The sequence below is a fragment of the Oncorhynchus mykiss genome, chromosome 28, assembly GCF_057628025.1.
Source record: "Oncorhynchus mykiss isolate SJ-2025 chromosome 28, ASM5762802v1, whole genome shotgun sequence".
Taxonomy (NCBI): domain Eukaryota; kingdom Metazoa; phylum Chordata; class Actinopteri; order Salmoniformes; family Salmonidae; genus Oncorhynchus; species Oncorhynchus mykiss.
The window spans coordinates 27970175-28077500 of NC_143049.1; the positions used below are offsets into that span (position 1 = coordinate 27970175).

General features: G+C 42.7%; 1 protein-coding gene across 1 annotated transcript; it reads right to left on the bottom strand.

The window, feature by feature from the left end:
* Positions 1–1040: 1040 nt before the first annotated feature.
* On the bottom strand, positions 1041–100458 carry tox (thymocyte selection-associated high mobility group box). The gene is made up of 10 exons (XM_036966420.2): positions 98304–100458; positions 53296–53361; positions 42361–42468; positions 33447–33692; positions 27414–27665; positions 22047–22274; positions 18808–18888; positions 18236–18664; positions 3160–3302; positions 1041–2685 (listed from the first exon to the last, which is right to left on the bottom strand). The coding sequence occupies exons 1-10, from the start codon at positions 98403–98405 to the stop codon at positions 2649–2651; spliced, it is 1692 nt and encodes a 563-aa protein (XP_036822315.2). The 5' UTR covers positions 98406–100458; the 3' UTR covers positions 1041–2648.
* Positions 100459–107326: the final 6868 nt, after the last annotated feature.

The following is a 107326-nucleotide window of genomic DNA, read 5'->3' on the forward strand; positions in this document are numbered from 1 at the left end:
ATGACTTGTCACTCAAAGCACTTCATGATGACAGAAGTGAGTGCCACGTGGCGATAGTCATTTAGTTCAGTTACCTTTGCCTTCTTGGGTACAAGAACAATGGTGGCCGTCTTGAAGCATGTGGGAACAGCAGACTGGGATAGGGAGCGATTGAATATGTCTGTAAACGTACCAGCCAGCTGCTTTGCGCATGCTCTGAGGACGCAGCAAGGGACACCCCTGATCACTCGCAAACACAGTTCACGTTCATAGCAGCCACATACAAACAGCATGATCACTTTGCTCGTTGTATAATTTCTTCTCGCATCTACACGCTTTCCTCTTCTCATCTTTTCCCTTCACAATTACTCAACACATTTTATGCACTGCAGTGCTAGCTAACTGTAGCAGTACTAGATCAGTAACAGTACTAGATCAATTCTCTGATTCTTTGATTGGGTGGACAACATGTCAGTTCATGCTGCAAGAGCTCTGATTGGTTGGAGGACATCCTTCGGAAGTTGCCATAATAACTGTGTAAGTCTATGGAAGGGGATGAGAACCATGAGCCTCCAAGGTATTGTATTGAAATCAATGTACCCAGAGGAGGACGGAAGATAGCTGTCCTCTGGCTTACACCATGGTGCTACCCCAGAGAGCACTGTTGGGGCTACTGTAGAACTTCATTGCAAAACAGTGTTTTAATTATTTGGTGACATTTGAATATATTTAGTATAGTTTAATCAAAAAATGATAACTTTTTAATGTTTCACTATTTTTATTTTTCTGAAATTCACTGAGGAGGATGGTCCTCTCCTTCCTCCTCTGAGGTGCCTCCACTGGTAGAGACACTGAATTTAGAAGTATTTTTCTTCCCTGACGTCTAGTTTACAGTACCAAAACATCTTTGTAGGAATATTATTATCTTCAAGATAAAGCTGAAATTGTTACTTGCAGTCAACACATTCTCAAGGACTTCTTACAGAATTAGGACTCAGTTGTCTGTTCTCCCAATCCATCAGGCAATTTAGGTTGAAATAAAAACACAGGGAATCCAAAAGTGAGTGATTACTGCACAAAAATGCAGGTTTGACTTTATTTTTTTCAAACACATTAGAAACTAAAAATAAGAACACAATTTTTCACATTGTTGTTGCCTGGAGGCGTTTTTCTGCCAAAGAGAAAGGAACCCAGATGGAACAGAGAAGACAGCCATCATCAACGCTATTAAACATAAGGACTTTAAAAAAACACCTACAGTTATTGTTTCATAAATAGGCGCAGCATGATGAACAGACTTGGAGAAAGAGAGATGGGAGTGATCAGAAGAGTGACGACGAGCCAGATGTCAGGGTTATATATATTGCCACTCTACCAATCTGTCTCTACCACTCTCATTCTGACGCTTTCTACTGATAAAGAGAAACAACCTCAGACACAGGAGTGGGATGAGAATCCATGTAATCAATATGCCCAGAAGTCGTACCAAAAAAGATGTTTTCCTTGTACCAAATCTAACTTTTTATTTGTCTAATTTCACAAAACTCATATTTTGTGATGTTTTCCAGGTAAAGGGCAGCCAAAGTTTACGACTTTATTTCAGAGAATGGAAACTACTGATTTAGCAAGTTTTATCTTACAAATATCATGATTTTGAAAATGTTTACGCCCCAATAAAATCCAAACAACTATAACAGCCGTTTAATCAATTTCCCTTCTTTGATAGTTAAATTAAAACCAGTGTGATCCAATTCACAATCACACTGCACTTGAAAAAAGCTTTTGTTGTTATACCCTAGGACCAAGAGTAACACAAAATTCTATGTACAGCTTGAGGTGATGTCTATACTAACCAGCCTCGGCATAGTCCACAGAGGATCCTATGAACATGATCAGCATCAGTTTAGAAAGAGCAACACAACACTGCTCAAAGACACAACAGTCTCTAAGGCAGTCCAGTAGCAGAGAGCGAGAGTGAGAGATAAAGAGGTATAGAAATATAATAGGTGTTCTTTATTTATTTTTTCAAATGATAAAGATGATCTTGCTTTTCCTTTCAAAATAAAAGTCAATTTGGGGTTTTGGTTTACATCTTGCGATGTGTGGAAAAAAAGACCTAAGAGCCCCTAAGTGCTAAATGAACTTCTGGGATTTGAACACTGGTCTACCATAACGCTTCTACGTCACCAGCTTGTCTTCCTCAAAACACAACCCAGTGACATACCAATAATGATCCAATGACACGTCAGTAGAGAGGACAGTACTGCCTATTCTTTCACATCTCTGAACACATTTATTTGTGCCTTTATGGGCATGCATTGCAAAGTCCAAAAACATTAACTTGACATTTGTATCTAATATCAGGTGAGGGTAGAGTGTGGGTCACAAAGAATCCAAAACCCACTCATGACATCAGTATGATTATTTTCAAAGTAGATCACAAAGAATCAAAACATATCAAAATATGGATGTTTTGGAAAATGTGCTTCTGCCTTTCTTGTTTGAGTGACGGTCAGATGGTTTAGCCAGAGTGGGGGGTGGTGGTCAAGGAGTTTCTTCTGGGGTTGAGGGCAATGCCTTGGTCCAGTGAACGCAGAGTGGGACCGAATGTGGACCGGGTCGGATTGTAGTCTGTTCCGGGGCTGGTTTTGTGGAGGTTAGAGGTCAGATCAGGTCAGGAACAGAGGCTTGTCTCTCTGAAGAGCTCTGAAAGAAGACGAGATGGAGGAACAATGAGGAATAATAATCACATAATAATCAATCAATCAATAATAATCAATCTCTTAACATGTGTTGAGACCCTTGACCCTTGAAATATAATTAAAATAGAGTTTGATTGATTGATTGCAACTTGGGTTCAGACTGGAAGAGTGAAACAAAATCACCTACTCCTGGAATACAAAGCTCAATGGAGAATCTCCATTCTAAGTACTTCTTAGTTCATAATTGGACCTCATCTATTTCTGGGAAACCTGCCCTAAAGGTCATTCAGAGTATAAACTCCGTTCATACTCTCATATCTGATGTGTTTCTCTATTGTCATCCTATATAATAATGATGAGTATTCTGAGTGTGTGAATAGAATAATGGGTGTATGTAGAGCTGTGGTGGTCATGAAATGTTGTCAGCCAGTAACTGTCATGCAAATAACTGCCCGAGTGAGTGAGAGTGAATTCCTACCCGTTGCCACAGTATTCGCTGGTCCAGTCGAGGTGCTGGCTGGGCCCATTCCGACACACCTGTCTGTAGTCCATGGATGGGGACAGTCCCTGCCCACCGGACGAGTTGAGCATGTTCTGGAATTCTGACTGGAGAGGGAATCCCTGGAAAAGAGAAGTCTAGCATTAGAGTCCATGTTTTCCAGTGTTATCCGTGTTAATCTACTCTGAGATACATTCAGTTACTAGAGTGGCCTAGGTCAAAGATTCTAGAATGTGCCGATAATGGCAGCCATCTTGTTCATGGATACATTTCAATTCACTCTAATTAGAATGAATGGCAGAAGAGGCACAGGAGTTGCATCCAAACTTAGGAGCATGTATTGCAGTGCCAAAGTGCATCTTAGTAGCATGTACATATGTTCTTTCCATGACATTAACTGACCAGGTGAATCAAGGTGAAAGCTATGATCCCTTATTGATGTTACTTGTTAAATCCACTTCAATCAGTGTAAATGAAGGGGAGGAGACAGGTTAAAGAATGATTTTTAAGACTTGAGACAACTGAGACATGCATTGTGTATGTGTGTCATTTAGAGGGTGAATGGACAAGACGTGACTTTGAATGGGGTATGGTAGTAGGTGCCATGCGCCCCAGTTTGAGTGTGTCAAGAACTGCAACGCTGATGCGTTTTTCACGCTCAACAGTTTCCTGTGTGTATCAAGAATGCATTGGAGTCAACATGGCCAGCTTCCCTGTGGAACGCTTTCGACACCTTGTAGAGTCCATGCGCCGACGAATTGAGGCTGTTCTGAGGGCAAGAAGGGGTGCAACTCAGTTTAGGAAGGTGTTTTGTACACTCAGTGTACAGTCGGGTTTTGAGAATGACACAAATATTAATTTCCACAAGGTTTGCTGCTTCAGTGTCTTTTGATATTTTTGTCAGATGTTACTATGGAATACTGAAGTATAATTACAAGCATTTCTATCATGACTTCCGCCGAAGTTGGTCCCTCTCCTTGTTCGGGCGGCGTTCGGCGGTCGACGTCACCGGTTTTCTAGCCGCCACCGATCCACTTTTCATTTTCCATTTGTTTTGTCTTCATTGTACACACCAGGTTTCCATTCCCATAACTATGTTCCTTATTTAACCCTCTGGTTCCCCCCATGGTTTTGTGTTTGTTCTGTGTTGTCGCTACATTTTGTGACCTGGATTGTTTTCCCTGCGTGGAAATGATTTTGTTGTCGTATTGAGTAAAGTCCGTCACCTGGCTCCGTCCCACCTGCTTCACATCGACCCTTAATAATTTCATAAGTGTCAAAGGCTTTTATTGACAATTACATGAAGTTGATGCAAAGAGTCAATATTTGCAGTGTTGACCCTTCTTTTTCAAGACCTCTGCAATCCGCCCTGGCATGCTGTCAGTTAATTGTTGGGCCACATCCTGACTGATGGCAGCCCATTCTTGCATAATCAATGCTTGGAGGTTGTCAGAATTTGTGGGTTTTTGTTTGTCCACCCGCCTGAGGAATGACCACAAGTTATCAATGGGATTAAGGTCTGGGGAGTTTCCCTGCCATGGACCCAAAATATCGATGTTTTGTTCCCCGAGCCACTTAGTTATCACTTTTGCCTTATGGCAAGGTGCTCCATCATGCTGGAAAAGGCATTGTTCGCCACCAAACCGTTCCTGAATGGTTGGGAGAAGTTACTCTCGGAGGATGTGTTGGTACCATTCTTTATTCATGGCTGTGTTCTTAGGCAAAATTGTGAGTTAGCCCACTCCCTTGGCTGAGAAGCAACCCCACACATGAATGGTCTCAGAATGGTTTACTGTTGGCAAGACACAGGACTGATGGTAGCGCTCACCTTGTCTTTTCCGGACAAGCTTTTTTCAGGATGCCCCAAACAATCGGAAAGGGGATTCATCAGAGAAAATGACTTTACTCCAGTCCTCAACAGTCCAATCCCTGTACCTTTTGCAGAATATCAGTCTGTCCCTGATGTTTTTCCTGGAGAGAAGTGGCTTCTTTGCTGCCCTTCTTGACACCAGGCGATCCTCCAAAAGTCTTCACTGTGCGTGCAGATGCACTCACACCTGCCTGCTGCCATTCCTGAGCAAGCTCTGTACTGGTGGTGCCCCGATCCCGCAGCTGAATCAACTTTAGGAGATGGTCCTGGCGCTTGCTGGACTTTCTTGGGCGCCCTGAAGCCTTCTTCACAACAATTGAACCGCTCTCCTTGAAGTTGTTGATGATCCGATAAATGGTTGATTTAGGTGCAATCTTACTGGCAGCAATATCCTTGCCTGTGAAGCCCTTTTTGTGCAAAGCAATGATGACGGCACGTGTTTCCTTGCAGGTAACCATGGTTGACAGAGGAAGAACAATGATTCCAAGCACCACCCTCCTTTTGAAGCTTCCAGTCTGTTATTCGAACTCAATCAGCATGACAGAGTGATCTCCAGCCTTGTCCTCGTCAACACTCACACCTGTGTTAACGAGAGAATCACTGCATGATGCCAGCTGGTCCTTTTGTGGCAGGGCTGAAATGCAGTGGATTTTTTTGGGGTTGATTCAGTTCATTTGCATGACAACGAGGGACTTTGCAATTAATTGCAATTCATCTGATCACTCTTCATAACATTCTGGAGTATATGCAAATTTCCATCATACAAACTGAGGCAGCAGACTTTGTGAAAATTAATATTTGTGTCATTCTCAAAACTTTTGGCCACGACTGTATACTGTATACAACATTTTGTTACATTACAGCCTTATTCTAAAACATATTAAATCGCTTTTTCCCCCTCATCAATCCACCCATAATGACAAAGCAAAAACATTTTTTTTTTTTTTTTGCAAATTTATAAATAAAAAACCCTGGAAATATCACATTTACACAAGTATTCTGACCCTTTGCTATGAGACTCGAAATTGAGCTCAGGTGCATCCTATTTCCAATGATCATCCTTGAGATGTTTCTACAACTTGATTGGAGTCCACCTGTGGTAAATTCAATTGATTGGACATGATTTGGAAAGGCACAACTCTCTATATAAAGACCCACAGTTGACACTGCATGTCAGAGCAAAAACCAAGCCATGAGGTTGAAGGAATTGTCCATAGAGCTCCAAGGCAGGATTGTGTCGAGGCACAGATCTGGGGACGGGTACCAAAACATGTCTGCAGCATTGTATGTCCCCAAGAACACAGTGACCTCCATCATCTTGGTTTTTATTTTTAATACATTAAAAAATATATATAATAATGTTTTTGCTTTGTCATTGGGGTATTGTGTGTAGATTGATGAGGAATTTTTTTTATTTCATCCATTTTATAATGAGGCTGTAACGTAACAAAATGTGGAAAAAGTAATGGGGTCAACACCATTCGGAAAGTGTAAATACTTTTCTGAATTCACTGTACATACAGATGGTTAGAATCTCACAAGTTGTTATGGAGTCCGAGTCCACATCACGCAATTCCCATGACACTGATGTCTCTTACAAAACCTATAACAGCCAAATCAAGTCACGTGCAGGAATGTGTAAGAACATCAGACCAACTCAGGATGGTAAGTTGGTGGTTGAAGATATCCCTCTAGTGGTGTGGGGGCTGTGCTTTAGCAAAGTGGGTGAAGTTATATCCTGCCTGTTTGGCCCTGTCCGGGTGTATCGTCAGATGGGGCCACGGTATCTCCCGACAACCTCCTGTCTCAGCCTCCAGTATTTATGCTGCAGTAGTTTATGTGTCGGGGGCTAGGGTCAGTCTGTTATATTTGGAGTATTTCTCCTGTCTTATCCAGTGTCCTGTGTGAATTTAAGTATGCTCTCTCTCTCTCTCTCTCTCTCTCTCTCTCTCTCTCTTTCTCTCTCGGAGGAGGAGGAGGAGGAGGACCTGAGCCCTAAGACCATGCCTCAGGACTACTTGGCCTGATGACTCCTTGCTGTCCCCAGTCCACCTGGCCGTGCTGCTGCTCCAGTTTCAACTGTTCTGCCTGCGGCTATAGAACCCTGACCTGTTCACCAGACGTGCTACCTGTCCCAGACCTGCTGTTTTCAACTCTCTAGAGACAGCAGGAGCGGTAGAGATACTCTGAATGATCGGCTATGAAAAGCCAACTGACATTATACTCCTGAGGTGCTGACCTGTTGCACCCTCGACAACCACTGTGATTATTATTATTTGACACTGCTGGTCATCTATGAACATTTGAACATCTTGGCCATGTTCTGTTATAATCTCCATTCAGCACAGCCAGAAGAGGACTGACCACCCCTCATAGCCTGGTTCCTCTCTAGGTTTCTTCCTAGGTTCTGGCCTTTCTAGGGAGTTTCTCCTAGCCACCGTGCTTCTTCACCTGCATTGCTTGCTGTTTGGGGTTTTAGGCTGGGTTTCTGTACAGCACTTTGTGACATCAGCTGATGTAAGAAGGGCTTTATAAATACATTTCATTGATTGATATAACTTGGATAACTGATCCGTGGATACTATGGATGGGAAAGTATTGTATAATTCTCTATAGCAGTACTGTACACAGATACACTATATAAGAATCTGTGAATTATATAATCACCACCCATGTTAAGTTATAGTATGACACAAATAGGCTCTGATAGACATGAGTGCATCCTAAGTGCTCCTGGGGTGCTGTTCTGCCGTAGTCCCAGCGCTGCACCCAGCCTGTGTGTGTCAGGTTGGATACTGCGACTGCAAAAAATTAAGAATATCCATGCAAATAAAGCAAGTATTGTAGTATCCTCAATGTATGAGTTGGTTTTTGGACGGAGCTGTCCTGTAGAGAGTCCATGGTAGAAGTGAGTGTACTCTGAGGAGGTGGACCCTAGCTAGCTGGGGTAGGGGGAGAGACAGAAGGTGGGAAGTAAGAAAGGAGTAGTTATTTTAATTATGGGAGCAGACATTTTAATGTTGGGGTTTCTTGAAGAGTTTTTATTTTTTTTGGGGGGGGGGGGAGAAGTGGGACAGATAGAGGAGAGAGAGAGAGAGAGACAGAGCGTATGAAAGGGAAGTTAATCTGGGCGCTACGCTACAAACCCTTCTCTAAAAGAGAGGGGACAGAGAGGGGACAGCAGGTGGCTGAGTTCTCTTCCCCCTCCTCAGACTCTCACCTATTCAGGCATTGTTCCACAAATTCTTCTCCTTCACTCCATCACAAAGGCCCCATCTGCCCCTTTTGTATCTCTCTCTTTCCCTCCCTCTCCCCCTTTCCCCCACCTCCTCATACTCCCCCTTCCCCTACTCGCTTAGCTCAGGGGAAAAGTTTGAGCCCTGATGTTTTTTTTGTTTGCGCTCTCTCTCTAACAAAATATGCAAAATTGAGCGAGGAAGGATTATTACTCCCCGCGGGATTTAAAAGTCCCCAATAAAAGAGGGATCTGAGCGCTGGGGGCTTAGTGGCAACCAAACCCAAACCTCCGTTTAACCATTTTCCCACTATTTTCTCCACGGACTGACACAGCCATACAGGCAGCCCCATACAGGCAGCTCATCTCAAATTGGACTTCAGACAAATTCATATTCTAATCCGTATGAAGACTAGGCACCCCTCCACAACCTCCTCCCCCTCTCCTCAAATAAATGTTCGATCAGCCACAGCAACAGTTCATTTGCCTGCTGAGCAGAGATAAAGAGACAAATGGCAGTTCCTCTCTTTAAAGAAAACAACAACGATTCCCACAATGCTTACTGAATACCTAGTCTACAATCTCAAAGCTACAGCATAAAGACACTATCTTTCTGTTATGTTCTTCTAAGAAGGTTAAGTCATCTAACACATTGGACAGGTGAGAGTGGTAGGACACAGTCTAATCTCTCGTGGACACTGGACAGACTACGTAAACATAACCAAATTCCGTGAGCTTTTAGTTCTGGGTTAACCGAGATTAGACACAGTCAAACTACTAGGATAGGTTGAGTAGCCTTTTCTATATTGATATAACTCGTCTAGGACGTGAGTGGCATAGAGAGTTAGGCTTGAAAGCCACATCACAGTAAAAAATGATAATTCACCACATCGCCTTTACCTAGAATCTCCCACAAACCCTCCCACGGGTCCTGTGTTGCTCAGTTGAGCACGGCGCTTGCAACGGCAGGGTTTTGGGTTCAATTCCCATGGGGGACCAGTATGAAAAGGTCTGCACTCACTACTGAAAGTTGCTCTGGATAAGAGCATATGCTAAATAACTCAAACGTAAATGTTGTTTTGTTGTTCATTCTAGGTAACACGGACACAAAATCAGAAGGTATGTTTATTTCTCACTGAAGAGGTCTGTCACCTATTCCCCTGCATAGCTGTTTCCATAACGACCTGGTCCCCTTATCAAACTAATGTCCGTCTCAAATAACACCAACCTATGGAACTCTGGCCAAAAGTAGTACACTATAGGGAATTTTTATTTGTTATTTTATTTCACCTTTATTTAACCAGGTAGGCTAGTTGAGAACAAGTTCTCATTTACAACTGCGACCTGGCCAAGATAAAGCAAAGCAGTGTGAACAGATAACAACACAAAGTTACACATGGACTAAACAACAAACAAGTCAATAACACAGTAGAATTTTTTTTTTTTAAAGAGTCTATATACATTGTGTGCAAAAGGCATGAGGAGGTAGGCGAATAATTACAATTTAGCAGATTAACACTGGAGTGATAAATTATCAGATGGTCATGTGCAGGTAGAGATACTGGTGTGCAAAAGAGCAGAAAAGTAAATAAGTAAAAACAGTATGGGGATGAGGTAGGTAAATTGGGTGGGCTATTTACCGATGGACTATGTACAGCTGCAGCGATCGGTTAGCTGCTCAGATAGCAGATGTTTAAAGTTGGTGAGGGAGATAAAAGTCTCCAACTTCAGTGATTTTTGCAATTCGTTCCAGTCACAGGTAGCAGAGAACTGGAAGGAAAGGAAAGGCGGCCAAATGAGGTGTTGGCTTTAGGGATGATCAGTGAGATACACCTGCTGGAGCGCGTGCTACGGGTGGGTGTTGCCATCGTGACCAGTGAACTGAGATAAGGCGGAGCTTTACCTAGCATGGACTTGTAGATGACCTGGAGCCAGTGGGTCTGGCGACGAATATGTAGCGAGGACCAGCCGACTAGAGCATACAGGTCGCAGTGGTGGGTGGTATAAGGTGCTTTAGTAACAAAACGGATGGCACTGTGATAAACTGCATCCAGTTTGCTGAGTAGAGTATTGGAAGCTATTTTGTAGATGACATCGCCGAAGTCGAGGATCGATAGGATAGTCAGTTTTACTAGGGTAAGTTTGGCGGCGTGAGTGAAGGAGGCTTTGTTGCGGAATAGAAAGCCAACTCTAGAATAGATTTGAGATTGGAGATGTTTGATATGAGTCTGGAAGGAGAGTTTACAGTCTAGCCAGACACCTAGGTACTTATAGATGTCCACATATTCTAGGTCGGAACCGTCCAGGGTGGTGATGCTAGTCGGGCGTGCGGGTGCAGGCAGCGAACGGTTGAAAAGCATGCATTTGGTTAAACTAGTGTTTAAGAACAGTTGGAGGCCACGGAAGGAGTGTTGTATGGCATTGAAGCTCGTTTGGAGGTTAGATAGCACAGTGTCCAAGGAAGGGCCAGAAGTATACAGAATGGTGTTGTCTGCGTAGAGGTGGATCAGGGAATCGCCCGCAGCAAGAGCAACATCATTGATATATACAGAGAAAATAGTCGGCCCGAGAATTGAACCCTGTGGCACCCCCATAGAGACTGCCCTCCGATTTGACACACTGAACTCTGTCTGCAAAGTAGTTGGTGAACCAGGCATGGCAGTCATTAGAAAAACCGTGGCTACTGAGTCTGTCGATAAGAATATGGTGATTGACAGAGTCGAAAGCCTTGGCCAGGTCGATGAAGACGACTGCACAGTACTGTCTTTTATCGATGGCGGTTATGATATCGTTTAGTCCCTTGAGCGTGGCTGAGGTGCACCCGTGACTGGCTCGGAAACCAGATTGCACAGCGAAGAAGGTACGGTGGGATTCGAGAAGGTCAGTGATCTGTTTGTTGACTAGGCTTTCGAAGACCTTAGATAGGCAGGGCAGGATGGATCTAGGTCTGTAACAGTTTGGTTCCAGGGTGTCTCCCCCTTTGAAGAGGGGGATGACTGCGGCAGCTTTCCAATCCTTGGGGATCTCAGATGATATGAAAGAGAGGTTGAACAGGCTGGTAATAGGGGTTGCAACAATGGCGGCGGATAGTTTCAGAAATAGATGTGTCCCTCCCACAGTCCTCTTGTCACGACTCCGACCGAAGGACACTCCCCTTCCCGTTCGGGTGGCGCTCGGCGGTCGTCGTCGCCGGCCTACTAGCTGCTACTGATTATTTCCTCCCCCTCCTTATGTGTTGATTGTGTGCACCTGTTTTGAGTTAGGTAGTAGGCTTTATTAGTCAGCCGGCCCGCAGGGTTCCTTGTGCGGGATTAATTATTGTGATCGTCTGTTTGGTGTACTTGTCTGCACGTCTATTGGGTTTTGTGTTTTCCCATTTTGTGGGTTTTTCCCTGGACAGTTTAAGTCCCCATGTTTGGGGCATTTGTTTGTTCTGTACGCCCTGTGTTTTTGTGAGGGTTGGCTTATGTTCAGCGTTTATTCAGTGCATTAAAATAGCACTCCCCTGAACTCTCTGCTTCCTGCGCCTGACTCCTCACCCACTACACTCAGACCGTTACAGAATCCCGCACCGCCTGGAATGGAGTCAGCAGGAGCAACAGCCACTCCCCTCCCATCGATGGAAGAGAGGGTTCTACATCACACCACCATTCTCCATCGGATCGGAACGGGGATGGATCTGGTGATGGAGAGAATGGACCGATGGGAGAGAAGCGGTCTCCTCTCTCCATCTTCGGCCCCCCCTCCTCAGGACTCCCCATCTCCAGACTCCAGCACCCTCCGTCTTACGCTCCCAAGGGTCTATGATGGAGCAGCAGCAGGGTGCCAGGGGTTCTTACTCCAGCTAGAACTGTACCTGGCCACCGTCAGACCTACTCCCTCGGGAGCGGAGAGGGTGAATGTCCTCATCTCCTGCCTCACGGGTCGTGCTCTGGAGTGGGCAAATGCAGTTTGGAACGGCCCAGACTCTGCGAAGGAGCACTACCCCGAGTTTTCTCGCCGTTTCCGCGCCGTGTTTGACCATCCTCCAGATGGCCGAGCGGCGGGAGAACGACTATTCCATCTCCGGCAGGAGAAAAGGAGCGCCCAGGATTACGCGTTGGAGTTCCGTACCTTGGCAGCAGGATCCGGGTGGAACGACCACCTCAGGTGTAGTCTCCGGGAGGACGTCCGCAGGGAGCTAGCGTGTCGGGACACCTCTCTTTCCTTGGATGAGCTAATTGACATGTCCATCCGACTGGACAATCTGCTGGCTGCCCGTGGGCGTTCGGAGAGGGTCCTGTGTGTTCCACCACCCAGCACCTCCACTCCTGTTCCGATGGAGTTGGGAGGGGCTTTGCCGAGGGGTACCGGAGGAGGAGGCTCCCTCTGCACCAACTGTGGTCGGAGAGGACACACGGCTGATCGGTGCTGGGGGGGGTCCGTCTGGGAGTCGAGATGGTAGGCGGAACATTTCTCGATCACCCCAGGTGAGTCAGCACCAAACTCACCCTGTTGGTCACATGTTTGTCTTGATTTTTCTCGATCACCCCAGGTGAGTCAGCACCAAACTCACCCTGTTGGTCACATGTTTGTCTTGATTTTTTTCCTTAAATTTTTCCCCTCTTCCCAGCATAGGGCGCTAGTCGATTCAGGCGCAGCTGGGAACTTTATGGATCGCGGACTTGCTATTAAATTAGGTGTTCCGCTTGTGCCGATAGATTCTCCCTTTACCGTGCACTGCCTAGATAGCCGGCCATTAGGGTCAGGGGTGGTCAGGGAGACCACAATCCCACTGGACATGGTAACGCAGGGGAACCATAGGGAGCGTATCAGTCTCTATATTATTGATTCGCCTGCGTTTCCAGTGGTGTTGGGGATTCCCTGGCTGGCCCGGCACAATCCTAAAATTTTGTGGAGACAGGGGGTTCTCCAGGGGTGGTCAGAGGAGTGTTCTGGAAGGTGTCTGGGAGTTTCCGTCGGTGCCACCTCGGTGGAAAGTCCAGATCAGGGTCCCACAGTGTGCATTCCCCCCGAGTATGCCGATTTGGCAATCGCTTTTAGTAAAAAGAAGGCAACTAAATTACCACCACATCGACCGGGAAGGGATTGTGCGATAGATCTCCAGGTAAACGCTGCGCTTCCCAAGAGTCACGTGTACCCATTGCCCCAAGAATAGACGTTGGCTATGGAGACATATATCACGGAGTCTCTGGGACAGGGGTACATTCGGTCCTCCATTTCACCCGTCTCCTCAAGTTTATTTTTTGTGAAGAAAAAGGAGGGAGGTTTGCGTCCTTGTATTGATTATAGAGGTCTAAATGCCATCACAGTGGGGTTCAGCTACCCACTACCTCTCATTGCTACGGCAGTGGAATCCTTTCAGGGAGCGCAGTTCTTCACAAAATTGGATCTCAGGAGCGCGTATAGCCTGGTGCGTATTCGGAAGGGAGACGAGTGGAAAACCGCATTTAGTACCACATCGGGCCACTATGAGTACTGCGTCATGCCGTATGGGTTAAAAAATGCTCCAGCCATTTTTCAATCCTTTGTAGACGATATTCTCAGGGACCTGCACGGGCAGGGAGTGGTTGTTTATATCGATGACATTCTGATCTACTCAGCCACTCACGCCGCGCATGTGTCTCTGGTACGCAAGGTGCTTGGTAGACTGCTGGAGCATAACCTCTACGTCAAGGCTGAGAAGTGTGTGTTCTCCAAACGAGCCGTCTCCTTTCTGGGTTATCGCATTTCCACCTCGGGGGTGGAGATGGAGGGTGACCGCAGTAAGGCCGTGCGTAATTGGCCGACTCCAACCACGGTAAAAGAGGTGCAGCGGTTTTGGGGTTTTTCCAACTACTACCGGAGGTTTATCCGGGGTTTTGGCCAGGTAGCGGCTCCAATTACCTCACTGCTAAAGGGGGGCCCGGTGCGGTTGCAGTGGTCAGCAGAGGCGGACAGAGCTTTCAACAGGTTGAAGGTGCTGTTCACGGATGCACCCGTGTTGGCGCATCCGGACCCCTCTCTAGCATTCATAGTGGAGGTGGACGCGTCCGAGGCTGGGGTGGGTGCCGTGCTATCACAGCGCTCGGGTACGCCACCAAAACTCCGCCCCTGCGCTTTCTTCTCGAGTAAGCTCAGCCCAGCGGATCGTAACTATGATGTGGGGGACCGGGAGTTGTTAGCGGTGGTCAGGGCTCTGAAGGTGTGGAGACACTGGCTTGAGGGGGCTAAGCACCCCTTTCTCATCTGGACCGACCACCAAAATCTGGAGTATATTCGGGCAGCTAGGAGACTGAACCCGCGGCAGGCAAGGTGGGCCATGTTCTTCACCCGATTCCGGTTCACTTTATCATATAGACCAGGCTCCCAGAACGTGAAGGCGGACGCACTGTCCCGCTTTTACGACACGGAGGATAGGTCCACCAAACCTACTCCCATCCTTCCGGCCTCAAAGCTGATGGCACCGGTGGTGTGGGAGGTGGACTCGGACATCGAGCGGGCGTTACGGGCTGAACCAGCGCCTCCTCAGTGTCCGGCGGGGCGGAGGTACGCGCCGCTTGGTGTTCGGGACCAACTGATTCGGTGGGCTCACGTCCTACCCTCCTCGGGTCACCCTGGGGTGAGGAGGACAGTAGGGAGCCTTCGGGGGAGGTATTGGTGGCCTACCTTGGCTAGGGACGTTAAGGTTTATGTCTCCTCCTGTTCGGTATGCGCCCAGAGTAAGGCTCCTAGGCACCTTCCTAGAGGGAAGTTACAACCCCTCCCCGTTCCACAACGGCCATGGTCACATCTATCCGTAGATTTCCTGACCGACCTTCCCCTGTCTCAGGGCAACACCACGGTTCTGGTGATTGTGGATCGGTTCTCTAAGTCCTGCCGTCTCCTCCCGTTGCCCGGTATCCCAACAGCCCTACAGACTGCGGAGGCATTATTCACCCACGTCTTACGGCACTACGGGGTGCCGGAGGACATCGTTTCTGATCGGGGTCCCCAGTTCACGTCCCGAGTATGGAGGGCGTTCATGGAGCGTCTGGGGATCTCGGTCAACCTGACCTCCGGTTATCACCCTGAAAGTAATGGGCAGGTGGAGAGAGTAAACCAGGAGGTGGGTAGGTTTCTGCGGTCGTACTGCCAGGACCGGCCAGGGGAGTGGGCGAGATACATCCCCTGGGCGGAAATGGCCCAGAACTCATTACGCCACTCCTCTACTAATGTGTCCCCCTTTCATTGTGTGTTGGGGTACCAGCCGGTCCTGGCACCGAGGCATCCGAGCCAGACCGAGGCTCCTGCGGTGGAGGAATGGGTGCAGCGCTCCAAAGAAACCTGGAGGGCCGTCCAGGAATCCCTTCAACAGGCTAGTGGACGGCAGAAAAGGAGTGCTGACCGCCACCGCAGTGAGGCCCCCGTGTTTGTACCAGGGGACAGGGTCTGGCTCTCGACCCGAAACCTGCCCCTCCGCGTGCCCTGCCGGAAGCTTGGCCGCAGTGTGTAGGGCCGTTCAAAGTCCTGAGGAGAATAAACGAGGTGTGTTATCGATTACAACTCCCTTCCTATTATCGTATTAACCCCTCGTTTCATGTGTCTCTCCTCAGGCCGGTGGTAGCTGGTCCCCTACAGGACGGTGAGGTGCTGGAGGTCCCTCCTCCCCCTCTGGACATCGAGGGGTCCCCGGCGTATACGATACGGGCCATTCTGGACTCGAGACGCCGGGTGAGGGGCCTGCAGTACCTCGTGGACTGGGAGGGGTACGGTCCGGAGGAGAGGTGCTGGGTACCCACCAGGGACATTTTGGATCCGTCAATGTTGAGGGATTTGCATCGCCTCCATCCGGATCGCCCTGCGCCTCGTCCTCGAGGCCGGTGTCGGCGCGCTGCGGGAGCCACGCGTCAAGGGGGGGGGTACTTTCACGACTCCGACCGAAGGACACTCCCCTTCCCGTTCGGGTGGCGCTCGGCGGTCGTCGTCGCCGGCCTACTAGCTGCTACTGATTATTTCCTCCCCCTCCTTATGTGTTGATTGTGTGCACCTGTTTTGAGTTAGGTAGTAGGCTTTATTAGTCAGCCGGCCCGCAGGGTTCCTTGTGCGGGATTAATTATTGTGATCGTCTGTTTGGTGTACTTGTCTGCACGTCTATTGGGTTTTGTGTTTTCCCATTTTGTGGGTTTTTCCCTGGACAGTTTAAGTCCCCCTGTTTGGGGCATTTGTTTGTTCAGTACGCCCTGTGTTTTTGTGAGGGTTGGCTTATGTTCAGCGTTTATTCAGTGCATTAAAATAGCACTCCCCTGAACTCTCTGCTTCCTGCGCCTGACTCCTCACCCACTACACTCAGACCGTTACACCTCTCTCTAACACAACTGTTCTGTGGTTGATTGGTTTATTCATTATTTTCTTTGTTTCTTGGTGCGTTTGTATTTTATTTCCAGGACAATGCACAACTTCTCTGTTGCATTATTGAGGAAATTAGCCCATTGAGCTCCATTTTGTATTCTTGTATGTATTCTCTCTATATATGAGAGAGAGATGCTCTTCCAATCTGTGTTGTTGACTAGCCTCTACAGAGAACTCATCTCATTTCCTGTGTGTGTGTGTGTCCTGTCCTGTCTGCTAGACTGGTTTCATCAGATAGCCCTGCCTGCCTGGTGTTTTGTCTCCACCACTGATGCATTCATCAATCTCAATGTGCTGCTGTTGGCATCCTTATATCACATCATCAGCCTAATGCATTTGTTTATTACTGGGAGAAAATGGAACATGGGGGATTGTGTGTGTGTGTGTGTGTGTGTGTGTGTGTGTGTGTGTGTGTGTGTGTGTGTGTGTGTGTGTGTGTGTGTGTGTGTGTGTGTGTGTGTGTTAGGGATGGCACGATTACCATATAACCTACGGTTATGGATAAAGACCGCCATGAAAATAAAATAACCTTCATAACCACTTAAAAATATATTCAACAACATTTTGTGAGGGGGAGGAACAGCTGACTGAAGATGAGACAGCCGGGCATCTGAGTGATTTAGTCCATTTCTGGTATAACATGGACTCTTAACAACATGATGATACTTTGTTGCCCCTTGCTGAAACATGCAAGGTGTGGAAGCAAGCGATGAATAGAATGGAATAAACTCATGGGTACACTTGCAACGGCTGCCTGATATTGTGATGGAATAATTTCCTTGGTAATGTAGAATTTTCATCCAAATGATGTTAACTGATGTGGCTCATGCAATGGAATGCATTTTTTGTCATGTCAGTTGAGTTGAATCAACAAATCACAGCACATATTGATGGGTACACTTCCTGCTTTTACTTCCTGCTTTGCTCCTATGGGTACACTCGCAATGGCCGCCAGTCCACCCATTATGCCATCATTGACTTGAATGGGATTCCCATTCAATTTTTTCTATTTCTATGGCAGCACATGTGGTCAGAAGCGGAGGAAAGGGGAAAATGTGAAGAAGAAAATAATTGCTATTCTAAAGGTTATTACGTAGTCCACAGTCATTTGGCTGGCCAATTACCGCCATCCACAATTCCATGACAGTCACAGACCTAGTGTGTGTGTGTGTGTGTGTGTGTACAGTATCAGGCTGGCAGATATGAATACATCCTGGCTTGCCCTCAGTCTCTGGCCCTGAGGGAACTTGAAGGGACCGGATGTGATTGTAAATAACATGAATCATAGACAGTATAACATCATCATCAACACATAACACACACACACACACACACACACACCTTACACTCTCCATTTGATGTGGTTGCATCACGTATGCATGTTTATGTGAGTGTGTGTAGCTGTACATTGTAGGTGACCATGTTTAAGTGTATTACCACAATATGCATAATATGTACAGTGTGGAACTCACCTGGGCCATGAGTGTGTGTTTGTGTGTTGAACTCACCTGGGCCATGAGTGTGTGTTTGTGTGTTGAACTCACCTGGGCCATGAGTGTGTGTTTGTGTGTTGAACTCACCTGGGCCATGGAGGGCGAGTGCAGAGACAGCGGGTGTCCGCTGAGCTGTTGCTGGTGGTGCATTCCTAGGTGAGAGTGGGAGTGGAGGGGCGGGCTGATCTGGAGGGGAGGGGTTGTCGCCGCCGCCATGCTGCCCAGAGACACTCCGCCTGGATGGGGTCCACTGGCCCGGGGGGCCACCCCCCTGGAGAGACCCTGGAGGGGGGACAGGTGGGGGCTGAGGCCGGCCTGGTGCTGCTGGGACTGCTGTTGCTGGTGGTGGGGGTGGGGGTGGTGGCTCTGGTGGTGGTAGGGGTGGCTCATGTAGAGGCTGGGGTGGGAGTGATGGGGGTGGGGGTGCTGCTGGCCTGATCCGGGGAACACGGGGGGCTTGGGCCCCAGCATAGAGGTGGCCTGGGACACCTTGACTTCACCTGGATCAATGTAACTCTGAAGGAGGGGAGAGAGAACAGGAAAGACAGAGATGGAAGAGGGTAAAGAGTGTAACAGTGTTACCTTATCAGAGTCATACAGTCATAGAGAATCAACTGACCACAGCTCTCATGAAGACATGTTTATGTCTGGGTCCCTACCTGTGAGAGCAGGCTCGCTCTGTACGCAGCCAGCTGTTTCAGGTACTCCTTCTTGGCCGTCTCTGTCTTCTTTTTGTACACCTATAAAAACACCAAGAAAGAACAGTAAACATTTGCACTTTGGTTGCCAATTCTTTCTCTTTTTTTTAATGGGGTTAGTGTTTTTGTCATATGAATGTGTTATAATGCTTCATAAAGTATAATAGCTGTAGTTGGGGCATCTGGATAATACTCAAAAGCTTTCCAATTTATATAGGACTAGATTGTTCCTCTTCACTATCCATCCATCTGTCTGTCTTTGCCTGTCTGTCTGGGTGTCATTATTTACCGATAATAAATCTGGTCTCTCTCCAGGAAGTACATTGTCCTGTCCTCAGACAGACATCCACCCTCATTCCTCCACCCTCACACACCCTCTGGAGGTGTGTGCGTGTTTGCATAAGAATGTGTTTCTGTGTATGTGTGTGCGCGTGTGTGTAATAGGACAATAGCACAGCGCTTACTACAATAGAATAAATATGGAAAAGCTTGCTCTACTATTTGCTTATGTCAAGAGGCCATTTGTTAGTCGAAACACACAGTAGCATGATTCACAGTAGCAGAGCCACAGGACCAGGGAGAGCCAATGACTTCTACTGTGAAACTGTGACAAGGTTTGAAATTCCAAATTAAAACAAATAGCATTTTTGTGAGGACAATAAAGTTTTTTTCTAATCTAATTAATGTATTCTAATCTATTCTATAGCATCAGTGGGGCTGTTCCTGTTTAATGAAGTCGAACAAGGAAGTGTACAGTACAGTCGCGCACTTTGGCCCTTTGTTCTGCAACCAAACAATCATGTCCTGCACTTTACAACTTCAAACCCCACTCATTTAGAAAAAAGGGTTGAATTGTCCTGTATTTCAGTCAGACATTACAACCAGTCACGTTGCGCTAATGAAAAGATATACAGTGCCTTCAGAAAGTATTTACAAACACGACATTCTTACATTTTGTTGTGTTACAGCCTGACTTTAAAATGGATTCAATTGAGATATTTTGTCACTGGCCTACACCCAATACACCATAATGTCAAAGTGGAATGATTTTTTCAAATTCTTAAAAAATGAAGGGCTGAAATGTCTTGAGTCAACAAGTATTCAATCCCTTTTATAGCAAGCCTACATAAGTTCAGGAGTAAACACAACAAGTCACATAATAAATTGCAGGGACTCTGTGTGCAATAAGTGTTTAACATGATTTTTGAACGACTACCTCATCTCTGTACCCCCACACATACAATTATCTGTAAGGTCTCTCAGTCGAGCAGTGAATTTCAAACACAGATTCAACCACAAAGACCAGGGAGGTTTTCCAATGCCTCGCAAAGAACAGCACCTATTGGTAGATGGGTAAAAAAAGCAGACATTGAATATCCCTTTGAGCATGGTGAAGTTATTAATTACACTTTGATCAATACACCCAGTCACAACAAAGATAGAGGCGTCCTTCCTAACTCAGTTGCCGGAGAGGAAGGAAACCACTCAGGGATTTCACCATGGGGCCAACGGTGACTTTAAAACAGTTACAGAGTTTAATGGCTGAGGATGGATCAGCAACATCGTGCTTACTCCACAATACTAACATCATTGACAGTGTTAGGAGTGTGTACGGGAGGCAAAGTTAGGTGCAGGAGAGCAGAGTGCAGTAAACAGGCACACTTTAATTCCGGTCCAAAAACGACAACACATAAAAACATAAACGTGCCAAAAACACGGAACATAACAAAAGTATGGTGCCTGACAATATCCACATAACAATAAACAATTACACACAAAGACATGGAGGGGGACAGAGGACTAAATACATGCAGTGTGGTTATGGAATGAAAACCAGGTGTGTAGGGAACAAGACAAAACAAATGGACATATGAGAAATGGAGTGGCGATGGCTAGAAAACCGGTGACGCCGATCGCCGCCCGAACAAGGAGAGGAGAACGCTGCCCGAACAAGGAGAGGAGAACGCCGCCCGAACAAGGAGAGGAGAACGCCGTCCGAACAAGGAGAGGAGAACGCTGCCCGAACAAGGAGAGGCGCCGACTTCAGCGGAAGTTGTGACAGACAGAGTGAAAAGAAGGAAGCCTGTACAACAAGGCACTGCAGTTATTTTGCAAAAAATGTGGCAAAGCAATTCACTTTTAGTTCTGAATACAGTGTTATGTTTGGGGCAAATCCAATACAACTCTTTACGGAGTAGCACTCTCCATATATTCAAGCATCGCGGTGGCTGCATTAGTTTATGCTTGTAATCATTAAGGACTGCAGAGTTTTTCAGTAACTAAAATAAATGGAATAGTGCTAAGTACAGGCAAAATCCTAGAGGAAAACCTGGTTCAGTCTACTTTCCAACAGACACTGGGAGATGAATTCACCTTTCAGCAGGACAATAACCTAAAACACAAGGCCAAATCTACACTGGAGTTAATTACCAAGAAGACATTGAATGTTCCTGTTTTGACTCGTCTACTTGAAAATCTATTGCAAGACCTGAAAATGGTTGTCTTGTAATCATCAACAACCAATTTGACAGAGCTTGAAGAATTTTGAAAATAATAATGGGCAAATGTTGCATAATCCAGATGTGGACATCTCTTAGAGACTTACCCAGAAACACTCCACTGTAATCACTTTGTCAATATGCGGAATTGTGTGTAGATGGGTGAGAAAAACAATCAATTTAATCCTTTTATAATTCAGGCTGTAACACAACAAAATGTGGAATAAGTCAAGAGGTATGAATACTTTGTGAAGGCCCTGTATGTCATAAGGATGTAGTAGCCTACTGGTGATGTAAACACTTCTCCAATAGTTGCTGAGATTTGATATTTTGCACAGCCAAGACGAGACGTAGGCCAATGTCATAGGCCTATGGTCAACCAATCATATTTCTCAAATCCTTCCAGGCTAAATTCCAGCTAGAACAATGAGCCACCTACTTAAAAAAAGTGTGCTTTTGACGAAGAGCTACAAAATGAAATAGCAGTATTACACTGAAAGATAGATGGTCATTTTGTCAAATTTGTGAGGATCTCCGTGCTCATTAGTTGCTCATTCAACATTTTCTGCTACTTCAATCAAGCCTGTTTTAAAAATTTTTATTCATGTAGGCTAGACTGTCCTGCAAATGTCCCGCTAAATCCCCCTTTTGCTCCACATTTAGGTATTTTAAATGTGGTCACCCTAACTATAGGTGTTATACCTGTTTCTGTTCCTCTCCAAGGCCGTCCCACATGGAGGCCACTATCTTGGATACCTCTCCAAAAGTAGCATTGGGGTTGGATCCCTTGATGGCTGCCTGGGTGTCTCTGAAGAACAGAGCGTAGGCAGAGACTGGCTTCGAGGGTTCGTTGGGATCCTTCTTCTTCTTCTTCTTGGGGGTCTTGGGCTTTTTGGGCGTCTCGACCGCTGCCGGTCGCTTCTCTGCATGCTGGGAGGAGAGATAGAAATGGTTAGACTAAATGGGTTTCTGGAGAGAGAGGAATTAGTGTGGAATCGGTGTAATTGATTGATTAGATGATGGAACAGGATGGAAATGAAGGGTGAATATGCTAAACATACTGTAGGGCCCAGACTTTCCCTGACAATAGGAGCTGAGCAGAGAAATGTAAAACACATACTGTATGCTTCCTAACGTACACTGTAAAACCAAGTGTTTTGGATCTGAACACATAACTAGACACTTTTCTGGAACCATTTTTAAACATGGCAAGGCATTTAGTACTTCAACGAAAAAATTAAGTATTCTAGCTTTAATATTTCAAATATTTTTCATTGTGCTCCTAAATTTCTTTGTCTGCGCACTTGTGCTCCTTGTAAAAAAGGTCAGCGTAGAGCCCTGCGATTGAAAATATATATTTTTTTCCTGTTCAGCTGAAATTTAGGTAAGGTGACAGACAACACTGATCTGATTAAAAGGCATGTAAAGTCACATCAATTTCTAATGACTAAATGCACTCTAAACAGGACCATGGGAAGGTAAACACTAGTGTTTAAAATCTGAACACTTAGGAGATACAGGTGTTTTCCTGGTTGGAAACTGACCGGAAAAAGTTGACTATCATGTTTAATCTTGGATTCTAAACGCCTGTGCTTAAGATGAGAAGACTTAATGGCAAGTCTAAATGCCTTATGTTTAAACACTGATGTTTTGGTTATAAACGTGTGACATATTTCATGGTTTTACTGTGTATATACCAAAAATATTGCTGAACATTCTGAAACATTTCTCTCAATTTACATGATCTTGGTCAATAGGAATGTACCGTTTGAAACAATTTGCTTTTATTGTGAGATAGTGAACATGAACCTGAGAGTTTGGAAACAGATAAAGAAAACAGTGTCTGTATGAAAGGACCTTGACAGATGGTCGTACCGGTAGTTTCAATTATGCCAGACGTTCCTTTCCATCACTGTGTTGAATATGTTTGTTTTATACTGATAACACAAAAATAGCCCTGCAGCTGAATAGCGCTCTGCACATTTCTGAAATGTTGACTGCATTCGATTTTATATTCCACTAAATTAAACATGATCATTTTTCCAGATTGTTTCATTTTCTAAAGGATTGTTATTTGCAGTTAAAACATACGGTGAAAATATGGCAAAGGTGTTTGGGAAAAGTACCCTTTGGATTGATTTACATAGTATTGCATACGCATGGAAAATGGCACCATTATATTAGCAATCACATAAGCATTAAGATAGCATCTCTCCACGGTGACGTTTTTCTCCAGGGAAAAGGGTAAACAAATGCAATGGCGCAAAGGTTACAGATGACTCACCCTTATACAAATGTGTGTGTGTGTGTGTGTGTGTGTGTGTGTGTGTGTGTGTGTGTGTGTGTGTGTGTGTGTGTGTGCGTGCGTGCGTGCGTGTGTGTGTGTGCGTTTGTATAGAATAGTGTGTGTGTGTGTAGGGCTGTGGCAGTCATGAAATTTTGTCAGCCGATAACTGTCATCCAAATAACTGTTGGTCTCAAATTAATTGACCTTTAATTAACATAAACACGTTTAGCATCTCCGACTTCCACGCATAGCCTACAAGCCACTGATGCGGACATCTACTTTTTAAAAAGTAGAATAAATCCATTTAATATAGCCTACGCCATCACAATAAATCCATTATTTATTTTAGGCACGTCTAAAGAAACATTATGATATGAAGAAAATGTTGAATATTCTGAGTCGTCCTTATGTTAAGGCCTTGATCTGGCTAGGCCGTATGGCTATGGGCTACATTAGTCCATTTAGCGGACAAGATTTGCTAATAATTCCCGTGGCATTATTGAATATTATTTTATAGTAAGAAGATTTCAAAGGGTAGTGTGCACATGCGGCTATTCTGTGTTGAACGTTTAACCAAGTGATAGTTTGAAACAGGTTCTTCTATATGCTTAGTTTAGAGTTATTTATGCAACTTTAGTTGGTATACAAACCTTAGAAAGTATTAGAAATTAAATAATATAGCCTAAGACTGCATGAATGACTCTAATGACGACAGGCATGATGACACTCTGCTCTGTTTCATGCGCAGGCTGCACACACTTCATCAGTCTCTAATTCACAATTTGACAAGCACTTGAAAATATTCTCAGACTATTCTCAATTTAATCTGGTCTTTACATATAGCCTACTAATATATGTGTGGAATTATTTTCTATTTAGAATGGCCCACAAAAAAACGTCATCCGTAGCCTGCATTCTAATCGCAAATGGAGGAAGAGCTTCCCGCGGTGAGATTTTTAATACGCCAGGTAGTAAAGCGGATTAAAGTGCTTAATTTTAAGAATTGAGCCATAAATATAGCAGACGAGAAAGATGGGATCCTCTTTTAAATAGTGGCCAGTCAAAACTCTGTTTTCACACGTGATTGCGCAATGACTGGCCTTATAAGAACACGTTTCACTAGGGTCTGTACGCTATGGGCTCTCCAACTGTGCTCCTAGGCCTATAGGCTAGGCTTAGAGATATTTGGCCACTTTAGTTGTGATACAAACCTTATCAAAACATAAAGGCCTATGGGCCAAGCTACTTGATACAAGAAACTATGATTTGAAAAAGTAACAAAAAAATGCAAGCAATGTTTCCTGCCTTAGACTGCACATGCTGGGCTTCATTCACAATTGATACTATTCTCTCAACTTCATCTTGTCTTTACATAAACTAAATAATATATGTGAAATTAGTTTTGACTTAGAATAGGCCATTATCATACACCTGTCAGAACAGGAGCAAGGTAAAACAAGATTTAAAAAATAAACAAATAAAAAAAAGAGAATGGAGGACGATTTTCCCATGGTTCCTTTTCATGCCAGCCAGGTAGGCTTCTATGGTTGGAAAGCGAAAGCAATGTGTTTAATATTTGGAAAGGTGAGAAATAAATATAGTAGGCCTAGCTTATTGAAAGCTGATTGGATCCTCCTCTTTTTAATAGAGGCCACTATTTTCTCACGCAATTGTATACCATAGCCCAGTGGTTCCCAACCAGGAGTACTAACCCTGGGGGTACTCTGCCCATCCACAGGGGTACTTGAGAAGACTCATGAGACCATAGGCTTACTGGTAAAATACACATGAGGAGTTACTTTAGGGGAACTCCGGGCAGAGCAAAATTCAGTTGGTGGTACAGTAACCGAAAAAGGTTGGGAACCACTGGCATAGCCTATAACACTTATTTCATTCCATGCATCAACCAGGTATGAGGAGCTGGCTCTCACTGCCCAACAGGTGATATTCCACTCAAACAGACGGCAGGCGGCAGGGTAGCCTAGTGGTTAGAGCGTTGGACTAATAACCCGGAAGGTTGTACGTTCAAACCCGGAAGGTTGTAAGTACAAATCTGTCGTTCTGCCCCTGAACAGGCAGTTAACCCACTAAGCCGTCATTGAAAATAAAAATTTGTTCTTAACTGACTTGCCTAGTTAAATAAAGGTAAAATAAAAAAATAACTAAAAACCTGAATGCCAGGGCTCTCATTAAGTGTTTGATTTGATTTACGATATCATTTGCATTGATGTCAGAGTAGTTTGAGGGACAATACAGTGCTGAGTACCAGACCATTAGGACCTGACGGAGGAACAATAGAGTACATTAGTGACTGGCCATCAGCAAGTTTGGTAAGCTACTAATGAGCATCAGAGCGCAGTTTTGAAGGAGCCTAGTTACCGTGACTCAACGGTCACATGGAATTTGACTGTGGTCATGCTGGTGTGGTGGTAATACGGTCACCGTAACAGCCCTAGGTGTGGATGTCTGTATTATAAAGAAGTAAAAAAAAATTGGTGCTTGTGTATGTGTGCATATTTGTGTATGAGGGCGTCAACATCGGTGTGTGTGTGTGGGCGTCGACATGTGTGTGTGTGAGGGCGTCAACATAGGTGTTTGTGTGTGAGGGCGTCAACATAGGTGTTTGTGTGTGAGGGCGTCGACATCAGTGTGTGTGAGAGGGCGTCGACATCAGTGTGTGCTTGTGTGTGTGCATGTGTGTGTGTGAGAGAGTCGTCGACATCAGTGTGTGTGTGTGTGTGAGAAAGGCTTCGACATCAGTGTGTGTGTGTGAGGGCGTCGACATCAGTGTGTGAGGCGTCGACATCAGTGTGTGTGAGGACGTCGAGATCAGTGTGTGTGTGTGTGTGTGAGAGAGAGAGGCGTCAACATCAGTGTGTGTGTGTGAGGACGTCAACATCAGTGTGTGTGTGAGAGAGGTGTCGACATCAGTGTGTGTGTGAGGTTGTCGACATCATTGTGTGTGTGTGTGTGTGTGAGAGAGAGAGGCGTCAACATCAGTGTGTGTGTGTGAGGACGTCGACATCAGTGTGTGTGTGTGTGAGGCATCGACATCAGTGTGTGTGTGTGTGAGGCATCGACATCAGTGTGTGTGTGTGAGGACGTCGACATCAGTGTGTGTGTGTGTGTGTGTGTGTGTGTGTAAGAGGCGTCGACATCAGTGTGTGTGTGTGAGGGCGTCGACATCAGTGTGTGTGTGTGAGGTCGTCGACGTGTGTGTGTGAGGCGTCGACATCAGTGTGTGTGTGTGTGTGTGTGTGTGTGTGTGTGTGTGTGTGTGTGCGTGCGTGTGTGTGAGAGAGAGAGAGGCATCAACATCAGTGTGTGTGTGTGTGAGGACGTCGACATCAGTGTGTGTGTGTGTGTGTGAGGCATCGACATCAGTGTGTGTGTGTGAGGATGTCGACATCAGTGTGTGTGTGTGTGTGAGAGAGAGGTGTCGACATCAGTGTGTGTGTGTGAGGTCGTCGACATCAGTGTGTGTATGTGTGTGTGTGTATGTGTGTATGTGTGTGTGTGAGAGGCGTCGACATCAGTGTGTGTGTGAGAGAGGCGTCGACATCAGTGTGTGTGTGTGAGGGCGTCGACATCAGTGTGTGTGTGTGTGAGGCGTCGACATCAGTGTGTGTGTGTGTGTGAGAGAGGTGTCGACATCAGTGTGTGTGTGTGAGGTCGTCGACATCAGTGTGTGTGTGTGTGTGTGTGTGTGTGAGAGGCGTCGACATCAGTGTGTGTGTGAGAGAGGCGTCGACATCAGTGTGTGTGCCAATCACTCTTCTCACCTTTATTGACTCTTCATTGTCATCCTCATGAACAGAGCTAGAAGGAGAGGGTGTGGCCGACTTGCTCCCAGGGGGAGATGGGGAATTATGGGTAACGTTGTTTCCGCTCAGTCCCAACTGGGTGTTGAGTTGTGATTGGTTGATGGTGGTAAGTTGACTCTGATGTCCCATGCCTGATTGGCTCCTGGATCTGAGTGCTTCCATTGGCTGATGGCTGCTGTACCGGGAATCGGAGTTGACCATTTGTTGCATCTGGGGGAAAAAATGTAGCGTTGTTTTTAAATGGCATTAAAATAGCATACAATAATGCTACTTTTAACTCTCTTTATCCCACTCCTAGAAACGCTCTTGAAACAGCTCTGCTCAGTCACACTCACTCACATATACACTCACTAATGGTTCTTCACACACATCTTTGTTTCAACCATGACTGAAATCCTAACTAACATTCTTCAGCATAAGAACAATGTAATTTTTGTCTTTCCACAGGAAACACGGTTGTAGGTTGTGCTTGAATAGCCTCTTCAGTGTGGCCCCCTGCCCCCACCCCACCCCAGAGTGTGGCCAGGTCACCTGATACCACAGGGACTGACAGGTCCGACGCCTCACACCTGCTATTGTCCCCGACACCATGTCATACACAATGTCCCCGACACCATGTCATACACAATGTCCCCGACACCATGTCATACACAATGTCCCCAACACCATGTCATACACATTGTCCCCGACACCATGTCATACACAATGTCCCCGACACCATGTCATACACAATGTCCCCGACAGGTGAGGCTTGGGCGGAGAGGCTCACCTCAACACCAGGACAGGTGAGGCTTGGGAGGAGAGGCTCACCTCAACACCAGGACAGGTGAGGCTTGGGAGGAGAGGCTCACCTCAACACCAGGACAGGTGAGGCTTGGGAGGAGAGGCTCACCTCAACACCAGGACAGGTGAGGCTTGGGAGGAGAGGCTCACCTTAACACCAGGACAGGTGACTCCTGTTAACTCTGTAATCTACAGAGATTAGCTCCATCCCCTCCAGCAAACTAACACCTTCACCCCTTATATCACCAACGACCCCATGACCTCTTCTGCCTCTTCTCTCCTCTTTTTGAAGAATAGGTGAATAACACACTCTTTTTCCTCCAGGCTACTTCCTGTGCCCAACCACTGAGTTTCTCCTTATACAGATGTGTAACTGTTGGTACCGCCAGATAGAGCACATCATCGTAAAAGTTTAGCAACTGTCGGTTACAGTGGAAAACAACCTAATCCCCATGGTGACGTGAGGGAACTTTCCGAAGTATCGGAGAGGTGAGTCACAAGCCAGGTCATCATTATGACACTAATATGAATGGATACCAAAGATTATTTTATCTTTGTCTGACTAACAACCCTACCTTATGGTATCAATAACGTGGGTGGATTTCATTGGGAGGGGAAAATGCAAACTAGTGCATTACGAACAGGAAACTGGCGGTAGTGGAATGCTGGTAAAAAGCTAGATGTTAAGTTTTTTTTAATATAAAAGTGATTGGGGTAGTTTGGCTCATGACTGGCTAAGTGACATATTAGGAATTATTCTTTTTCCAACATCCCACCATCTCCCCCTCTGCTTAGTACATTTTAAATTAAGGAAAAAGTAAACTACTTATCTCTAGACCTACATCATTCTTTTGAATATCTTCTCAAATAAAAAGGTGTAAAGATACACTGCTTTTATCCCCGGGTTCTGTGAAAAAAATCACATCCCAGAACTGAATTTCTCTTCGACAATTTCTCTATTAATCGAACACTTACTCAAATAGAGTTCATTATATTCCCCTAACGGTGGTTAGTAACAATATGGCCAGAAACTGAGAGAATGAAGGCTAAACGTATAGAAGACATGGTTCCATCAGTCCAGCCTCTTTCATTCCTTGCCGCGGCAACAAGCTCTCAGCCTCGTTGCCTGGCAACCATAATTCATAGCCACTCTAAATGGATGTTCTGTGAGAACATTAAGGTGAATGGGAACAAAATACCCTTTGTCAATCTGGGGAGTCTTTCAGCCAGCAGGTCATCCACCCCTGCTCCTTTTCCCTTCTTGCAAAAAACAACAACAACAATTTACGAATGTTGAGCAATAGAAAACACTAATGTTTAAGTTACTTAGTGAATGTGAAACATAATATTTACAAATATATATATATTTGACCTTTATTTAACTAGGCAAGTCAGTTAAGAACAAATTCTTATTTTCAATGACGGCCTAGGAACAGTGGGTCTGTTCAGGGGCAGAACGGTAGATTTTTACCTTGTCAGCTCGGGGATTCGAGCCAAGATGTAACTACTTAGTGAATGTGAAACATAATATGGTCATAGACAAGATGTTAACTACTTAGTGAATGTGAAACATAATATGGTCATAGACAAGATGTAACTACTTAGTGAATGTGAAACATAATATGGTCATAGACAAGATGTAACTACTTAGTGAATGTGAAACATAATATGGTCATAGACAAGATGTTTTAGCTACTTAGTGAATGTGAAACATAATATGGTCATAGACAAGATGTTAACTACTTAGTGAATGTGAAACATAATATGGTCATAGACAAGATGTTAACTACTTAGTGAATGTGAAACATAATATGGTCATAGACAAGATGTTAACTACTTAGTGAATGTGAAACATAATATGGTCATAGACAAGATGTTAACTACTTAGTGAATGTGAAACATAATATGGTCGTAGACAAGATGTTTTAGCTACTTAGTGAATGTGAAACATAATATGGTCATAGACAAGATGTTAACTACTTAGTGAATGTGAAACATAATATGGTCATAGACAAGATGTAACTACTTAGTGAATGTGAAACATAATATGGTCATAGACAAGATGTTAACTACTTAGTGAATGTGAAACATAATATGGTCATAGACAAGATGTTAACTACTTAGTGAATGTGAAACATAATATGGTCATAGACAAGATGTAACTACTTAGTGAATGTGAAACATAATATGGTCATAGACAAGATGTTAACTACTTAGTGAATGTGAAACATAATATGGTCATAGACAAGATGTTAACTACTTAGTGAATGTGAAACATAATATGGTCATAGACAAGATGTTAACTACTTAGTGAATGTGAAACATAATATGGTCGTAGACAAGATGTTTTAGCTACTTAGTGAATGTGAAACATAATATGGTCATAGACAAGATGTTAACTACTTAGTGAATGTGAAACATAATATGGTCGTAGACAAGATGTTAACTACTTAGTGAATGTGAAACATAATATGGTCGTAGACAAGATGTTTTAGCTACTTAGTGAATGTGAAACATAATATGGTCATAGACAAGATGTTAACTACTTAGTGAATGTGAAACATAATATGGTCATAGACAAGATGTTAACTACTTAGTGAATGTGAAACATAATATGGTCATAGACAAGATGTTAACTACTTAGTGAATGTGAAACATAATATGGTCATAGACAAGATGTTAACTACTTAGTGAATGTGAAACATAATATGGTCGTAGACAAGATGTTTTAGCTACTTAGTGAATGTGAAACATAATATGGTCGTAGACAAGATGTAACTACTTAGTGAATGTGAAACATAATATGGTCATAGACAAGATGTAACTACTTAGTGAATGTGAAACATAATATGGTCATAGACAAGATGTTAACTACTTAGTGAATGTGAAACATAATATGGTCATAGACAAGATGTTAACTACTTAGTGAATGTGAAACATAATATGGTCATAGACAAGATGTAACTACTTAGTGAATGTGAAACATAATATGGTCATAGACAAGATGTAACTACTTAGTGAATGTGAAACATAATATGGTCATAGACAAGATGTTTTAGCTACTTAGTGAATGTGAAACATAATATGGTCATAGACAAGATGTTAACTACTTAGTGAATGTGAAACATAATATGGTCGTAGACAAGATGTTAACTACTTAGTGAATGTGAAACATAATATGGTCGTAGACAAGATGTAACTACTTAGTGAATGTGAAACATAATATGGTCATAGACAAGATGTAACTACTTAGTGAATGTGAAACATAATATGGTCATAGACAAGATGTTAACTACTTAGTGAATGTGAAACATAATATGGTCATAGACAAGATGTTAACTACTTAGTGAATGTGAAACATAATATGGTCATAGACAAGATGTTAACTACTTAGTGAATGTGAAACATAATATGGTCATAGACAAGATGTTAACTACTTAGTGAATGTGAAACATAATATGGTCGTAGACAAGATGTAACTACTTAGTGAATGTGAAACATAATATGGTCGTAGACAAGATGTAACTACTTAGTGAATGTGAAACATAATATGGTCATAGACAAGATGTTAACTACTTAGTGAATGTGAAACATAATATGGTCATAGACAAGATGTTAACTACTTAGTGAATGTGAAACATAATATGGTCGTAGACAAGATGTTTTAGCTACTTAGTGAATGTGAAACATAATATGGTCGTAGACAAGATGTAACTACTTAGTGAATGTGAAACATAATATGGTCATAGACAAGATGTAACTACTTAGTGAATGTGAAACATAATATGGTCATAGACAAGATGTTTTAGCTACTTAGTGAATGTGAAACATAATATGGTCATAGACAAGATGTTAACTACTTAGTGAATGTGAAACATAATATGGTCATAGACAAGATGTTAACTACTTAGTGAATGTGAAACATAATATGGTCGTAGACAAGATGTTTTAGCTACTTAGTGAATGTGAAACATAATATGGTCATAGACAAGATGTAACTACTTAGTGAATGTGAAACATAATATGGTCATAGACAAGATGTTAACTACTTAGTGAATGTGAAACATAATATGGTCATAGACAAGATGTTAACTACTTAGTGAATGTGAAACATAATATGGTCATAGACAAGATGTTAACTACTTAGTGAATGTGAAACATAATATGGTCATAGACAAGATGTTAACTACTTAGTGAATGTGAAACATAATATGGTCATAGACAAGATGTTAACTACTTAGTGAATGTGAAACATAATATGGTCATAGACAAGATGTTAACTACTTAGTGAATGTGAAACATAATATGGTCGTAGACAAGATGTTTTAGCTACTTAGTGAATGTGAAACATAATATGGTCATAGACAAGATGTTAACTACTTAGTGAATGTGAAACATAATATGGTCATAGACAAGATGTTTGGCCTAAAGTGGAAAATAAGCTGATATGTCCAGCCTTGGAAATCATTAAGTCCCACATTGAAAAGGGAAATTGGGTTATATGGTTTAAGAATGAGACTATGAGGTTCCATATCCCTGGCTAGTAGGACCTGGGAGCTAAACACACACAGCTACACAGGTCTGATTAATGGAAATAAATATGCACTAGGGAAAATCATAAAGACCATGTAGCTCCTCAGTGGTGGAGGTGCTGATGACACATAATATTGAATATGGTGAACATGGCCAAAGGCAGAAAGAATAATGTCTGAGAGCGGGAGGTGAGAAGTTTCACTTTGACGAGAATGGGAGATGATCTCCAATACCTATGCAGAGTAGTTAACCACGGTTAGTCATGTCACCTATCACATTGTGAGGTTTCTGCATGGAAAGACAAATCTAAAAGTTAAAGTTTCGTTTCATCCCTTTTTCAAAAGTCAAGACTTGCATTGAGTGTATTTCTTCTGAATGTCACCCCACTAGATTGTTTTCGATTTCTAGTGAATAAATATCAGGGGAAAACTCCCCATCAACCATCTAAAAACGAATGGGTCATCCATTAGTACAGCGGAGACCCAATGGGGTGTCCAGGATTTTGTTCTATCCCTGCACCAACACACCTGATTGAACCAACCAACCGCTCGTCAAGCCCTCGATTACTTGGATCAGGTGTGTTGTTGCTGGTATGGAACATATGCCTGCACCCACAGCTGCCCTCCAGAGCAGAAAATCGCACACTGCTTGCTAGTGGCATCAGGCTAGACTCACCACAGACAGGGTGCTGGACATCAGGCTGCCATTTTGGCTCAAGAGCCCTCCATCCTGGCCCATCATGTCCATTCCCTGAAGGTGGAAGGGGTGTAGGCCACTCTGGGAGTGAACGGGAGCCAGCGGGTGGTAGGAGCCAGACTCCGACTCTGGTAGGTGGGGGTGCAGCATGTGTTCTGGGATGGTGGGAGGTGTGATGGGGGGAATGTTGAAGTCTTCATCCCCCAAACTGGGCACTGGGTAGGACTGTAAAAGAAGAGGAGCGGGAGAAACAGAATATGTTAGAGAATAATAACATAGCAATATTAGCATTTAGGAGAAATGTTTTAGTGGATGCAAGTCCAACCAAACTGAGCACTCAAACACATTAGGCTAAGAGCACAGTAGAGGTGGATGCTACACATTGATACTAGTGGATGAGGTGAGTTTCCCCTGTACAACATAAAGCTCTTTGAGTGTCTGAAAATCAATCCAATTCATTATTACTACAGTATTATATTACAGCTCAACTACAGCACTGCGATGCAGAACATGCAGATGGCTTCAGATAATTATAGTAGTCATTAATAGACTACTATAGTTCCATGAGTCTTTTTTAAGACTGCAGTGGGACTTCTGTAAATACCTCCTAAATTAGTTCTATTATTAGAAGGCAATTAGGATTAATGATGTACACTGCCTTGAACGATTCTTATGATCAACAATACCAACAATGAGGATTAATGATGTACACTGCCTTGAACGATTCTTATGATCAACAATACCAACAATGAGGATTAATGATGTACACTGCCTTGAACGATTCTTATGATCAACAATACCAACAATGAGGATTAATGATGTACACTGCCTTGAACGATTCTTATGATCAACAATACCAACAATGAGGATTAATGATGTACACTGCCTTGAACGATTCTTATGATCAACAATACCAACAATGAGGATTAATGATGTACACTGCCTTGAACGATTCTTATGATCAACAATACCAACAATGAGGATTAATGATGTACACTGCCTTGAACGATTCTTATGATCAACAATACCAACAATGAGGATTAATGATGTACACTGCCTTGAACGATTCTTATGATCAACAATACCAACAATGAGGATTAATGATGTACACTGCCTTGAACGATTCTTATGATCAACAATACCAACAATGAGGATTAATGATGTACACTGCCTTGAACGATTCTTATGATCAACAATACCAACAATGAGGATTAATCATCATCGTTAATGCAATCCCGATTACTTGACTTAATTCATGCATACACGATCAACTACACATAGGAAACATATAAGTTCATTTCACATGTAACCAAATGTGTGTAAATGCATTAGGCATGTTTTTGAATGATTCCGGCTAAATAAAAGGGGGTTTGAGGGTATGTAAATGTGTGTAAAAAAAAGTCCCTCATTAACGTCTAATTAAAAGGCTTATTTTATGCGTCTCCACAGTCAGTTCCACTTGGCTGTGCAGGATGATCTGTCTCCCTCTCAATCTCTTTGGACCCCTTTTTAGCTCAGAAAATGTATAGCAGACAAGGTAGATGAGAGGCAGTAAAAATCTGAAGCAAACCATAAATTATTCTATAAACACGGCCAAAAACTGCACTCACCTCGAATCAACAGGAAATGTGTGTTAAGGTATCTGTACCAGTGGAGGATAGTGGGAGGAGCTATAAGAGGATGGGTTCATTGTAATGGCTGGAATGGCGTAAATGGAACGGAGTAAAACATGGTTTCCATATGTTTGATGTGTTAGATACCGTTCCATTCATTCCATTCCAGCCATTAAAATGGGCCTGTCCTCCTATAGCTCCTCCCACCAACCTCCTCTGGTCTATACAGCTCTGAAATAGGAACCATTTCCATAAAGAGAGAAAGAACTATTCAAGACATCAACTTGCTGTTGATCAATTAGACCCACACAATTTAGTTTTACTCGGTGAAGCGTTCCAAAAGACGACAGCACAACAAATCACACTTCTGACACAAGTAAAATGTTTTATTTTTCTCTCTACCCCAGAAGTGTCTTTTTCCCAGTTTCATCAGAGGGCTCAGGAGTTACACTCTGCCTCTACTACCTCCTCGTTGATTCCCTCCAAGATTTTCATTACCACTAATTTACAGCTTTTATTTGCTGAAAACAAAATGGAGCTGACAGACAGCCAACTCCAGGCAATTAGGCAGAGAATCAGTTCCAAAACCCATCTCTACTGAAATACCAGCCCAACTGTTCTTTTAAAAGACGGTAATAATCGTTTTAATGAGCTTCCTTCAGCTTCTCTCTCTCTCTCTCTCTCTCTCTCGCTCTCTCTCTCTGCTAAAAGCCAACATTTTGCATTCATTTGCATATTTGATTGTGTTTCCTCTCACAGATGTCGAAGTTGGTTGGTTGGTAGGAAATATGTTGGCACAATTCATACAGTAAGGTTTTCAGGAACGCGAAATGATTTTACTGTCATAAAAACAAAAAGATTGTCATAATGGTTGTTGCCTGGGGGTTACTTGATGATATTGATATTGCTTCAAATTTGACAAATGATTTTGTTTTGCTTATCATTTCTCTATACATAGGCCTACAGACAGACCTTACATTGGGACTTAATAAAAGGCCAAGTCAATGTTGTGGCAAAGGCGTTTCAAAGTATGGACATAAAACATTGATAATTACATAACAACAACAAACATGACAGTTACATAACTAACTTCCTGTGCAGAGTTCTAATGTAGTTGTTGTTTTTAAACTCTGTGGCCCTCCAAGAAAAACACTCAATATACAGTATGCACCCATCTACTCTGGTTTTCTAATAACTCACACTGAAGAGAGTCATGGAAGAACTTGAGTCGAGGCCAGACACACAGCAATGTTACATGTGTAACATGAGAGTGATGGTTACCAAGTGATCAAGAGGAGAGAAGAGAGACAAACCATCAATGGATAGAGAGAGAGAGAGACAGAGAGAAAAATATGTACTGTATTGTAAACCTGTAAATCAGGGATGGGCAACTTTGATGGGTGTGGGGGCCACAAAGAATCGGAACTCTTTACCCACATCCATACCCACACATCAGGTCAGAGCCGACCCTAGCCTTTTGGGGGCCCTAAGTGAAATTTCGTTGGAGGCCCACCCCCCAACTAAATTACTATTCTAACTCTCAACAGTAAGTTGAAACCCCAACTGAGTTCCAACATTTGAAAATGTTTTATTTGGAAATGAAATGGCGGGTCTACAAAAGTGAGGCCGAGCCACCAGTTGCTCATCCCTGTTATAAATCATCCTGTCTATTAGTGACTTCATCATCTGTAATAAAGGTGAGGAATTGGATGTCCAGGGTCACAGCATCAGGGGGTAAGATGTCAATACAGCGACACTTGTTACTGTTCAGTCTGTTTGATCTTGGAGACTATGATGAAGACAAATACAATGTGTTGTTTCATGTTGTCCTCACTTTCTAACACATCTACACCATCTGCAGTGAATAAAAATAGAAAGATAAGTAACATATTGGACCTTTAAATGTTACAAAAGCGGCAAAAAAGACTCTTCGAATTTCTTGTGGTCAAGAAGGTGTTACTTAAGTTAAGAACCCTACAGTAAAGATACAGTATGCCCACACAGCAGTAGCCTTGTGATTAGGGGTGCACATTTTGGGGAATATTCAGAGGTGGAAACTTTCCGTGTGAATTAACGGGAATATATGGGAATTAACAGGAATATATGAGAACTAATGGAAATACGCAAATTAATATTAACACCATTTAAATGTAGATGTTTTTTGTATTGGATATATTTACCATATCATATGGAGACAGAAACACAAACCTTTAACCTTATCATATCAGGAATCAAGGTAAGACCCAGATGCAGACTGTCGAAGTTACAATGTTTATTGTAGAAACAGGGGCAGGCAAAGACAGGTCAAGGCAGGCAGGGGTTGATAATCCAGGGTAAGGCAGAGGTACAGGATAGCAGGCAGACTCAGGGTCAGGGACAGGCAGAGAGGTCAGAAGGGTGGGTACAGGGTCAGGACAGGCAACGGTCAAAAACCAGGAGGACGAGAAAAGAGAGGCTGGGAAAAGATAGGAGCTGACAGGAAAATGCTGGCAAGCACAAGATGAACTGGAAACAAACAGACAGAGAACACAGGTATAAATACACAGGGGATAATTGGGAAGATGGGCGACACCTGGAGGCGGGTGGAGGACAGGTGAAACAGATCAGGGCGTGACATAAGTAGACATAATTGCAAACGATTAAATCCTTCCAATATAATTTTTTTTTTAAACGAGTTAAGAATTTAACTTTAATTAAATGAGTTGACTCTTCACATGGGATGATTACACTGAACAACACAATAAAGGGAATATTGAATGATCCCCAAAGATCCATCGCATCTGTAAAATGATGAGTCTAGAATCTAAAGCTTTGGTTGTTTTCCTCTCAGGCTTCCATGTCTTCTCCCTGGACCTCCTCAATGTCCACCTCTTGAACATTAGACTCTGAGGCCTCATCTTCACGCTCTCTTTCCAACCTTGTTGAGGATGGCTCGTTGTCAAGTTAAAAAAATCTTCAAATTTGCCTGGACGGCCACCAATTTTTGAACCCTTGTATTGGTCAGCCTGTTGCGTGCTTTGGTGTATGTGTTCCCAAACAAGGACCAGTTGTGCTCTGAGGCGGCTGATGTTGGTGGGATCTGGAGGATGATGGAGGCAACAGGGTAAAGAGCCTCAGATCCACAAAGTCCCTTCCACCAGGTGGCTGATGAGATATGTTTGCACGGCTGCCATATTGCATCTCCATCCCAAAGCCCTTGCTTGGAAGTGTACTTCACCAGACTGCCAAGAACCTTGCCCTCATCCAGGCCAAGGTGGCGAGACACGGTAATGATGACACCATAGGCCTTGTTGATCTCTGCACCAGACAGGATGCTCTTGCCAGTATACTTGGGGTCCAACATGGGCCCTGCGGCGTGTATGGGCTTCAAGCAGAAGTCTTCACGCTTTTTGATGTATTTCAGAACTGTCTCCATCTGCAGACTGTGTTATAGCCATTTCTTGGAGCAACTCCTTCCCCTCCAGGAGACCAAAATTATGACAACACCACCCAAATCGGTGTTGCTGGGCAGCTTCAATGTGGTGCTCTTATTCTTCTCACTTTGCTTGGTGAGGTAGATTGCTGCTATAACTTGATGACCCATTACATACCTAACCATTTCCTTGGCTTTCTTGTAGAGTGTAACCATTGTTTCAGTGCCATGGTGTCCTTGGGCAGCAGATTCAATACATGAGCAGCACAGACAATGGGTTTGATTGGAGAGTAGGACTCCTCCACTTTAGACCAAGCAGCCTTCGTGTTCGCAGCATTGTCTGTCACCAGTGCAAATCCCTTCTGTGGTCCAAGATTACTGCCTTCAGCTCATCTGCAATGTATAGACCGGTGTGTCTGTTGTCCCTTGTGTCTGTGCTCTTGTAGAATACTGGTTGAGGGGTGGAGATTATGTAGTTAATCATTCCTTGCCCACGAACATTCGACCACCCATCAGAGATGATTGCAATACAGTCTGCTTTTTCTATGATTTACTTGACCTTCACTTGAACTCTGTTGAACTCTGCATCCAGCAAATTAGTAGATAAAGCATGTCTGGTTGGAGGGGTGTATGCTGAGTGAAGTACATTCAAAAATCTCGTCCAATACACATTGCCTGTGAGCATCAGATGTGAACCAGTTGCATACACAGTTCGAACAAAACATTCATCAGCATTTCTCTGACTACGTTCCTCCATTGAGCCAAAATAACTTCTGATTCCAGGAGGACCACGAGCTCTTGCTATCAATAAGGTGTCTGATTCATAATTTTCACCTCAAATAGAAGTAGAGGGATTTTTGTCAGAGGTTGCTTGTTGTGAGAGCTGAGGGAACTTTATGCACTTGGCCAGATGATTCTGCATCTTGTTGCATTCTTTACATATGATTCATATATAGCTGCAGTGAAATGTCTCCACACATTAGATAGTGCCCGTGGCGTTTTCCTGTAAAGATTGAGAAAAAAAGATGTTAAAAAAACAACAAATACAATTCCATGTACAGATAAATAGTTAAGCAGTTAGATTAAACAAATCCTGTGTAAGATAAATGTTTTGAAATTAAACATGTATGGGAAACAGATGAATTAACACTCCTCAGTTAGCAGGCTCAAGCAAGCTAAAACCCACATGGTAGCAAAAACTAACTAGCAGAAACTGTTTTCACAAGTTATTTAAGTAGGCTACTATTTACTAGTTAACAAAAAATAATGTATGTCATATAAAATATCCAACCCACCCAGTACTGTAATCAAATCTTACCAGAAAGCATGTAGTCCTTGGCTCAGACAGTGTAGTAGTGTGGGCTCAATAGCATCTCATTAGTGTGCAAGGTCTTGAGAATCAGCTGTACATGCCATAGAAGAGTGCACTGCACAGGTGATGGAAGAATGCAATTCCATTGAATTTGGGATAGTTTAAACAAAATATGCCACAAGACCTAGAATTGCCTTATGTGTATCCCACAAAAAAAGGTTCACTGTTATAAGCTAACTTTTTTGATGAATTTAAGCAAAATTCTCCAAATTCCTGGGCTTAACTTCACATGGAAAATATCCGGAAACATTCCGGAAATTTACCAGAAAGTTTCTGACCCTTTGTAACCCTACTTGTGATAATTAGCACCCTAAAGTAAAACACTTTTTAAACTAACATTATCTGAAGGTCTTATTACAAAGTAGTTGTTTTTCATGCTGCCATTCATTTGTCCTTTAGAAACAAAAAGCCCATTGCCTCGTGAGCATATTTTCTAATATCAAGCCGTGTCCTGAATAAATGAGATGTTCTTCTTTCTGTCATTCTCTTCAATCGCCCATTGTCCCTTTCAGTTGAGAACAATGGTAAGTCCCTTTCTGCTCAGAACTATGCAAATGCCTGCTAGTGGGCCTATTTTGATTAACCCCATTCAAATATATTGTATTCTTATTACAAATACACCATTCAAATGAAAATGTTCTCCTAACATTAGCCTCTAGAATGACAATGATTAGCAACAGTTGCAGAGCCTTCACCATAGTTGAAAAAAAAGACTAACAACTTATAAGTCAACTTCAACCAACATCAAATCATGAAATGGTTTTCTATTTGAAAATATGTAACAACTAATGGGTGCAGTGCAGACCAGCCATCTTCAAAATAATTTGATCATATTGAGATATTTCTCTCCTTTCATTTCACTCATATCTAGTCAACACATCATTAATAATGCTGTAAGATGTAGTGTGTGGTAGAGGGGTGGGAGATGGGGAATTCCCTCCAACCAAGTTAAGGCCCCCACACCGCCTACACATACAGTTTTTATGATGAATAATTATTGTTTTATTTTGCCTAAAAATGTTCCACTCAGCACTTGACCTACCCATAAACCATTGGCCCAATCTGGAAAGGTACTCTCTTATTACAGAAATATATTTTTATCAGGGATCAACTGTTTCATTGTTTGAGATAAAAGTTGAGATAAATACAAAAAAACTAATGAAAATAGCTATTTTAGATTTGTCTAAGATAAGCCTGAGTAAAATAATCAACATGGACTAAAAAGCAACAAATAAATAAAAATTAAATAGACTCAATATTTATTGTTTTAACAAAATGAGATAATTTTGCCTCAACAGCATAAAAGGCTTCCCTATGAAACAGTCCCCCTCGCTTTCAATTCACATTCAAATATGATTTATTGGCATGACAATCTGCGAGCTGCAATGTTGCCAACGCAATTAATAATGAAACAACTTATTTTTGCCTCTCTATTTTTCCTTCTATAATACTCTCACCAAATACTACCGAGCACAGACCTAAAAGATGTGAGACGAGTTCAGGTTTCACAATAATAAGAAATCCACCTAACACCTACTGAACCAATGAAGGGGACATGCAGAATCAAACATACTGTACCTATTGCTGGGACAGGGTTTCAAACATTTTGGATTCTACATTGAAATGTGTTTGAGTCATAACTCTATAACACCTTTGATTTTAGACTCGGAGATGTTATGGCTTTATACTCTATTCTGTGTTGTTTTTCTGCCTCGCCTGTTTGAGAGCAGCGCTGTGCTGTTGCTTAACCCTGTCTGCTGCCGAGATGTTCAAGGTGAACAGAACTGTTGCTGCCAATAAAACGGATTACCTGATCCCAAAGGTGTGGATGAGGTGTGTGTGTGTGTGTGTGTGTGTGTGTGCGTGCGTGCGTGCGTGCGTGCGCGCGCACGTGTAAACAGTATGTGTGTGTGTGTGCGTGTGTGCGTGTAAACCGTATGTGTGCGTGTGTGCGTGCGTGCGTGCATGCGTGCGTGTAAAAGGAATGTGTGTGATGTGAGTCTGGGTGTAAAGGAAAGAGAGATGAGAAAGAAAGGATATATGGATGGACAGACTGGGAGAAGGGGGAGTATTGGGGGAAAGAGAGTGGGTATAGAAAAAAAGCATTGTGCAGGTACTGTGTGTGTGTGTGTGTGTGTGTGTGTGTGTGTGTGTGTGTGTGTGTGTGTGTGTGTGTGTGTGTGTGTGTGTGTGTGTGTGTGTGTGTGTGTGTGTGTGTGTGTGTGTGTGTGAACTACAGTATCTTTCATAATGAATCATTCTTAAACTTCATCATCAATATGCCAAAGTCAAGTAAGAAGGGATTCTGATTTGCAGTATGATGCAGGCCTGGGTCAAAACGTTGTCATAACAAACACACTTTGGAGAGATTAGATCGAAGTGTGTAGTCTTTCTTTTTATACGAGTGAGGATTTAAACTTTCATCAACTGACAAGTGCCTGCCTTGTGTCTGAGCCCTGAAACCCACTGGTGGTGAATTTGTTGTTGTGTATTTACCCAGGGTAGCCGGGATCCATCGGAGTGAGCAGGGCCATCTCGTTTCCACAGGGGTCCAGTCTGTTTGGCGCTGAGATGCGTCTGGTGGGGATTGGGAGGCACACGGAACTACCAGAGGGAACAGAAAGTTCAAGGGTCACGACAGAGTCATAGAAGGATGGAAGGAAGAACCCTTAGGCACAGATCTTGGATCAGCTCAGCATCCTTAAACTAGGCCATTAACCATCTGGGTGGGAATGTAAAACTAACCTTAGATTAGCTTCTAGAGAACAATGACAAAAATGCTTTACCTAACCATCATATATACAGGTTAACCTCATTGAGATATTTTTCAAGAAACATGAATGGTAAGACATTTACTATTGCAGAAATTAGGGATGATGGGCACGATTAATCGAATATTCAAGTATCCGAATAGACATTACTATTTGATCATTATTACATTTTAGTCATTTAGCAATGCTCTTATCCAGAGCGACTTACACGATCACTTGCGAGAGTCTTAAATAAAAATACAATTATAGGCCCATTTTAACAATGAAAAGGCTTTTTAAATCAAATTACATTATCTAGATGACATTGCTACACACAAGGACATTTGAAATTCCTAATTTAATAAAGCAAACTTTTGAATTGAGTTTTTATGACGTGCACCCCATGAAAAAGACATACAACAGGGAATGTGAATTACTGTGTGGGTTTATAATTCATGGACATTTTTGTATGGGTTGATACATTTTTAAAAGGGAAAATCAGGTCTGAAATTTCAAAGTGGAAATTACAAACTTCAGAAGCCTTTTTAAACCTCAAATCCACTAAACATTTTACATTTTACGTTTTACATACAAGTTCTCCACCAAAAGGGTAATCAAATTAAGTTCCTACATCTGTATGTCTTCACACCCCAGAGGTAAATATATGGCCGAAGCACCTTCGGCAGCCATTACAGCTGTGATTATTTAAAAAAAGATTCTACCAACTTTGCACAACTCGTAGGGCAACATATATTCATTGTTTTTGTCAAAATTACTCAAACTCAGTAAATTTGGGTAGCAATATTCAAACATTGTCTCTGATTTTCAAGCAAAGTTAAGTCAGGACTGCGACTGGACCACTCAGGAACACTCAACACCTCTTGGAAAGCCATTCTGGGGTGTTTTTAGCATTCAAGTTTGTGTAATTGTCCCGCTGAAAAATAAAACTATTATATAATTAGGTTTTCAGAAAACTGAATGAAGCGGGTTTTCCTCTAAGTTTTACCACAGTCCTAATTAAAAGATTCTAAGTAAACCAGTATCAATATTTTCAGTAAATAAAATAAAACCGTTGTCATGGATATGGGAGACTGTGTGAGTGGCATGCAGTAGATTAAATGATGTCCAATCACAATTGATAGAAATTATGCAAATTGCTGATGTAGAATGGCATAACAATGGTGGGCCATAACTGATGTATACATCCATCATTCATTTTCATGAATTATTCACATTGACTGAGATAGTTTTGTAAGATATTGTGGTGATTGACTTCAGCATATTACTCTGATTACATGACTATGAAAAACATTAGAATTCTTTTTTTTAAAGTACCAGGCATGCTGTGCACACCTCAGCAAATGTGTTTCTGACTATAGCGAAGGTGAAGACAGTTTCATATATGCGTGCAAAGGGTGTGAATTGCTCTGAAACGACACTTTCACACATTTATATGAGTCAGAACAGAAACCAAAAACAATCGTTCCCCAGCCCAATATTTTAGGAACCTGACCGAAATTTTTATTTTTTGGATAAATGTAATTTTCCCTTGTTTAACTAATTCATGACACTTCTACTTCGTAATGACAAGAAATGAAACAGAGTGAAAAAGGGTTAACTGCAATGTAAGCAATAGAATATGTGTTGCTACATATGATGTTTATTAGCTAAATTACCATTCCTTTCAGTGAGATTGATCCTTTTGCAGACAGTAAATATGGGATTGAAGAAGTTGAGCTTTAATGGAACAATTTGTCATTGTTGTAAATAAATGATTGGTATAATGTTCTTGAATAACATTCATATTGAGTGATATAGCATAGCGCAACTTATTAGACTGCACAATCCTCCCTTGAAAAGGCATGGGTACAGTATCCTATTAAGAGCTATTTGTGAAACCACAGTCTCCAATTCGTTAGCTCCATCGCCCTACAGCCCCTAGACTAAGGGAAGGGAGGGAAGCTACGGCTAATTAACACAAAGCCTTTAGTTAATTAATAAAGTAAGTTAATTATCCATTTCCTACAGACAGGAACACTGTGTTTGAACTAAAACACAATAAAGGTGAAATTAAAACAACATGAAATAATATTTTAATCTGGCCATGATGGCTGCCTCAGGAACATACAATTCTTTATTAATATTTGATTGTGTTATGTCCCTTAAAGCTAGAGTCATTAACTGGACTGGAAGGTTGCAAGTTCAAACCCCTGAGCTGACACGGTACTAATCTGTCATTCTGCCCCTGAACAGGCAGTTAACCCACTGTTCCTAGGCTGTCATTGAAAATAAGAATTTGTTCTTAGCTGACTTGCCTAGTTAAATAAAGGTCAAATAAATAAAAATAAAAACACTAACAGAGCATCTACCTGCTTCTGTTTTGGTAAAAAGCTGATGGAACTAGCTGCAGTACCCCATGAGGAAGGGGACACACCCAGACAATCAGACTCGGACAATCGGCCCTGGTGGCACAAAATAATAAAAAGGTATGACTGCACAGAGATGCTTGGGAAAATGGTCATAACAGGGGACCAGTGTGTGTTTCTGGGGAGGGGGGCATCAGCTAGGACTTGACATTGGGGAGATTTGATTAACCAATCTTGCTCAATATTCCATGCCTTCTCAAACAGCTACAAAAGTCTTCTCTTGAGTTGGGCTCGGGGATGGAACAGCTGTTGAACATCTGAGCTTGTGGTTGTTTGTGCGGGAAAGGTGGGGAGTGTGTGTGTGTGTGTGTGTGTCCCACATCTGTTGATATGGGGTAAGGATGTTAGGGACAATACAGGTTGAATCACAATAATTGTTTGCCAAAAATGTAATTTTTGTAATGTGCAATCCTTTGTATCAACTGCCAACATTATTACACATATTATTATTTAATTGTGGAAATAAATAAAGATATATATTTTTAAATAAGTGTATACATTACAATGGAGGTGAGGGCGTTTGTCAGGAAATTCTTTTGTCAGTTAATCTGCTTCTGCTCTGTGGGTGGCACTGTGTGCTCTTTATAAAGAATGGGTTCCATAGGATATAAGTGGACTAGAGTGGTCTGCCAGTCACTCAAGTGTAATATATTATAAAAAATACAGTGAACTGGATGGAATATGGGGAAGTTTTTTTATCTTCAACATAGAAATGCTACCAAAAATAATTTACTAAAACTTGTTACAAATGACAGAGTAAACCATGATTCACCAAACTATATTTTATTTATTATATTATATTTATTTTAAACTATACCAAATTACAAAGGAGGAACTTCTTGGTGCAGTTAAAGCCTTTAAGTCTAGGAAAACTCCTGGGCTGGATGGCATACCAGTTGAGGTATAGCGCACCTTTTTTGATGTACTCAGGGGAGCTTTATAAGCATGTTTTAACCACTGCTATAAAAATGGTAGATTATCAGATACTCAACAAGGTGGTCTGAGTTCATTATTACTGAAACAGGACCCAAGTGATAAAAAATTGGAATCCCCTTAAACTTCAGTGTTGTGATGCAAAAATTCTAGCAAGGAGCATAGCGCATAGAATTAAAAAGGTATTGTTGGATATTATTCATCCTAATCAGACAGGTTTTTTACATGGATGATACATTGGAGATAATTTAAGACAAGTACTGGAAACAATAGAACACTATGAAAAATCTGGGAAACCAGGCCTGTTATTCATAGCTGACTTTGAAAAGGCTTTTGATGAAGTATAACTGGAATTTATATATAAATGCCTGGAATATTTCCATTTAGGAGAATCTCTTTTACAATGAATAAAAGTTATGTATAGTAACCCTAGGTGTAAAATAGTAAATAATGGCTACTGCTCAGAAAGTATTAAACTGTCAAGAGGAGTAAAACAAGGTTGTCCACTATCGGAATATCTATTTATTATGACCATCAAAATGTTAACTTTAAAAATCAGATCCAACAATTATATCAAGGTTCTAGAAATCCAAGTGTACTACATTACGTATTGGATCACAATTTTTTAAAACTTTGACATTACCGTGTAGTTTACCAATAAAAGGATCTGATGGTGAAGTGGACATACTCAGTATTCATATCCCGAAAGAAAGAAATTATCTCAATACAATACATTTTAATAGAAAGTTGGCAAAAATAGATACGATCTTGCTACCTTGGAAAGGAAAATACCTGTCTATTTGTGGGAAAAAATCACCATGATTAACTCTTTAGTCATATCCCAGTTTGCTTATGTCCTTGCCTACACCTAGCAACATGTTTTTTAAATTATATGAGCAAAAAGTGGGTGAAGGATGGGACTGGAGTGGAGCTGAAGTGGAGCTGAAGGATGGGACTGGATGGTGTTCAGAGATAGATGGGAGGGGTTGAGTGGAGCTGAAGGATGGGACTGGATGGTGTTCAGAGATAGATGGGAGGGGTTGAGTGGAGCTGAAGGATGGGACTGGATGGTGTTCAGAGATGGATGGGAGGGGTTGAGTGGAGCTGGAGGATGGGACTGGATGGTGTTCAGAGATGGATGGGAGGGGTTGAGTGGAGCTGAAGGATGGGACTGGATGGTGTTCAGAGATAGATGGGAGGGGTTGAGTGGAGCTGAAGGATGGGACTAGATGGTGTTCAGAGATAGTTGGGAGGGGTTGAGTGGAGCTGAAGGATGGGACTGGATGGTGTTCAGAGATAGATGGGAGGGGTTGAGTGGAGCTGAAGGATGGGACTGGATGTTGTTCAGAGATAGATGGGAGGGGTTGAGTGGAGCTGAAGGATGGGACTGGATGGTGTTCAGAGATAGATGGGAGGGGTTGAGTGGAGCTGAAGGATGGGACTGGATGGTGTTCAGAGATAGATGGGAGGGGTTGAGTGGAGCTGAAGGATGGGACTGGATGGTGTTCAGAGATAGATGGGAGGGGTTGAGTGGAGCTGAAATGGGACTGGATGGTGTTCAGAGATAGATGGGAGGGGTTGAGTGGAGCTGAAGGATGGGACTGGATGGTGTTCAGAGATAGATGGGAGGGGTTGAGTGGAGCTGAAGGATGGGACTAAAAACAAACAAAAGACAACTATTGTAAAATGTATTGTGTCCATAAAATGTATATAGTATGCATAAGCTGGATGTAGAAACCTAAGTGTTGTTGTCCATTAGTTTACTCCAATTAGGGGAGGGATGGTATGGTTAAGGGAAAATAATAAAGGAAAATAGATTTTATATACAGTATCAGTCAAACGTTTGGACACACCTACTCATTCAAGAGTTTTTCTTTATTTTTACTATTTTCTACATTGTAGAATAATAGTGAAGATATCAAAACTATGAAATAACACATATGGAATCATGTAGTAACCAAAAAAGTGTTAAACAAATCCAAATATATTTTAGAGTTGAGATTCTTCAAAGTAGCCACTCTTTGCCTTGAGTAAAGCACTTAAACAGCTGCAGCCTGAATAATTGGTCTTTAGTTTGTAGATTTCTTAGCCATTTCGACTTGGGAACTCCCGTCCCTGCGTTTTTTACTCTTTGTAAATTTTGTCATAAGTCATTTTATTAACTCTGTGGAAAGGGGCGTTCTATGACCTTTGGGTATAGTGTCTGTGCTCACAGGGGCGTGGCCACTGACCGATCATAAGTTACTATGAAAAACAACTCTCATTTAGAAGACTAAGATCACATTGTTATCTTTCCAAAAGTATTCTTATGCTTAATCATTTATTTTATACAACATTCTGATGCAAACCCCATTATTGAGAATTGTATACAAACAAAAAAACAGTAATGTGTGTCTCCTGTCCTTCATGAGGTCACCAAATGAAACAAACTCGACATGACTGTTCCTTAAGTGTCCACGGACCACTCCAACTGCTTGTAATATAGAAATACTGTTCAATTATTCAACCTTTTGATGTGAAGTGTCTCTCTGTGTTCCACAGTCACCTTCTAATCTCGATACTACAGAGCCCAGAAGCAGAGTATTTTACAACCGCCATAAAGCGGCCCCCTCCACCTCTGCGGGAGAGAGAGGGCGCTGTAGAGTGGAACCACTGTATCCTGATCCTTCAGATCTTCACAGGAGAGTTATGACAAAACTTTCAAAGTTCTTGACATTTTCCAGATTGACTGACCTTCATATCTTAAAGTAATGATGGACTGTCATTTCTTTTTGCTCATTTGAGCTGTTCTTGCCAAAATATGGACTTGGTCTTTTACCAAATAGGGCTATCTTCTGTATACCAATCCTACCTTGTCACAACTTTTAACAAGGTACACCTGTTATTTGAAATGCATTCCAGGTGACTACCGCATGAAGCTGGTTGAGAGGATACCAAGAGTGTGCAAAGCTGTCATCAAGGCAAAGGGTGGCTAGTTTGAAGAACCTCAAATATAAAATATATTTTGATTTGTTTAAACACTTTTTGGGTTACTACATGATTACAAATGTTTTATTTCATAGTATTGATATCTTCACTATTATTCTACAATGTAGAAAGTAGTTTAAAAAAAATAAAAAATATATAGGTGATTGGAAATGATGCAGACAATGACATTGATGGAAGCCACAATCTATCTGCAATTTTAAAGCTAATTAACCTGCAAAAAAATAAAATCATTCAAAATTACAAAACAAGTTATAAAATAAAAAGCTGATGGATGGACCTGGAGAAATGTCACCATCTCAGATTAATAGACAGAGCAATGGATGTAAGGACTGGCCATCCATGATATCAACATGATAGCTTTAACCATATTATGAGGCTATACAGTGTTTGTTTACATTTACATCGTTTACAAACATTGGAGTAAAGAAGCTTATATTTTGGGTTCTGATGGAGTACGACAGTTGAACTAATCTCAAGAGGCATTTATAGGTTATATTCTTCAAGAATCAATGGGTACATAACATTCATTTAGAAGTCCAAAAATGAATGTAGCAACTGCTGATTGCCCATTTAAGTTATATTCTTCAAGAATCTGTGGGTATACTATATGATATAATTAATTTATAAGTCCAAAAATTGATGTAGCAACTAAGGATTCTAGCTTTAAGGGCTTAGCACTAACCCCCCTCACACACACGTGCACACACACGTGCACACGCAAGCTCATGCACAAATGCACAAGCACACGCACACACAAACACAGTTAGTCTACACCTGTTGTCTACAAAGCATGTGACAAATAACATTTGATTTTATTTGACACACACACACTTCCAATCCCTTTGCTAACCATTAACGTGTGCACTGGGCCATATCTAAGTGGTATTTACAGTTATCACACGGCCCACTGTTACACGCTCCCTGCTCAAAATGTGATTCACCCCAACAATAACAGAGACACAGCACCAGTATCCTGAAATAATCTACCATCCTCCTAGGGCAGACACACTACATGACCAAAAGTATGTGGACACCTGCTCGTCAAACATCTCATTCCAAAATCATGGGCATTAATATGGAGTTGGTCCCCCTTTGCTGCTATAACAGCCTTCACTCTTTTGGGAAGGCTTTCCACTAGATGTTGAAACATTCTTGCTCAGCCACAAGAGCATTAGTGAGGTAGGGCTCTGATTTTTTGGCGATTAGGGCTGGCTCGCAGTTGGCATTCCAATTCATCCCAAAGATGTTAGATGGGGTTGTGGACACGGCTCTGTGCAGGCCAGTCAAGTTCTTCCACACCGATCTCGATAAACCATTTCTGTATGGACCTCGCTTTGTGCACGAGGGCATTGTCATGCTGAAACAGGAAAGGGCCATCCCCAAACTGTTGCCACAAAGTTTGTCTAGAATGCCATTGTATACTGTAGAGTAAAGTTTTCCCTTCACTAGAACTAAGGGGCTTGAACCATGAAAAACAGCTCCAGACCATTATTCCTCCTCCTCCAAACTATACAGTTGGCACTATGCATTGGGGCAGGTAGCTTTCACCTGGCATCAACAAAACCCAGATTCGTCCATCGGAATGCCAGATGGTGAAGCGTGATTCATCACTCCAGAGAACGCATTTCCACTGCTCCAGAGTCCAATGCGGCGAGCTTTACACCACTCCAGACGCTTGGCATTGCGCATGGTGATTTTAGGCTTGTGTGCGGGTGCTCGGCCATGGAGACCCATTTCATGAAGCTCCCGAAGAACAGTTCTTGTGCTGACGTTGCTTCCAGAGGCAGTTTGGAACTCAGTAGTGAGTGTTGCAACCGGTGAGCTTGTGTGGCCTACCACCAGTGGTTGAAAAAGTACCCAACTGTCATCATTGAGTAAAAGTAAAGATACCTTAATAGAAAATTACTCAAGTAAAAGTAAAAGTCACCCAGTAAAATTCTACTTGAGTAAAATTCTAAAAAGTATTTTGTTTCAAATATACTTAAAATCTTGAAACTAGCAATCCCGGATCCGGGATCGTAATCATAGCCTCAAACGAATTAGCATAACGCAGTGGACATAAATACCCCTAGAAACTTTTCCTATTCATGAAAATCGCAAATGAAATGAATGAAATATATTCAAACACAAGCTTAGCCTTTTGTTAACAACACTGTCATCTCAGATTTTCAAAATATGCGTTACAGCCAACGCTAGACAAGCATTTGTGTAAGTTTATCATGGCATAATGCTATGCTAGGCTCTGCTGGCAGCAGGCAACATTTTCACGAAAATAAGAAAAGCAACCAAATTAAATAATTTACCTTTGAAGAACTTCGGATGCTTTCACTCAGGAGACTCCCAGTTAGATAGCAAATGTTCATTTTTTCCAAAAATATTATTTTTGTAGGCGAAATAGCTCCCGTTTGTTCATCATGCTTGGCTGAGAAATCGACCGGAAAATGCTACCTATACAACGCCAAACTTTTTTCAAAATGAGCTCCATAATATCGACAGAAACACGGCAAATGTTGTTTAGGATCCATCCTCAAGGTGTTTTTAACATATATATTTGATAATATATCCGTCGAGGCAATTGGTTTCTCATAAGGAGCGATTGGAAAAATGGCTACCTCAGTATTTTACGCAAGATTTTCTGCGGGAGACACCATGTGACCACTTGCTATATATGGTCCCTTACAGCCATTCTTCAATGGAAATGCGTAAAAAGACGTCACAATGCTGTAACACTCCCACTAGAATACATGGAGAAACAGCCGAATCCACTAATCTGAAGGGGTGTCCACATACTTCTGGAGATGTATTATAGTTAACACTCCCACTAGAATACATGGAGAAACAGCCGAATCCACTAATCTGAAGGGGTGTCCACATACTTCTGGAGATGTATTATAGTTAACACTCCCACTAGAATACATGGAGAAACAGCCGAATCCACTAATCTGAAGGGGTGTCCACATACTTCTGGAGATGTATTATAGTTAACACTCCCACTAGAATACATGGAGAAACAGCTGAATCCACTAATCTGAAGGGGTGTCCACATACTTCTGGAGATGTATTATAGTTAACACTCCCACTAGAATACATGGAGAAACAGCTGAATCCACTAATCTGAAGGGGTGTCCACATACTTCTGGAGATGTATTATAGTTAACACTCCCACTAGAATACATGGAGAAACAGCCGAATCCACTAATCTGAAGGGGTGTCCACATACTTCTGGAGATGTATTATAGTTAACACTCCCACTAGAATACATGGAGAAACAGCCGAATCCACTAATCTGAAGGGGTGTCCACATACTTCTGGAGATGTATTATAGTTAACACTCCCACTAGAATACATGGAGAAACAGCCGAATCCACTAATCTGAAGGGGTGTCCACATACTTCTGGAGATGTATTATAGTTAACACTCCCACTAGAATACATGGAGAAACAGCTGAATCCACTAATCTGAAGGGGTGTCCACATACTTCTGGAGATGTATTATAGTTAACACTCCCACTAGAATACATGGAGAAACAGCCGAATCCACTAATCTGAAGGGGTGTCCACATACTTCTGGAGATGTATTATAGTTAACACTCCCACTAGAATACATGGAGAAACAGCCGAATCCACTAATCTGAAGGGGTGTCCACATACTTCTGGAGATGTATTATAGTTAACACTCCCACTAGAATACATGGAGAAACAGCCCTGCAACACATGAAAGCTAAATGTACCTCTTTTCATGATAAATGTTAATTTATAGGCTTTTTGAAGCTGGAATCCCTAATGGTGAATCTGCCATGTCCGTTTGGGATATTAAAACAACCTCAAGAAACCGGAAATAATGAACACTGTTTTTTCCTCCTCGGACATCATTGCACACACGATAAAACAGCAGAATATTTTTACCCCCCTGCTCACCTCCATTTGGACCCTCCTCAACTCGTATAACAATAACAAAGGGACTGGGGAGAACAGTGGTGCTGGTTCCCCTAATGTGGATTCCATCTTTAGGCAGCTGTGTACTCTACCAGACCTGGGTTCAGGTACTATTTGATCATTTACAGTTTTGGGACTATTCTACTGGCTCATTAAGCCAGGCAAGCTCTCATACAGGCACAGCTTGGCTGTAGCTAGGTAGAACTGTAAGTTGAACTGGAAATACAATAAAATCTCTCTAACAACAAAACAACTGTGCAGTTAGTGGCTTTATTTGATTAGGCTGCAACGAGGTTTAAATGCACTGTTTACATGTCATAATAGTCCCTAATTTAGTCATCTTAAATGTGTCTAATTAGGATTTCAAACTAAAAGCACAGGGAAGAGTAATTAACCCACCTGGTTGGTTGGCACAAAGTCCAGGCCAGCCTCTGGCATGCCCAGGAACATGGCCTCACTGTCGTACTGCAAACACAACAAGAACACAACAGGAGCACAGTTAGAATGGTGTTCACTTTACTTAAGAAAATGAGACGGAGACAGAGATAGAGGGGGAAGACAGAGAGGGGAGAGAGAGGGAGACAAAGATAGGGGGAAGACAGAGAGGGGAGAGAGAGGGAGACAGAGATAGAGGGGGAAGACAGAGAGGGGAGAGAGAGAGGGAGACAGAGATAGAGGGGGAAGACAGAGAGGGGAGAGAGAGGGAGACAGAGATAGAGGGGGAAGACAGAGAGGGGAGAGAGAGGGAGACAGGGATAGAGGGGGAAGACAGAGAGGGGGGAGAGAGAGGGAGACAGAGATAGAGGGGGAAGACAGAGAGGGGAGAGAGAGGGAGACAGAGATAGAGGGGGAAGACAGAGAGGGGAGAGAGAGGGAGACAGAGATAGAGGGGGAAGACAGAGAGGGGAGAGAGAGGGAGACAGAGATAGAGGGGGAAGACAGAGAGGGGAGAGAGAGGGAGACAGAGATAGAGGGGGAAGACAGAGAGGGGAGAGAGAGGGAGACAGAGATAGAGGGGGAAGACAGAGATAGAGGGGGAAGACAGAGAGGGGAGAGAGAGGGAGACAGAGATAGAGGGGGAAGACAGAGAGGGGAGAGAGAGGCAGACAGAGATAGAGGGGGAAGACAGAGAGGGGAGAGAGAGGGAGACAGAGATAGGGGGAAGACAGAGAGGGGAGAGAGAGGGAGACAGAGATAGAGGGGGAAGACAGAGAGGGGAGAGAGAGAGGGAGACAGAGATAGAGGGGGAAGACAGAGAGGGGAGAGAGAGGGAGACAGAGATAGAGGGGGAAGACAGAGAGGGGAGAGAGAGGGAGACAGGGATAGAGGGGGAAGACAGAGAGGGGGGAGAGAGAGGGAGACAGAGATAGAGGGGGAAGACAGAGAGGGGAGAGAGAGGGAGACAGAGATAGAGGGGGAAGACAGAGAGGGGAGAGAGAGGGAGACAGAGATAGAGGGGGAAGACAGAGAGGGGAGAGAGAGGGAGACAGAGATAGAGGGGGAAGACAGAGAGGGGAGAGAGAGGGAGACAGAGATAGAGGGGGAAGACAGAGAGGGGAGAGAGAGGGAGACAGAGATAGAGGGGGAAGACAGAGATAGAGGGGGAAGACAGAGAGGGGAGAGAGAGGGAGACAGAGATAGAGGGGGAAGACAGAGAGGGGAGAGAGAGGCAGACAGAGATAGAGGGGGAAGACAGAGAGGGGAGAGAGAGGGAGACAGAGATAGAGGGGGAAGACAGAGAGGGGGGAGAGAGAGGGAGACAGAGATAGAGGGGGAAGACAGAGAGGGGAGAGAGAGGGAGACAGAGATAGAGGGGGAAGACAGAGAGGGGAGAGAGAGGGAGACAGAGATAGAGGGGGAAGACAGAGAGGGGAGAGAGAGGGAGACAGAGATAGAGGGGGAAGACAGAGAGGGGAGAGAGAGAGGGAGACAGAGATAGAGGGGGAAGACAGAGAGGGGAGAGAGAGGGAGACAGAGATAGAGGGGGAAGACAGAGGGGAGAGAGAGGGAGACAGAGATAGAGGGGGAAGACAGAGAGGGGAGAGAGAGGGAGACAGAGATAGAGGGGGAAGACAGAGAGGGGAGAGAGAGGGAGACAGAGATAGAGGGGGAAGACAGAGAGGGGAGAGAGAGGCAGACAGAGGTAGAGGGGGAAGACAGAGAGGGGAGAGAGAGGGAGACAGAGATAGAGGGGGAAGACAGAGAGGGAGAGAGAGGGAGACAGAGATAGAGGGGGAAGACAGAGAGGGGAGAGCGAGAGAGAGAGAGAGAGATAGAGGGGGAAGACGGAGAGGGGAGAGAGAGGGAGACAGAGATAGAGGGGGAAGACAGAGAGGGGAGAGAGAGAGACAGAGATAGAGGGGGAAGACAGCGAGGGGAGAGAGAAGGAGACAGAGATAGAGGGGGAAGACAGATAGGGGAGAGAGAGGGAGACAGAGATAGAGGGGGAAGACAGAGAGGGGAGAGAGAGAGAGACAGAAATAGAGGGGGAAGACAGAGAGGGGAGAGAGAGGGAGACAGAGATAGAGGGGGAAGACAGAGAGGGGAGAGAGAGACAGAGATAGAGGGGGAAGAAAGAGAGGGGAGAGAGAAGGAGACAGAGATAGAGGGGGAAGACAGAGAGGGGAGAGAGAGGGAGACAGAGATAGAGGGGGAAGACAGAGAGGGGAGAGAGAGGGAGACAGAGATAGAGGGGGAAGACAGAGAGGGGAGAGAGAGGGAGACAGAGATAGAGGGGGAAGACAGAGAGGGGAGAGAGAGGGAGACAGAGATAGAGGGGGAAGACAGAGAGGGGAGAGAGAGAGAGACAGAAATAGAGGGGGAAGACAGAGAGGGGAGAGAGAGGGAGACAGAGATAGAGGGGGAAGACAGAGAGGGGAGAGAGAGACAGAGATAGAGGGGGAAGAAAGAGAGGGGAGAGAGAAGGAGACAGAGATAGAGGGGGAGACAGAGATAGAGGGGGAAGACAGAGAGGGGAGAGAGAGAGAGAGAGAGAGAGGGGGGGGGGGAGACAGAGAGGAGAGAGAGAGGGGGAAGACAGAAAGGAGAGAGAGAGGGAGACAGATAGAGGGGAAGACAGAGAGGAGAGAGAGAGGGAGATAGAGATAAAGGGGGAAGACAGAGAGGGGAGAGAGAGGGAGACAGAGATAGAGGGGTAAGACAGAGGGGGGAGAGAGAGGGAGACAGAGATAGAGGGGGAAGACAGAGAGGGGAGAGAGAGGGAGACAGGGATAGAGGGGGAAGACAGAGAGGGGGGAGAGAGAGGGAGACAGAGATAGAGGGGGAAGACAGAGAGGGGAGAGAGAGAGAGACAGAAATAGAGGGGGAAGACAGAGAGGGGAGAGAGAGGGAGACAGAGATAGAGGGGGAAGACAGAGAGGGGAGAGAGAGACAGAGATAGAGGGGGAAGAAAGAGAGGGGAGAGAGAAGGAGACAGAGATAGAGGGGGAGACAGAGATAGAGGGGGAAGACAGAGAGGGGAGAGAGAGAGAGAGAGAGAGAGAGGGGGGGGGGGAGACAGAGAGGAGAGAGAGGGGGAAGACAGAAAGGAGAGAGAGAGGGAGACAGATAGAGGGGGAAGACAGAGAGGAGAGAGAGAGGGAGATAGAGATAAAGGGGGAAGACAGAGAGGGGAGAGAGAGGGAGACAGAGATAGAGGGGTAAGACAGAGAGGGGAGAGAGAGGAAGACAGAGATAGAGGGGGAAGACAGAGAGGGGAGAGAGAGGGAGACAGAGATAGAGGGGTAAGACAGAGAGGGGAGAGAGAGGAAGACAGAGATAGAGGGGGAAGACAGAGAGGGGAGAGAGAGGGAGACAGAGATAGAGATATATAGAGGTTATGTTGATGTGGTTAAATTAGTTTCTTCTCAGTTTTGTTTATTTCACTTATTTAGGCGATGTAAACATACATTTCCCATGCCAATAAAGCTCCTTTGAATTGAATTGAGAGAAAAGAAAGAAGAACATTAGAAAAGAGAGAGGTAGAGGAAGAGAGAGAGTATTATATTAGTCAACTGATGTTTTCCTTTTGTTGTTGTCTTTGTTCAGGGTTCTTGTCTTTCCCTTTTCGGACAACTTCCCTTTGAAGGCCTTGTTCTCATCCTTATCGACTCGAGATGTCAGCAATTTAAAGCAATTAGCACACTAGTAATTACAAGCCACAAAGGAAAGGCTTGAACGCAATCCTTTCATGTGCAATCTGTTATAAAACAGAAAAGCCTGTCTGTCTGTCTGTCTGTCCATGCTGCATCCCCACTTACACTTTACTGCTTTGAGTTAGGCCTATAGTGATTCACCTCACACACACACACACACACACACACACACACTTTGGAAGCAACGGAAATGGAGATTTACTAGTATAGCTAAAATGCACATTCAAGTCTTAACATGAAAATGGACTGTATGTGAAGGATGCTATATAACCGGTCAATATACATTCCATACAGTGAGGCATCTGACATTCATGGATACACATACACTACACAGACACTACACATACACTACACATACACTACACAGGCACTACACATACACTACACAGACACTATACATACACTACACAGACACTACACAGACACTACACATACACTACACAGACACTACACAGACACTACACAGACACTACACAGACACTACACAGACACTACACATACACTACACATACACTACACATACACTACACAGACACTACACAGACACTACACAGACACTACACATACACTACACAGACACTACACAGACACTACACATACACTACACAGACACTACACAGACACTACACAGACACTACACATACACTACACAGACACTACACAGACACTACACATACACTACACAGACACTACACATACACTACACAGACACTACACATACACTACACATACACTACACAGACACTACACAGACACTACACATACACTACACATACACTACACAGACACTACACAGACACTACACAGACACTACACAGACACTACACATACACTACACATACACTACACAGACACTACACATACACTACACAGACACTACACAGACACTACACAGACACTACACATACACTACACATACACTACACAGACACTACACATACACTACACAGACACTACACATACACTACACATACACTATACAGACACTACACAGACACTACACAGACACTATACATGCACTACACAGACACTACACAGACACTACACATACACTACACAGACACTACACATACACATACACTACACAGACACTACACAGACACTACACATACACTACACAGACACTATACATACACTACACATACACTACACAGACACTACACATACACTACACAGACACTACACAGACACTACACATACACATACACTACACAGACACTACACATACACTACCCCTACACTACACAGACACTACACAGACACTACACATACACTACACATACACTACACATACACTACACATACACTACACAGACACTACACATACACTACACAGACACTACACAGACACTACACATACACTACACAGACACTACACATACACTACACATACACTACACAGACACTACACATACACTACACAGACACTACACATACACTACACATACACTACACAGACACTACACATACACTACACAGACACTACACAGACACTACACAGACTACACTTAGCCCTTCTATCAGGTTGTAAGGGGACATTAGAATAAGACCAAGTGATCTGTGATAAAATACTTGAGTACACTACATTCAAAGTCAACATTTCTTGTGATTCAGTGCATATGTCCCGTATGATTTCATTCAGCCAATTGTTCTTGAATAAACACTGAGACCCATGGTTTTGGCAGTGTTCCAGTTTAAATGTATGTAATGCATTGCCATTTCCCCCTCTACCCTCTTAACATCTGTGATCTCTTAGTTCAGGGTGGCTTGCTCCACTTCTAACACATTATAAGTCTCAAAACAAATAAGCTACTTTTCTTTTGATGCCAGTATGTATTAGTGAAATGGGTCTGTAGTAGGGAACTGTTTTGAATCCCCAGCCCAACTTGTGGAGTGTTCAAAGAATTCTCTCCCTTTCTTTAAAGTGTGTTTTAGATGAGTCAATGGTAAAGGAGTTGTCCAAAACCAGCTGTATGGCACCAGTCTTGCTGTAACCTCACTCACTCAGGGTGAGAGTAGAACTAAACTGAGCCTGACCACAAATGGCTTCCAACAGACTGACATTTCCATAGGGTAATGTAACAAATATCATCATAAGGGATTTGTTCATATCTGCATTGGATACAAGATACAGAGTTGTGATTGGTGCTAGGACAGTTTTAGTACGAGCTGATTGGACAAAGAGCTCTGTCTCAACCTCAGCAGTAGCATCGTGTTCTAACCATCCCATGCACCTGTCCTGTCCTACAAGGGACATGCCAGGTGAAAAAGCTAAGCCCATCCACACAGGTAGACACTGGACAAACGACTGCTCACAATTCGCCAGCTGTCACACCAATGCAAATGAGCGATCGGATGACTAAATCAACAAAAAGCCAAAACAGGGTGTCATGGCTGACCTCTTGTAAGACGATCCCCCCCCCCCCCCCACTCCTCCTCTCTCTACACAGAGTTTGGAATGGAGCATCTGCCTGGCAGTCCAAGGAAAGGGGAGGCTGTAGGGTTGTAACACAGACACTCATTCCTCCAAATGAACCGACACCTCTGCATTATTAATGATTACATGGAACAGCTGCATGTGTCCGTGGAACATGGAACAGCTGCATGTGTCCGTGGAACATGGAACGGACTCGCAACAGCAGCACTGGACAAACAATCTATACAAGTTCTATGACACCTGACTCTCTTGTACAGTATAACATGTAGTCTCAACAGTGTTTCTCTCTCTCTCTCTCAATTCAGTTTAATTCAATTCAAAGGGCTTTATTGGCATGGGAAACATATGTTTACATTGCCAAAGCAAGTGAAATAAATAATGGACAAAAGTTAAATAAACAGTAAAAAATTAACAGTAAACATTACACTCATAAAAGTTCCAAAGAAATAGAGACATTTCAAATGTCATATGTATATATACAGTGTTGTAATGATGTACAAATGGTTAAAGTACAAAAGTGAAAATAAATCAACATAAATATGGGTTGTATTTACAATGGTGTTTGTTCTTCACTGGTTGACTTTTTCTCGTGGCAACAGGTCACAAATCTTGCTGCTGTGATGTCACACTGTGGTATTTCACTCAACAGATATGGGAGTTTATCAAAATTGGATTTGTTTTCAAATTCTTTGTGGGTCTGTGTAATCTGAGGGAAATATGTGTCTCTAATATGGTCATACATTGGGCAGGAGGTTAGGAAGTGCATCTCAGCTTCCACCTCATTTTGTGGGCAGTGTGCACATAGTCTGTCTTCTCTTGAGAGCCAGGTCTGTACATAGTCAAAGCTTAATATTGGGTCAGTCACAGTGGCAGAAGTACTCTCTGTTTTTTTGTTGATTCTTTCCAATGTGTCAAGTAATAATTTTAAGTTTTCTCATGATTTGGTTGGTCTAATTGTGTTGCTGTTCTGGGCCTCTGTTTGTTTTTGTGAGCAGAGCCCCAGGACCAGCTTGCTTAGGGGACTCTTCTCCAGGTTCATCTCTCTGTTGGTGATGGCTTTGATATGAAAAGTTTGGGAATGTCTTCTTTTTAAGTGGTTGTAGAATTTAACAGCTCTTTTTGGATTTTGCTCTGCATGCATTATTTGGTGTGTTACGTTGTACACAGAGGATATTTTTGCAGAATTCTGCATGCAGAGTCTCAATTTGGTGTTTGTCCCATTTTGTAATTTTTGGGTTGGTGAGCAGACCCCAGCCCTCACAAACATAAAGGACAATGGGTTCTATAACTGATTCAAGTATTTTAGCCATATCCTAATTGGTATGCCCAATTGTATGTTCCCTTTGATGGGGTAAAAGGCTCTTCTTGGCTTGTCTCTCAGATCGTTCACAGCTTTGGGGAAGTTACCTGTGACACTGATGTTTAGGCCGAGGTATGTATAGTTTTTTGTGTGCTCTAGGGCGACGGTGTCTAGATGGAATATGTATGTGGTCCTGGCAACTGGACCTGTTTTGGAACACCATTAATTTTGTCTTACTGAGATTTACTGTCAAGGCCCAGGTCTGACAGAATCTGTGCAGAAGATCTAGGTGCTGCTGTAGGACCTCCTTGGCTGGGGATAGAAGCACCTGATCATCAGCAAAAAGTAGGACATTCGACTTCAGATTCTAGTAGGGTGAGACCGGGTGCTACAGACTGTTCTAGTGCCCTTACAAATTTGTTTATATGTTGAAGAGGGTGGGGCTCAAACTGCATCCCTGTCTCACCCCACGGCCCTTTGGAAAGAAATGTGTGTGTTGTTTGCCAATTGTAACAGCACACTTGTTGTTTGTGTACATGGATTTTATCATGTTTTTCCCCCAACACCTGTCATACGATAGTTTGGTAAAAAGACAACTTGACATTTGCCAATGCATTGTTTACACTGAGGAAATGTACAAGTCTGCTGTTAACGATAATGCAGAGTATTTTCGAGAGGTTGCTTTTGACACATATCCCACGGTAGTTATTGGGGTCAAATTTGTCTCTACTTTTGTGGATTGGGGTGATCAGTCCTTGGTTCCAAATATTGGGGAAGATGCCAGAGCTGTGGATGATGTTAAAGAGTTGAAGTATAGCCAATTGTAATTTGTGGTCGGTATATTTTATCATTTCACTTAGGATACTATGAAACCACAGGCCTTTTTTGGTTGGAGGGTTTGTATGTTGTCCTCTAGTTCATTCAATGTAATTGGAGAATCCAGTGGGTTCTGGTAGTCTTTAATAGTTGATTCAAAGATTTGTATTTGATCATTCTTCATCAAACCCTTTCTCTCTCTCTCTCACTCAATCCCCCCTCTTCTTCCATAAAGTTACATAAGGATGGGAGTAAACTGTAAACTGTAGAGCAAAGCCAACATAAACACCCAAGCTAATAAACCAATACATTGACATGCTGTGAGAAAAAAAAACACATGGGGGAGTGCTACTTTTGTTAAGCCTCAGTGACTTATGCTACTGTTAGATAAACCCCAAATGTGTGCTACTTTTGTTAAGCCTCAGTGACTTATGCTACTGTTAGATAAACCCCAAATGTGTGCTACTTTTGTTAAGCCTCAGTGACTTATGCTACTGTTAGATAAACCCCAAATGTGTGCTACTTTTGTTAGCCTCAGTGACTTATGCTACTGTTAGATAAACCCCAAATGTGTTCTGCTTTTGTTAAGCCTCAGTGACTTATGCTACTGTTAGATAAACCCCAAATGTGTTCTGCTTTTGTTAAGCCTCAGTGACTTATGCTACTGTTAGATAAACCCCAAATGTGTGCTACTTTTGTTAAGCCTCAGTGACTTATGCTACTGTTAGATAAACCCCAAATGTGTTCTGCTTTTGTTAAGCCTCAGTGACTTATGCTACTGTTAGATAAACCCCAAATGTGTGCTACTTTTGTTAAGCCTCAGTGACTTATGCTACTGTTAGATAAACCCCAAATGTGTGCTACTTTTGTTAAGCCTCAGTGACTTATGCTACTGTTAGAAAACCCCAAATGTGTGCTACTTTTGTTAGCCTCAGTGACTTATGCTACTGTTAGATAAACCCCAAATGTGTTCTGCTTTTGTTAGCCTCAGTGACTTATGCTACTGTTAGATAAACCCCAAATGTGTGCTACTTTTGTTAAGCCTCAGTGACTTATGCTACTGTTAGATAAACCCCAAATGTGTGCTACTTTTGTTAAGCCTCAGTGACTTATGCTACTGTTAGATAAACCCCAAATGTGTGCTACTTTTGTTAAGCCTCAGTGACTTATGCTACTGTTAGAAAACCCCAAATGTGTGCTACTTTTGTTAGCCTCAGTGACTTATGCTACTGTTAGATAAACCCCAAATGTGTTCTGCTTTTGTTAAGCCTCAGTGACTTATGCTACTGTTAGATAAACCCCAAATGTGTTCTGCTTTTGTTAAGCCTCAGTGACTTATATTACTGTTAGAAAACCCCAAATGTGTTCTGCTTTTGTTAAGCCTCAGTGACTTATATTACTGTTAGATAAACCCCAAATGTGTTCTGCTTTTGTTAAAGAAAGGCTAACAGCTATATCATGTAATAAGTAGGGCATATAGAAACTCTGACCACTATACTGATTGGAGTCATCTGAACCCGCCCCATTCACTCAAATTAACCAATAGATGCTCTTTGCTGTCAACTATAAAGAGTGTCAGTGCACGAGACAGCATCCCATTGATCTGTTCAGGACTTCCTCCCAACAGTAATAGTCAGTCAGTCAAAGTGGTCGTTGTGACAACAGTTTCTCCCGCTGCCTTTTTTCAATATACTAAACACTGTTGTGCTGTGGGTGTGGCATCTTCCTCATCAAATATACAGTAAACATTGTAAAAGGCAAAACTAGAGAATAACCCAGGCAGCGTAGACTAGACCAATGAGAGAGAACCCATTTGATCTGAATGTATTTCTGTTGAACAGTTGGGTCATTACCGTGATGTTTATAGCCCCTGACAGGTCTTGTAGATTCCATTTTTTATTGGATGGTGTATATTGACCCCTTTGTCAAATTGGCTTTATCCATTTGCTTTTCCTGGCGCGGGATGATATGTGCCGAACTGACAGATCTCCTGCTCGCTGATACATACTGTAATGAAATAGAGTGAGTTGTATTTTCTGCCTCTGCACCTGTGCTCTTTCCTTTATTGCCTGGTTGTACTCGATAGGCTCCTGTGACGCAGATGGGAACGCCGTAATCTCCTTCATTGTTATAGTATTTTTGGTCATAGAGGTGTAGAGGATGATTAAATGTTGTGACATACACACAGTGTCGTACCATGGAAGCTATGCTAACTTACTAGCTTGCTAACGCTAGTTTTCAGTGCAGTCTCTTCAGTGTCTGCCAACAGACCGACGCAGAGGACATACCTGTCTAGAATATCAGTCTGACAGAGTCCAAAAAAAGAAGTGGAAATTGTGATGATTTTTGTCATTTTCTTTCCATCTTACGCGTTCTGATGTGAATCAGACGGCGGAACCTATTTCACTCTTCATCGGTTTTTCTCTGAGAGGCCGGAGAAGAGGAACATAAGAGGCTCCTATATCCTGGGAGCTTTTTATGTTGCAACCAAAGGCTTATCTTAATAAAGTATGTCTCTATATGCAGTGGGTAACATTGCAGTTTCACTACTGACAAACCCAAAAGAAAAATGAGGCCCAAATAATACTACAGGTTACTTTGTGTGGACTGGTCAGATAGTGTGTACTTACTAGCCTGTTGGTTGGCTTTAAGATCTAAAACACTACTACATCTAAAGCACTACTACATCTAAAACACTACTACATCTAAAACACTACTACATCTAAAACACTACTACATCTAAAACACTACTACATCTAAAACACTACTACATCTAAAACACTACTACATCTAAAACACTACTACATCTAAAACACTACTACATCTAAAACACTACTACATCTAAAACACTACTACATCTAAAACACTACTACATCTAAAACACTACTACATCTAAAACACTACTACATCTAAAGCACTACTACATCTAAAACACTACTACATCTAAAACACTACTACATCTAAAACACTACTACATCTAAAACACTACTACATCTAAAACACTACTACATCTAAAACACTACTACATCTAAAACACTACTACATCTAAAACACTACTACATCTAAAACACTACTACATCTAAAACACTACTACATTGCTTGATAACACTTTATTTTGCTGTATGCACACATATATATATATATATATATATATATATATTTTAATTTAACCTTTATTTAACTAGGCAAGTCACTTAAGAACAAATTTTTATTTTCAATGACGGCCTAGGAACATATCTCAAATGTATCATCCCACTGCATATATACCAGCAGCATACCACCCTGCATCCCACTGCATATATACAAGCAGCATACCACCCTGAATCCCACTGCATATATACCAGCAGCATACCACCCTGCATCCCACTACATATATACCAGCAGCATACCACCCTGCATCCCACTGCATATATACCAGCAGCATACCACCCTGCATACCACTGCATATATACCAGCAGCATACCACCCTGCATCCCACTACATATATACCAGCAGCATACCACCCTGCATCCCACTGCATATATACCAGCAGCATACCACCCTGCATACCACTGCATATATACCAGCAGCATACCACCCTGCATACCACTGCATATATACCAGCAGCATACCACCCTGCATACCACTGCATATATACCAGCAGCATATCACCCTGAATCCCACTGCATATATACCAGCAGCATACCACCCTGCATCCCACTACATATATACCAGCAGCATACCACCCTGCATCCCACTGCATATATACCAGCAGCATATCACCCTGAATCCCACTGCATATACACCAGCAGCATATCACCCTGCATACCACTGCATATATACCAGCAGCATACCACCCTGCATCCCACTACATATATACCAGCAGCATACCACCCTGCATCCCACTACATATATACCAGCAGCATACCACCCTGCATCCTAATACATATATACCAGCAGCATACCACCCTGCATACCACTACATATATACCAGCAGCATACCACCCTGCATACCACTGCATATATACCAGCAGCATACCATCCTGCATCCCACTGCATATATACCAGCAGCATATCACCCTGCATCCCACTACATATATACCAGCAGCATACCACCCTGCATCCTAATACATATATACCAGCAGCATACCACCCTGCATACCACTGCATATATACCAGCAGCATACCACCCTGCATCCCACTGCATATATACCAGCAGCATACCACCCTGTATCCCACTACATATATACCAGCAGCATACCACTCTGCATCCTAATACATATATACCAGCAGCATACCACCCTGCATACCACTGCATATATACCAGCAGCATACCACCCTGCATACCACTGCATATATACCAGCAGCATACCATCCTGCATCCCACTGCATATATACCAGCAGCATATCACCCTGCATCCCACTACATATATACCAGCAGCATACCACCTTGCATCCTAATACATATATACCAGCAGCATACCACCCTGAATCCCACTGCATATATACCAGCAGCATACCACCCTGCATCCCACTGCATATATACCAGCAGCATACCACCCTGCATACCACTGCATATATACCAGCAGCATACCACCCTGAATCCCACTGCATATATACCAGCAGCATACCATCCTGCATCCCACTGCATATATACCAGCAGCATACCACCCTGTATCCCACTGCATATATACCAGCAGCATACCACCCTGCATCCCACTGCATATATACCAGCAGCATACCACCCTGCATACCACTGCATATATACCAGCAGCATACCACCCTGTATCCCACTGCATATATACCAGCAGCATACCACCCTGAATCCCACTGCATATATACCAGCAGCATACCATCCTGCATCCCACTGCATATATACCAGCAGCATACCACCCTGTATCCCACTGCATATATACCAGCAGCATACCACCCTGCATCCCACTGCATATATACCAGCAGCATACCACCCTGCATCCCACTGCATATATACCAGCAGCATACCACCCTGCATCCCACTACATATATACCAGCAGCATACCACCCTGCATCCCACTACATATATACCAGCAGCATACCACCCTGCATCCCACTACATATATACCAGCAGCATACCACCCTGCATCCCACTACATATATACCAGCAGCATACCACCCTGCATCCCACTACATATATACCAGCAGCATACCACCCTGCATCCCACTACATATATACCAGCAGCATACCACCCTGCATCCCACTCCACATATACCAGCAGCATACCACCCTGCATCCCACTACACATATACCAGCAGCATACCACCCTGCATTCCACTACACATATACCAGCAGCATACCACTCTGCATCCCACTGCTGGCTTGCTTCTGAAGCTAAGCAGGATTGGTCCTATTCGGTCCCTGGATGGGAGACCAGATACTGCTGGAAGTGGTGTTGGAGTGAAATTAGGAGGCACTCTTTCCCCAGGCCTAAATAAAATACCCCAATGCCCCAGGGCAGTGATTGGGGACACTGATTGGGCTGTATTTTGGATGGGACGTTAAACGGGTGTCCTGACTCTCTGTGGTCACTAAAGATCCCATGTCACTTGTCATAAGAGTAGAGGTATTAACCCCGGTGTCCTGTTTAAATTCCTAATCTGGCCCTCATACATCACGGTCACCTAATCATCCCCAGTTTACAATTGGCTCATTCATCCCCCTCCTCTCCCCTGTAACTATTTCCCAGGTCGTTGCTGTAAATGAGAATGTGTGCTCAGTCAACTTACCTTTTAAAATAACGGCAAAATAAAATAAATAAAGTATTAGTGTCTTCACATACTATTGCAGCATGTTAGCCCCCCCCCCCCCCCCAACACCATGTGCAGTGCTACGTCAAGATCCTATCCATCACCATTACAGTCCATTCATTCTCTATCTACAACACTGCACATCTCTGTGGTCTTTCTCTCTATCACTCTAACATCACAGTGGGTCTGATCTGATAGTGTTTCATTTCCAGCATCACATGTGGCTGTGTGGGGAGGGCTGTTGATATCAGGCAGCCCTACCCTGTGAGGAGCATGACTGGGTTTGTTGTCAAACCAAATTACACACACTCTCTCCGTGTATAAACCCTAGTCTGAATAACAAGCAGCTAGCTAAGTGGGTCAGGGTCGCCATGGAGAGAGAGAGAGAGAGAGAGAGAGGAGGGGAGTGGGGGGAAGAGGAGAGAGAGAGAGAAGGGGAGTGGGGGGAAGAGGAGAGAGAGAGAGGAGGGGAGTGGGGGGAAGGGAAGAGAGAGGGGGAAGGGAGGGAGAGGGGGAATAGAGATGAGGGAGGGGGAATAGAGAGGAATAATGGTAGAGTGAGAAATAAAAGAGGAAAGGGAAGAGAGGGGAGAAACAAGAGAGAGGAAGGAATGGGCTAGAGTGAGCGAACAAGGGGGAGAAACAAGAGAGAGGAAGGAATGGGCTAGAGTGAGCGAACAAGGGGGAGAAACAAGAGAGAGGAAGGAATGGGGTAGAGTGAGCGAACAAGGGGGAGAAACAAGAGAGAGGAAGGAATGGGGTAGAGTGAGCGAACAAGGGGGAGAAACAAGAGAGAAGAAGGAATGGGATAGAGTGAGCGAACAAGGGGGAGAAACAAGAGAGAGGAAGGAATGGGGTAGAGTGAGCGAACAAGGGGGAGAAACAAGAGAGAGGAAGGAATGGGGTAGAGTGAGCGAACAAGGGGGAGAAACAAGAGAGAGGAAGAAATGGGGTAGAGTGAGCGAACAAGGGGGAGAAACAAGAGAGAGGAAGGAATGGGGTAGAGTGAGCGAACAAGGGGGAGAAACAAGAGAGAGGAAGAAATGGGGTAGAGTGAGCGAACAAGGGGGAGAAAGAGCAAAAGGGGGGATGAAAAAGAGAGAGGGATGGGAGAGAGAGGGATGGGAGAGAGGGGGATGGGAGAGAGAGGGATGGGAGAGAGAGGGATGGGAGAGAGAGGGATGGGAGAGAGGGGGATGGGAGAGAGAGGGATGGGAGAGAGAGGGATGGGAGAGAGGGGGATGGGAGAGAGAGGGATGGGAGAGAGGGATGGGAGAGAGAGGGATGGGAGAGAGAGGGATGGGAGAGAGGGGGATGGGAGAGAGAGGGATGGGAGAGAGAGGGATGGTAGAGAGGGGAATGGGAGAGAGGGGGATGGGAGAGAGAGGGATGGGAGAGAGAGGGATGGGAGAGAGGGGGATGGGAGAGAGGGGGATGGGAGAGAGAGGGATGGGAGAGAGGGGGAAGGGAGTGAGGGGGATGGGAGAGAGAGGGGTGGGAGAGAGGGGGAAGGGGGAGGAGTGTGGATCTCAGTTTCTGCTCCCCCAGTATTCAATATCAAGTGTGGCATTAATCTTGGACTCCAAATCACAGCCTTGATGAACAACCTCTGTCTGTGGCACATTACATCTCCAAGTGATTCTCTCTCTCTCTCTCTCTCTCTCTCTCTCTCTCTCTCTCTCTCTCTCTCCCTCCCTCCCTCCCTCCCCAAATGCCAATTTGGTGAGGGTCTAGAGTAAGGCTGAGTGTGTCTTCTTCTATTTCCCAGCACTGTAATTGATGACTATAACAGCCAGGACACTTTCATGACTACCTATCTGACTATAACAGCCAGGACACTTTCATGACTACCTATCTGACTATAACAGCCAGGACACTTTCACGACTACCTATCTGACTATAACAGCCAGGACACTTTCATGACTACCTATCTAACTATAACAGCCAGGCCACCTTCATGACTACCTATCTGACTATAACAGCCAGGCCACATTCATGACTACCTATCTGACTATAACAGCCAGGCCACTTTCATGACTACCTATCTGACTATAACAGCCAGGCCACATTCATGACTACCTATCTGACTATAACAGCCAGGACACTTTCATGACTACCTATCTGACTATAACAGCCAGGCCACCTTCACGACTACCTATCTGACTATAACAGCCAGGACACTTTCACGACTACCTATCTGACTATAACAGCCAGGACACTTTCATGACTACCTATCTGACTATAACAGCCAGGCCACTTTCACGACTACCTATCTGACTATAACAGCCAGGCCACTTTCATGACTACCTATCTAACTATAACAGCCAGGCCACTTTCATGACTACCTATCTGACTATAACAGCCAGGCCACTTTCATGACTACCTATATGACTATAACAGCCAGGACACTTTCATGACTACCTATCTAACTATAACAGCCAGGCCACCTTCATGACTACCTATCTGACTATAACAGCCAGGCCACATTCATGACTACCTATCTGACTATAACAGCCAGGACACTTTCATGACTACCTATCTGACTATAACAGCCAGGCCACTTTCATGACTACCTATCTGACTATAACAGCCAGGCCACTTTCACGACTACCTATCTGACTATAAAAGCCTGGACACTTTCATGACTACCTATCTGACTATAACAGCCAGGCCACATTCATGACTACCTATCTGACTATAACAGCCAGGCCACCTTCATGACTACCTATCTGACTATAACAGCCAGGACACTTTCATGACTACCTATCTGACTATAACAGCCAGGCCACCTTCATGACTACCTATCTGACTATAACAGCCAGGCCACCTTCATGACTACCTATCTGACTATAACAGCCAGGCCACCTTCATGACTACCTATCTGACTATAACAGCCAGGCCACTTTCACGACTACCTATCTGACTATAACAGCCAGGACACTTTCATGACTACCTATCTGACTATAACAGCCAGGCCACTTTCATGACTACCTATCTGACTATAACAGCCAGGACACTTTCATGACTACCTATCTGACTATAACAGCCAGGACACTTTCATGACTACCTATCTAACTATAACAGCCAGGCCACCTTCATGACTACCTATCTGACTATAACAGCCAGGACACTTTCATGACTACCTATCTAACTATAACAGCCAGGCCACCTTCATGACTACCTATCTGACTATAACAGCCAGGCCACATTCATGACTACCTATCTGACTATAACAGCCAGGCCACTTTCACGACTACCTATCTGACTATAACAGCCAGGCCACTTTCATGACTACCTATCTAACTATAACAGCCAGGCCACTTTCATGACTACCTATCTAACTATAACAGCCAGGCCACTTTCATGACTACCTATCTGACTATAACAGCCAGGACACTTTCATGACTACCTATCTAACTATAACAGCCAGGCCACCTTCATGACTACCTATCTGACTATAACAGCCAGGACACTTTCATGACTACCTATCTAACTATAACAGCCAGGCCACCTTCATGACTACCTATCTGACTATAACAGCCAGGACACTTTCATGACTACCTATCTAACTATAACAGCCAGGCCACCTTCATGACTACCTATCTGACTATAATAGCCAGGACACTTTCATGACTACCTATCTGACTATAACAGCCAGGCCACATTCATGACTACCTATCTGACTATAACAGCCAGGACACTTTCATGACTACCTATCTAACTATAACAGCCAGGCCACTTTCATGACTACCTATCTGACTATAATAGCCAGGACACTTTCATGACTACCTATCTGACTATAACAGCCAGGCCACATTCATGACTACCTATCTGACTATAATAGCCAGGACACTTTCACGACTACCTATCTGACTATAACAGCCAGGACACTTTCATGACTACCTATCTGACTATAACAGCCAGGCCACTTTCATGACTACCTATCTGACTATAACAGCCAGGACACTTTCATGACTACCTATCTAACTATAACAGCCAGGACACTTTCATGACTACCTATCTAACTATAACAGCCAGGCCACCTTCATGACTACCTATCTGACTATAACCGCCAGGACACTTTCATGACTACCTATCTGACTATAACAGCCAGGACACTTTCATGACTACCTATCTGACTATAACAGCCAGGACACTTTCATGACTACCTATCTGACTATAACAGCCAGGACACTTTCATGACTACCTATCTGACTATAACAGCCAGGACACTTTCATGACTACCTATCTGACTATAACAGCCAGGACACTTTCATGACTACCTATCTGACTATAACAGCCAGGACACTTTCATGACTACCTATCTAACTATAACAGCCAGGACACTTTCATGACTACCTATCTGACTATAATAGACACTTTCATGACTACCTATCTGACTATAACAGCCAGGCCACATTCATGACTACCTATCTGACTATAATAGGCACTTTCATGACTACTTATCAAGCCCTGCTGTGACTCATATCACTGGGTAGAGGGAGAGAGTAGGTGAGAGAGGGAGTAGGGATTCAGGCCTATATAAATCATAGCCTGGTAGCATGTCACTCTCTCTGGCACTGCCTCGTAAAGACAGGAGTGAGTAGGGATTCAGGCCTATATAAATCATAGCCTGGTAGCATGTCACTCTCTCTGGCACTGCCTCGTAAAGACAGGAGTGAGTAGGGATTCAGGCCTATATAAATCATAGCCTGGTAGCATGTCACTCTCTCTGGCACTGCCTCGTAAAGACAGGAGTGAGTAGGGATTCAGGCCTATATAAATCATAGCCTGGTAGCATGTCACTCTCTCTGGCACTGCCTCGTAAAGACAGGAGTGAGTAGGGATTCAGGCCTATATAAATCATAGCCTGGTAGCATGTCACTCTCTCTGGCACTGCCTCGTAAAGACAGGAGTGAGTAGGGATTCAGGCCTATATAAATCATAGCCTGGTAGCATTTCACTCTCTCTGGCACTGCCTCGTAAAGACAGGAGTGAGTAGGGATTCAGGCCTATATAAATCATAGCCTGGTAGCATTTCACTCTCTCTGGCACTGCCTCGTAAAGACAGGAGTGAGTGCTGTAAGGAGCTGTAATTCATAGTGGTAAAAATGTGACTTTATAACGACAGAGGATAAGGGGGTTTTAATGGCAAAAACGATAGCGATGTTTCATATAATCAAAACATTATGATGATTTAACACCAGTGTTTGAGTTATGCCCTCAGTCAGGATTTGACACTTTCCTTTTCATCTGTGAAGAAAATTAGGTTTGATATCACCTTTCAATTTCATGAACGTTTCTCAGACCCTGCATAATCTAAGATACATTTTTGATTTGCTTGTTTGATCTTGTAAGTACAGTACGTGTATTTCCTATTTTGTGATTGTTACCTGCTGTAGTGTGAGGAAACACACTGTGCAGGGTGTTTAGACCAAGGTAAAGTTTATCAGTTTATCTCAGGATGCTACAGCTGAAAGTTAGACCAGTTGATTTCTAGCACTTTTTTGTTATGCTTCTTTGAAGTGGTGGGGTTGGTTTCTGTGCTGATTTATCCCAAGGCACGATGTGGAGCAATATGAAAATATACCTTGTGCTCAAAGATAACCTGCATACTATATGGCAGATCTTCATCTGAGCCAGTTTGCAGCAACAGGAAATGCGAATTATTAAGTGGATCATAATCATGGACATTTTTGTAGGGGTTGATACATTTTATGTAAGGGAAAATCAAGTGGAAATTACAAACTTCAGAAGGCCTTTTAAAATGCAAATCCACCGCAAGTTAAACATCTGTAGGGGCTGCCAGAGATACCATGACAACACAAACACACAGACACACAATCAGAAATAACTCAAAAAGTACATTTAATCACTTACAGTATGATGACACACACGGGATATTATAAAACTATTTATACAGAATACCAACTACGACCAACCACACTGCGCAAACACACAATCACTACTTGGTACAATGAACAAATACCAACCCAGGGACATGATAACAGGCTGGTAACTAAGTTCTCATTTCAGCCATTATGTTTCCTCAGCATAACCCTTTGTCAATGGCCCATTAAATTAATCTAAAATCTAACTTCCAGCCCAATTAATTCAGATGTTGGGTGAATCATTCTCTAAGCAAAACTCCTTGCACAGTGCCTCATTAAAATATGAATCAGCATCCCTTTCAATTTAGATGCCCTCTCTTTCTCTCCACATCTCTCTCTCTCTTCACCTCTTGTGACACCTGCTTAACGCAACAGGTAAAATGCTTATTAGATCATTAACAAGCTATTTTTTCGTCCCCAATGCAACAAACTGGCAGACCCCACATTTCCATCTTCTCAAGTCTGATTTACAGAATCTGAATTCTGAATAGAAAATAATTCCACCATCTGTTATGAAGATCAAAACTGACTTCGGGAGTCTTGTTCAGTCATTAAGCTTTTAATCAGGAAATCACCATGGGACAATTATAAACGCATCTCCACCAGAATCAAGCAACTGATACGTCATTTAACCTGAGACCATACTGACAGAGAGTTGCTGATATGTATAATCTTTATGATTAGATTTTCCAGTACAGCGGGAGACAGATAGTAGGGGCATAGACAAAGGTTTGGCAGGGGGTATATGTCACGGACACCAGCGTCACGCTTCCAGACAAACTAAACAACTTCTTTGCCCGCTTTGAGGATAATACAGTGCCAACGATGCGGCTCGCTAACAAGGACTGCGCCCTCCTTCTCCGAGGCCGACATGAGGTAAACATTTAAACGTGTTAACCCTCGCAAGGCTGCTGGCCCAGACGGCATCCCTAGCCGGGTCCTCAGAGCAAGCGCAGACCAGCTGGCTGGTGTGTTTAAGGACATATTCAACCATTCTCTATCTCAGTCTGTTGTCCCCACATTATTCAAGATGGCTACCATTGTTCCTGTACCCAAGGAGGCAAAGATAACTGAACTAAATGACTATCGTCCCGTAGCACTCACTTCTGTCATCATGAAGTGCTTTGAGAGGCAAGTCAAGGATCATAGGGAGCACCTCCCTATCCACATCGAAGGGACAGCCATGGAGAAAGGGGGGAAGTTTTAAGTTCCTGGGCGTACACATCACAGACAAACTGAAATGGTCCAACCACACAGACAGTGTGGTGAAGAAGGCACAACAGCGCCTCTTCAACCTCAGGAGGCTGAAGAAATTTGGCTTGTCACCCAAAACCCTGACAAACTCTTTATCACAGCCTGGTACGGCAACTGCACCGCCCTCAACCGCAAGGCTCTCCAGAGGGTGGTGCAGTCTGAACAATGCATCACCGGGGGCAAACTACCTGCCCTCCATGACACCTATAGCACCCGATGTCACAGGAAGGCCAAAAAGATCATCAAGGACAACAGCCAAACGAGCTACTCCCTGTTCACACCGCTACCATCCAGAAGGCAGGGTCAGTACAGGTGCATCAAAGCTGGGACTGAGAGACTGAAAAACAGCTTCTATCTCAAGGCCATCAGACTGCTAAACAGCAATCACTAACTCAGAGGCTGCTGTCTACATTGACACCCAATCACTGGACACTTTAATAAATGGATCACTATTCACTTTAAACAATGCCACTTTAAATAATGCCACTTTAATAATGTTTACATTACTCATATCACATGTATATACTGTATTTTATACCATCTATTGCACCTTGCCTATGTCGCTCGGCCATCGCTCATCCATATATTTATATGTACATATTCTCATTCACCCCTTTAGATTTGTGTGTATTAGGGAGTTGTTGGGGAATTGTTAGATTACTTGTTAGATATTACTGCACTGTCGGAAATAGAAGCACAAGCATTTCGCAATACTCGCATTAACATCTGCTAACCATGTGTATGTGACCATTAACATCTGCTAACCATGTGTATGTGACCTTTAACATCTGCTAACCATGTGTATGTGACCATTAACATCTGCTAACCATGTGTATGTGACCATTAACATCTGCTGACCATGTGTATGTGACAAATAACATCTGCTAACCATGTGTATGTGACAAATAAAATGTGATTTGATTTGATGTGGTCTGGAGTCGGGAACTTAGACTGCTACACCAGCCACAGGTACTGATATGTACAATCAACTATCTGTCTGTTGGAAACTATCTGGAACTATCTGTCATAGGGAACCTGTGTAACATGGAGAGTGTTTTGTAACACGTACATTATTAACTACTCATATGTGCCACTTCGACAAAGACGTAATACTAGAATGAACAAGGGGTCTCTACTAACAAGAAGTGACATCATTCCAAAAGGATCCGTTCCAGAAGGAAATGAGACCTCATCATTGATGTTACTGCTAAAAGCTATTCTTGAATCCGATTTAACTTGGGATGATTTTCATATGTGGTTCAGCCTCACTTACTGTAGTTGAATTGACTTAAGTCCATCGGTATAGCTAAATGACTAGAACTCAAATGTAATACATTAGCTACAATGAAGCCTTAGCTCGCTAGTACCACCATAGTTTCACATCTCCCTTTTTTTTACATGGGATTTTCCCTCATGCGAATTGTTTAAAAAATGTCAAATGAACATGTTTATTTTTCACCACTGTCAGCTACACCTGGTCTCCCATCCAGGACCGACCCTGCTTAGCATCAGAGGTAAACCAGCAGTGGGATGCAGGGTGCTATGCTGCTGTAATGAATGTGCCAAAACATGCCACTGGAAAAAAGGCAGAGAAAGCAAAGGCCTGGGTAACATAACCAAAGATAGGGAACATTGCAGGAAAGAGGGAGGAGTTTTATTTTATTGCGCAATCATACATTTTTTTTTATTTTTTACCGTCCATTTACAATTCATTTGCACTCACATTTAAAAAATATTACCTTGCAAAATGTTGTTTTACTATCAATACTTTTGGGTTTATGTTTTGAAATAATAATACTTTTTGTTCTCAATTTCAGGCATTTTCCTTGATATTAATGGCACAAAAGTAAGTCACTTACTAAAGGATTGCATCATATAATAACACTATTACTGGACCGCTTGAATCCTTCATTGAAAGATTACCAAGGCAACAGTACAAATGTTGTTCCCCACAAATTATGCAGACACAATTAGTGACAACAATTCAAGCTCAAACAGGACAGGAAATTTGCTTGTTCAAAGTTTGGAATTTCAATTCCTTACTATAGCACCTCCCTTGGGCCTATCAGTGTCATTTTGTAAATGCCTGGTCTCTATGGCAAGACGCATTATTCACCCAAGTTTTGTCAAAATCAGGCCAGTGCTGACTGAGATATTTCTAGGCTATACAGTGCTTACTTTGTTTACAAACATTGGAGTAAATGTGTAGTAACATTGGAGTAAATGAGTTGTCTTACATGTGAAACTACAAATGAGATTTTCACATGTGAAAAAGGTTTGTATGACTGCTAACCATTATTAAATAAAGGCAACAGTAAACATGTAGTCTCCCACAAATGATGTAGCGCCCCCCTTGGGCCAATCAGCATATGGCAAGATGCATCATTCAACCAAGTTTCTTAAAAATCGGGCCAGTTGTGTCTGAGATATTGCTTGTGATTAACGTATGTACAGTTCATTATTATAACTCCCCCCCTTGGGCCAATCAGTGTCATTATGTAAATGCCGGATCTCTATGGCAAGATTCACCCAAGATGCTTTACCCTCTATGCTTCATTCACCCAAGAGATTTTCACATGTGAAACGACAAATCTGATTTTCACATGTGAATACTGCTCAATTCCGGTCTTGGAAGGCTGAAACACTTCTGTTTTTTGTTTCTACATGGAAGTTAATTGTACTCACCTGGTGTCCACGGTCTGAATAAGTCCCTGGTTAGAACGAGACGATGAACACCGGTAGAGTTATGACGTTTTGTTCCTTTTGGTTTTTGTCAAGTTTTTTTTAGGCTGTTCGCACACACAATTTTCTTTGTTTGAGGCAAGTCAAAGTTAGATAGCTGAAGTCTATGCCTCTTCGTCTGTGATTGGTCAACAGTACTACTCCTGGTAGGATTGGGAGCTATGGACAGGATTCTTCAATGAAGCTAGACATGTTATCATTCAATAAGCGATGACTAGTTTTCATGCAATTTTTTTTACTTGAGAAATACTGCACCAAACATCTTAGTTAATTAATTACAGATTTCTTCATTAATCTTAGATTCATTCTATCTATTCTGAGGAACACTGGCTATGTTGTTGCAATGGCGTCTCAAGAGGGACAAACGTTAATATTGCCACTTCTTTCTAATTTTTTAAGCAAAGAACTTTTAATGGAGTATGCGAGGCATAGACATTTGCTGGGAGAAAACCGAACCTAGTATGCGGGTGCCTTTAGTCCCTATCGCTATACGAATTGCATCACACCTAGTGTTTCATGCTTACATTTACATATAGATTAACATGTAGATGTAGATTAACATATAGATAGGTGTAATATAAACAGGAACGCACACAGATGTGATACGACTCAGTAGGGGTGTGAGACTGTGAGGAAAACAACCCAGAGAGAGTCATATGCATCTGGGATAGCCAAGGCTACAATCACAGAGCTGGGCTACAGCAAGATAACTAGACAATGCAGGGGCGCAACTTTCACTGGGGACAGGAGGGACATGTCCCCCCACAAATTCTGAAATGGCATTTTTGTCCCCCCCAGTTTCATCATTGGAATGTGATACAAAATGAGGCAACGGTGTGCTTTAGGACCATGCGAATGCCTCCGAGCAGTCGGGTAAGCTGTCCCCCACACTTCTAAAACCAAAGTTGCGCCCCTGCTTTGATGTATAGCAGTCAAACTACTTAGTCTAAATCTGAGTCTTTTTTAGATCCCAATCCCTTTAAACAAAGAGAACTAGGGAAAGGGAAAAAGCATACAGAACACCATAGCCACAGATCTAGAATCAGCTTTATCTTACTCATGCCTAATTTTAACCATTAGGGGCACTAATCAGTCACTCCAGGATTTCTCAGAGATTTTTTGTAATATTTGCAAATCAAGCATTTTGCCCCGGAAATTCTGACATTTTGCATGGCAATTTGCGATGATTTTGTCCAATTTGTTGCAAAAATGCACTGACAAGGTAAAAGGTTTGCTAACGTGTGGCTTGATTGAACCATATTATGCAGTAAATGTGTGGTGATTGGTTGAAATAGCGAGCCCTCTTTTTGTCCTGCTGTGATGGGTCAGTTTTATATGGTAATATTGCTATTATTTGACAGTTTTATGCAGAAATAGTGCGGTGATTGATACAATTTGCAAGTCCCCGTGCAATATGCAGAGAATTGTTGATTTAGAAAAAATATGTGGTATCATGGAATGCTGGAGGAACTGAATAATGCAAAACTGACTAGCTCAGTGTCTTATTTGGGAAACTACATCCTGTCAATTCACTCGTGAGCTTCAATAGACCTAATCTCTCCCTACACCTCAGGATCTGCCACTACAGTATAGTAACCAGACTCCTTTGTTTGTACGGGGTTCTCTCTTCTTAACCTGTGTTTAATTACAATAGTGCAGCTGTTGCTGGTTTACACAAAGAGGTAATATATCTGTCATGTCACCCTGCCTCCATGGCGCCTGCTGTTTATACAGAACAGAGTACAGGACAGAACCCATTACCCACTACAGCCATAGTCCACGTTACCATGGCTACTGTACAGTAGACTACTGCAGGGGTTCCAAAAGTTTTTCACCCCCTCCCAGCATTAGGGAACACCCCCCCGTCCCCCCGTCCTTTGCACACTCACAACGTCTATTTCTATGGACCCAAGTACTGTTCACACCCCTCTTGTTGGTGGGGAGAATTTAGCAGATTTAGCAGAAAATGCAATTCTATAGATTGTGCCATGTCTAATGTGTATTAATGTGATATTTGAGTGACAAAAAAATTACAACAAGTCTAAGGGGCTAAAAAACCTACATTAAAAAATGTTAGCTGACATGGTCTAGTTGATCTGGACATTTCTGACAAGTTATAAATAGCTCTCTAAGGTACAATGACTAACATGACAATAGGAACGGATGATGCACTACCCAATGTTGAAATTGCACCTTGTGCATTCTACTACTACAACTTTTAAGAGTACGTTTAAAGCTGGATTGAGTTCCTTTAAAAAAAAATGTTTTTGTGGGAGTAGGGAGAAATAGCCCCTCTTGTTCCGAGACACTGATTTAAGGATTTGGGGAAGGTGAGCTGATACTAGGTCAGTGCCGAACTGCAGCTTCAGACCGATGTGTGTCAGTGTGGGACAGAACAGACATGAGCAGGGTACAGGCGTTGTTGTTATGGACAGTGTTATAAGGATGAAAGGCAGATGTTATCATCAGATAGCCCAGAGACCATAGGGCCAGGAGTTTTCCCTGACCACAGCCATATACACTGAGTATACAAAACATTAAGAACACCTGCTCTTTCCATGACATAGACTGACCAGGTGAATCCAGGTGAAAACTATGATCCCTTATTGATGTCACCTGTTAAATCCACTTCAGTCAGTGTAGATGAAGGGGAGGAGACGGGTTAAAGAAGGATTTTAAAGCCTTGAGACATGGATTGTGTGCCATTGAGGGGTTGAATGGGCAAGACAAAATATTTAAGTCCCTTTGAATGGGGTATAGTAGTAGGTGCCACACTGCTATAGTAGTAGGTGACACACTGCTGGGTTTTTCACGTTCAACAGTTTCCCGTGTGTATCAAGAATGGTCCACCACCCAAAAGACATCCAGCCAACTTGACACAACTGTGGGAAGCATTGGAGTCAACATGGGCCACCATCCCTGTGGAATGCTTTCGACACCTCGTAGAGTCCATGCCCCGACAAACTGAGGATGTTCTGAGGGCAAATGGGGGTGCAACTCAATATTAGGAAGGTGTTCCTAATGTCTGGAATAGTCAGTGTAGATAGATGTCTCTTCAGGAAAAACTCCAGGCACTCGTTATAACCTAAAGAGTAGATATGGGCAGGCCACAGACATGGCTGGGTACATGTCATTTCAGGTCAGGCAGGGAAAATTTCACCAGAAAATGTGATTCTCTTTAAACCCCAAAATATAATTTTCCCTCAACATTTAGCTACATTTAAAATGTCCAAAAATCCTAAAAGCAGTCCCATATAAAAAGTAAAAGCTATTTCATAAACAGCGAGCAAGAGCCCTATACTTATGCATGGATAAGTATCTTTCCTGTGGAAGATTATCTTGTGTAGGTTAAGCCACAAGGTTCCTTTTTAAAGCAGCCTGGTTAGGGAGCCTTTTTCAGGCCCGGCTCTCGCCCTCCATACTAAACCACCGAGAGCCTCTGACTAATGCAAAACTAAATGGGATATGACTCTCAGCTGGTTTCCTAGTGAAATGCCCTATATGTTAGTCCTCTCTCTCTGTTTCCTCCTGTTTTCCTCTCCTTTCCAGTTCTTCTCATGATAATATAGAACATTATTATATATTATATTATTATTATAGCACACATTATTATCAAATCCTATCCTTTTCTATATTGCATAGTCACAGCATGTAAATCATTGCTTATCTGATTTTGGCTGTAAATTGATATCGATGATTCCGTTTACATAATGCATAGAGAACAACATGGCACCCCAGTAAAAGGACTACCATACGTTGTTATCAGGTAACTATTGTATATAATACAGAAACAACCAGTTATACGGTGGTGCCACAGTACTGTAGTAAATTCATAAATATCTACCAATATATCAAGAAAAAACCTATTGACTGATCCTCTGGCTTTTGAAATGAAAGTGCATGGGTGCCTGACGCTTCGGAGCAGTGAACTCCACCATGAGCTCTGAATTACTGCAGTTTCCCTCAAAGTCAAACATGCAATTACTCTCTCAACGACTGCTATTCTGGCTCGATGTTAAGTTCAAATACAGCTGTTCAAAGGCCACATACTGTATATAGTAGACTAAAAACACAGAACGACAGCACACTTCAGAGAATTACAACTGTTCAGAATGAAGGAGGATAGGGAAACAGATATAAGGATAACTGTTCAGAATGAAGGAGGATAGGGAAACAGATATAAGGATAACTGTTCAGAATGAAGGAGGATAGGGAAACAGATATAAGGATAACTGTTCAGAATGAAGGAGGATAGGGAAACAGATATAAGGATAACTGTTCAGAATGAAGGAGGATAGGGAAACAGATATAAGGATAACTGTTCAGAATGAAGGAGGATAGGGAAACAGATATAAGGATAACTGTTCAGAATGAAGGAGGATAGGGAAACAGATATATTAATAACTGTTCAGAATGAAGTAGGATAGGGAAACATATATATTAATAACTGTTCAGAATGAAGGAGGATAGGGAAACAGATATATTAATAACTGTTCAGAATGAAGGATGATGGGGAAACAGATATATTAATAACTGTTCAGAATGAAGGATGATAGGGAAACAGATATATGAATAACTGTTCAGAATGAAGGAGGATAGGGAAACAGATATATTAATAACTGTTCAGAATGAAGGAGGATAGGGAAACAGATATAAGGATAACTGTTCAGAATGAAGGATGATAGGGAAACAGATATATGAATAACTGTTCAGAATGAAGGAGGATAGGGAAACAGATATAAGGATAACTGTTCAGAATAAAGGATGATAGGGAAACAGATATATGAATAACTGTTCAGAATGAAGGAGGATAGGGAAACAGATATAAGGATAACTGTTCAGAATGAAGGAGAATAGGGAAACAGATATAAGGATAACTGTTCAGAATGAAGGAGGATAGGGAAACAGATATATGAATAACTGTTCAGAATGAAGGAGGATAGGGAAACAGATATATTAATAACTGTTCAGAATGAAGGAGGATAGGGAAACAGATATAAGGATAACTGTTCAGAATGAAGGAGGATAGGGAAACAGATATACGGATAACTGTTCAGAATGAAGGAGGATAGGGAAACAGATATAAGGATAACTGTTCAGAATGAAGGAGGATAGGGAAACAGATATATGAATAACTGTTCAGAATGAAGGAGGATAGGGAAACAGATATATTAATAACTGTTCAGAATGAAGGAGGATAGGGAAACAGATATAAGGATAACTGTTCAGAATGAAGGAGGATAGGGAAACAGATATATGAATAACTGTTCAGAATGAAGGAGGATAGGGAAACAGATATAAGGATAACTGTTCAGAATAAAGGATGATAGGGAAACAGATATATGAATAACTGTTCAGAATGAAGGAGGATAGGGAAACAGATATAAGGATAACTGTTCAGAATGAAGGAGAATAGGGAAACAGATATAAGGATAACTGTTCAGAATGAAGGAGGATAGGGAAACAGATATATGAATAACTGTTCAGAATGAAGGAGGATAGGGAAACAGATATATTAATAACTGTTCAGAATGAAGGAGGATAGGGAAACAGATATAAGGATAACTGTTCAGAATGAAGGAGGATAGGGAAACAGATATACGGATAACTGTTCAGAATGAAGGAGGATAGGGAAACAGATATAAGGATAACTGTTCAGAATGAAGGAGGATAGGGAAACAGATATATGAATAACTGTTCAGAATGAAGGAGGATAGGGAAACAGATATATTAATAACTGTTCAGAATGAAGGAGGATAGGGAAACAGATATAAGGATAACTGTTCAGAATGAAGGAGGATAGGGAAACAGATATATGAATAACTGTTCAGAATGAAGGAGGATAGGGAAACAGATATAAGGATAACTGTTCAGAATGAAGGAGGATAGGGAAACAGATATAAGGATAACTGTTCAGAATGAAGGAGGATAGGGAAACAGATATATGAATAACTGTTCAGAATGAAGGAGGATAGGGAAACAGATATAAGGATAACTGTTCAGAATGAAGGAGGATAGGGAAACAGATATAAGGATAACTGTTCAGAATGAAGGAGGATAGGGAAACAGATATATGAATAACTGTTCAGAATGAAGGAGGATAGGGAAACAGATATATTAATAACTGTTCAGAATGAAGGAGGATAGGGAAACAGATATAAGGATAACTGTTCAGAATGAAGGAGGATAGGGAAACAGATATAAGGATAACTGTTCAGAATGAAGGAGGATAGGGAAACAGATATATGGATAGAGGCCCAACTCATCTTCTGACCTATATAATGTGTAAGTATGGATAGATCTTTCAATAAAGATCTGGAGTTCAAACAATAACAAAGCGGTCACCCCACCACTGAATTTGGTCAATGACTGAGGGTTGGCACAGGTGGAAATATAACCTCTCTCAAATTCATAGACATAGACGCAAGTACTGACCATCCATGAGATCAAATGTATAGTTTTAGCCATGTTTTGAGGCTTTACAGTGTTTGTTTACAAACAATGGAGTAAAAAGAGAACGGCTCTGCTCTGCAGTATACTCTGTAACAGTAGCCAATACACTGAGCGTACAAAACATTAGGAACACCTTCCTAATATTGAGTTGCAATCCCGTCCCCCAGCCTCAACTAGTCGGGGCATGGACTGGCCCATGTTGGGAGATCCATGTTGACTCCAATGCTTGCCACAGTTGTCAAGTTGGCTGGATGTCCTTTGAGTGGTGGACCGTTCTTGATACACACAGGAAACTGTTCAGCGTGAAAAACCCAGCAGCGTTGCAGTTCTTGACACAAACGGGTGAGCCTGGCACCTACTACCATACCCCGTTCAAAGGCACTTAAATATTTTGTCTTGCCCATTCACCCTCTGAATGGCACACACACACAATCCATGTCTTAATTGTCTCAAGGCTTAAAAATCCTTCTTTAACCTGTCTCCCTTCATCTACACTGATTGAAGTGTATTTAACAAGTGACATCAATAAGGGCTTTCACCTGGATTCACCTGGTCAGTCTGTCATGGACAGAGCACAGCCTGAAGATGTACTGTAACTGGGTGTTGTTGCTATAGGACTATATGACAGAGAGCATAATATGCAGTACGAGAGTAGTAGATAGTACTATAGTATGATAACGATTGGCAGGTGCATGCACGCACACACACACACACACACAAACGCACACAACATATATACACACACAGCAGACACACACACACACGCCCACAAAGAACACATACCACTGTAGTCATTTGACAGAAACACCAGCTAAGACAATATCTAAGAAGAAATGCAATATATAAATCACGGTTATGGTAAAGACAGTCTAAACACACAACACATATTAATGTAGTCAATCATGTTAACCACAGTAGTCAGTCATGTTAACCACAGTAGTCAATCATGTTAACCACAGTAGTCAATCATGTTAACCACAGTAGTCAATCATGTTAACCACAGTAGTCAGTCATGTTAACCACAGTAGTCAGTCATGTTAACCACAGTAGTCAATCATGTTAACCACAGTAGTCAATCATGTTAACCACAGTAGTCAATCATGTTAACCACAGTAGTCAATCATGTTAACCACAGTAGTCATTCATGTTAACCACAGTAGTCAATCATGTTAACCACAGTAGTCAATCATGTTAACCACAGTAGTCAATCATGTTAACCACAGTAGTCAATCATGTTAACCACAGTAGTCAATCATGTTAACCACAGTAGTCAATCATGTTAACCACAGTAGTCAATCATGTTAACCACAGTAGTCAATCATGTTAACCACAGTAGTCAATCATGTTAACCACAGTAGTCAATCATGTTAACCACAGTAGTCAGTCATGTTAACCACAGTAGTCAATCATGTTAACCACAGTAGTCAATCATGTTAACCACAGTAGTCAATCATGTTAACCACAGTAGTCAATCATGTTAACCACAGTAGTCAACCATGTTAACCACAGTAGTCAATCATGTTAACCACAGTAGTCAATCATGTTAACCACAGTAGTCAATCATGTTAACCACAGTAGTCAATCATGTTAACCACAGTAGTCAATCATGTTATCCACAGTAGTCAATCATGTTAACCACAGTAGTCAATCATGTTAACCACAGTAGTCAATCATGTTATCCACAGTAGTCAATCATGTTAACCACAGTAGTCAATCATGTTAACCACAGTAGTCAATCATGTTAACCACAGTAGTCAATCATGTTAACCACAGTAGTCAATCATGTTAACCACAGTAGTCAATCATGTTAACCACAGTAGTCAATCATGTTAACCACAGTAGTCAATCATGTTAACCACAGTAGTCAATCATGTTAACCACAGTAGTCAATCATGTTAACCACAGTAGTCAACCATGTTAACCACAGTAGTCAATCATGTTAACCACAGTAGTCAACCACGTTAACCACAGTAGTCAATCATGTTAACCACAGTAGTCAATCATGTTAACCACAGTAGTCAATCATGTTAACCACAGTAGTCAATCATGTTAACCACAGTAGTCAATCACGTTAACCACAGTAGTCAATCATGTTAATACTATAATAAAGCTATTCTTAAAATCTCTCCAAAAACTCCAGCCACCACAAAAGTCACTTAATCCAAACACTAAATAAACAGAGGGAAGAATTATCTTCATGTGAAAATGATGGCAATATGTTTTGCTTGGAGATTAAACAAAACAATTAGGCTATTCTGGATCCGTTATTCACGCCCCATCTGTTTGGATTGTATTCTCAAACCAGGAGCCTAATCACTCTTTCATATCTTTGGGCACACTCAAGCCAGGGAAGTGTGTGTGTGAGTGTGTGTCATCGCTCTGTGTGTGTGTGTGTGTGTGCGTGCATGATCGTGCGTGTGCGTTCCCGCGCGTGTGCGGGTGCGTCCGCCTTAGTCGGACGGATCCCAATCACCATTCAGTGCCAGAGATTGTAAGTGTGCGATACGGACAGGGTGAAACACGGATAACGGCGCCAAACTGGAACCAACAGACGTCCAGATTTTATGATCATTATGTTCGAGCGACTTAATTAGCTGATCCTTTGGCTTTGTCTATGCAACACTACATCCACCACAATGCCAGGGAGAAGTAGCTAATTATATAGGATTGAGGCAGTGTGTTTTGTATCACATCTTACAGAAGTTGGAAGTTGTCTTTGTGTTAGCGTCATAAGATCTGAATCTGATCACACTGTTGCTGGAGAACTTATATTCTATTTGTAGGTTTAAAAAGTCTTCAAAAGTTTGTAATTTCCAAACTTAATTTGCCCTTCCGAAAAATGTATCAACCACTAGAAAAATGTCCATAATTATAATTGACATAATAATTCACATTTTCCATTGCTGCAGGTTTATTTTCCTGCTGTAGGAGACTGGATCAAATTAAGATCTGACACCTGAATGGTTGAGAAAACCATATTAGAATCATTGCTGTCATTTTCCAAATGTTCTGACACTCATTGACAGAACGATCTAACTCGATCTCTGCTAACGTGCTCAAGATCACAGACACAGTAAAAAAAACTATTCCACAGTTACCTCAGCCAAAAGGAAATTCCTTTGACCATTCAAAAAGTCAGTTCCAGTTTCATTTGTAGTAGCTAAAGCTAGAATCCTTAATTGAAACAATAACAAAGCAAATCAAATCAAAATGGCATTGACAAAAAATACAGTAGAATAGAATACAGTGTATACAGCTGAAGTCGGAAGTTTAAATACACTTAGGTTGGAGTCATTAAAACTCGTTTTTCAACCACTCCACAAACTTCTTATTAAAAAAACAATAGTTTTGGCAAGTCGGTTAGGACATCTACTTTAATGCATGACACAAGGAATTTTTCCAACAATTGTTTACAGACAGAATATTTCACGTATAAATCACAATTCCAGTGTGTCAGAAGTTTACATACACTAAATTCACTGTGCCTTTAAACAGCTTGGAAAATTCCAGAAAATTATGTCATGACTTTAGAAGCTGCTGATAGGCTAATTGACATCATTTGAGTCAATTTGTGTACCTGTGGATATATTTCAAGGCCTATCTTCAAACTCAGTGCCTCTTTGCTTGACATCATGGGAAAATCAAAAGAAATCAGCCAAGACCTCAGAAAAAAATTGCTGACATCCACAGGTCTGGTTCATCCTTGGGAGCAACTTCCAAACGCCTGAAGGCACCACGTTCATCTGTACAGACTACGGTTTGCAACTGCACATGGGGACAAAGATTGTACTTTTTATGCTCTGGTCTGATGAAACAAAAATAGAATTGTTTTGGCCATAATGACCATCGTTATGTTTGAAGGAAAAAGGGGGAGGCTGGCAAGCACAAGAACACCATCCCAAACGTGAAATCCGGGGGTGGCAGCATCATGTTTTAGGGGTGCTTTGCTGCAGGAGGGACTGGTGGACTTCACAAAATAGGTGGCATCATGAGGATGGAAAATTATGTGAATATATTGAAGCAACATCTCAAGACATCAGTCAGGAAGTTAAAGCTTGGTCGCAAATGGGTCTTCCAAATGGACAATGACCCCAAGCATACTTCCAAAGTAGGGGCAAAATGCCTTAAGGACAACAAAGTCCAGGTATTGGAGTGGCCATCACAAAAGCTTGACCTCAATCCCATAGAACATTTGTGGGCAGAATTGAAAAGGCATGTGCAAGCAAGGAGGCCTACAAACCTGACTCAGTTACAGGAATGGGCCAATTAAGGCTGAACAATAGTCAATGAACTGCATTCTGACGTAGGTATTCCTCTTGTCCAGATGCGATAGGGAAGTGTGCACTGCGATTGCGATATTATCGTCTGTAGATCTATTGGGCGTTAGGCAAATTGAAGTGGGTTTAGGGTGTCAGGTAAGGTGGAGGTGATATGATCCTTAACTAGCCTCCCAACCACTTCATGATTACAGAATTGAGTGCTACAGCAGTCACACCCACCGCCTCTCTTTTAGTAAAAATCTGAGGAATGAGCCTGGAGAAATGTAACCACTGATGTTGCATTCATATGTTATATTCTTCAAGAATCAAAAATGGATGTAGCAACTAGGGATTCTAGCTTCAAAACATGAGAAATTCATAACATCCCAAATCCGCATCTAACCTGGCATGACATCATCAGGTGATGATTCAGCTCAGTTCCATTCTATGTCATGTTGTTCCATGAGTCAAACAACAATCAGAAACAGGCTGTCTTCCTATTGTAATGCTTAGTGGAAAAACTCAGCAATATGTCAAGCCACCAACGGACATGGATCAACAACGCAATAACCTCTGATATGAATCATGTCCTTTTTAATCTTAATGACTAGAATCAGATCAACTTCTGATAGCAACATGTGTGTGTGTGTGTGTGTGTGTGTGTGTGTGTGTGTGTGTGTGTGTGTGTGTCTGTGTGTGTGTGTGTGTGTGTGTGTGTGTGTGTGTTTACAGTAGCACCACAGTACCACCTCTGAGTTTCTCTATCTGTCGATAGGCACACGATGCGCAATTAAATCCTTCATTGCTGTTGGGCTGAAACTGTCAATCAGAGGGCCCATGCCTTTCGACAGCGCCCAGTGAACCGTGGACCGCTGGCCGCAGCACAGGGACACACAGCGTCCCTGCTATTGTTACCAGCAAGCACGAATTCAGACGCAATTAGGCCCGGCTTTTTAGGAAGCCCTCAGCATAGTGAGCCTCGTGCTCTGCTCTGTGGTAGCTTGTTGAGAAAGAGTGAAAGAGAGAGAGAGAGAGAGAGAGAGAGAGAGAGAGAGACAGACAGACAGACAGACAAATAGACAGACAGACTTAGAGAGAGAAACAAACACACAAAGAGACGGAAGAAGACCGAGAGAGAGAGAGAAATGTCTCTAATATTTTTAAACTTGTGAGTGTAATGTTTACTGTTCATTTCGGATTGTTTATTTGACTTTTGGTTATTATCTATTTCACTTGCTTTGGAAATGTAAACATATGTTTCCAATGCTAATAAAGCCCTTAAATTGAAATTGAATTGCGAGAGAGAAGAAGACTATATAATACCAGGCACAAGACTTGTGTAACCAGGGTCATTTTATATTCTATTCTAGTATATCCTATGGATTGAATGGTAATACATAAATAAACACTTTCGAAGCATACTACATTCAGGAAAGTAACGTGAAGTAATTATGTGTCAGAGTTGACCTGATACCAAGCATTACTCATGATGTTAGTAGACAGGAAAAGCATCTAAGCAGAAGGAGCAGCCATAGTGGGCTACTTGTCATGTGTGGATTCTGTACCATTGCTTAAGTGTGAATAGTATGCATAGCACCCAGTGTAGGTTAAGTGAGAGCATTGCACTTACACTTACAGTGCTTAGCAACCAACACAACATGCATGTTGATTACGTATGTGGAGCTATACAACCCAGGTTTGATTTAGAGGGTGTGACTAAAGACTTTAACATACAACACATGTTACTTGCATAAACCCTGCACATATCGAATCAAATCAAATTGGTCACATACATATATTTAGCAGATGTTATTGTGGGTGTATACAAATGTATTTTGTTCCTAGCTCCAACAGTGTAGTAGTATCTAACAACACACAAATCTAAAGTAAAATAATGGAATTAAGAAATGTATCAATATGAGGACGAGCAATGTCAGAGTGGCATTGATTAAAACACAGTAGAATAGAATACAGTATATACAGTACAGTTGAAGTCAGAAGTTTACATACACCTCAGCCAAATACATTTAAACTCTGTTTTTCAATTCCTGACGTTTAATCCTTGTAAAGATTCCCTGTCGTAGGTCAGTTAGGATCACCACTATATTTTAAGAATGTGAAATGTCAAAATAATAGTAGAGAGAATGATTTATTTCAGCTTTTATTTCTTTCATCACATTCCCAGTGGGTCAGAAGATTACATACACTCAATTCGTATTTGGTAGCATTGCCTTTAAATTGTTTGACTTGGGTCAAATGTTTCAGGTAGCCTTCCACAAGCTTCCCACAATAAGTTGGGTGAATTTTGGCCCATTCCTCCTGACAGAACTGGTGTAACTGAGTTAGGTTTGTAGGCCTCCTTGCTCGCACACGCTTTTTCAGTTCAGTTTTTTCAGTTAGGATTGAGGTCAAGGCTTTGTGATGGCCACTCCAATACCTTGACTTTGTTGTCCTTACGCCATTTTGCCCCTACTTTGGAAGTATGCTTGGGGTCATTGTCCATTTGGAAGACTCATTTGCGACCAAGCTTTAAATTCCTGACTGATGTCTTGGGATGTTGCTTCAATATATCCACATGATTTTCCATCCTCATGATGCCATCTATTTTGGGAAGTGCACCAGTCCCTGCTGCAGCAAAGCACCCCCACAACATGATGCTGCCACCCCCATGCTTCCCTTTTCCTCCAAACATAACGATGGTCATTATGGCCAAAACAGTTCTATTTTTGTTTCATCAGACCAGAGGTCAATTCCCAAAAAAGTACAATCTTTGTCCCCATGTGCAGTTGCAAACCGTAGTCTGGCTTTTTTATGGCGGTTTTGGAGCAGTGGCTTCTTCCTTGCTGAGCGGCCTTTCAGGTTATGTCGATGTAGGACTCGTTTTACTGTGGATATAGATACTTTTGTACCTGTTTCCTCCAGCCTCTTCACAAGGTCCTTTGCTGTTGTTCTGGGATTGACTTGCACTTTTCACACCAAAGTAGGTTAATCTCTAGGAGACAGAACGTGTGTCCTTCCTGAGCGGTATGACGGCTGCGTGGTCCCATGGTGTTTATACTTGCGTACTATTGTTTGTACAGATGAATGTGGTACCTTCAGGCATTTGGAAATTGCTCCCAAGGATGACCCAGACTTGTGGAGGTCTATAATTATTTTTCTGAGGTCTTGGCTGATTTCTTTGGATTATCCCATGATGTCAAGCAAGGAGGCACTGAGTTTGAAGGTAGGCCTTGAAATACATCCACAGGTACACCTCCAATTGACTCAAATTATGTAAATTAGCCTATCAGAAGCTTCTAAAGCCATGACATAATTTTCTGGATTTTTCCAAGCAGTTTAAAGGCACAGTCAACTTAGTGTATGTAAACTTCTGACCCACCGGAATTGTGATACAGTAAATTATAACTGAAATAATCTGTCTGTAAACAATTGTTGGAAAAATGACTTGTGTCATGCACAAAATAGATGTCCTAACCAACTTGCTAAAACTACAGTTTGTTAGCAAGACATTTTTAATGACTCCAACCTAAGTGTACGTAAACTTCCGACTTCAACTTTGCATCTGAGGTGAGTAAAGCAGTATGTGAACATTATTAAAGTGACGAGAGTTCCATTATTAAATTGGCCAGTGATTCAATGTCTATGTATATAGGGCAGAAGCCTCCAAGGTGCAGGTTTGAGTAACCGGGTGGTAGCCGGCTAGTGATGGCTATTTAACAGCCTGATGACCTTGAGATAGAAGCTGTTTTTCAGTCTCTCGGTCCCAGCTTTGATACACCAGTACTGACCTCGCCTTCTGAATGGTAGCGGGGTGAACAGGCCGTGGCTCAGGTAGTTGATGTCGTTGATGATCTTTTTGGCCTTCCTGTGACATCGGGTGCTGTAGGTGTCCTGGAGGGCAGGCAGTGTGCCCCCGGTAATGCATTGGGCAGACCGCACCACCCTCTGCGGTTGCAGTGGTGAGGTTGCCGCACCAGGCGGTGATACAGCCTGACAGCATGCTCTCAATTGTGCGTCTGTAAACATTTTGGAGAGTCTTAGGGGCCAAGCCACATTTATTAAGCCTCCTGAGGTTGAAGAGGAGCTGTTGCGCTTTCTTCACCACATTGTCTGTGTGGGTGGACCATTTAAGATTGTCAGTGATGTGATCGCCGAGGAACTTGAAGCATTCCACCTTCTCCACTGCAGTCCTGTCGATGTGGATAGGGGCGTGCTCCCTCTGCTGTTTTCTGAAGTCCACGATCAGCTCCTTTGTTTTGTTGATGTTGAGGGAGAGGTTATTTTCCTGACACCACTCTGGCTGGGCCATCACCTCCTCCCTGTAGGCTGTCTACTACTGTTGTGTCATCTGAAAACGTGGTGATTGAGTTGGAGGCGTGCGTGGCCACACAGTCATGGGTGAACAGGCAGTACAGGAGGGGGCTGAGCACGCATCCTTGTGGATCAGTGAAGTGGAGGTGTTGTTTCCTACCTTCACCACCTGGGGGGCAGCCCGTCAGGAAGTCCAGGACCCAGATGCACAGGCCGGGGTTTAGACCCAGGGCCCCAAGCTTAATGATGAGCTTGGAGGGTACTATTTTGAAGGCTGAGCTATAGTCAATGAACAGCATTCATACATAGGTATTCATCTTTGTTCAAATAGGATAGAGCAGTGTGCAGTGTGATGGTGATTGCATCGTCTGTGGATCTGTTGGGGTGGTATGCAAACTGAAGTGGGTCGAGGGAGTCAGGTAAGGTGGAGGTGATATGATCCTTAACTAGCCTCTCAAAGCACTTCATGATGACAGAAGTGAGTGCTACGGGGCGATAGTCATTGAGGTCAGTTACCTTTCCCCTTTGTAATCCGTGATAGTCTGTAGACCCTGCCACATACGTCTCGTGTCTGAGCCGTTGAATTGCAACTCCACTTTGTCTCTGTACTGACGTTATGCCTGTTTGATAACTACACTGTTTGTATTCGATCATATTCCCAGTCACCTTGCCATGGTTAAATACGGGGGTTCGCAGCGAATGCTGCCGTCTAGCCAAGGTTTCTGGTTTGGGTAGGTTTTAATAGTCACAGTGGGAACAACATCGCTTATGCATTTCCTGATGAACTCAGTCACTGTGTCCGTGTATACATCAAAACAATCTTGAAGCATGGATTCCGATTGGTCAGACCAGTGTTGCATAGACCTTAGCACGAATACTTCCTGTTTGAGTTTCTACCTACAGGAAGGGAGGAGCAAAATGGAGTTGTGAACTGATTTGCCCTGAGGGAGGGCTGTGGAGAGCCTTGTAGGCATCCCGGAAGGGGGAGTAGCAGTGATCAAGTGTTTTAGCAGTGTGAGTACTATAGTCAATGTGTTGATAGAACTTCGGTGGCGTTTTCCTCAAATTTGCTTTGTTAAAATCCCCAGCTATAATAAATGCGGCCTCAGGATATGTGGTTTCCAGTTTGCACAAAGTCCAGTGTAGCTCCTTGAGGTTATCGGCTTGAGGAGGAATATACACGGCTGTGACTATAACCGAAGATAATTATCTTGGGAGGTAATACAGTCTGCATTTGATTGTGAGATATTCTAGGTTGGGTGAACAAAAGGACTTGAGTTTCTGTACGTTATCTCACACCATGAGTAGTTAATCATGAAACATAACCCCGCCTTTCTTCTTCCCGGAGAGTTCTTTATTCCTGTTTGCGCGATGTACTGAGAACCCAGCTGGCTGTATGGACAGGGACAGTATATCCGGAGAGAGCCATGATACCGTGAAACAGAGTATGTCACAGTCCCGGATGTCTCTCTGGAAGGAGAATGTATCAACCGAGAGGGATTGGCTACTCCATGACCCGTGTTCATGAGGCGTCTCAAAGTAAGAGTGCTGATCTAGGATCAGGTTCCCCCAGTCCATATAATCTCATTCATTATGATCTAAAATGCAACACTGATCCTAGATCAGCACTTCTACCCTGATATGCTTCATGAATCTGGCCCTGGGACTGAGGAGGATTCCCTCAAAGACAACTGCTGTCTTACTTTACATGTGTGCCTACAATGCCTCCTTTAAAACCACTGTGCATCCCTGGGCAGAGTTTTTAGTTTACGGGTTGGTGAAGATCATTCAATCCCTTCCAACATTAAGCAGACTAACTGGTCTACATCTACAGTTGGAGTCAGTAGTCAAGCATTCTGACGTATGAAATGTTGTTGATGTTTCTAATCTCTGTCAATGTCATTGCCTAAAGACAAAGGTACATTTCCACAATGTGTGGATTAGAATCAGTCTATAGTCTGTTGATCCACACACTTGAGTTTGTTGTTGACAGAAGCTGTTGACTCTAGCCATAACCAGGTAGATATCCCTCAGTGTAATGTCACAGCTTATGAAGCCTTAAAAAATGTTTATAATAGGCTTCTGAAGCTTTATAACATGCTTATGAATCACAAAGTAACATTCATACAGCAATTTACTGTTCACAAAAGACGACAGGGTTATCTTGTGAATGTGTCCATGTTGTACAGTAAATATATCTTAGTTGGAATCTGGATTCTGTGATTGGCAGATTTACAGCATTGCTTTGAAGTAGTGAAAAGAACAAACCAGATTGATATCTAGGTATGTAGTCGGGTTTACATTCATCTTCCTCTCAACACATTTAGAACAGTGCAGTACACACAACTTAGGCATTGCCTCCAGGTAAGTGTAAATGGAATGTAAGGTTTCTCCTGCATAGGAAACTGAGGCACCACCTAAGCCATTTTTTGAGTCAGGACAAACCCTGGAATGTTACTGTAGTATAACTGAATTGAATCAGAGACTACTGCTGCCAAAGCGATGTACATTGCCGTGAAAGAAAATATCCTCTTCCTGATATTTTTGTTACTGAAGATCTTCAACCAAAACCTAATATTACATACCTGAGTTTACAAATAACAAAAAAATGGATACTTATTTTATTTATTTAATTAACAAAGTTATGCAACACCCAGTTCCCCCGTGTGAAAAAGTAATTGCACCCTTACACTCAATAACTGGTTGTTGTGGCACCTTCAGCTGCAATGACTGCAACCAAATGCTTCCTGTAGTTGTTGATCAGTCTCTCGCGTCGATGTGGAGGAATTTTGGACCACTCCTCCATGCAGAACTGCTTTAACTCAGCAACATTTGTGGGTTTTCAAGCATGAACTGTTCGTTTCAAGTCCTGCCACAACATCTCAATTGGGATTAGGTCTGGACTTTGACTAGGCCAATCTAAAACTTTAAATGTGTTGCTTTTTAACCATTTTCATGTAGACTTGATTGTGTGTTTTGGATCATTGTCAAAAATATGCAAGAAAAAAACAAAAGAAGTAGAAATACTTTTTCATAGCAAGTTAAACAAGGAGGTCTGGAACTATTGTCCTACATCAGTAAGTTGCCTTACAAAGATTACTATGCTTGACAGCTACTAGGAGCTCAACATTCTCTCTGTAGGTAGGATGAGAAATGTCAATGCCATAAATGGACCAGAAATGTAAATATAGATGCAGATAATATTCAAAACGTGAGCCAGCTCTCTGTGGATGAGGCTGACAATGAGCCTAACTGCTGTGCTTTTGTGCTCCCTGCCTGTCCTAGGCCTGTGCTGTGCAGACCTGGGTTCAAATACAATTTGAAATCATGTCAAATACTTTATCTGCTGCTCGACTGAACTTGCCTGGCTTAATGGACCAATAGAATAGTCCCAAAACTGTAAACACTGCTCTTCTGGCACTCCTAGAAAGCTAGAGTAAACGCTCAAAGATATCAAATAGTATTTGAACCCAGGTCTGTGGCGCTGTGTGTGCTTGGTTAGTAAACACAAAGGACAGAGTATTAATGTCGGGGTCGACTTCCCAGAGCCCCTCAGAGTTCCAGGACCACCAAAGAGCTCAGTAATTTGGACTTAATTTAAAATGCCTCAGGCTAAGACAAACGCACAGACACACATGTAGAGAGATGACACACATGCACACACACAGAGCAATGATACAAACACTCACACTCATACAGAACGATGACACACACATGCACACAAACACACAAAGACACCACAGTGTCAGTACAACTGAGTAAAGTCCATGACAAGAATGCAGAACTGACATATCAGATTTATCATCTTAGATGAGAACCAGGAAGCAAAATGGCTGCACCCAGGGCATGTTGTAGAGTGTTACATGAAGCCATATTTCTTCAACCATCTCGGAATCAATGAAAACTGTCACAAAAACGAAAGTTACCCAGTCAATAAAAGCTCTGAAGTGTCATTCAGTCTTTCTGCAATTCTAGAAAATAAGAGCAAACAACCCCATCTCCCATAGCAACTACGATTTGATGATGTTATTACATTACAGTATCATAATCATAACAAGACATCAAATTATGGACCACTCTCTCTTTCCTAAATTACTTTGCATCAACTAAATGGCAAGTGATCGTGAACTGATGTTCATGAATAATATTTTAGACGAGGGAGTCGGACAGAATAGCTAATCAAACAGCCAATCTACTGTCAAGAGAAATGGGCCTGAATCAAACCACGATTCTGAATTAAACTAGAGGTGAATAAAACCTCTGCTTAGACATAGCAGCAGTCACAACAGTGATCCCCAGACAGACATATTTGAAGTATTAGATTAATTGTTGCAGATAACAGTGCAGTCAGTATAGGACTGCCTCTATCTCTGGGTATTCACACATACAGATACCTCAAACAGCAGCACACAGGCCATCTCTGTCTGTTTGCACTGGACATACCTCACTCCCCTCTCACAATCACATCTCTCTTTCACCCCCCCCCCCCTCCTCTCTCTCTCTCTCTCTCTCTACCACACAGATTTATATCTCACTCTCTTTCATTCCCTCTGTCTGTATTTCTCTTGCTCTACACCCTCACTCTCTCCCTCTCTCTACCACACCCTCTCTCTCATTCCCTCTGATTCTCTCACTTTCCTCTCTCTCTCTCTCTCCCTCTCTCTCCCTCCCCCCCCCTCCTCTCTCTCTCTCTCTCTCTCTCTCTCTACCTCTATGAACCTCCCTACCCCCCATTTCATTACTCTGAATGCTAAAATGGAAAATCTTGGATAGTGTTTACACTACATGGACTTTCTCCACCAGTACAATTCAATATTTCGGATTATATCTATAGGACTTCCTCCATCTCTCTTTCTCTCTTTATCTCCCTCTCTTACATTTTCATTGCAGATACTTATGAGATCTTCTATAAAAAAGACAGAGCAGTGAATCAAAAGGCATAGGAGAAATAGTACAACCCCCACTCTGCTCTAACCCTCCCTCCCTTCAACATCCCTACCCCCATACGGTCTCTCTCTTTCGCTCTCTCTCCCTCACACACACACACACACGCGCACACACACACACACACACACACACACATACACACACACGCGCGCGCGCACACGCGCACACACACGCGCGCACGCACACACACACACACACACACACACACACACACATATACACACACACAGACATATACACACACACACACACACACACAGACATATACACACACACATACACACACACACGCGCGCGCACACACACACGCACACACACACGCACGCGCGCACGCACAAACACACACACACACACATATATACACACACAGACATATACACACACACACACACACACACCCCCCCCCCCCCCCCCCCCCCCCCCCCCCACACACACACACACACACACACAGAATAGTATTATTATGCAGGACAGGCCTTCTTCAGACAATCTTAATGTGAAAGTCAATTTAAACTGTGTGTTTGAAAGCAGACTGTAAATAACAAAGGTTTTATTATAGTGAGATGATGTGTATAAACAAGACAAGGGTTCAGTTACAGTGCGTAATAGAGGCACAGCTACTTCATATAACCAGAGGTATAGGATTGCATTGAACATAAGGCATTTTTGTAATGGTTATTATATCCTAAACCCTGTAAGTGATGCAATCACATAGAAACAACAGCCCATGTTGTCATCAACTGAGATAAAAACTAAGTTGAGCACTTTGAAAGCAACTTCACTGACAGTGATGCGCTGCGTTCATCACCAGTTTATACGTACTGACAAAGGATAAAACAAGAAATCATTTTTTTGATATAACATATGACATTAAATAACTATACATGTTGTGCACGAGTGTTTGTTACTGTTATCACTGCTTTCAAATGAATGGACAGAAAGTAGTTTTATTTCAGGGCAATGCGTAACGGCTATAAACAGTGTTCACTTTCTGAACAGCGTTTTTACGCATCTCCATAACATTGTGAACAATGAAACCAATAACCTAGGTTTCTATAACCTTGTCCAGATGCGACTCACCTTATTGCAGTACGGGGAATCGGTATACTGCAAGGGTCCCAATCGGGAAGAATCTGTTGCTGATAAAGACTGTGGTGGAGGTGGATATACTCTCACGTCCATTTCAGTAAAACATCAATCTCCACACAAGCTTTTCCACTCAGGCTTCTACTTTCGATTCCTCAAAAGTTGAAGGCTCTATAAAGACTGATGGACGAAGTCGGAAAAAGTGTAGGGTTTGAATCTAAAAATGGCAAACTATTATGCTCTCACATGCGTTCGCGGTTTTTCAGGAGAAAGAAAAACTTATATTATCAACGCACTATGAACGACGGACTTGGTAAACGGGTAAACGCAGTTAAAATGTTGTAACTTTCAAAATATGTAAGCTATCACTCTATTGTTGAAGAAGTTATTGCGCGTCTTTCTCTTTCTGACAGATGCATTTGCAGCGACAGTAGTTGTTTCTATCCAGCGGCTACCGTCATCTGCAAGCGAATGGGGCATGGTAGGATTGCCTGTTCACTTGTGATTCATACAAAGGACTTTACAGACGGGGCAGGGGCAAGAGTGCGGCTATGGCGACGTGCTCCACCTAGGGGGCGCAATGGGGAATGCAGCGCCTGCGTCGGTTGCATGCCGCAGTAAATTTGTTTTCAGTTTGGATAGGCTATTGGTTTGCTCCTCAATACCTCTTCGACGGAAGGTCCTATCATGATGAGGGTGACATATCTAAAAACAGATGACTATAGAGAGCAAGGTACAGCTTTTTTTGTGCCTTTTTTCCCATTCTGTTTTCAAAAAGTGACTTTCAGTTGGTTTCAAGGGGAGAATAGTATGTGGCTGTTGCCAAGGGAGCGTCTTAAAAGTGCAGTCAGCTGAACATGGTGTTTACAGAAAAACCTTCAGTTACATTAAAAAATGTGATCTTGTTTACTTTTTACCCCTTTTTCGTGATATCCAATTGGTTGTTACAGTCGTGTCACATCACTGCAACTCCGGTACTGACTCGGGAGAGGCGAAGGTCGAGAGCCATGCGACCTCTGAAGCACAACCCTGCCAGGCCGCACTGCTTCTTGACACACTTCTTGCTTAACCCAGAAGCCAGCCGCACCAATGAGTCGGAGGAAACACCATACAACTGGCGACCGAAGTCAGCGTGCATGCGCCCAGCCCGCCACAAGGAGTCGCAAGTGCACGATGGGACAAGGACATCCCAGCAGGCCAAACTCTCCCCTAACCCAGATGACGCTGGGCCAATTGCGAGCCGCCTCATGAGTTTCCCAGTCGCGTTTGGCTGCGACACAGCCTGGGATCAAACCCAGGTCTGTAGTGATGCCTCAAACACTGCGATGCAGTGCCGTAGACCGCTGCGCCACTCGGGAGGCTCCAATATTGTTTATTTTTTGTATTTTTTTGTAAAAAAAAACTTGCACAAAAAACAGGAATAGGCCTGTTATCTTTCTCACTCATACAAAACCTACTGTAGCTGACTTGCATGACTTACAGAGCTAAAATGACTTGTAGCAAAGTCACTGATGTCCCAAATCACTAAAGTTCCCCCCTGTACTCCCAGTTCACCTACAACTGCGTGACCATGCACACCTCCAACACCCTCATTAAGTGTTGGAGCTGATCATGGACTACAGGAAACGGAGGGCTGAGCACGCCTCCATTCACATCGATCAGGCTGTACAGGAGCGGGTCGAGAGCTTCAAGTTCCTCTGTGTCCACATCACTAAGGACTTATAATGTACCAAACACACTAACAAAGTCGTGAAAATGGATGACAACACCTCTTCCCCCTCAGGAGATTGAAAAGATTTGTCATGGGCCCTAAGATCCTCAAAGGTTCTACAGCTGCACCATTGGCTGCAACACTGCTTGGTATGGCAACTGCTTGGCATCTGACTGCAAGACGCTACAGAGGGTAATGTACATCCCTGGGGCCGAGCTCCATGCCATACAGGACCTCTATACCAGGCGGTGTCAGAGGCGAGACATGACCAGGGTGGTTCATTGTCATTCAGCTGTCAAGTCGACATTCTACTGTAAAATCCAAAATGCTCTTCTTCTCTCCTCTTGCTCTCCCTTGGTGGGATTTTCCAAAGATAAGACCTCTGTTGTGGTCCATTTTAAAAAGCCAGAAACATGTTGTACTAAGACAGGATGTAGATTCTTGAGTCAGGTTGACAAAGGACATCCAGCCAACTTGAAACAACTGTGGGAAGCGTTAGAGTCAACATGGGCCAGCATCCCTGTGGAACGTTTTTGACACCTTGTAGAGTCCATGCCCCGACGAATTGAGGCTGTTCTAAGGGCAAAGGGGGTGTAACTCAGTATTAGGAAGGAGTTCCTGATGTTTGCTATACTCAGTGTATATACAGGCTTTAAAGAAACAGAAAAAGAGCGAGAGACAGAGCCAGAGAGAGAGAGACAGAGAGAGAGAAATTGTGTGAGAAAGAGAGAAAAGTAATAAGATAGATCTGTCTTCTGCTCATTGTAAAGATTATATAAAGAGGCGGATAGGTCCAAATGACCTTTGTACAGTAAGCACCAGCTTAACTCCTTAGTGTAGACTTCCTCTTAGATCTTACCCATAATGCATTGGTTTATATATTGTGCTGTGTAATTGCCCCATTTAGGTCATTTAGGTCATTATACTCATCTGAAGATACAAATTCATACTACATAAAACACTTAGGTAGTGGTCGAGGCAGAGGGACCACTGAGTGACATATGAGTAGATAGATAAAGATTATGATATTGGTCAATGACTGTCAGATAGGATCTTCTAACATTTCCAACAGCATTACTACACAACACAGGACTGACATACTTTTTTTTTAAATCATCACTTTGGTGGTGAATTTTACAAAACTCCAAACTGGTACCACTTGTAACACAGCCAGTTTTACATTCAAGACCTTTCACTGTGCATTCATTTTGTTAGTAGACATCTTTCACCACATAACCATTGATCCAAAACATGAGTTTACTGTGAAATATGATGAGAACATTGGTTTAATCCCCAAAACACAACATATTGTAATATCTTCCTGAATTTAGTTATTTTAACAACCAGTTAATCCAATCACAAAATTGTTTAAATACGTGTTTCAACATTGGCCTTTGAATGTAGTATGCTACAGTACTGTAAATTACAGTACATTGCACTGTTTTCACATTAGGACATTAAAATTGACTGAAGATAAAATGTCCATGATATCTACAGTATGCCATGTGTGATCATTGAAGACATCTTTCACAATGTAATAATCTTATATTTTAGCAAACGCTCTTATCCAGAGCAACTTTCAGTAGTGACGGTATACATTTTTCATACTGGTCCCCCGTGGGAATCAAACCCACTACCCCGGTGTTGCAAGTGCCATGCTCTATCAACTGAGCTACGCGGTACTACAGTTTCTTTGAATGAAACATCATGTTTAGCAGGCACTAGTTTGCATCAAGCCTGTCTTGAGCATTTGGCTATCGGTTCTCATCAAAATCACAGTAAATATTCCCATTGTTCATGCACCTGGGGAGAAAGGCTGTTGGCATGGCGAATCCAAACCTGGCATAGGTCTGAATTTAAATCATTGTATGGCTTGAAGGAGGATGGTACGCTCACGGGGATGGGAATAATACATCTTTCACCTTTATTGTAATAGTGTATTGTATTTTACAGTATTGTATTGTACTTATGTATTGTAGTAGTCCTGTACTTGGCTCGGTTCATAAGAGCATGGCACTAGCAATACCAGAGGTGTTGCTTTGATTCCCACTGGGGACACATACCAAGAGGTGTGGACTGTCGTCACATAAAAGTGTCTGCTGCGTAATGGCATCTATTACGATATTATAGTATTGTAATACCCTCCTGCCATCAATAAGACCCCAGCAACTTCATTTTGGATACATGTTTACTGTATAGGGGATGCATTTTTCTTGTTTTGGACTTTATGGATTATTTGCGTATTGGTATTGTATTGATATTGGTTATTACTGCATTGTCGGAACTAGAAGCACAAGCATTTCGCTACACTCGCATTAACATCTGCTAACCATGTGTATGTGACAAATACATTTGATTTGATTTGATTTGATATTGTATTACTGCACTGCTAGAAACACAAGCATTTCGTTGCACCTGCTGTAACATCCAGTAGTGTAAAGTACTTCAGTAAAAATACTTTAAAGTACTACTTAAGTTGTCTTTTGGGGGTATCTGTACTTTACTTTGCTATTTATATTTTATATTTTTGCCAACTTTTACTTCACTACATTCCTAAAGAAAATAATGTACTTTTTACTCCAAACATTTTCCCTGACACCGAAAAGTACTTGTTACATTTTGACCGTAAAATGGTCCAATTCACACGTATCAAGAGAACATCCCTGGTCATCCCTACTGCCTCTGATCTGGCGGACTCACTAAACAGAGAACATCCCTGGTCATCCCTACTGCCTCTGATCTGGCGGACTCACTAAACACAAATTCTTTGTTTGTAAATTACTGTCTGAGTGTTGGAGTGTGCCACTGGCTATCTGTCAATAACATAAAAAAAAAAAGACAATTGTGCCGTCTGGTTTGCTTAATATAAGGAACTTTTACTTTTACTGTTGAGTACATTTGAGCCTTTCCATTAACTTTTGATACTAAGTAAGTATATTTAAAACCAAATATTTTTAGACTTTTACTCAAGTAGTATTTTACTCTGTGATTTTCACTTTTACTTGAGTCATGGTAACATCTGCTAATCTGTGTACGCACCCAATTTGATTTGTTACATACAGTACATCTCTCATCTTGTCAATATTCGATCGTCATCATAGTAGTGCCTCGACTACATACAGTATCACACTTTTTATGTTTCTGCTTTACAGACATCATTACATAGGTCCAAACCTGTAGTAGACAAACCAGTTGACATGTTACATCTATAGGTTTACCAAACGTTTACATGATCATCAATTAACAGCAGTCAGATTAAGCAATAGTCAAATGTATTTTAACAAAATAAAGAGAATAATATCTAAAGTAATGTGAGTATTGCATTGTGAAAGGCAATTACTTTATATGAATATGTATTGCAATGTGGAACATTTATTTCTAGATGAAACGCAGATTAATATTGAGGGACTGTATGATTTTGTGTGGTGTACTTAGTTAAATGAAAACGTGTATCGAGTTTGGAAACAACTGCTTTTTTTTATTATCTCTTTTGAGTTTTGTACTAAGAGTTGTGAAAATGTACCACATACCTGTGAAAATGTACCACATACCTGTGAAAATGTACCACATACCTGTGAAAATGTGCCACATACCTGTGAAAATGTACCACATACCTGTGAAAATGTACCACATATCTGTGAAAATGTACCACATACCTGTGAAAATGTACCACATACCTGTGAAAATGTACCACATATCTGTGAAAATGTACCACATATCTGTGAAAAATGCACTGAAGTGATACAAAAAACAGGAGTTGAATTTTAGTGACATCATAGTGATAAAAAGGACATAAATATGACTGGAATCAGATGTCAGGTTCCTGTATCTGTGGTACAGTGCCCTCGGAAAGTATTCACTTCCAAGTATTGACTTTTACTATTCACATTTCAACACATTACAGCTTTATTCTAAAAGTAAAAAATCCTCATCAATCTACACACAACACCCCATAATGACAAAGCATATTTTATGTTAATTTATATATTTTTTTAAATAAAAAAACAGAAATGCCTTATTTACATAAGAATTCAAACCCTTTGCTATGAGACTCGAAATTGAGCTCAAATGCATCCTGTTTCCATTGATCATCCTTGAGATGTTTCTACAACTTGATTAGAGTCCACCTGTGGTAAATTCAATTGATTGGACATGATTTGGAAAGGCACACACCTGTCTATATAAGGTCCCACAGTTGACAGTGCATGTAAGAGCAAACACCAAGCCATGAGGTCGAAGGAATTGTCTGTAGTGCTCCGAGACAGGATTGTGTCGAGGCACAGATTTGGGGAAGGGTACCAAAACATTTCTGCAGCATTGAAGGTCCCCAAGAACATAGTGGCCTCCATCATTCTTAAATGGAAGAAGTTTGGAACCACCAAGACTCTTCCTAGAGTTGGCTACCCGGCCAAACTTAGCAATCGGGGGAGAGGGGCCGATGGTCACTCTGACAGAGCTCTAGAGTTCTGTGGAGAACCTTCCAAAAGGACAACCATCTCTGCAGCACTCCACCAATCAGGCCTTTATGGTAGAGTGGCCAGACCGAAGCCAATCCCCAGTAAAAGGCACATGACAGCCCGCTTGGAGTTTGCCGAAAGGCACCCAAAGGCTCTCAGACCATGAGAAAAAACATTCTCTGGTCTGATGAAACCAAACTCTTTGGCTGGAATGCCAAGCATCACGTCTGGAGGAAACCTGGCACAGTCCCTACGGTGAAGCACGGTGGTGGCAGCATCATGCTGTGGGGGTGATTTTCAGCGGCAGGGACTGGGAGACTAGTCAGGATCGAGGCAAAGATGAACGGAGCAAAGTACAGAGAGTTCTTTATGAAAACCTGCTCCAAACTATTTAATCCATTTTAGAATAAGGCCTTAACCTATCAAAATGTGGATAAAGTCAAGGCGTCTGAATACATTCCGAAGGCACTGTACTGTATAGTGTGAATGCCCTCTGTGCATTTAGATGTGGCTGCTGTGGTGAAGGCACTGTACTGTATAGTGTGAATGCCCTCTGTGCATTCGGATGTGGCTGCTGTGGTGGAGGCACTGTACTGTATAGTGTGAATGCCCTCTGTGCATTTAGATGTGGCTGCTGTGGTGAAGGCACTGTACTGTATAGTGTGAATGCCCTCTGTGCATTTAGATGTGGCTGCTGTGGTGGAGGCACTGTACTGTATAGTGTGAATGCCCTCTGTGCATTTAGATGTGGCTGCTGTGGTGGAGGCACTGTACTGTATAGTGTGAATGCCCTCTGTGCATTCGGATGTGGCTGCTGTGGTGAAGGCACTGTACTGTATAGTGTGAATGCCCTCTGTGCATTTAGATGTGGCTGCTGTGGTGGAGGCACTGTACTGTATAGTGTGAATGCCCTCTGTGCATTTAGATGTGGCTGCTGTGGTGGAGGCACTGTACTGTATTGTGTGAATGCCCTCTGTGCATTTAGATGTGGCTGCTGTGGTGGAGGCAATGTGGAATGCCAGCTCAAAGCAGCTGTCCGATTCATGTCTTGTCAGCACCTTTTCATTCAATGACTGTTAATCTCAATACAATATGACAAAGCAAGCCTCCAAAACGCTTTGGCTTCATCACATTTTTGGGTGGGAAGTCTCGCTCCCCTGTTTAGCACCCTGATCAAGGCTGGTACACTGAAAAGCATTGGGTGGGAAGTCTCGCTCCCCTGTTCAGCACCCTGATCAAGGCTGGTACACTGAAAAGCATTGGGTGGGAAGTCTCGCTCCCCTGTTCAGCACCCTGATCAAGGCTGGTACACTGAAAAGCATTGGGTGGGAAGTCTCGCTCCCCTGTTTAGCACCCTGATCAAGGCTGGTACACTGAAAAGCATTGGGTGGGAAGTCTCGCTCCCCTGTTTAGCACCCTGATCAAGGCTGGTACACTGAAAAGCATTGGGTGGGAAGTCTCGCTCCCCTGTTTAGCACCCTGATCAAGGCTGGTACACTGAAAAGCATTGGTTACACTTTATTTGACTTTAGGGTCCACTATCTTGTTACAGTTTTTCTCAGTCGCTTTGGTGCATTTTTCACATCATCCCTACCATGTGCAAAATAATAAGTGCATTTTTCACATCATCCCTACCATGTGCAAAATAATAAGTGCATTTTTCACATCATCCCTACCATGTGCAAAATAATAAGTGCATTTTTCACATCATCCCTACCATGTGCAAAATAATAAGTGCATTTTTCACATCATCCCTACCATGTGCAAAATAATAAGTGCATTTTTCACATCATCCCTAACATGTGCAAAATAATAAGTGCATTTTTCACATCATCCCTAACATGTGCAAAATAATAAGTGCATTTCTCAGAACAATTTGTACAAACTGCAATATACAATAGATATGTTTCTAAAGCTAGTCAGTCACTAAAAATCCTTAGTACATCTCTCAAAAGTAAATATTCATGCCAATGATCATGTCAGGGTCATCAGAATGATAAGTCATTGAGTCATTGTTCACGAACAAGGTCGTCAAAATGTTTAGGCATGTTGTCAATATAACTGTGTACTTTGACAGTATTACCTGATGTAAACTTAGGCTACAGATTGGATGACAGTTACTGTATTGAAAATGCACGAGGCTGCACTTCTATGGCATATATATACATTTCAACAGTACGATTTACATATTACTGTATGTGGGTTATTGATTGAAAGAGACTGGACAACCCAAGGGGCACAAAGGGAAAAAACTAAATTAGAAAGAAACACAGGAAACCACCCCTAAGGCACAACTTTGCCCGCAGCACTGTTGTGCTGTCTCTACACATCCAGACGTTCCTGTCTGTCGGCCCACATATTCTCATCCACATCACACCAGATATTTTCCCTTCCAATGCAACGTGGAAGAATCTTTTGGAATGCCTTATCCATCCTCTGCAGGCGTCTACTGTGATGTCCTCACATGCTGCATCCATTGCAGCCAGCAGGGTCATCTGTGTGTGTGGCTGACGATCGTACACCTTCCACCTCCATGCTGAAAATAACTCCTCAATTGGGTTAAGGAATGGTGAATAAGGTGTGAGGAATTCTATGAGCATCCTCGGGTGGGTCACAAACCATTGCCTTATGATGTTTGATCGATGGAAACTCACATTATCACAAATGACCACATACTTTGGCAAATCCTCTCTAAACAGACCCCTCTCATCATCAGGGATGAGAGCCCTGTAGAGAGTCTCTAAAAAGTTGAGTAGATGCTGGGTGTTGTATGGTCCTATAAGGGGGATATGGGTTAGGACACCATGCTCCGAAATAGCAGCACACATGGTGATATTTCCTCTCCGTTG

What these genes read in the sequence shown, in the direction of transcription:
- tox (XM_036966420.2), bottom strand. Translation starts at nt 98,405, where the DNA reads ATGGACGTGAGAGTATATCCACCTCCACCACAGTCTTTATCAGCAACA. An exon ending in ACAATGAAGAGTCAATAAAG is followed by an intron (nt 22,275 to 27,413) that starts GTGAGAAGAGTG and finishes CTCTCCTCCCAG; the next exon opens with CATGCAGAGAAGCGACCGGC. An exon ending in GAGCGAGCCTGCTCTCACAG is followed by an intron (nt 18,665 to 18,807) that starts GTAGGGACCCAG and finishes CCCCTCCTTCAG; the next exon opens with AGTTACATTGATCCAGGTGA.